The 140,991-nt window shown below is 39.8% G+C and overlaps 8 protein-coding genes, 1 long non-coding RNA gene and 1 other non-coding gene across 27 annotated transcripts in view; 2 read left to right on the top strand and 8 right to left on the bottom strand.

The window, feature by feature from the left end:
* uggt1 (UDP-glucose glycoprotein glucosyltransferase 1) overlaps positions 1-26,321 on the top strand; it is a 35,625-nt gene extending 9,304 nt beyond the window's left edge. The window contains exons 10-41 of one of the 4 annotated variants that reach the window (XM_031309936.2): positions 1,016-1,115; positions 1,229-1,289; positions 3,036-3,127; positions 3,595-3,745; positions 4,217-4,336; positions 4,437-4,522; positions 4,947-5,082; positions 5,245-5,376; positions 6,117-6,281; positions 7,322-7,442; positions 9,621-9,719; positions 9,922-9,945; positions 10,696-10,790; positions 12,393-12,599; positions 12,735-12,866; positions 13,020-13,150; positions 13,242-13,337; positions 13,643-13,745; positions 13,878-13,957; positions 14,868-15,057; positions 15,781-15,939; positions 16,082-16,167; positions 16,277-16,361; positions 19,239-19,327; positions 19,814-19,918; positions 20,083-20,167; positions 20,987-21,169; positions 21,722-21,882; positions 22,016-22,130; positions 22,835-22,951; positions 24,957-25,101; positions 25,237-26,321. In XM_031309936.2, the coding sequence (XP_031165796.1) occupies positions 1,016-1,115; positions 1,229-1,289; positions 3,036-3,127; positions 3,595-3,745; positions 4,217-4,336; positions 4,437-4,522; positions 4,947-5,082; positions 5,245-5,376; positions 6,117-6,281; positions 7,322-7,442; positions 9,621-9,719; positions 9,922-9,945; positions 10,696-10,790; positions 12,393-12,599; positions 12,735-12,866; positions 13,020-13,150; positions 13,242-13,337; positions 13,643-13,745; positions 13,878-13,957; positions 14,868-15,057; positions 15,781-15,939; positions 16,082-16,167; positions 16,277-16,361; positions 19,239-19,327; positions 19,814-19,918; positions 20,083-20,167; positions 20,987-21,169; positions 21,722-21,882; positions 22,016-22,130; positions 22,835-22,951; positions 24,957-25,101; positions 25,237-25,256 (3,671 nt within the window). In that variant the 3' untranslated portion in view covers positions 25,257-26,321. Of the gene's footprint in view, positions 1-1,015; positions 1,116-1,228; positions 1,290-3,035; positions 3,128-3,594; positions 3,746-4,216; positions 4,337-4,436; positions 4,523-4,946; positions 5,083-5,244; positions 5,377-6,116; positions 6,282-7,321; positions 7,443-9,620; positions 9,720-9,921; positions 9,946-10,695; positions 10,791-12,392; positions 12,600-12,734; positions 12,867-13,019; positions 13,151-13,229; positions 13,338-13,642; positions 13,746-13,877; positions 13,958-14,867; positions 15,058-15,780; positions 15,940-16,081; positions 16,168-16,276; positions 16,362-19,238; positions 19,328-19,813; positions 19,919-20,082; positions 20,168-20,986; positions 21,170-21,721; positions 21,883-22,015; positions 22,131-22,834; positions 22,952-24,956; positions 25,102-25,236 lie in introns of all 4 variants that reach the window. The other 3 variants (XM_031309935.2, XM_031309939.2, XM_031309937.2) reach the window with 3 other exon arrangements.
* Positions 13,455-14,197, bottom strand: LOC116057463. Its single transcript, XR_004106824.2, has 2 exons — positions 13,872-14,197; positions 13,455-13,739 (listed from the first exon to the last, which is right to left on the bottom strand). It is a non-coding gene; the product is annotated as an uncharacterized LOC116057463 (long non-coding RNA).
* Positions 26,322-37,024: 10,703 nt separating the features above from the next.
* Positions 37,025-46,763, bottom strand: LOC116057368 (transcription factor Sp3-like). 3 transcript variants are annotated; one of them, XM_031309779.2, is made up of 9 exons: positions 46,555-46,763; positions 46,167-46,269; positions 45,318-45,548; positions 44,651-45,235; positions 43,163-43,351; positions 42,830-43,034; positions 42,051-42,240; positions 41,274-41,470; positions 37,025-38,000 (listed from the first exon to the last, which is right to left on the bottom strand). In XM_031309779.2, exons 2-9 carry the CDS (start codon positions 46,233-46,235, stop codon positions 37,753-37,755), a joined length of 1,914 nt encoding a protein of 637 aa, XP_031165639.1. In that variant the 5' UTR covers positions 46,236-46,269; positions 46,555-46,763; the 3' UTR covers positions 37,025-37,752. The 3 variants fall into 3 exon arrangements, with proteins under 3 accessions (XP_031165639.1, XP_031165640.1, XP_031165641.1); XM_031309780.2 differs by having other exon boundaries at positions 43,163-43,348; XM_031309781.2 differs by lacking the exon at positions 46,167-46,269 and having other exon boundaries at positions 46,555-46,740.
* Positions 46,764-47,750: 987 nt separating this feature from the next.
* Positions 47,751-54,059, bottom strand: LOC116057370 (obg-like ATPase 1). The gene is made up of 11 exons (XM_031309782.2): positions 53,924-54,059; positions 53,477-53,574; positions 53,214-53,357; positions 52,983-53,110; positions 51,497-51,672; positions 51,276-51,356; positions 50,791-50,888; positions 50,536-50,676; positions 50,165-50,261; positions 49,427-49,549; positions 47,751-49,302 (listed from the first exon to the last, which is right to left on the bottom strand). The coding sequence occupies exons 2-11, from the start codon at positions 53,572-53,574 to the stop codon at positions 49,198-49,200; spliced, it is 1,191 nt and encodes a 396-aa protein (XP_031165642.1). The 5' UTR covers positions 53,924-54,059; the 3' UTR covers positions 47,751-49,197.
* A 9,409-nt stretch (positions 54,060-63,468) lies between these two features.
* Positions 63,469-69,228, bottom strand: LOC116057566 (transformer-2 protein homolog alpha-like). Of its 5 annotated transcripts, none has more exons than XM_035994805.1 (9): positions 68,954-69,194; positions 67,091-67,395; positions 66,627-66,760; positions 66,316-66,475; positions 65,765-65,953; positions 65,168-65,283; positions 64,876-65,034; positions 64,588-64,658; positions 63,469-64,425 (listed from the first exon to the last, which is right to left on the bottom strand). In XM_035994805.1, exons 2-9 carry the CDS (start codon positions 67,091-67,093, stop codon positions 64,415-64,417), a joined length of 843 nt encoding a protein of 280 aa, XP_035850698.1. In that variant the 5' UTR covers positions 67,094-67,395; positions 68,954-69,194; the 3' UTR covers positions 63,469-64,414. The 5 variants fall into 5 exon arrangements, with proteins under 5 accessions (XP_035850698.1, XP_031165949.1, XP_031165950.1 ...); XM_031310089.2 differs by having other exon boundaries at positions 67,121-67,395; XM_031310090.2 differs by having other exon boundaries at positions 67,354-67,395; positions 68,954-69,156.
* Positions 69,229-69,827: 599 nt separating this feature from the next.
* Positions 69,828-79,140, bottom strand: senp2 (SUMO specific peptidase 2). 2 transcript variants are annotated; one of them, XM_031310086.2, is made up of 17 exons: positions 78,783-79,140; positions 76,956-77,017; positions 76,758-76,864; positions 76,052-76,118; positions 75,847-75,928; positions 75,550-75,712; positions 74,933-75,039; positions 74,626-74,708; positions 74,312-74,360; positions 73,096-73,177; positions 72,843-72,986; positions 72,618-72,749; positions 71,775-71,999; positions 71,462-71,541; positions 71,264-71,348; positions 71,075-71,170; positions 69,828-70,971 (listed from the first exon to the last, which is right to left on the bottom strand). In XM_031310086.2, exons 1-17 carry the CDS (start codon positions 78,959-78,961, stop codon positions 70,909-70,911), a joined length of 1,806 nt encoding a protein of 601 aa, XP_031165946.2. In that variant the 5' UTR covers positions 78,962-79,140; the 3' UTR covers positions 69,828-70,908. The 2 variants fall into 2 exon arrangements, with proteins under 2 accessions (XP_031165946.2, XP_031165945.2); XM_031310085.2 differs by having other exon boundaries at positions 72,843-72,989; positions 78,783-79,138.
* A 1,956-nt stretch (positions 79,141-81,096) lies between these two features.
* On the bottom strand, positions 81,097-119,147 carry pcnt (pericentrin). Of its 6 annotated transcripts, none has more exons than XM_035994911.1 (62): positions 118,945-119,147; positions 117,754-117,783; positions 115,052-115,228; positions 114,474-114,617; positions 113,681-113,830; positions 112,651-113,561; positions 112,206-112,565; positions 111,561-111,759; positions 110,938-111,354; positions 110,628-110,846; positions 110,207-110,302; positions 109,902-110,045; positions 109,523-109,742; positions 109,236-109,315; positions 108,811-109,087; positions 108,597-108,697; positions 108,201-108,312; positions 107,836-107,962; positions 107,480-107,599; positions 107,308-107,386; positions 106,997-107,101; positions 106,239-106,350; positions 106,099-106,139; positions 105,865-105,999; positions 105,487-105,733; positions 105,224-105,374; positions 104,103-104,556; positions 103,759-103,956; positions 103,565-103,636; positions 102,556-102,660; positions 102,156-102,308; positions 101,287-101,433; positions 98,526-98,686; positions 97,955-98,121; positions 97,558-97,739; positions 97,285-97,447; positions 96,806-97,048; positions 96,067-96,299; positions 95,724-95,831; positions 95,389-95,409; positions 94,771-95,007; positions 94,504-94,677; positions 94,103-94,255; positions 93,744-93,914; positions 92,607-93,635; positions 91,379-91,549; positions 90,989-91,178; positions 90,296-90,630; positions 90,099-90,201; positions 89,699-89,871; positions 89,322-89,597; positions 88,191-88,348; positions 87,692-87,821; positions 86,318-87,109; positions 86,002-86,202; positions 85,626-85,844; positions 84,709-84,932; positions 84,545-84,624; positions 84,310-84,451; positions 84,097-84,224; positions 83,008-83,163; positions 81,097-81,571 (listed from the first exon to the last, which is right to left on the bottom strand). In XM_035994911.1, exons 1-62 carry the CDS (start codon positions 118,990-118,992, stop codon positions 81,528-81,530), a joined length of 12,495 nt encoding a protein of 4,164 aa, XP_035850804.1. In that variant the 5' UTR covers positions 118,993-119,147; the 3' UTR covers positions 81,097-81,527. The 6 variants fall into 6 exon arrangements, with proteins under 6 accessions (XP_035850804.1, XP_031165612.2, XP_031165615.2 ...); XM_031309752.2 differs by having other exon boundaries at positions 88,200-88,348; XM_031309755.2 differs by lacking the exon at positions 83,008-83,163.
* A 615-nt stretch (positions 119,148-119,762) lies between these two features.
* Positions 119,763-122,173, top strand: zgc:112416 (uncharacterized protein LOC550509 homolog). Its single transcript, XM_031310221.2, has 7 exons — positions 119,763-120,078; positions 120,264-120,321; positions 120,664-120,737; positions 120,962-121,153; positions 121,452-121,542; positions 121,620-121,759; positions 121,877-122,173. The coding sequence occupies exons 1-7, from the start codon at positions 120,034-120,036 to the stop codon at positions 122,093-122,095; spliced, it is 819 nt and encodes a 272-aa protein (XP_031166081.2). The 5' UTR covers positions 119,763-120,033; the 3' UTR covers positions 122,096-122,173.
* Positions 122,174-122,871: 698 nt separating this feature from the next.
* Positions 122,872-122,944, bottom strand: trnak-uuu. Its single transcript has one exon. It is a non-coding gene; the product is annotated as a tRNA-Lys (tRNA).
* Positions 122,945-123,288: 344 nt separating this feature from the next.
* On the bottom strand, positions 123,289-134,427 carry atg9a (ATG9 autophagy related 9 homolog A (S. cerevisiae)). 3 transcript variants are annotated; one of them, XR_004106838.2, is made up of 21 exons: positions 134,238-134,427; positions 133,885-133,940; positions 132,642-132,793; positions 132,467-132,510; positions 132,268-132,332; positions 132,009-132,158; positions 131,339-131,480; positions 131,051-131,191; positions 130,791-130,911; positions 130,425-130,600; positions 130,209-130,331; positions 129,759-129,946; positions 128,384-128,537; positions 128,022-128,201; positions 127,351-127,563; positions 127,008-127,234; positions 126,629-126,746; positions 126,230-126,500; positions 125,011-125,159; positions 124,275-124,914; positions 123,289-124,244 (listed from the first exon to the last, which is right to left on the bottom strand). XR_004106838.2 is itself a non-coding variant. In XM_031310008.2 (21 exons), exons 3-20 carry the CDS (start codon positions 132,742-132,744, stop codon positions 124,906-124,908), a joined length of 2,574 nt encoding a protein of 857 aa, XP_031165868.1. In that variant the 5' UTR covers positions 132,745-132,793; positions 133,885-133,940; positions 134,238-134,427; the 3' UTR covers positions 123,291-124,844; positions 124,885-124,905. The 3 variants fall into 3 exon arrangements, 2 of the variants coding, with proteins under 2 accessions (XP_031165868.1, XP_031165867.1); XM_031310008.2 differs by having other exon boundaries at positions 123,291-124,844; positions 124,885-124,914; XM_031310007.2 differs by having other exon boundaries at positions 123,291-124,914.
* Positions 134,428-140,991: the final 6,564 nt, after the last annotated feature.

The raw sequence follows: 140,991 nt of genomic DNA, 5'->3' as shown, positions 1-140,991 counted from the left end.
AGTTCATCCTATACATATTTATACATACTGTTCCTGGTTTATGTGTTTGTTTGTTTTTTCATGCAAATGTCTATCGTAGGCATGAGGCTGCTTTGATTGTGTTTAATAAAGGATGTGAGGGGATGAGAGAGACATGTCATGTGGGCGCCTGTCTTTATCTTCTACCCCGCTGGGGCTCATTAGCTCAGCCTGTTTACAAAGAGAGGGAGACCTCCTGGGGCTAATAATCACACAGGCTACAACATCATTACAGATGCTCACTGCATTGAAGTAGTCCTCGCCACACTCTTCGACGCCTCCATTCTTCGAAGCTCTATATACTCTCATACAGTGTCTCCTCTACACATACACATATGTTGATATAGTCTAGTCTATATTCTTAATCCTGCCTTAAATCCTTTGGGATAGTTTTAATTAATGTCTGTGTGTGAAGACAAGCATGTTAACATGGAATTATTTGCTAATTAATACGTTAAATAGCTTAACAGATTACTTTTTTAACCATGCTAGCAACATGGCTCTAGGGATGGCAACGTCCGTCGGTCGGCGGATCCACCACTTTGGTCCAGAATGAAATTTCTCAACAACATGTAGATGGATTGCCATGAAATGTTGTTCAGACATTCATGGTGCCCAGACGATGTGCTCTAATGACTTTGGTAATTCTCTGACTTTTCTTCTAGCGCCATCGGTAGGTTGACATTTGGGTAGTCACAAACAGCTATTGGGTGGATTGTAGTACAATTTGGTACAGACATTCATGTCCCACTCAGGATGAATTGTAAAAAAACTGTATGCTTTAGAAAGTTGAGTTTCCACCCTTTGTGGGCTTATATCAGAGTACAGACAATTGCTCATACTGCTTTTATTTTGTTAAAACTATTTCTCTTTCTGTGTTTCTTTCTCTTGTGTGTTTCCTCATCTCCTCTCTGCTTTTGTCCACTCATCTCATTCCCATTTTTATTTTGCCTTCCTTGCCTACCTTTCTGTCCACCCACCTTTTCACCTTTTATAGATCTAAGTTTTCAGACAGCAGCTCGCATTCTTGCTGCTCCCGCTGTTGAAGCCCTCACTGTTATGAAAGACCTAAGTCAGAACTTCCCCACCAAAGCCAGGTACACACACACACACACACACACACACATAGTATCTACAGTAAAAAGTTTTAGTTAACACAGTTACTGAAGTCTGCAGTTTTACAGTTCAGTCTGCCCTTTTCCCCTAACAGGTCCCTCACTAAAACAGTGGTCAACTCTGAGATCCGCAAAGAAATCGGCGAGAACCAAAAGGTACACTTTTTGTTGAATGTTCGTAGTTTTTCATCTATCAATCTTCTTAAACCATCCTTCTATTATTATTTAATACAACGAAAACTCCCAACAGATTATGATAATGGGATGAGCCTGGCTTTATTCCATATTTTTCTTATTTCCAATTAATCATATGAAGAGACAAACAAATTACAGTATTTCCTAAACAGTTGGGCACTGTAGTTTTTATCACCAGAAAATAGTGCACTTATCGGAAACTATTTTTAATTGTGGATTTATACACATTTGGTGCTCTAGTGAGTATTCACAGCAGGACAGTGTATGTGGGGTTGACGTGTAATAAACGAGTGTGTGTGTGCGTGCGTGCACTTGCATGGTAATGAAGGAACATGTCATGCGGTGCAACAGTGTGGCTCATTGATGTGTTTTTAATAGGAAAACAATGGAGCTCTATGACGCAGAGGAATAAAATATATTAGGCTTTGGCTACACAGACACCACTTTAACATTAATATGATCAATAAAATGTTGGTTTGACTTTTCGTGGAATGTGTTGACAATGACACAAATCTAGATAAAGTGAATGGAAATGGAAATTAGCATTTTCTTTTTCCTGATTTTCTGTAAATTTGTTTAAAATTTGACGCTACATTTCAATGGAAACCTGGCTGGTGACTCGATGTCTTCATCCTCTTTCATTCCTCTCTTTATTCCATCTTTATCCAGCATTTTTTCCCTTCCTGCTGACCATGTTGTCCAGTGGTCAGGGATAATTTAGGTTTAGTTGTTTACCAATCTAATCCAATAAAAGAGAAAAACCTTAGATAGCATTATTGCATACAGCCACAACCACAACCCCTCCACCTCTTAGCCGTCTTTAGGGAAATATCTCAAAATGAGAACGGCCCTTCCTGTTTTCTTTTTGCTCCTCACACCTTTTTTATAATGTGATAAATTGTAAACAACATCTGACTTGAAAAGCATTCAATATATGACAATCTGTTTGCCTTTGCCCTGCTAATGGAACAGGTAATCACACCTTTTTCTTGTCAAAAATCGCCCCCCCCCCCCCTCCTCAAGCTGTGCTCACATTATCTTGGTGTGCAGACAGGAGTTTGGATGGGTGGGGGCTGAACAGCAAACGTCTTAATTACTGAATCTGTGATTCATTCGGCAGGCGCACTGAGTCCTGCAGCGAGAAATGATTATTGATTGAAGTAGTTTGGACACATGCACGCATACATTTCTCTCTCTCTCTCTCTCTCTCTCTCTCTCTCTCTCTCTCTCTCTCCTTCTCTCTAGGATGAAAAATATTTGTGTTAATCATGTCTTGTTGTAATTGCAGTGTCTGGAGTATGATTAATCTTACGTCTTTGTCTTTCTGTAATGAGATTTGACTGCGCCAGAACGTCTTTGAGTGTTCCTTTTGCATATGCAGCCGCACAAACACTCACACAACTTCTCACGACCGTGTACACACCCATTCTCCAATAATTAGATTTGTTGAGTGTGGGGTTTGATTGCTCTAAACAGACTGACTTTAAACAGAGCTGTCAGTGCTTGTTTGGAGCTGTAGGCGTTCCTTGTTACGGCTTTGTGTTGACTGTTGCATCTAGTTTTACGATATAATTGACTACGCGACGGCCTGCTTTGACGTTTGCCTGCTACGCAGCGTGGGGATCTGCTCAGCTGGAGTTGAATGGGGAGTTTCAGGGTTTGATGTGAACAGGATGTTTAGTTATGTTGACGTCTCTGTCTCTGTAGTTTTTCAAAGGAACTCTGGGCCTGCAGCCTGGGGATTCAGCCCTGTTCATCAATGGGCTGCATATAGATCTGGACACACAAGACATCTTCAGGTACACACACACACACACACACACACACACACAATCATTGTCATATAGTAATGTACAGTATATTATCATTTAGCTGTGTAACATCTCTTTTGAGATTTCCAATTTCCAAACTCATTTCAGAGTACAGACAAATGCTCCTAATGCTTTTATTTTGTTAAAACTATTTATCTTTCTGTAATTTTCTGTCTCTTGTGTGTTTCCTCCTCTCCTCTCTGCTTTTGTCCACTCATCTCATTCTCATTTCTTTTGCCCTCCTTGCCTAGTTTTCCAGACATTATTTCATCAACTTTTTGCAACTTATGAAATCAAACATTTATATGCAGTCACATTTAAAATGTGTAACATTCTCATGCTGATGTACTCACTACTGTATATCCTGTTAGAATTAAATTCTTATATTAAACACACATGCATGCAGCGCACACACCAACTATAGATTGCCATACTCTGACTCCTGTCCCCTACAGTGTGTTTGAGGTGCTGCGCAGTGAGGCCAGGGTGATGGAGGGTCTGCGCTCCCTGCACATCGACACGCCCTACATCCACGACATCCTGAAGCTCAACGTGCAGCCCTCTGACTCTGACTATGCTGTCGACATCCGCAACTCCGCCATCAGCGTAAGAAAATCACGTAACCAAAATCCTCTCATACAAAAATTATCACCCTTCATTAAGTCCTGGTGCTGGGAACAAACAATGCAAACACAGTTGTGTTTTACTGTGGCAGTTCTTGGTCCCACATGTCCTGGAAAACCTGGAGGAGCTAGCATTCCAATACAGCCTTTTAGGACAGTTACATTTTTACTGAAGTAAAAGTACAAAAGTATTAGCATCAAAATATACCTAAAGTACAAAACGTAAAAGTACTCATGCAGAATTACCCATTTCAGAATAATATACACTGTGTTATATAATTGAATTATAATTATGTGCTTAAGTACTGTACTTCAATAAACATACATAGCAAACATACATAGCACTGGATAATCAGCTCATTGTTAGTCATTTATGAGGCCAAAATACCAAATATTCTCTGTAGTCTGTATGCTCCTATCAAACTATTTCCTCCTCGATTGTTTTTTGTTTTAGTGGATTAACAACTTGGAGACAGACCACCGGTACAGCTCGTGGCCTTACAACGTGCAGGAGCTGCTCAGACCGACCTTCCCCGGAGTCATCAGGCAGATCCGCAAGAACTTCCACAATCTGGTTCGTTCCTACCTGATTAATCAACCCTTTGTGAATCCAGATGGATCTGAATCCTTGTGAAAAAAAAAAAAACATTTGTGTGTGCGTGTGCATTTTGCAGGTGATCATTCTGGAGCCTACTCAGGAGAACGCTGCTGAGCTGCTGAGTGTTGCAGAGATGTTTTACGCTAACAACATCCCACTCAGGTTTGTTGGTGTCATCAGGGATGTGGTGGACTGTAAACTCGCCAGAACCATCAGGAGAATAAACAAGGATATTTAGGTTTAGATTCCTTACACATTGACATTATATGTATTTTCTTCAGGATAAGGATATTATCACTCCACATTACTGCAACAACAACAACAACAACAAAAAAAAAACAGAAAAATTAAAAAATACGCTGCAGAGCAGTGGCAGTCATTTGGGACATGTAGTTAAAATCCATTTTAGTTTAGGAGTTTTGTCAGGCAGGTTTGGAGAGACCTTTGATGCCTCCCTGCATGGGGCATCTTGGGATGGTCAGTTTGTTTGAATACTGATGAAGCAGACCGCATACGCTCTGCATTTCAACTATCCAATATACACATGAGAGTCTGTTTAAAGAAGTTTATTTGGTGTGTGTTTTAGGATAGGGCTGGTGTTTGTGGTGTCAGATGAAGATGACATAGACGGTATGCAGGATGCAGGTGTGGCGCTGGTCCGAGCCTACAACTACATCAGCGACGAGGTGGACAGTCAGAGTGCATTTGAAGCCGTCATCTCTGTGAGTCGACCTTTCAAAAACACTGATGGTTCTAATTAAAACGCCTAGGTTTGACACCAGAGACTCTAAAAAAATGGTAAAGTTGTGATAATTTTGTCTAGCTAATAACTGTTCTCCCTGTCACCTTTTCCTTCCCTTCCCATTTTTTTTATTACCTACTAGATGTTCAACCGGGTGCCTATTGGTGGGAAGTTGAGTGTTGGGGACGTGGTGAAAGTGCTGGAGAAGAGGTTCCCATATGTGGAGGTCAGCAGCGTCCTGGGAGCCGACTCCAGCTACGATAGCAACAGAAAGGTGCGTGGGGCTGAATGTCATGTCACAGATGTGCTGAATGCTACTATCATTTTGCTGGTTTTACAGTATCAGCCCAAACCAATGTGGTTACCTTTTTATTAGTAATACTTTCATAGTGGGGTTGAAGTAAGGTATTTATATAGGAAAAGCCATACACACGGGCAATTTTGGGAAATGCATTTATTTGCTTTCTTGCCAAGAGTTAGATGATTAGTCTGACACCACTCTCTTGACTGTATGCAGAAGGTGACAGGGGGGTAAAACTAAAATCCAAAAATTACAAATGTGGTTCCGTTTTTGTTTGCGTACAGATTATTGAAGCAAAATATAATGTATTAATTAGTGAGCTTTAGAGGTATCAATCTTGTCACCTAATTCTACGCAATGGAGGGAAAAACATGTCCAAAATGTCAAACTGTTCCTTTAAAATGAGAGAAATAGATAGTTAAACAAGGAATGGCATTTTTTATTACAGGCAACAGCGAACAAGTACGTTTTAAGTTAAGTCGGACAGCGCCTTACAGGTGTAATGTTTTTGAACTCTAGGAACATTTAAAATAAGTTGTAGCTGCCTAAAACTGTTGCAATAGTCCATAGAAATAGAATGAACATTTTATAACTATGCAATAGCCAAACCTGCCTTAGATAAAAGCATGGCTCAGATTTCCCTACTCCCACTATACACTGTTTGTTTTATTAAGGGTGCAAATGAAAACACTACTTTGTGTCTCGTCTTTCAGGAAGGACGGGCGTACTATCAGCAGACGGGGGTTGGCCCGCTGCCTGTGGTCATGTACAACGGCATACCTTACCAGCGTGAACAGCTGGACCCGGACGAACTGGAGACAGTCACCATGCAGAAGATTCTGGAGACAACCTCCTTCTACCAGAGAGCCGTCTACCTGGTCAGTTCGAGAGCACACACACTTTGATATACAGTGATGCCAGTGAGGTTTCATTATGATGTCATGATTTAACACTATTGTTTTATTAAGGTTTAGTTAAAAATGAAAGATGTGTATTTGATAGCTAACGTTATATTCATCTTCAGCACAAAATCAATTTCCACTGCAGTTGAGTCAAAATCACAAAATAACTACTGACTTCATCAATGTCTGCACAGACACAAGTATACCTTATTGATGAGTATTTGATATGCTTTGCATAAATGCTGTAATGCATTGAGTTATTTCCACAAACTCCAGATGAGCTCTTATGTACATACAGTCTGTAAAGATTAGATATTCCAATTGTGCACAATATAGTTTAATCTCATTAAAAAAGACTTAAAGGAACAAGTTGAATATTCACTGATAGTAAGCTGACACAGTGATAATACCAGTGGGTGTGTTTGTTTGTGCTGTTGTGCATTTTTCTTTTTTTTTTATTGATGCAAAATAGTTTAATTGAAAGAAAAAGAAATTACAGAGCTCCAGATGATTTTTTTTGGGAAGAGTTCATTTTTACAGTACAGTACACTGTCTTTATAGTGGGTAATCATTTTTCTGTTAAGCTAGATCCTTGTGAGCACGCCATCTGCCATGCTTTCCTCTTTTAATGTCGTTCCAGCAGTCTGAAGAGAGAAATGTTTGAATTATTATTATTTCATTTTTTCAAAAGGCCTCTGTTTTGTAAGGTTTTAAGCACAATTACATCACTGTTCACTTACCACTGCAGTTCTAGTGGAGAACATGGTGTAAGTCATCACTCTTGTTTTCTCCTTTTTAATGTTTAATCCCAACTTGTTGGAGGAAAACAGTCAATACACAAGCATCAGTAACTGCAGTGGAAAAGCTAAGTCTTAACATGGCTGTCTTAACTGTGACTATGAAAATCACGCAGACAGGTACATCCTGATCACTTTTGGGTCTGCAGTGAACAGTGATGAATGTCCTCTCTGAATGATTCCTTTAACGTTCTGAGTCTGTGCTCATGTGGCTCGCAGGGGGAGCTGGCCACAGATCATGACGTTGTGGACTTCATCATGAATCAGCCCAATGTTGTTCCTCGCATAAACCCCAGAGTGCTGTCCACCAGCAGAACATACCTGGATCTGTCTGATACCAGTGAGTACACATTAGGAATATAAACAGTTATGCTATCAAATTAATTTTTTTATTCAACATACAGCGAGGTTCATCCTCAGTCACTTCTCATGCTTTTACCTGATTAGTTATGTGGAGGAGGATAACGCTTGACTAATGTTGAACAGCTGTTATTTTTACCTAATGGTCCAATATTGAAGCCTGGCACCTTCGAGACTTAACAGTAGACCAGAAACCGACAAGCTGAAGTTTTTGGTTTGGTTTTGGTTTGGTTTATTTATGGTTATAGAAAGACAAAAGGATCCAAGGGATAACATGTAAAAGTGATGAACACTTTTTTCCAACATGGTCCCTGATAGAAGAGAACAGGACATACACATGAAAACACATGCAGCCCTTCTAAGGGTAAAAAGAAAAAAGAAAAAAAGTACACATCAAAAGTACCAGATAAAACACCATGAGCTACAAAGCAATAAATTACCCGGTCCCCAATCTAGAGTCTATTTTCCCCTAATTATCTATTTTATTCCACAAGTAAACCCTAACTTTATGTTTAAAATCCCTTTTCGTTTCTGCCATTTTAATATTAAGTGGAAGACTATTCCATAAAATACATAAAAAGTTAGAGAACATCTTATATCTGAGAGCTTTTTTAAAATACGTTTTAGACCAATTTTATTTTCATCTGGACCTTCACCAACAACTTCTTTTTTTTAACTATGCAAAATTCCAATGGGCTTTTGTGACTTGTATTTTGTCGAGAGATTTCTCATTTGTTTTTAATCATAGACATTTCAGACCAACTTTATATTAATCTGGGCCTCCTCCCATTACATATGCAACATTCCATTTTGAAAGAACAATCATGTAATGTGGCCTACTGCATTTCTGACTTACATTTTAAGCCATTAAAGCAGCCATATTATGCTCATTTTCAGGTTCATAATTGTATTTTAAGGTTGTACCAGAATAGGTTTACATGGTTTAATTTTCAAAAAACACCATATTTTTGTTGTACTGCAGTGCTCTCTCTCACTGCTGCAGCTCCTCTTTTCAGCTGGTCTCTGTTTTAGCTACAGAGTGAGACCTCTTTTCTTCTTCTTCTTCTTCTGTACTATCTTTGATTGCACTGCACATGCCCAGTAGCTCAGATGTAGATCATGTCAGCTAGCTAGCTCCATAGACAGTAAAAGAAAGGCTGTTTCTACAACTTCGGTCAGTTACAAGGCAGGATTAGCTGGGAGACTTCTAAATGAGGGTGCACATGTAAGTAGTTCTTTTGTAGATTATGGTGAACTTGTGTGTTGTAGCAGTGCTTTGCTATTGAGAACGAGGTAGCATGCTAGCGTTAGCATGCTAGTGTTAGCCATAGCGTTAGCATGCTAACGCTACAAGCTAATGGTTGCGGTTAGCCTGCTCGTTTGGCACGGCTTGTGACGTCACAAGCCGTGCCAATTTTGAACAGCTCACCCAGAGACTGAAGGCAGGACACATTCAGAAACCGTATCTCACTCTAAACAGCATGGATGGATTTTTTTCAAAGTTTGTATGTGTGTGGAAGCACCAGAGACACAACATAACACCCCAAATCCCAGAAAAAGTGATTTTTTCATAATATGGGCACTTTAAACAGTTACGCAGCTTTTATTTAGACTCGGTTTGGAGTTAGCTTTTTCCTTTTTTTTAGGGTGGAGTTCAATTGCAAGTCATGTATTATTATTTGAATAATTTTGGTATAGGCTTAAAATATTTATACAGTTTTGTTTCTTTATATTTTCTGTTGGCAGCTAAACTTATACATATATGTATGAAGAGTAGAAGATAACACATTTATTCATCCTGAGGGAAACTGTTGTGCAGCACTTGCAGTACAGAGTAAATAATAGTGCAAATATAAAATATCAATAGGTGTAAGTATACAAAAATCAATATGCAGCTATTCAAAATAAAAAAATATACACAATATAAATGGCAGCAGAACAACATTTAATGAAACATTTTTAAGTTTTTTCACAACTCCTGCTGTAGGCTCGGCCAACGTACGGTAATACAGATGTTTTTGTGACATAAAAAGATAGTAGCTTTGTGTTTCACTCCTAGTACACATTCACACATTTGCATCTTGAGAGTCTAAAAAATATAATCTTTGGCATTTGCTACATGAGCTACAGTTCACTCCATTTTCTTCTCTTCTTACAGACAACTTCTTTGTAGATGATTACGCTCGCTTCTCGACTCTCGACACCAAAGAGAAGAGCACCGCTGTGGCCAACAGCATGAACTACATGACTAAGAAAGGTAAGGGTGTGCAAGACGGTCTCATATAATGGCTGGTCCAATAACAAAATGAACTGAATGGAAGAGAATACTTGTGGAGTTGGTTTTGTTGTTTCTAGTGAAGATAATTTAGTCAACTTCAAGCCTAAAATCTCTCTATATGTATTCTCCTTCTGTCCTCTCCTCCTCCTATTCATGTGTTTTTAAAATTCCCCTGCATCAGGGATGACCACCACCAACAGGCATGGTAATCACCCTTTTTCCTCCGCATTATTCCCTCCCCTTCTCACTTGTTCATTTGTTTCTGTTTTCCTGTGATCTACATTGCTGGCGGTGTTTAAATGTGTTTGTGAATCCACCACCTCTCTTCCATCTGTTTCATTTCTCAGAGGAAACAAATCACCAGTTACGCATGTGATTATTGTGTATCAAAGTCTGAAGTACTAATGTGTTGACATAACTGCTCACTAAGTTCTAACATGTTTTTTTTCCATCTTTAGGCCCCGATCAGACAGAGTAGAAAAAACTTTAATTCAAAGCGGCAATAAACGCCCAACCTCATTTAACTTCACAGCAAAATAACGGTTGGCTGAGGACAGCTGATTCGATGCTTGCCTAGCAAGAAAACCAAAAGATGCGACTGGTCTGATCAGGGTCTCCAACAAGAAAGGCAGTGCAGTGCACCTCGCGTTTTGCAACCTGCAAACGCGTTTTGTCTGATCACGGCCTTAGGAGAGCATGTGTCATTTGTTACAGCTGCATGGAGAATGAGATGAGATGATTTTTCGAGTAGATGCCACCCAGAATATATATACTTTTTCATGTTTTTTTCTTGCAGCCCAGTATGCTACCCACATAGATTTTTGCCCAGTTTACCAAACTTTCATCTTCACCGAAAACAAAATGGCTCGCCTCCTTTGCCCCATATGTTGACCTGTGTCGCGTCACCTCATTTACTTATTTTGACAGTCCCTGTTTCTTCCTTTGTGGTTGTCAGATGATGGCTACATCCGTCCTGTGACCTTCTGGGTGGTTGGAGACTTTGACAAGCCCTCGGGACGTCAGCTTCTTTATGACGCCATCAGACACATGGTACAAAATCTTTTTATTCCATCTCTTTGGGCTGGATCTTGATTCAATAGTGTTGTTTTATAGCATTTTATATCATGATGATATGAACACATTTTCTATAAAACATACTGTGCTTGTCCAAATTAATTATTTCAAGCAAATTGTATTTACAAACTAAAAAAAGAGTCCTTTAAAAGAATAGTTCAACATTATGGGAAATACGCATACAGTATTTAATTCTTGATAATGACAAAAACTAGAAACAGGGGAGACACCTAGTCTGGCTCTGTCCAAAGGCAACAAAATCCGCCTACCGGCACCTCTGAAGCTCACTAATTAACATGTAGGACCCTATTTTAATGATCTAAGCGCACGGCTTGAAGCACCTGGCGCAGGTGTGTTTAGGGCGTGTCCAAATCCACTTTTGCTAGTTTGACGGCGGAAAAAAGGGTCCGTGCGCCGGGTGCATGGTTCAAAAGGGTTGTACTTAGTGTCTTCATTAATTCATAGGTGTGTTTTGGGCGTAACATGCAATAAACCAATCAGAGTGTCATCTCCCATTCCCTTTAAAAGCCAGGCGTGTTTGTACTTTGGCGCATTGCTATTATGATGGCGGATTTGCACCGTAATATTTTTATTTGTAATGTACGCATTTTACTAATTTGCTGTTAAAATAACAATGAAATGCTGCACTATTGACTTTAGACCAGGTTTTTGTTGGTCAATGGCGCGATCACTTCCTGCTGCCTCAAGATAGCAACACGCCAAGAATGCACCTGAACACACCTCCCTGTAAGACCAGCATGCCCAAGCACAGATGGGCGCAGGTGCATTTGCTATTTAAACGGCGTGGCCGCTGGACAGGAAATTGACAACTGCGTCGGTCTTAAACCAGCAAAGACACTTGTGTCAGGCTTTGCGTTGCACCGGGTGCAAGATAGGGCCCGTAATGTCTCTTTTGTTTAACTGGAAAGTAAAAATGTCAAGTTGTGCTTCCTGGAGTCTCCAACCTCGCTGTGACGACTAGACTCCAGTAAGTTACTGCGACGTGCCAAGACGACAAGCTCATAAGCTGTTTCCAGTCTTTGTGCTAAGCTAAGCCAAACTAGATTCTGGATGTATCTTCATATTTATCTTAGAGATCTGATAGTGGTATCAACTTCTCATCTAACTCTTAGCAAGAAAACAAATGGAGTATTTCCTGAAATGTTGAGCGATTCCTATATTTTTAAGTTCTTGTTTATACGTGAAGAGTTTTGTCTAATGTAACCCAAAGCAATGAAACACAGTTCATTAATCATTTATTTGACTATTTTCTATGGGACTTACATACATTTTCCTTAAAATTGATGAAGGAAAATGTTCTTATTAGTATTGTGGTATTGATTTTACAGATTTGATCTAGTATCTTGTAGACTGTAGAGTAAAAGTTTCTATGTCTATGACTTTATTAAGAAAGGACCAGAATATCTCAAAGTGAGATTCTAATGTGGCATCATGTGTTCATTTTATTTATATTTTAATTAATTCATTTAATTAATATGTGTTTGGAAATATCAGCTGTTTTGTTATTCTGCTCTTAAAGCCGTGACAAATCCTTCAACATCACTTGCTCCACAACAGAAAACCAGCAACAATGTCCGACTGGGGATGATCAACAACCCGTCCGCCGCTCCGTCCGCTGAGATGAGCCGCCTGGCCAGAGCCATCTGGGCTGCCATGCAGACGCAATCTGCCAACAACGCCAAGAACTTCATCACCAAGTTGGCTAAAGAAGAGACCGCCGCGGCCCTGGAGATGGGAGTCGACATCGGGGAGTTCGCTGTCGGGGTGAGGGGGGACGGACGGGTTCACTCATCATTGTTCAGAATGATTGTTTCCGTCTGTTGTTGAAACATTTAACCCTATTTTACTCCTAATGTTCCCTTTTATCAGCTGCCTACAAGTTATCTATTTTTCCTTCAGGGAATGGATGTGTCATTGTTCAAGGATGCGTACGAGGGTCCCAAATTTGACTTCCTGCTCTCCCACGCTGCCTACTGCCGAGACGTGCTAAAACTAAAGAAAGGACAGAATGCCGTTATCAGCAACGGAAGAGTGAGTCACAATCTCGTTTCTTATTGTTTTAAGAACCTGCACTGAAAATACGGATACATCACGAACAAATATAGTTTGTATTTATGGATAAAATCTACCATTTTACCACAGCTACTGTAGCTATTCAATCAATACTGCCTTTCTTGTTTACAGATCATAGGTCCTCTGGAGGAGAAGGAGGTGTTTAACCAGGATGACTTCCTGCTTTTGGAGAGCATCATCCTGAAAACGTCCGGAGAACGAATCAAAAGCAAAGTCCAACAGTTTGGGATTGAGGAGGACAGGTATTTTATTTCCCTTCATCGCATCTGTACACTTTCACAAGGTTAAAATCTTTCGTAGATTCTGTAAAATAAAATGCAGGATTTCTCTCAGGGCCAGCGATCTTGTGATGAAGGTGGACGCTCTGCTCTCCTCTCAGCCCAAAGGAGAGGCCCGGGTAGAATATGACTTTGCAGATGACCGCTACAGGTAAAGTTGTAATACAAGCACATCATTTATACAAGCAAGCCTCCTTTACTCCGGGAGGGGAGACCCTCTCTAGCTTTCCTCCAGGGTAACACAATTTTTGCAATGTATGTCGTCATATTTTTTGAATTTTTGGTTCAATAAAATATTGGACCATCTTCACCAAATACTGTATAAAACGTTACCTTCAAACTTAATGAAAATACAGAATACATTTTTAAAATCAGTGTGTTCAACCCAGCAACAGCCTTGAAAATCTTGTTTGTGTTTAATTCGCTTCATCATTGATTTGCTGATTTTTTTGGCAGTGCTGTGAAGATCCGCCCAAAGGAGGGAGACGTGTACTTCGATGTTGTTGCCGTGGTGGATCCTGTAACCAGGGACGCACAAAAACTAGCTCCTCTCCTCTTGGTGGGTTGAAGGCCGTCCCTCGTTGGATTTGGTCTTTCTTACTGATTCGTCCAGTTGATTTATGTGGCCTCACTTTGAGCCTGTCCACGTTTTATTTCTTACCTGTCTTTCTCTCCCCTTCTCCACCTGCAGGTTTTGAAGCAGCTGGTAAACGTTAACTTACGGGTCTTCATGAACTGCCAATCCAAACTGTCAGAAATACCTCTCAAGAGGTGAGGACTGTCTCTGAAGCTTACATCCTAGCTATATCAATGTCAGTATATGTCCAATACCCTGGTGTTTCTGCTTTCTCTCGCTAGAAGTTTACCTTTTACCCTCAGAATGTGCTTATTGATATTTTACTTTAAATGAGGCACTGGATCCTTAAATATAATACTGTATAGTTCTGTACCAGCATTAGGATTTCAATTACAATTTGGTCCAACCATACTACAGATCTTTAAGCATCACTGTATGCGTAGAGCCTCAGTTATTTTTGGAAAAGCCAGAAATGTAAAATTTAGATTTAAAAAATATAATTGACAGGGCACACTCTCTAATTTAAACATGTTTTTTTCTGACTTATAGGGACATAATTAGAAGGTTTTTCTTGCTTAATTTTCATTTTTCTATTCACTCCCTATTACCACTAGAATTCAGTGTCGCATTAAGACCTTGTTTGCATTAAACTGTGGGGATTATTGTCCTCTTTCAGCAGGAAACAGGATCAGTTTAAAACCATTTAAAACCAGTTCGCAAAAATTTTCCAGAGCTTTCAAGCACTTCATACAATTTGCTCAGTTGTTGGATTTAAAATACTTAAATGTTTATGTGCAAATGTTTTATGAGGAAGAAAAATACACAGGACACTTTTGTTAGACCTCAAGGATACACACAATGTGTTTTATACTGAGTGTGAACATAACTTTTCTTTGTTTACAAGAAAACTCCACAGGGCACCTTTTAACTTTGATGCCTTAACATTTAAGCCAGTCTGTTGTTTTTTTTTTTGTTTTTTTTTTTAAATCTGATATTTTTCAGTTTCTTTATCTTTGCTGTTTTGGCTAAAGGCATGCAGCAAATGGCAGATTATGGCATGATGACTCCTCCACATGTTACAAGAGTCCCTGTGTTTTCTTCCAGTTTTTACCGTCATGTGTTGGAGCCGGAGGTGGCGTTCCAAGCTGATGGTAGTTTCTCTCCCGGCCCCATGGCCAGGTTCCTGGACATGCCTCAGTCTCCCCTCTTCACCCTGAACCTCAACACTCCCGAGAGCTGGATGGTGGAGTCTGTGCACACCCGCTACGATCTGGACAACATCTACCTGGAGGAGGTAAAGCAATATGTCTGTCTGGGTTCGATCAGGATCTATGGTTGTGAAATAAGTGTTTAAATTTAAATGAAGTGTTTCTCCGAAGTCTCTAAAGTCCGAAGTTATCACCCCACTTTGTCCTGCTCTCTGAATAAATGTTTTAATATTGGTCCAATGGTTTGGGTTGTAATGTGTGTCATCAGTCAGTGTTTAAATGCTGCCTGTCCCCCTTAGACTCAAACCAAACTGATATTGCACTATTTAAATGTCAGATGATTCAATTCACTGGATCTGTTTTTCATTTATTAGTCTAAGGGACTACTCTCACTAGTACTTTTTTATGTTTCAGATATTAAGGTTTAAATTGTGGTACACGATTAAACAAGTTGTACCAATTAAACACTGTTATACTACTTTGTATGTTGACATGTTGAGGGCCTTGCCTTTTTATAAGGTGAGATGCATAAATATCAGCACCCCAATAATTGTTGTATTTTCCCTCTAATTATAATCCTATTTAATTGTTTTTATTACTCGTTAAACTTTCTTTTATAATGTTGGCCCCTGTTGCACCCTCACAGATTTCTTCCATTTTTGCTTATGTGCTGAGGATTTTTATTTCTCTTCTTGAAAACCTTGGGTTTATTGGGAACCATTACTAGTGTGTGTGTTTGTAAATCCCCTTGCCTCTGTTATTGGGCTGCACAAAATGAACTTTATTTCTTTGGACTCCTGTGTCTGCAGGTGGAGAACATTGTAGCGGCAGAGTACGAGTTGGAGCACCTTTTGTTGGAAGGCCATTGTTTTGACGTCAGTTCAGGCCAGCCACCCCGTGGCCTCCAGTTCACCCTGGGAACTGCCTCCGAGCCCGTCATTATGGATACAATCGTCATGGCAAACCTGGTCAGTTACCGATGAGCCTCAGAACACCTTAGAGCAGAAAGTTGCCAGTTGGTATAGTTTGTTAATACTTTTTAATAGCTTATTATGTCCCTTTAATATTATACTCCCAAACACTGTAAATCTCGTGTGTTCTGCTCTGTAGGGTTACTTTCAGCTGAAAGCAAACCCAGGCGCCTGGATCCTGAAGATGAGGAAAGGACGCTCAGATGACATCTACAAGATTTACAGGTAAGAACATGGAGAATTGGCCATATTAGTTTTAAAGTTAAGTCTCTTGGATCTACAAACTGGCTGTAAACTTTGAGTTTCTTTAATCTTTTTTTTTCTTCTGTTGCAGCCATGAAGGCACAGACTCTCCAGCAGAGTCTGATGACATTATAGTGGTGCTGAACAACTTCAAGAGCAGGATCATTAAAGTCAAGGTGAGTTTACCTGGGATGAAGTGATGACTGCCTGGCACAATAGGAAACGGTGTTGAGAATGTGCCCTTTCACTCCGTTAGATTTTATTTTTGTCCCCAAATAAATAAAAACCAAATGCAGGAAGGTTAGTGGCAACATTTTCAGTTTTCTCAGTCTGACTGGGTTCTCATGAATTTAAATGAGTAGAAGAAACTGTTTTTTAAACTGTGTTTTTTTTTGAGTAATGCAGAACATATACACTGTATATATTTCAGTATGTACAGTGGGGCTCGAAAGTTTGGGCACCCCAGGTAAAAATTTGTATTAATGTGCATAAAGAAGCCAAGAAAAGATGGAAAAATCTCCAAAAGGCATCAAATGACAGATTAGACTTCTTATAATATGTCAAAAAAAGTCAGATTTTATTTCCATTATTTACACTTTCAAAATAACAGAAAACAAAAAAATGGCGTCTGCAAAAGTTTGGGCACCCTGCAGAGTTAATACCTTGTACTGCCCCCTTTGGCAAGTATCACAGCTTGTAAACGCTTTTTGTAGCCAGCCAAGAGTCTTTCAATTCTTGTTTGAGGTATCTTCGCCCATTCTTCCTTACAAAAGTCTTCCAGTTCTTTGAGATTTCTGGGCTGTCTGTCACGCACTGCTCTATTAAGGTCTATCCATAGATTTTCAATTATGTTGAGGTCAGGAGATTGTGAAGGCCATGGCAAAACCTTCAGTTTACGCCTCTTGATGTAATCCAACGTGGATTTTGAGGTGTGTTTAGGATCATTATCCATTTGTAGAAGCCAGTCTCTCTTTAACTTCAGCTTTTTCACAGATGGCTTCAAGTTAGCGTCCAAAATTTGCTGAAATTTTATTGAATCCATTTTTCCTTCTACTCGTGAAATGTTCCCTGTGCCACTGGCTGCAATACAACCCCAAAGCATGCTTGATCCACCCCCATGCTTAACAGTTGGACAGAGGTTCTTTTCATTAAATTCTGTGCCCTTTCTTCTCCAAACGTACATTGCTCATTCCGGCCAAAAAGTTCTATTTTAACCTCATCGGTCCACAGAATCAGGCTTGTCTATATGTTCATTTGCAAACTTCAAACGCTGATTTTTGTGGTGAGGACGTAGAAGAGGTTTTCTTCTGATGACCATATATATATGGTAGATATATAGATAAGACCATATTTGTACAAGTATCTCTTTATAGTGGAATGGTGTACCACAACTCCAGTGTCTGCCAGATCTTTCTGGATGGATCGTGCAGTCAAACGTGGGTTTTGACTTGCTTTTCTCACAATCCTGTGAGCTGTTCTGTCTGATATTTTTCTTGGTCTTCCAGATCTTGCTTTAACTTCCACTGTTCCTGATGACTGCCATTTCTTAATTACATTCCGAACAGAGGATATTGGCATCTGAAAACGTTTTGCTATCTTCTTATAGCCTTCTCCTGCTTTGTGAGCATCAACTATTTTCAGTTTCAGTTTTCTAGACAACTGCTTAGAAGAACCCATGGTGCTGATTGTTGGGGCAATGTCAGATGAGTCTGGGCATTTAAAACCTTTGAGATTGACATCACCTGGTCTTTCCAGACAATGATTGAGAACAATCCATGACACTGTCAGGTCTCAGCTTTCCAAAGGGGGCGGTGCATGCTATAAACTCTGCAGGGTGCCCAAACTTTTGCAGACGCCATTTTTTTGTTTTCTGTTATTTTGAAAGTGTAAATGATGGAAATAAAATCTAACTTTTTTTGACATATTATAAGAATGTCTAATCTGTCATTTGATGCCTTTTTGGAGATTTTTCCATCTTTTCTTGGCTTCTTTATGCACATTAATACAAATTTTTACCTGGGGTGCCCAAACTTTCGAGCCCCACTGTACATAAATTACATGGGTAAAATTATACATTTCATTGGGAAATTTACATATCATAGACGTGGCAACATGTAGACACAATACATTCTTAGAACGGCTCTAGGATATAGAGGACTGAATCCGAATTAATTAAAATGAATAAGGAAATAAATATACAAGTAAAATACACAAAATAAATTTAGAAAAAAATAAATTAATAGACAAAGGCACAAAGATACACAATAAACTTAAATCCAAATGTTTTTATCTTCAAACTCACTTCAACATTAACGGTTCCCCGTGGAGCTTTCTTGTGTTTACATTCGGTTATACTCAGCAAAACGCATTGTGTCGTATTGTGCATTGACGCATTGTGCGCCTTGACGTCTAAAAGTTTGAAACCTGCATTGTTTAAATTTGTGTTTTTCTAGCTTGCAGTCCTCTTTTTCCCTACTTTTGTTGCCACATTGGTGTGTTTCTTGGAACATTACCGCCACCCGTAAATCAGTGGAATAGTGTAATAACAATTATAACTTAAAACACATCTTGTTTAATTTCAGCCTAGCATTTAGCAACATATTCTACTATATATATATATATATATATATATATATATATATATATATATATTTTTTTTTTTTTTATATATATATATTTATATTTTTATATATATTTTTATATATTTTTATATATATATATATATATATATTTATTTATTTATTTATTTATTGTACTATTTCAGTAGCAAAGGTGGGAATTATTGAGAAGTATGGCATTAGCAGTCAGAACAGTTGCCATATGTTGACATATATCAGCCAAATGCAAAATCAGGGACACACAGAAGGTCTTAACTGATTTCTAGATTCATTTCTAGATATTTTTTTGTGCATTTTATTTATTTATTTACAAATTAGATGGGTTGGGTCCTCCATATAATCCAAGCTAGATAAGATATTGATTTGCTATGTAAAATGGTTTGATAATATGATTTAATACAGGTTGTTCAACTAACAAAATTGCATGTTGATCAGGTCCAGAAGAAACCAGACAAGTTCAATGAGGAGCTGCTGAGTGACGCGACCGAGGAAAACGACGCTGGCTTCTGGAAATCTCTGGCCAGGTACAGCTTTGATTCAAAATTAGCAGTGACAACAAACCTATTACAAAAATGAGTCAATTAGTCAATCGACAACATGAATCAATAACAATTTTAGTAAGGGTTTAAGTCGTTTAGTGCGTAACTTTCTGATATTAATGAATTTCCGTTACATTTAAGCCATTGCCAAATGAGTTGCTACAAAGCTAATTAAGACCGATTAAGATCTGTTTTACATCATTGAAAAGTGAACATCTTTGGATTTTGAACTGTTTTTCTGACAGTGAGAGAATTTACTGAAACAGTAATTAATCAATAATGAACATAATTGAGGTGAGGTACCTTAACAATAGTTTTGCACCGTCAGTACATTATGTGCAAAGATTTGTTAATTTTAACCTGCAAGTACCTGGATGACAAACAAATGTGATAAATCTATTTTGTGTGTATTTTTCTTAATTTTAATTTGTAAACTTGTCAAAAAAAAACTTTTTGTGCTTTGTGTTTCAGAGGGTTCACAGGTGGAGGAAAGCCAGAGGAGCTAAAGCAGGAGAAGGACGACGTGATCAACATCTTCTCTGTGGCCTCGGGGCACCTGTATGAGCGCTTCCTCAGGTGAGCCTCAGAGATGTGACCAGGCAAAGAAAAGGGGATTGTTGTATCATCCAAAAGCCTTAAAAACTAACATCCCTTTTTCTTATGTGTACAGAGACTTTGATTTAAGTACCTTTGTTCTCTCAGCCCTGTTGCCAATCTTTTCATTCTTCCTCCCCTCTCAGGATTATGATGCTGTCAGTTCTCAAAAACACCAAAACCCCCGTCAAGTTCTGGTTTCTCAAGAACTATCTGTCCCCAACGTTCAAGGTAGGATTTTTACTTTTGAAAAATCAGCTGGCATCTCATCATTGATGTTGAGATTTTCTCCGAGGGCTGCAGCTTTTCTTCTCTGTCCGTCAATAATGTGAGCTTCAAACACAAGTTCTGAAAACCAAGATGAATCATACAGCAGGGATGAGATTTTTACTCCTTACCCATAGAAGGAAATCTCCTGATGAATGAGAAGACTTCAGTGCTTCTCTTGGGCTGTTCATCATTATCAGTCCTGTTTTTATGACTGTTTTCACTCTGGTTTTAGTGAGTTAGTTAGTTAAGCCTCATTATCCTGTAATACACTGTATTTTCTGACTTTTTTTATTTTCAGTCAAAGATAAGATTGTTGTTGTAACTCAGAATCACACGCAGCCCATCTCCATATTTAACTCCATAGTAGCTCCAGATTGGCATTGCTCATAATTTTTTATATATATGTATACTATAGTAAGACTAAAGCCAGACTGAATTAAGGCTTGATTTAAGCTTTTAAGGTTGTTGTTGTTTTTCTGTGATCAGTCTTTTTAACTTCCCAGGGCACCTTAGAGTTCCCTGGATTTACTTCTGTATTTGTGGAACTGATTGAGCACCCAGCCTGTGCAGTCTTTTTACATAACAAAATAATCTGAAGACATTTCAAACAAAAAGCCAGCAAAAATCAACACAATAGTGTCATTCTCAAAATGTTTTAAGGTTTTTATCAAATTGCCCATTTATCAATCAATGTCTTTTAGCCTGTTATGTATGACTCCATTGCCTCTCGTATTTCTAGCACACGGTGACAGGCATGTTTTGTGTGTGACCCTGTTGCAGGAGTTCATCCCCCACATGGCGAAGCAGTATGGTTTCCAGTATGAGCTGGTCCAGTACAAGTGGCCTCGCTGGTTACACCAACAGACCGAGAAGCAGAGGATCATCTGGGGCTACAAGATCCTGTTCCTGGACGTGCTGTTTCCTCTCGCTGTCGACAAGATCCTGTTCGTAGACGCTGACCAGGTTAGCTCACACATAGCTGTACAAACACTGTTATTCATCCTGCAACTATTTGTTCCTTTCTACTGTTCAGATTGTAAGCTGATGATATAAAAGCAACTAGATGAATAAACTGATAGCTGACTCAGATACCTCTATGAAAACAATGTCCATGGGGTATGATTTCCTTCGTTGGGACTTAAATCATTAAAAAGTTGATTTTTAAACAAATATAAACAATGTTATACTGTCTCATGTAATCTAATACTAATATAGTTTTACCAACAGTGCTCTAGAGCTTAAGCTATTAGTCAGTTGGTGGATCAACAAAATTGCAACAATTCTGATTCATTTTATGAGCAAAAAATGCCAAATATTCACTGGTACCAACTTCTCAAATGTAAATGTTTGGTGGTTTTGTTAGTGTTCTATAGTAGTAAATTGAATATATATTTCGACTTTGGATTTTAGACGTTGTCTTGCCCTATTTTCTAAAATATGTATGGACAATCAATCAAGAAACAGATTAACTGTTGATGACGAGAAGAGTCACCTGTATTGTTTACTCTCCTTCAGATTGTGCGAACAGACCTGAAGGAGCTGCGGGACTTCGACCTGGAGGGAGCTCCATACGGTTATACTCCGTTCTGCGAGAGCCGGAAGGAGATGGATGGCTACCGCTTCTGGAAGTCCGGCTACTGGGCGAGCCACCTCGCCGGACGCAGATACCACATCAGGTATACACACTCGGCTTGTAGCAGTTGCCCTCAAACACACTCACATACACAGACATGCTCTCACGCTCTTTTTCAATACATTTTTCATACTTTCCTGCATATTTCATGCGTTACCCTTGTTTATCCCCTGTAGTGCCCTGTATGTGGTCGACCTGAAGAAGTTCAGGAAAATAGCTGCAGGAGACCGACTCAGAGGACAGTACCAAGGGCTCAGCCAGGACCCCAACAGCCTTTCCAACCTCGACCAGGTCTGTCTTTTCATTGTCTGTCCACATTTGCCTTTTTAACGTGCGTTTGGAATCTGATTCTAAAGACTGAGACAGTTTTTTTAAAAGACCTATTTTGCTGCCAACCATTTTCCAAAGCATGTTTTTAGATGTCAGTTTCCATTAATTTTAGTGCTTTATGAAATTGGAAAACAGGGAAAGTGTTCCCTGTTGTGTTCAAGGAAGCTCTGTAATCTGAGAGTTGGTTGTTAATCAACAGACTTCTTATAATGTGAGAAAAGACTAATTTCACAATGTCAGTTTGCTAATTGTTTTCTTCTCTGCTCATGTTTTTATGACAACATACCGTGAATGCAACGCTGTTCAGCAGCCGACTTTCACATCTTAGATTTTCTAATTTCCTTAAACTCATTAACAAGGAGAGCTTTCACCACAGTTACAAAACATAAGGGCAGCAGACTGAGAGTGGGGCATGTTAATTAAGCAGATGCTTTCTTCCGATGCTTGGCTGCACATTATAGATCAACCTTTTATATCATCATTTTTAACGGTTTGAAAAAGCTGACTTTAAAGAATCTAAAGCTTTAACGTTCTGTGTCCTGGTTTAATTTAACCAAAGAGGTAACCTTAACAACTGTTTCAATTAAGTTCTTTTTGTGAAATCCCTGTGAGAGTTTCTGTCCCGGCATCCATCATTGGTCTCATTGTCTGTCATTTTTTTTTAGGATCTGCCCAACAACATGATCCACCAGGTGCCCATCAAGTCTCTGCCTCAGGAGTGGCTGTGGTGCGAGACGTGGTGTGACGACAGCACCAAGAGGAGCGCCAAGACGATAGACCTGGTAACAGCAGTTTGTCTGTGTGTAGACGTCAGGGATAGGGTCAGGACAAAATGCTTAAAAATAACAAAGTGTCATAGACCTATAGCCCCCTGCACAGTTCAGCAGTGGTAGAGGAATGAAGGGAATGCCATGCCTCCTAACAGCCACTAGAGGGCAGACAGGCTCACTGAGAGGAAGTAATTGACTGAGTGCTGAGTCTGTGAATGAGTTTATTTTTGGATAAATGAAGTGACTTGCAAAAAAAAAACCTAAGATAAAAAATAATTCCAAAGGCTTATGAAGGGTTTGGATCTGGGTAAATTATGTTTGATACTCTGAAAAGTGTTACATTCTTAGTAGAAAATCTAATAATTGGAGCAGAAGAGTAAGAGTTATTTTCTTCTTTTTTTTTTTAAACACAAAGCGGTGTAACAGTGGGCGATTTTTTTCAGCCCCTTAACCCTTAAATCTGCCGTGTTCACACAAGAAAAAACTGAAGAAAGCTGATCTCTCTTATTAATTTGGTGTTTTTTTGTGTTCACTCACAGAATTTGAGAGTTAGAATTTTCCACACCATCACCACAGATACAAAACTGTCAACTTTAACTTAATTCTTTAAAGATATGTAAAACAAATAAACTAAAATCCACCACACACGGTCACATGGAACAATTTAAATCAAGTGACAACAGAATATAAAACCTAGAGTACACCCTGCTACCATCATCTAACCCATGTCTCCTCATTAGCCTTGAGCAGTTTGATGGTGTTGTGGTTAGACATGAGGCCTGTACTACGAATCAAGATCAACATGCCCTGGATTTCTTTCAGTTACCCGGTTTCACCAAACCTAACAACCGCGGTCCCGCATAAGCTGTGTCACGACGGTGGTTAACTAGTTCAATCAACCCAGGGCTTCCCAATCCAGCGGCGCGCACGTTCACATAAAAGAGGCGGTGTTTGCACAGTACGACCAATCGCAAACATCTACCAGAGTCGCATATTTTACATAAGAAGAGCAAACTATAATTCTACGTAAACATGATGAACACATAGACACGGTTTTGCAGGCAATACAGTCGCTGCTTCCTAAAACAGGAGGAAAGCCGGCAAAAAAAATAGCCGACGCTGTAGATGCATAAATCACAACGTGTATCAATATCACTTCCCCATCAGTCAGGCACTAGATCTAACCATAATTACACTTGTCCTTTCCATAAACTGCCGTTGCTTTAGCCTATTATTTCAGTTGCAACCCTGGCAGTGGTAAGCGATCGTGAGATCAAATAAAAAAATATAATACGTAATTCCCTCCACTGAAAATCTATATCTTTCATAAAGAAATACCCATCAGGGAACTCTCTCTCTCTCTCTCTCTCTCTCTCTCTCTCTCTCTCTCTCTCTCTCTCTCTCTCTCTCTCTCTCTCTCTCCTCTCTCTCTCTCTTCTCTCTCTCTCTCTCTCTCTCTCTCTCCGTCACTCTCTCTCTCTCTCTCTCTATCTCTCTCTCTCTCTCTCTCTCTCTCTCTCTCTCTCTCTCTCTCTCTCTCTCTCTCTCTCTCTCTCTCTCTCTCTCTCTCTCTCTCTCTCTCTCTCTCTCTCTCTCTCAGCAGTGACGCTGTTATCAATTGCGTATTGATTGGTCAGTAGGCGGTGCTGTTACACCGGTTGATCTCTAATCTCCAACATAACCTGCTCCCAAGCAGGTTAGGTGTTCAGCATGAGTTACCGCGGCGATTGAACCCGGTAACAATTGCTCCACCGTCGTGATACAGAAACCCCTGGGTTGAACCTGAAGTTACCTCGTTAACGCCAAATCTTGCTTCGTAGTACAGGCCTCTGGACCTGTCCTGAGGGGAACAGCTCAAACTTTAGCTTTGGAAATTGTTCCCACTTAGTAAATGTGAGACAGGCCAGGCAGTAAGAACACCAATGATCTCTTTAAATGACCACTTTAACAAGTTCTTGTCACCTGTTGAGAGATCGCCAGAGCAAGTAATAATGTGGCTCCTTTTTCCTGATCTCAGTGTAACAACCCTATGACCAAGGAACCCAAGCTGCAGGCTGCGGTGAGGATCGTGGCCGAGTGGACCGATTATGACCAGGAGATCAAACGGCTGCAGACCAGAGTCCAGGAGAGAGTAAACCACACAAAAAAAACGCAAGGCACAGGTACTTAAACTCACAACCGACTAGATTGCAAGTCCAGTATATGCTTAAAAATCTGCCTCTCTAACCTGAACATATTCATCAACTTAACTCGTTTTTGTCATCTTTTTTTTTTTTTTTCTTCTTCTTCTTTGTCAGATGTTCACACAGAGTTGTGAGGATGCTGCAGTGGCTGTGATGAGGCAGTGAACTGGACTCTGTTTAAAGAGTTTAAAGAGACTTCTCATCTGCCTTGGGGACTGCTGACACACTGACCAGTGCTAAATGGTTGAAACTATTTTTTTTTTTTTTTTTTTTTATAATGTGTAAAGGGGAGTTAAAGTGGTCAGGTGTAAGAGGTTTTTCTGTCCATGTGTGCAAGTGGTGAGAATGTATTTTGTGAAGTGAATCATTAATATTACTTATTTTCTTTTTTATTTCCCCTGTAATAGATGTCATTCTGTAAGTTTGCACTGATTGGGATTTTGGTTTGGGCTGTGGTTCAAGCACAAAGGGAGGACTGCTGGTTAACTTGGGTTTGGGTTTTGATCTCTGACAAATCAAACATTTAGTGTTTGGAGGGGTTTCTGTTCACTCAGGAACACAACTCAAGCTGTTAGGCTAGGCTCTAAATTGGTAAAGGGTACAGTTAGATATGTTTACACTTCTATTTTACAGAGTCCATATGAAGTAAACAATCATTGAATTTGCCAATGTTTACACCTTAATACTAGGGCTGGGCAATATGTTGGAAGTCAATATCATGACATTAATAAGGTTTTTTAAATTGATATGGCATATTATTGCAAAACCACAGAGCAGATAAACAAACTGGTGTCCAATGCAGTGAACTATGATCCCCATTATTCATTACATCAGCTTAAACTCATACTGTTCACCCTGAATAATGAATTTGGGTGGAATATTTTTTTAAGATATTACATTTATACCCAGCCCCACTTGAGACTTGCTAAAATAAAATACTAGATAAGTCTGGAAATTCGGTTCATATCTACATATACAGTATGTATTATTTTGTACAGTGGTGGATCCACTGGCTTGTGCAGGTTGCAGCATAAAGTACAAACGACGAGAGTTTGTGGGAAGAGCAGCCATGACAGTTCAGCTTAAAAATATTGGATTTTCTGTTTCTTGGTAATATCCATGGATTTGTCATTATCATTCTGTTTCGGCTGTCAGTTTTTGTTAAATAAAATTCCCCAATTAAGAAGTGGTCCAGTGTATTGTCACTGTTTCGTGCATGTTTTCAGGTATTTGCTTAGATAGTATTTGGCTTAAGATATTTAGTTACAAAAGTAAGAAAAATGTAAAGAAAGTATGTCATAACAAATTCACAAAAATGTCATACTGTAGTATAGTATGTCATAAAAGTCAGAAAAATATTTTTTTTAAAAACTCAGTATAGAAAGTCATAAAAGGTATAGTGTGTCATAAAAAAGTCACAGTATAATATGTCATAAAAAGTCTTAAATATGTCAAAATATAATATACTGTCATAAAAAGCCATAGTATAGTTTGGCATAAAAAAAGTTAGAAAAATAAGTATGAAAAGGTCATAGTATAGTATGTCAGAAAAATAAAAAAGTCATAGGATAGTATGTCACACAATGTCATAGTAAGTCATAAAAAAGGTAGAAAAATATTAAAAAGTCATAGCACAGGTATGTCATAAAAAGGTAGGAAAATATTAAAAGTGTCATAGTATACTAGGTCATAAAGTCATACAAAGTCACAAAAATGTCAAAGTATAGTATGCCAAGAAAACTTATAGTATGTCATAAAAAGTAAAAAATGTCAGTATAGTATAACATGAAATTCATATTATAGTATAAAATGTCAAACATGTCATAGTATGGTTTAAAAAGTCATAGTATATATATAGTATGTCAGAAAAAAGTCAAATGTCATGAAAAAGTCATAGTAAAGTATATCATACAATTTTTATTTCATTATAGTATGTCATAAAAAGGTAGAACAATATAAAACTAGAAAATTCCGGAAGAAATTTTGACAGTGTGCCTCCTACTTGGTGCACATCCGATTAACACAGTATTAATAGCAGTAGCTGTATTGACATACATAGGTCACACTGTCACTGAGAGACAGAGAGAGAGAGAATACAATTGATTAACAATAGCAATAGGGAATGGATGGATGGGCTTACAAGACACCACAAATGCATACAGGTCAAGACCAGAGTACAGCGTAGTACCACTTTTTTTTCGTTTCTTTTGACTTTTTATTTCTCACAATGTATACTTTGAGTCTGGTGGGTTCAGGCTGCTTAAAGTACTGATTATTTACATGAAGTCTGGTGGATTTAGGATGCTTAAAGTACTGATTATTTACATAGACTCTGGTGGATTTAGGGTGCTCAAAGTACTGATTATTTACATGGAGTCTGGTGGTGGGTTCAGCCAACATATATTTCACATGTAAATCGGTATCCTATGTGTTTATTTCAACCAACACTAGAGTTATGATGGTTGGAAAAGTGTAGAGAAGACCAAAAACGGCTTTTCATAGCTTTATTTGGTTTCTGTCGACTTTTAATGTAGTGTGTTTTATGATGCTTAAATAACTGTTTATTTACATGGAGTCTGGTGGAAAACAGCTTTTGGTGATTAGGTCTGAAGTCAGTTAGGAGTCAGTCAGTTGGTCAGTTAGTCCATCATTACATCATGTTAGCTGAGAAATAACACTTCTCCTTCCTTCCTCTCCTCCTCCTCTCATCATCACAATAGAGATAAAAGTCTGGCAAACGCATTGATGTGGTTTTAAGTTTTCTTGTCCTCTCCTTTTCTTCTCCTCCTGTGGCAGTACGTGTTGCTAAAGTGATTCAGCAATGCTTGAGTAAAGGCCATTGACACCACAGGTATATAGTTAATATCATTAGTAACAGCTTATCTGAGCTACCTTTACTCTGCTTTCCTGTAAAGAGAGGACAACATGGCCTACAGTAAAGAGGAGGTGTGTGAGGGTGTGAAGTTGTTGCTATGGTGATTTCCAGAGTGAGGGAGTGGGGAGAGGGGGAGACAGTATCTTCCATGGGTCAAACATGTCCATTTAATGATAATTTTACCTTAATTTTGTTCTGTAATTCAAAAACCGTGGGTCTAAATGCCAAAATATTATCATCACCAGAGAGATAAATATCTGGCGAATGCATTGATGTGGTTTGTATTGTGAAATATATGGGACACAGAGCAGTAACAAACAGGGAACCGTCTGCGTCCTTCCAGATATTTTTTTTCCAATTTCTATCGGCAGTTGGTATGTAGACAGCCAAAAGTTTACGTCCGATGGATTCCATAGGTATATGTCTGCGACCGTCAGAAAATTTCCTATATTTTGACCAACTATGATGTATGAAGAGTGAAAACTGTAGGGGAGAGAGCAATTTGTTTGGAAAACTTTCAGAGAATCATAATGCAGCTTCACCCCTCTAGCTCTGAACATTCTGTCCCCATACACACACATTGGAAAATCTCAACCGGTCTGAAAACACACTGCAGCTCCATTTTTTTTTTTACAGTTTCTATCGGCAGTTGGTTTCAAAATAACAAAATGTTTAGGTCCGGTGTATTCCATAGTCACATGCCTGCGACCGGGACAAGATTTCCTACATTTTGACCAAGTATGATGTACGTAGAGTGAAAATTGTACGGGAGAGAGCAATTTGTTTGGAAAAAATTTCAGCGAATCGTACTGCAACTCCATTGTTTCTATCGGCAGTTGGAGTGTCTACAGCAAAAAGTTTACGTCCAGTGGATTCCATAGTCACATGTCTGCGACCGGCACAAGATTTCCTACATTTTGACCAACTATGATGTATGAAGAGTGAAAACTGTAGGAGGGAGAGCAATTTGTTTGGAAGATTTTCCGAGAATCGTACTTCAGCTCCCCACTCTGACTCCCACTCTAACTCTGACTCCCACTCTAACTGTCAACATTCCGGCCACATACACACACATTGGAAAATCTGAAACGGTTTGAAAAGACGACGATACGTAAACTGTGATTTCGTAGAAACTGTGCTTGATATGCGAATGCCCATTCAGCCCAATAGAGGCCAACGTCTTGTCTTCGGTTTAAACTTTTAATCTTTTTTCTACATTAAAGTATGGCGATACAGCATTGTCCCAAAGGGGGCTTGTTTTGAGCGATGTTAAGCGATTTCCCGACGATTCCATTCAAGTCTATGGGACAATTTTGCGCCGTTTTTTGCCGATTTCGTGAAAACCGTGCGGCAAATCTCTTAGAAAACACATAGCACACCATTCCCGAGCGTTACACACGTGATGATGTCATTTGTGTGCGCGTGTTGGCAACGCTTCGTGAGCCTTAGCGGGACAAAAAACGGACGGAATAATAATATTAATAATAATTTTAATAATAATAATAATAATAATAATAATAATAATAATAATAATAAGTATGAGAAACAATAGGCATTGTGCCGATTGCTGCTATTGCAGCACATCGGCACACTGAAAAAGTCATAGTATATAGTATGTCATAAAAAAGTGCTAAAAAAATCATAGTATATTATGTAGAAAACAGTCATTGAAAAGGCAACGTATATCATGTCAAAGAAAGTCTGGAAGACCATGCAAACACAAAAGAGCCCATACCGAACTGGGGATTGACCAGGGGTCAGAATCTACAGTGCCTATTTGCTGGTAGCAGTGTTAACCACAGAGCTAACGTCCCACCAAATAAAACATGGCATAGTATGTCGAAAAAAGTCATAGTAAAGTATGTCGATAAAAGTGATACAAAAGTTACTGTTATTATTAATAGACAGCACCCATTGGTTTGTGGAGATCTGCTATGATTCGTCAAGTTTGCCGTTACAGGCGCAGCCATCATGGTTGCGGATGTGACGATTTTAGACGAGAGGGAGGAGTGAGGGAGTGTTGGGCGGCATCTGACTGTGACGTTAGTTGAGAGTTGGCAATGCTGCTTACACTCTACATTACGTTACACACTTTCACTGGCAATCACATTATAGCCACGCCCTAAAATACCCCCTGCTTTATCGCCGATTTTAAAATCAGAAGACTTAAATCTAGCGATTGAGACCATAAACTCACTACGAAAATGTTTACTGAGGTAATAAGTCAAGTGAGAAGTGGGTCACTTTCTCTTTTCTACACTACTTTGTCGAAAAAAGTGATCAAAAAGTTATAGTATAGCATGTCGAAAAAAGTGATGATGTCACAGTATAGTATGTCAAAAACAAAAATCATAGTATAGCACTTCGAAAAGTAATAAAAAAGTCATAGTATAGTATGTCGAAAAAAGTGATCAAAAAGAAGAAAGAAACCTTTATGACTTTTTTCATGACTTTTTTCAACATACTATAGTATAACTTTTTTCATGACTTTTTCGACATTCTATACTATAACTTTTTTCAACACACTATACTATGACTTTTTTTGCATGCTGACTGACTTTTTTCATGACTTTTTCGACACGCTAAACTATGACTTTTTTCAACATTCTATACTATGACTGTTTCAACATACTATACTATGACTTTTTTCATGACTTTTTTCGACATACTATACTATGACTGTTTCGATATGCTATACTATGACTTTTTCAACATTCTATACTGTGACTTTGTCGACATGCTATACTATGACTTTTTTCAACTTCTCTACTCTATGAACAGTCCTAAGAGTAGAGAAGCTGGGGTGGAGGGTAGTTAGTTGCACATAAGGTGAAAAGTGGTTTGAATAACACAATAGTCGTGTGTTCAAACCTCACAAGGCGTGATACATTTTAAGGTCAAACAGTGAACATGAATATGTCAAATATGCCAGGAGAACAGTCCCAAGAGTAGAGAAGTTGGGGTAGAGTGTAGGTAGTGGCACATAAGGTGAAAGCTGGTTTTAAGAATACAACGGTCATGCGTTCAAACCTCACAAGGTGAGATGAATTTTAAGGTCCAACAGTCAACATGAATATGTCAAATATTCCAGGAGAATGTCTCCAAGAGTAGAGTCTTTGGGGTAGCGGTTAGTTAGTGGCACATAAGGTGAAAGCTGTTTTTAAGAACACAAGGTTGCGGTTTCAAAACTCCCAAGGGGTGATGAATTTTAAGGTCTAACAGTGAACATAAAGATGTCAAATATGCCAGGAGATCCCTCCCACAGGTTGACAAGTTGGGGTGGAGGGTAGTTGGAAGCACATAAGGTGAGAGCTGGTTTTAAGAACACAATGGTTGTGGGTTCAAACCTCCCAAGAGGTGATGAATTTTAAGGTCTAACAGTGAACATGTCAAATACACCAGGAGAACTGATTTAAGAATAGAGCAGTTGGGGTAGAGGGTAGTTCATGGCACATAAGGTGAAAGCTGGTTTTAAGAACACAACGATTGTGGGTTCAAAACATGATGAATTTTAAGGTCCAACAGTGAACATGAAGATGTCATATTGTGACAGTTTGGCTCAAGTTTAAATGATTTTATCTTTTGTTTGGGGTGCCAGCCAGGTCTCTCTCCTGGCAGTAAGATACAAGTTAGTTGTGGTTTCTTTTTAAATCAAATGTCACAAAGGATGTGCATCTTAAACGAATGTACACCCTCCCCAATGAATGACCATAAAAGCAATAAACACCATAACTCAAAAACTAGTACAAAACAAAATATAGTGTATTTGGATTTCACACAAAAACACAAGCACAGATGAAGCACAATCCAAATTTCAGAATTCCACTTCAGGTTTTCTGCACATTTAAACCACCATCTCAAAAACACAAATAAGTTGCAGTCCCATACAAACAAAATCACAATGAAGTCCAGACCAGTGCTGATAACGAGAAAAAAAATAAAGCTGGTCAGTTTCTCAGGCTCAAAAACAAAACAAAAAGTCATAGGAAAAGTTAATAACTCACGGAGTCTAGTCAGTCAGCCCAATCATTCCAGTCAGTCCAATAATCCAGTCCGGGTTTTTCTGCTGATTTTTGAATGATTACTGGCGTCCGTGAACAGATTTGCACGGCGAATGTGGCATGATGATCCGAAGGTGGAGTGTACAGGATTGGTGTGCGGCTGAAAGTATGAAGGAAACCGTACGCAAGGGATTTAACTACTTTGCTTTGTTTTGTGTTTCTTTTCAAGAGCATTTTACTCCGGCCGGTTTTGACACTGCTCCTCTCTCTCACTCTCCTTCAGTCACACTGACTCTTACAAGGAGGAGATTTTATACACGCCCCCTCCGGCAACAATCAGTGTGTAAACTCAAATGGGTGTTTCCCGGTTTTACACACGTGGTGAAACCTGGTGATGATTTCAGGTCATCACAATATATGCCAGGAGAACACTCCCAAGGGTAGAGAAGTTGGGGTGGATGGAAGTTAGTGGCACATAATGCAAAAGCTTATTCAGGGTTCAGGATAGAGGGTAGATAGGGGGGAGAGGCTAAATAGCCTTTATTCGACATGCTTTACTGTGACTTTTTTATCACTTTTTTGACATACTATACTATGACTTTTTTATTACATTTTGTCGACATACTATACTATGACTTTTTTGACATTCTATGCTATACTTTATTCAACATATTATACTATGACTTTTTCAACATGCTATACTATGACTTTTTTCGACATGCTATACTATGGCTTTTTTATTATGTTTTGTCGACATACTATACTATGGCTTTTTTATCAATTTTTTCGACATGCTATGCTATGACTTTTTTGACATTTTTTCGACATGCTTTACTATGACTTTTTAGACATGACTTTTTGGACATACTATACTATGACTTTTTTATTATGTTTTGTCGACATGCTATACTATGGCTTTTTTATCACTTTTTTCAACTTGCTATACTATGACTTTTTTCAACATACTATACTATGACTTTTTTCATGACTTTTGACACGCTATAGTATGAGTTTTTTCGACATGCTGTACTATGACTTTTTTGGCATATTATACTATGACTTTTTTCGACATACTATACCGTGACTTTTTTCAAGACTTTCTTCGACTTACTATAACTTTTTTCGACATACTATACTATGCCTTTTTCATGACTTTTTTCGACATGCTATACTATGATGTTTTTCGTCATGCTATACTATGACTTTTTCGACATACTATACTATGACTTTTTTCCACATACTATACTATGACTTTTTTATTAATTTTTTTCCACATCTATACTATGACTTTTTTTAATCACTTTTTTCGACATGCTATACTATCACTTTTTTTGACATACTATACTATGACTTTTTTCATGACTTTTTCGACATGCTATACTATGACTTATTTTCAAATTCAGTTCAGTTCAGGTACGTGGGTGACACATGGTTGAAAATCAAGACCAAAGAAATCAGTCCCTTCACAGACCATATAAATTCAGTGGACAACCACATCAAGTTCACAAAGGAGGAGCTGAGGGAAAACCAACTCCCCTTCCTGGATTGTGGGATAGGTTTGCAGGAAGGAGGAGAGCTCCAGGTGGAAGCCAACCCACACTGACCAGTACCTAATGTTTGACTCTCACCACCCTCTAGAGCACAAACTGGGAGTCATTCGCACTACAAATTGCGAGGCCAGGGATAACGAACAAAAACATGTAAAACACGCATTAAAACAGTGTCACTATCCTGAGTGGGCGTTTGTCAAAACACACAAGAACCCCCGAAAAGTTTCTAAACCATCAACAGAACCAAATCATAAGGTCAGAAGAAGCCATGTTGTTATCCCATATGTGGCTGGGCTGTCTGAGAAGTTCCGGAGAGTGTTCTCGAATTACAACATCCCTGTATATTTTAAACCTAAGAACACACTGAGACAGCGTCTAGTCCACCCCAAGGACAAGATTCCTGTAATGTCTGTAATGTAATGTCTGTTATGTCTGTAATGTAATGTCTGTTATGTCTGTAATGTAATGTCTGTAATGTAATGTCTGTTATGTCTGTAATGTAATGTCTGTAATGCAATGTCTGTTATGTCTGTAATGTAATGTCTGTAATGTAATGTCTTTAATGTAATGTCTGTAACGTAATGTCTTTAATGCCTGTAATGTAATGTCTGTTATGTCTGTAATGTAATGTCTGTATGTAATGTCTGTAATGTAATGTCTGTAATGTAATGTCTTTAATGTAATGTCTGTAACGTAATGTCTTTAATGCCTGTAATGTAATGTCTGTTATGTCTGTAATGTTATGTCTGTAATGTAATGTCTGTAATGTAATGTCTGTAATGTCTGTATTGTAATGTCTGTAATGTAATGTCTGTAATGTAATGTCTGTAATGTTATGTCTGTAATGTAATGTCTGTAATGTCTGTATTGTAATGTCTGTAATGTAATGTCTGTAATGTAATGTCTGCAATGTCTGTAATGTATATTTATTTATATTTATAGTCATTCAAATGTATTTAAATATTTATTTATTTTTAATTATATGTATTTATATTATATTCATTTAGATTTATTTAAATTTATATATATTTGTATTTATATTTATATTCATTTAAATGTATTTAAATATATATTTATATTCTTTTAAATTTATATTTATGTTTATTCATTTTTAATTATATTTATTTATATTTATATTCATTTAAATATATTTAAACGTATTTAAATTTATATTTATTTATTTTATTTACTTATATTTATTTTTATTTTTACTTTTATTTATATTCATTTAAATTTAATTGTATATTTATTTAAATTTATATTTATTTATATTTATATGTATATTCATTTACAATTAAAATATATATTTATTTAATTTTAATTACATTTATTTATATTTATATTCATTTAAATTTATATTTATATTCATTTAAATTTATATTTATTTATATTTATATTCATTTAAATGTATTTAAATATTCATTTATATTTATTAAATTTTCATTACATTTATTTATATTTATATTTAAATTTATAGTTATAGTTATTTAAATTTATATTTAGTCATTTAAATTTATTTAAATTATTATTTATTTAGATTATTTAAATGTATTTAAATATTTATTTATATTCATAGTCATCTTATTTAAATATATATTTATATTTATTTATTTTTAATTATATTTATTTATATTTATATTCATTTAAATGCATTTACATATTTATTTATATTCATATTTATATTCATTTAAATTTATATTTATTTATATTCATTTAAATTTGTTTAAATGTATATTATATTTATTTATTTCTAATTATATATATTTATATATATATATATATTTAAATTTATATTTATATTCATTTAAATGTATTTAAATATTTATGTATATTTATATTATATTAATTTAAATGTATATTTATTTAATTTTACTTAATTTATTTATATTTATATATTTTCATTTATTTCTATTTCTATTTATTTAAATTTATATTTATATACATTTAAATATATATTTATTTAAATGTATATATATTCATATTTATAGTCATTTAAATATATTTAAATATTTATTTATATTTATATTCAAACTTCAAAATTTTAAATGAAATCTACCCAACAAACGAATTTTTAAGACTGAGATTCAATTTTGACACTAATAACTGTGTTTTTTGTGAAGAAGAAATAGAAAATTTAGAACATGTTTGTTTTCTGTGTGAGTCGGTGCAATCCTTCTGGAGAGATCTGCAGAGCTGGTTACAGACCAGGGAAATTGAGATACCACCCCTGACAATGACGAATATAAAGTTTGGTGTTTTTGTTGAAGAAGGTAGATTTTGTTCTCAACAACTTGGTGCTTTTAGGAAATAAATGTAGATATTTTAAGACCAAACACTCCCTGATCCATTGGAAGAATGAGTTCAATCTTTTATGCAAGTCATTGAAACGGGTTAAAGATAATTTACTTGAAACTCTTAATTTAATTTGAGATATGTGTCCTGTTGGTCTAGTAGCCAGCATTTTGGTTCCAAATGCAAAATGCCAACCCTCTATAACCCTCTCTGTGTAGAAGATCATTCTTCTATGTGAAAGGTACCTCGATGTGGCCTTTGGACACAAATCCTGTTACTGGAAGGTTTTAGATTTTTATTGTGATCCATTTGAAAAAAGGTTTTACAAAAGGTAACATTCAATTTTTACACCAATTCTTTTTAAAAAAAAAAATCACTTAAAATAAGGTTTTGATACAAGAAATTTTGTTGACTAAGTAATGGCTTCTATAAACAATGTGAACTTAAGATAATATACATGTAAATGAATGCTACAAACATGAGGACAAACCGAGAAAGGGATTACATTAATTAAAATAAAACCAAAACAACAAACAATGGCATGATTGTTTTCCTTTTGACTTGAGTGACATCTGGCCAGAATTACTAACAGACCCAGTTATTGCAAAACTAATCCCACATCATACGGTGTCCAATTGGAATGTTCGATGACAAACACCCTTGGGGGGGGGGGCGTTCTGATTTGCATCTGTTTCTCTGTTTTCTTCACATGGCAAGATTCATGCATTTTCTGCTGCAGCCATGTGCAGCTGATAATGACAATGAAGAGCCATGCAGCAATTCAGAGGCAACCACTCAACACTTCAATGATCACCATCATGTGGCTTTGATTTAGAAGACACTCAGATCAGCGAAGAGACACAGAAAACTGAAATATAATGTGAATTTACAACAAAAATATGCAAAAGGAAAGAAAAATAAAGACGTGGACAAGCACCGCGGACGGTGTGCTCATGAGGACAGATGAGACATTCTGTTCAGACTGACCAGCTGCTGGAAGAGGTTGCCCTTTTTCAGAGCGGCTTGCATCTATTTCCCACCTGTCGAGGTGGTAAACACCAACTTCTGATCAGTTAACAGTGGCACTGTCGTCCTACTCTGACGACCAGCTGAACCTCCCGCTCTGCTTGAAGCAACACAGCATAACATCAGTGTCGCCGCCCTGTTGCCTGTCAGTGATCGACATTTTGGGAAACGTGCTTATTTGCTTTCCTGCCAAGAGTTAGATATGAAGATTGATACCACTCACCAAGTAGAGAGTGGTAACAATCTTCTTAACTGACTCTCTGCAAGAGAGCAAAAGAGCATGTTTCCCAAAATGTTGAACTATTCCTTTAAAAACAAGTGTTCCTTCATGACTGCAGCAGTGCAACAATTCAGCGTGAATGCAGCGCTGCTTCAGACAGTGTCAGAATTCTCCAGAGACAAAAATGCAATCATCCCAGAGAGGTTCACTACTTCCTTATTCTTTTTCAGAAACTCCTCCTCATCATCATCATTTCACAAACACATTTATCTCTGTTGCAGTTACATCATCTGCAAAGCTTAAAAAAACACATGCACCTCCAGCAATTTATACAAGAGTATGATACAAAATAAGGCATTTCATCGTGTTGAGTATTCATGTTCTGTCTTGAGTATTAATGCATGTGTGTGTGTGTGTGTGTGTGTGTGTGTTTATGCGTGTACATAGCAACCACATTTTAATGTTTTGTTTTTGCCAGCCTATAAAAAGACTGCAAAAAAACAAAGTCATGATAACTCTTACTTAAAATATATATATTTGTCATATATATTTACGTATATATTCATATGTAAAAAAAAAACAAGTTAAGAGGGGAAAGAGAAAAGCCCAAGAGGTCCCTGGGAAAGGCTAGTTCTCAAAAACAAACACCTCGCCCCATTCACCCCCTCATTCCATAGCCTCACCGGACGCCACAGTGACCAGCTGCAAAGGGATCTCCTGATTGGCTAAGAGGTCGTGGTTGGCGGTCTGGAGGATGAGCGTGGTTCCGTCGGCGGTGATGACTGCGTCGGTGGTGGGCGGAGACGTGGAGGGTACCCCGCCTTTTTTATTCTGGTGAGTCTTTATGTGCTTGGCCAGGTGGTCACTCCGCATGAACCTCTTGGAGCACTCTATGCACACAAACTTCTTCTCTCCTGTAAGATCAAGGAAACAGAAACATCAGACAGAGTGCCAAAGGCAAATATAATAGTAACTGTTTAAGTAGTCTTGCATTGCAAGACCCATCTCCACAGCCCTGCGGAGGAGGGTCTGGCTAGTCCACACAGCATTCCGGGATGGGAGAAAAACGTGCTCTGGTTTATTGGCATTTCTTTAAACCAATCACAATCGTCTTGGGCGGCGCTAAGCAGTAAACTCAGATTCAACAGATAGTCTAGCTAGCTGTCTCGATTTACCCTGCAGAGATCTGAGGGGCAGTTAACCATAGTCCTCATAAATCAATCAAAATTTTGAATGCCAACACAAAGAAAGTGGAAGGTGAGGGACATCTGGCCAAAAATGAGGGACATCCGGCGGATCTTCCGGCGGCACCGGAGCAATCCCCTAAATAAATCGTTGTCGATATAGACCACTGTTTAACACACATCTCTTAACACTGACTGATATATGGGCTAGCCAAATTAATTATTTTATATGTTGGCCAAAATACAAAGTTCTTGCACACAAGTTGGCCGCGGAATCATATTGGGATCATTTGTGTTTATTTGTGTTATTCCTGCCAGGGTATAGCTGTAGGCACGAACAAAGTTTCTTTCCGTCATCAACCATACCCAGAATAAACACTATTGTTGCTCGGAAATAACCACTATTGTTGATTTGTACCTGTTGTGGAAGTCTGTTCACCCAAATTACAAAAACATTCTCAAATACATCTAGTGGTATCTAACAATGCAGAAATTCTCAACAACTGTCTCTGAGATTTCTGCTTCTAAGCCAATACAGTAGAGGGGGATGGAGTTCCAGTTGTGGGACTCAAACTTTTGAAAAATGACATTAAAAAAAATTCAACAGCACTGTGTCTTTGTCCTGTGTCCTGGTTACTCTGAATAATCCAGACAATTTACAGAACATTCTTTGGAACTACTTTACCAAAGAAATAGTCTCTATGGAAACTGTTCACAGTAGTAAGGAAACACTAAATGCAATGTTTTTTCTTTTTCTTTTTGGGGGTGAACCAGTCCCCATTAACCTCTGAAGATGCCAGAATGTGTCACTACACTCACAAAGTCCTAACAGAGAATTATGAAAGACAAACTGAAAAATAGATTATATTAACATTAGCACTTTAGCAGTGGCACTCTTATTTTTGGGGATGCTGATCAATAGGCCTGTTAATCCATGACAGAGAACACAACCATTCACATTTTCACCATTCATCCACAAGCAAACACTGTGTAGAGTGATAACACGTCACTAGGATTGTAGGATTTAGGAAATAAGCAAAGTAGATAAAAATGAAGACGTCTTAGAATTGCTTAAAGGACAATTCCGGCGCAAAACAAACCTAGGGGTTAATAACAGATGTGTACCCACTCTGTCGTTCTCTGGGACATGTTTTCATGCTAATCGAATGTGTTTGTAGCTTGAAACAAGCTACCGCGGACTGCTGATTAGCTTACAACGCTAGTATTTGGGGCACAGGGAAAGTAAAAAAAAAAATCGCTATTTATACCCATAGACTGTATACAAGAATGGACCAACAGATCCCGCTGCTCTGGACGGAGAACAGTGAAGGATATTAGAAGCACTTATCCGGTGAGCGCTGAGCGTTACTGAGCAGCCTCCAACTGAGAGAGACGACGTAAATGTGACGTGAGCAACCTGTCTGAAAGTTGGAAGTCTTCTGGTAGCTGTGCCAAGAGAAATCTCAATCATTCCCAATCTTGCAGAGACGGAGAGCGTAGGTATATGTAAGGAGATAACATAGGCACAGGCTAATTATTGCTAACTAAAATGCTAGTTAACATTAGTAATTAAACTTAAACAGCTAATGTAAGTCCAAACTGCCTGCGAGCTTCTCCTGTACTATACGGTAATTCCTCTACTATGCGACAGTAAGTCGCGTGGTTATGACATAATCGTTAGCCTATTTTTACAAAAACGTATACTACGGAGCCATAACGTACAAGGTAATGGGGCCTTTTATACATTGTCGTGTTTCTTTAGAAATAAACAATGGACAAATAGAGTCTTTAAACGCTTCAGATGTGAAGTTATTCGCTGTCAAAGTGACGTCAAAATGAATGGCAGTCAATGGAATGCTAATGTCGGGTGATCGCTTTGTAGCATCAAAATGGCGCCATAGGAGGTTCAAGCTCTGAAGCGAAGCTTACCCCCTTGTTTATGCCACTAAAAAGGCTCAAAATATCACCACACTTCAACGGTAGCATAATGAGGCTCCCTAAATGTTAAACAAAGCATTGAGAACATTGTAAGTGTATTAAAAAGATAGTTTAGAAAGACCGTAGCTCCCAAGACGGCGGCTGCCTGTATACGAGAACGTCTTTATAATCTATCTTTTTAATAAACTGTCTGTACACTTACAAAGTTCTCAAAAATAGCGATTTCTTTTTACTTTCCCTGTGCCCCGAATACTAGCGTTGTAAGCTAATCAGCGGCCCGCGCTAGCTTGTTTCAAGCTACAAAGCGATCGAGTGGGTACACATCTGTTATTAACCCCTAGGTTTGTTTTGGCCCGGAATTGTCCTTTAATAGATCTGAAAACTAAAACCCCAAAAAAAAATATTTGTATTGCAGCCAGATGAAACACAAAACTTCTAAAGACTTTATGATACATAGAAAATAATGACGTAAATAAAACACTTAATACATTTACTTAATAAATGATTAACAAAATTCTGGTAACTTTTTGTCATTTAATCTCTATTAGCACTCTGTTAACATTTAATGAATACTGCTTGTGCGGCTTGGATAATTTCAGGAACGATTACAGGCTAGTGACCATGTAGTTATCTCCTGTGAAGTCACACAACACCCAACATGTTTAAGTCTTATAAAAAAAGACATCCCTGCTAATTATTGCCTTCATAAAACAACCAGGCTCAGCTGTACATCATTCAAAATGTCTTAGCATTTAGCTTTGGAGCTGCTGCAAGTTTTCATTTTCTCACTTCCCAGATGACGCTCGACACCTCTAATCACTGAACATTGTGTACTCAAAAACAATGGGGGGGACAGCTGCAGACAAATATGAACATATTTTGGTATCTGTTATTTGTTAACTGTAAAGTCTAACAAAAGCTATGTTCCTTTCAAGTTTGTATCATGGACAGAAAGCGGTACATGTACAAGTTTGCATTTGTTGTCACTCTTCCAACATGAATGCAGTATACCTGTGTTTGGAGGTGATTTCAAAAGTGACAAGACTTATTTGAGCATCGCCTCACCTGTATGTGTCCTCCTATGTCTCTGCAGCTCGTCGCTCCTGGTGAACCTCTTCCCGCAGAACATCCAGTTGCAAACGAAGGGTCTCTCTCCACTGTGCCAGCGCAAATGAGCTCGAAGATGAGACGTCTTCCCATAAACCTTCCCGCAGCCGGCAATGTGGCAGATATGTTGCTTCTTCTTCCCCATGCCTGAACCTCTGTGAAATGCCAGAACAATGACAAATGAGTAAAAAACACATATACTGTGGGTAAAAATGAATGCCAAGGCTGAAAATATGCAATTTAATGACACAGAAAGCTTAAAAGACAAAAAAGTGCAAGAATTGTGATAGAATTGTGATAAAACAATAATAGTCTTACACCACTGTGCTCACAAAGGATTAACCAAAACATTTGCATTTTGTGTTAATCTTTTTGTATGCAAATATGTCCCTGGAAATCTGAATTGTTAATGGCACGTAAACAAACGAGAATAAGAGAGATAAAAGAAGAAATGTCAAGTGTTTTGTAGCCAGCCACTGCAATTAACAACATGTGGGGGTCACTGAAAGGTGTCTCTGAAATGGATTTATGGTTGTATTCAAATTGGCCGATGCTGAACAAACCTGCATTATATAGTTGTAATCTAGTTCTTATTGCTGTTATTATGACGTTCAAGAAAGTTTTTGAGCATTATTTTGTTTTTCTGAGTTATTTGTAATGAACAAACGTGAGCTGAACACCTACACTTCCTAGTATATGTGTATTTGTAATGTGTACATTTTTCGACAGGCCCACCTTCCTCCAGACTCTTTGCAGTTGGGGCAGGTGCAGGCTACTCTGCGGAGCCTCTTGCCCTCCCCGCCCGCCATCTCCATTTCCTCATCTCCCATCGGAACACGCAGGTTGTTCAGATCGCTGGGGTTGAGCGTGGAGTTTCCGCTAAGCTGCCACTCCTCAGAGTCCGGCTCCTCCTTTATCTGGATACCTGAACCAGGGAGGAAGATGCAAGATTTAGGGTCTCTTTAAGTGATTCAACACGAGAAATTTAAGATTTGCTCATTAAAATGAAGAATTATGTGTGAGGGTGTACAGTAGGGCTGTCAACGAATATTCTAAATTTGAATGTATATTCAAATATTATAAAGAGTAAAAAAACGGCACTACCTGGGCTATGTGCCTCGCTACCGGAAGTAAACAAACAACGAGGGCGGGGGAAAAAGACGCTAACGTAAATCTTTAACAGCAGAGACAACGAGAAAATGTCGTTGAAAAAATTCATAAACAGCAAGAGACTCGGTTGTTTATGACCAAATTACGAATGGCTCCATGACGGCCTGTCCTGTCTCCTGCACGCTCCAGAGAGAGAGAGAGAGAGAGAGAGAGAGAGAGAGAGGACTAACGTTACACATGTAGTTATGTCTCCCATTGTATTGGTTTGCCCTCTTATGGACATATTGAGCAAATGATTTTCGAATTATATCCGAACCTCTGTGCCTTTTTAGAACAAATATTCAACCGTCATTTTTGGCCAGTTTTGACAGCCCTAGTGTACAGCCTGTGCAGGTGTCCCATACCAATTGGACTGTTTTGGTCCTCTCCCTGTGTGTACTGAACTCCACCTTGTGCTACAGAGTTCACTGTGACTGTCTGGAGGTTGGGCAGGCTGACCTGGCCCGTCTGGCCCAGAGGGAGAGTATGGACCGGGGCTAAGGTCAGCTGCTGGGCCTGCCCCTGCCCCTGGGGCAACTGGAGCCCCTGGAGTGACTGGACACCCTGGACCTACAGAGAGGTGGGATACATGTTAGTAATCTGACATCCTTCACAGCACGAAAACACAACATGCTACATAAATAATGCCCATGGGAAACTTTAATGCTTTAAAACGTTAAGTAACTCCTTGTAGGTACCTGGAAGGTCTGCCACTGGATCTGCCCAGTAGCGGTGACAGTTTGGGCCTGGATGAGGAAGGTCCCTGGGTTGACCAGTTGCACGCTCTGTAGAGTCTGACCTGCTGCATTTAGGTCCTGACCCTGGCTGTCCCCAGACAGCTGCAGGATGGGCTGCGAGATAGTGGTGGCATTAGAGGATGAGACCTGCTGATTAAATAATAATAAATTACACTTAGAAGGTTGAGAAAGCAGCATTCACGTCATGTTTCTATAAAGGAGGTCCTGGTTCAACAGTACAGTGGATAGTTAGCATTTCCCACACGCTAAGAATTTTTTTGTGGTTGTTGACCCTTACCTCGATTTTCCACTGGGCACGTCTGTGCTGTGTTCCGGTTTTGTTCCGTGCACCGCCAGGCGCCATACCACACCGGGAACGTATCAGAAGTGGAGCGTCTTGCCAGCCCGACTCGCAGATTATATTGCCTCTACTTTGTTCTTTACAGAACAGTCACATGTTAATTAAGCTAGTATCTGCCTTCCACTCCAGGCACACCTACAGTTAAACTCCATGCCTTCTCTTTTCTGGCGTTGTCTTTATAAAAAAAAAGATCTGTGACGTCTATTATGTTTTTCCACCTCCAAGATGAATCTCTCGTCATCTGTGGTGTTGTAGAGGAGACATACTATAGTGGGGGGTGTCTTTTGGTAAATTGACTGGATACGCTTACTGATTCACTTCCTGGCCGGCTGTCTGAACGACTGCGTGAAAATAGCCCTGGCGTGGTGGGGCTGGAATATCAAGCATTGACTTGAATGGCTGTAACTGCTTGCGGGGCCCGCAGCGCATCCGGAACGCAGCACAGACGCGCCCAGTGGAAAATAGGGGTTAGGAGCTCCAAACACTTGAGAATTGATTGCACAACAGCATCTGATCATAGAAGTACATTCTGCACAATTGTTGTGAAAAAAGAAAAAAGAACAAAAAAAACATCTCTAATTTGAGGCAAATCTAAGTGGATCGGCCAAATAAATTCTGGGAAATTTGGGATACATATAGACACGCTGAACGCTTCAACAAGCAGTAGGTGTTAATTCCCATGGGTTAAATACACAGTGAGCTCCATTGTGGCCTTAAAGCAGTGGCACCAACCTTTTTGGCTTGTGAACCCTTAAATCAAATCAGTGTCTACGTGATACCCCTGGCTGGAGTCGTTTGAAATTTCTAGATACTAGTGCCGATGCAATCCCTGACTTTTGATACCGATACCAGAACAGAACAGATACCTTACTTTGAGGAATACAATCGTGTTTTTTCAACTAAAAAACTTTTTTCATTGAACCAAAGAAGCCAACGTTATTAAATGTTAAGTGTGATTTAAACTAGTAAAACTAAATAAGTATTTTCCTTCTTATCACTTAAATTCTTGTGATCCATCAGATCTAGTGATCATATCCCAACCACTGCCTTAATACACACAACATGGTGTTAAAGACACACACTCTGACCTGGATTTGCTGCAGGTGGTTTTGGGAGTTGAAGTTCTCTGAGGAGGGGTCGGACACGCCTGCAGACACGGCGGTTGCTTGGGTCAGAACCCCGGTGCCATCGATGGTCTCCGGAAGATGGGAGGGGTTGGAGGAGGAAGTGGTGGTTGGCACGTAGAGTTCTTGGTTGGCGCTGCTCACTGTCACCAGCGGCTGCTTGACGCCAGTGTCCTGACCCTGATTGTCCAGCGTCTGGCCGCCCATGATCAGCTGACCTTCGGGTGTTACCCCTGTTGCAATGGGGACCGTCTGTGCTCCAGTCAGCCCTAGAGACTCCAGATCCACACTGTTTATAGGGACGAATGTTATGTTGCCGGGCAGCCCTACTGTATTAGTGTATGCTGACCCCCCAGCCAGCGGGAGGCCTTGGATTGACTGTACATGCCCCGCCTGCGTCAGGAGGTCTGTGGTCGCTGTTGTGGCACAGCTGATTCCAATGCTGCCCTGGCCGCCATCTTGGAGGAGATGGATCTGCCCCGTGCCATCATCCAATCCCTGGGTGAAACCTGCAAGTGTCCCATCTGCATTTTGGATTTGGGGGATGACCTGGAAGAAGTAACAACAGATTTGAGCAAGTTCTTGCCTGAACAGATCCCCTGCTGTACCTTAAATGTCTGTTTCTGTTTACCTGATACTGAATGCCTGACACTCCATTGGCTGCAGCCTCATTCCCAGATGCTGTAACATAAATGGGCTGGCTGGGGAGACTCCCAATAGGAAGCATGTACTGCCCGTTGGACGTAACAATCCCCGAGTTTGGAATGTGAACGATTCCCTGGTCTTCCTTCCCAGTTGAGACAGGAGTTAACACCTCCCATCGGTCGGAACCAGTCAGCTGAATGGCTGACATGTCTGTTGTCTGGGAGTAAAATTAACACTCACATTAACAAGGACACATCACACTTCAACAAGATTTGTCTCAGCGTTAGATTAGATCAAAGGAAACGGGAACCAGCCTGGCTATTGTGTGGAAATCAGATATTGATTCAGAGATCGTGCTGCTAGATCAGAGAGTAAATCATAGGGAGTGGGGGATCATGTAGGATTTGTGCTAATGCAAACGATGCAACAGCCACAACCTAGAAGCAACCACCAACACACAGAGTGACGATAACAGGCTCAGAAATGGTCGAGAGCAGGGTGTGGGGGATGGGTGGCTATTACAGCACAATTGAACGCTACTGTTTTGATTATGGACGCTATTCCTGCAATATTATCACACTCCAGCATCCTCCCAGCCCAAGGTACACCGGCTATCTTCCAGCGAGCCGACCCAAGTGACTGACTTCAGTGTCCTACCCACTATGGGCGGGTTTTACAGGGGTAAAGTGGGTGGCCGTTATTGAGGGGAACACAGGAAGTGTACGGCTTTCACCCCATGCCATCAAAATTTAAAAACGTGTGAACTTCATGCTCTCAAAAACACAACCAGCAATCGAAAGCGAGCGAGAAAAACGAGCTAGAAAATGTCGGATACCTGTGTTTCCGTTGCGCCGCCGGGTTGCAGAAACTCGCTTTGACTGCTGTCCACGTCCGCGGACGCCATTTCTCCTTGTTTCAGAGGCTGCTCTGCTGTGGCGCTAGCAGGGAGAGAGGGGGAAACTCAGCAAAACTCTGTAATCTTCAACTCCTGCCTGCCAGAAAAGCCCGCAAAGCATCCCCACTCTCCAGTCCAAAAGGAGCTGGCTGCGAAATTCAACTTTGCAGCTTAGATTCTGTGTCGATGCCGACCCAGATTTAATGTTTACTTTGTCAACTCCGTGGCTAGCCAGCTAGCTCAGTTAGCTAACCATATCTAGCTAGTTAGCAGTAGAGCAAAAGATAAAAAGACGCAGCTTGCTTCGCTGTAGGTTGCACAAACTCACCGATTAGTTGCACGCTTCGATGCGCTAAATGTTTAGGTACCAGTCATAGCGTAAATGGTAGTAACCGGGAGGATTATCTGGTAAACTAAACTCCAAACATGATTATTTTATCAAAGGCGGGCTAGTGTTGATCGGTGAATTCGGGTCGATTTTTTTCTATTTTGATTGACGGTGCGGGAAACACAAAAAGGTGGGACTAACAAGCTTGAAAGTCGAATTTGCATCACATTACAGGACGTCCCGCCCTTCTTCTCTAAGGGGATTGGCTAAGCGAGAGTTTTGGCGGATGCCATTGGCTAAACGGAATGTCATTCATTTTTTATAGGACGTGTGTTTCCTGTTTGCTGTTGAAGGAGACAAGAGATGGAATGTAGTTGATTCCCAACAAAGATACTTGTTAAAAAGCGGCAGTTGTGTCGAAACTACACACTTTATTTCACAATTTTGATGTAAAATCAAGTTATATATGTTAAATATTGTCCATTGTTTTAATGCAGTGCATTTTCTTTTCTTCATAACACTGCAATGCAATAAACGTGCGACGAGTCAGTTTTTAAAGTTATGTTCACTGTAAATCATCGGATGGCCTCCATTACTACAACAAAGCAGTTTTCAAAAGTTATTACAGCCTTATACTGACTTGTAACTGATTACAATAGTTAATTTCGTGAATACATTGTCACATAATTAACAAAGAACATATGTTAACCTTTACACATTAACATTTACGGTCTTTAACGTCCACTCTGTTGTTGTGGATCTTGTGACTATTATCACACATTTTTAATAACCGAGTAAGTTAGCTCGGATAAAAATGTAACATTTCAAAACGTTCTATAGATAAAGCAGGGGAAAACGTTACTGGTTTGGTCCACAATAAAAGCTCTTTTGCCATCTGAAAAGTTTTTTTTAAGTATGTTTTTAGGTAATAAATAACATCCACATGCCCTACCTGTATGGAGCAGGAGTGTGTCACTGCATTAATGACTTTTACAGTGTTTAATCATAATCATTCAATCATTAAAACTAGCTATACATTGAATTAAATACAATAGCTTGTTTTAAGATATCAATGTATTAACTGATTGTAATTTAACATTGCAAAAACCTATGATTATTTCAGTGGCATAGTCCATTCATTCCCTTTTGTGAATTTAGTCACTAACATCAGGAAAAATTAGAAATACACAAAGCAATGACAGGTTTGTCTCCTTTTATTGACACATGCATATTGATGAGGATGACATTTATTATATCTTGGCTCCCTAAGGTTCATGGGATTTTCTATCCTCCACAGAATCTTTAATGATGGGATCGTTGGGTGCTCTTGAAAATAAAGATTCACACTATGGATTCAGTGAGGTGAAACAAGAGGCATCATGAGGCTGCACAATCCAGGTGATCCACAGCGCTCTTGTAGCTGATTTACAATAAAGCATTGTCTCGCAACACAGGGTGGAGTTCATAAAGTAAATGTCGTCCTTTTTTTAACCAGCCCAAACCAAAGTCAATAAAAGCAGTGTTTATAACAACATTCTCTATTCGGGTGTCTTATTCCTGCACTTTCAGGGATGCCTGCTTTGCTCTTTCTAAAATAACAATATTCTTCCCACTCAGAATACAGCACAGTACTGGCCTAAAGTACAACACTGCGTGATGGCTTTCATTTTCTCTTAATACTAAACACAGCACCAGTAAAACATTTATAGACAGTATATTTCAGCATAATTGGCAAAGGTATTAAGACTTTATTGTCAATAGCATAAAACAAAGTTTAATTCAGGTAAAAGGTATAAAGGAACTGAGAAAATAGTTTGTCTTCTTAATTCTAGGAGAAAATACCTAAAACTCATTAAAGATGGCCTTTACCTAATTAATGCTGATTAGGCACCTGTGGCAAACAACAAATGTTGTATATTACTATCACTCATGGTGGAACTGTTTAAATTTATTTTATGACATAAGAGCTGATTTACAGATTGAGCACACAGGTGCCTGTAATAAAGCACTAATTAAAAGTGTCGTTATGATGTGAAAGCTCGCCAATTAATCAGCAGTCCACAGTCGGGTAATTGTCAACTAATGACAGAAAGGCGAGCTGTTATTACTCAGAGGAATGGAATAAATAAAGATAAATTTCAACAAAAAGTCTCTTTGAGCATTGTGGCTTAAATGATCGAAAAATATCTAGAAAAGAGGACAAGCTCTGATCATCTGATGCATATTAAAAACACATGGACAGGGCCAGCATCAATTAGAAAACAATGTGCAGTTTGTGTTCTGTTACCGTTTATACATCTATTTCTAGTAAAATCAAAAATTATATATTTCTCAGTTCAATTATACCCGTTCTTCGACCATGAAAGCTGGAATTTAGTGTTTTCAAAAATGTATGACTGGTACAGTTAGTGCCATTTGAAAATTTGCTCCAAATATTACAGATAGGAATGTGTGTTATTCTCGTACAGAAACGTTAATCATTTCAATAGACCTGGGAGGTCGGTTGAGTAAAAACCTCTGGCCAACCAAGCCATGTGCTGGTCCTCTGAATTCAAAGAGAAGTATGAAAACCAGCAAACAGTGTAGCTCTTTGAGGCCCAACTAAACAATATTCTGAGTTCTCCCTCTGCTGATCGTATGGTCTTATGGTTTCTTTTTAGGTGCATTGGGTGTGTTGAATTTGAAAAAGATAATGTCGCCGTCCTCCACCACGTAGTTCCTGCCCTGTTGCCTGTATTTTCCAGCAGCCTGTGAAAGAAGACACATTTAAATTGTATTCCAAGGACATATCTAAGACAGTGAATGCCGTTATTGGCAGAAATTCAACAGTGCGCTAGTTCAAGCTTATTATTAGGCTCTATAAAACACACACCTTGGCTGCATTTTCACTGCCCTCCTCTTTGAAGTCATTGTACTTCATGACCTCGGCCATGATGAAGCCTTTCTCAAAGTCAGTGTGGATCTTTCCTGCAGCTTGAGGAGCCTTGGTACCGTTCTGTTGGAGCAAAATACAACAGAACCGTACAAAGACATAAGTGAAAATATATTAACACACTGCAACCTTGAAGAATTTGATCACAGTTTAGGATACGGATTCTAGCATAACTCCCTATAAATACACATATATTTATTGTATGTGTATATTATATATATATATATATATATATATATATATACACACACACACACACACACACACAATATGCCGCCCACGAACATAATGGTCTCAAAAAACAGTAAATTCTATTTGCAACTCTAAAGAAAAACATGCTGCTAAAATGGCCAAATACATATTTTTAAAGCAACAATGTTCAATGGAGCCTTGTATGGTGGTCCCTAAAGACCAAATGTATACAACAGTGAAAATATAAACATGAAAAAATGTGCTGCAAATACACTTCAAATTCAGGAATTCTGTAAAAAAAAAAAAAACATGCAGCCGTAAGTAAATACTAACAAACCTTTGAATTGCTGCCCACATTTCAGATTTTTTAGCAATGCTAATAATGAACAGTGAAAGATGAAATCCTAAATGGCAATTCAGTCTGACTTCAGACTTATCATAAAATAACAAACTTTAAACAAAGGTTATTCATATCACATCACTTACCCTGATGGTCCACGCCCGCACCTCATCTGGTCCGGCTGTGAAGAAGTATTCCAGCTGTAGTGCTGCGTAGCCGGTCTTGATTATTTTGGTCATAACACTAGAAACACACAGAGAAGCCATGATGGAGCAGTTCAAGCAAACGTGCATCTTTAAAAAAGGTTATTGTAGCTTTAAACTGAATTACACAATGGTGCGAGACTTATTTAATTTATTCAATGTCAGTTGACTCAAGGCCTTTTGCACTGCAGATACTTTGACTTGTCAAAGATTAATCAACAAACATCATCGTTAGTTGCAGCCCTTAGTGGTAGGTAAACCATTACTCAACCTGATTGACAATATTCTTGCTACACTGTGAGTTCATGTCTCACCTCTGAGTCTTCATTTCCTCGCAGTACTTTTTCTTCTCCTCCTCCTCCATGTCCTGCAGTTTAGACTCAAGAGCTCCGCTCACGGGAATGACCAGAGCACCGGGGTCATGAGCGTCTACCCATTCCTTGATTTTCGCCAACCTGAGAAAATCAGGAAGCAGGGTGAGTTATGTTGAATCGTCAACAATACCCGCATACTTAAACAATGTATGGGACATGCACTCATGCACACTGGGTATGTGAAAGCAAACTTACCACTTGTTCTTTTTTCTGATGTAATCCTTCTCTGAGAGATTGACCAGGTAGATCATGGGCTTGGATGTCAGAAACAGGTATTTGTTTAACACCTCAATCTGTGGAGAGAATTTAAAAACATCATAAAACAGTTTGGTTCTCAAAAACTCAGTTCATCAAGTCGACTATAGTAAAAGCAAAATTACACTTTTTTTTTTTATTTGCGCACTAGAAAAAAAGGGGACAATGGCAGAAATTTGTCAAAAAGAAAAAAAAGAAATAAAAAGTGATAAAAATCCCAAAGTTTAAGTTGGAAAAGTTGGTATATCAAACAAGCGAGGATGCAATGAAGCTGTCAGACAAAGACTTTTTGATATGAAAAAAACACTATTTACCCACTACACTTTAGGAATATTACACCAAACACTTAGACACACAAGCCTAACACACAAACGTATTAATGCGCACACACACACACACACACACACACACACACACACACTTACCTCTTTGTCGTTCCAGTCATGGTAAAATCTGACGTGTTTCTTCTCCTCCTCTATCCAATGTTTCACCTTTAACATGATATCCTGAAGCAAGAAGCAGCAGGTTACATGATGTCTGCAGACTGATTACAGATTATCATCTCCTATGTCCCCCAATAGTGATACATAACAATACAAATGTGAAACAGGACAACAGATGAATAGCACAAACACACTTTACTTACATATTCAGGTTTGAGTTTTTTGTCACCTCCTCTGACTGCAGTTTTCTCCAGTTTGTCAAGGATTGGAGCAATCATTTCCTCGTCCTTTAGTCGCAGCTCCTCGTGGATGATCTCAATGTCCCTCACTGGGTCAACGTTACCCTCCACGTGGATAATATCCTCATCATCAAACGCACCTAAAAGAAAAGTGTTTACAGATCAAGTCAGTCAGTTAAAAATATTCCTACACTTTGAAATCCAGGGGCCTTTAAATCAAAACAAATTCAACCATGTCAATCCTAAACCCTGAGCAGTTCAGTCATTACTTATGACCATGTGTGTCTTTCCTAAAGCTATAGACTTGAGAACTGATATTACCAGGATGTAAAATCATGCACACTTCAAAAGGCGATGAATGAGACACAAAAAATGTGTTGATCCGTAAGAGTTTCAGATTAGGCTGTGCATCCAAGTAAAACCTAAATTCTAAACCTAATGTCTAAATAAAAGCTGCCAGATAAGACCATTGCTTAAATAAAATTGTCTAAATTGTATTTAAAATCAGGAACTATCAGATCTGACAATGAGTAAGCCAAATTACGAGTGTGACCAGACATTCAATGCCAGCTTTCGATATTTAATAGTTTGATACCATAAAGTATTAAGGTTGGAATGCAGTTACAAACTGTACAGCAAAGACTCCTTGCTGCTGCACAAACTTCGGAATTTTGAGGTCAACCAATGCACTTAAAACAGAGTGTACCAATCCCTAATTGAAAGTATACTCACTTTTAACATTGTGTCCTGGTTCGATCACCTAAGTGTCAAAAGCAAGACAAAGGCTTTCCAGAGTAGTTCAACTGGGCAGTACAAGTACAGGCTGCAAACAAACCCTACTGTCTATCACCATGGATTTTTTAGATGACCACAGCCATCCTTTAAATCACCCCTTTCAGCTACTGCCCTCAGGGCAAAGGTACAGAGTCCCCTGTGCAAAGAAAAATATCTATAGAAAATCGTTTGTCCCTGTTGCCATAAAATATCTTAACATATAAGGACAGCCACTTTCTGAAGCCAGTTTGCTACCTCAGCTTACAGCACTTTATAACTATTTATTAAACCTTCATTCAGTCCTCATCTGGTGCTCCTTTAATGTAGCTTCTATTGCGTTTTTATGTCAATGTCTTTTAATGTGTCATGTCTGGATGTGATATGAAGTGATTTAATATACCCTTTTTATATTAGTAGTAGTTTTTGCACATGCAAAAAAGGAACCAAACTGTATTTTCTATTCTAGATACCCCACTATAAAAGAGAATATATATTCACAGGTACTGGCCATATCATCTTACCTGGACCACAGGCATAACATGAGTGAACTCTGTAAATGAGCCTTGTTCCTCTTTAAGAAGTGTCGTAATGAATCTTAACTGGCCCTCCTAACACCTGTCCACTCTACTCAGTTGTTACTACACAGCAGCTGCACGCAGTAGCAATGACAACTTACGAGTCATGTGGAAGATGCCGTCACAGGCACTGATGTGGGAGAGAAAGGCGTTTCCAAGTCCCTGTCCTGAGTGAGCTCCCTTCACCAGACCAGCAATGTCCACAATGTTTAGAAAAGCTGGAACCTTACTAAAGAGACAAAACAGCCAGACATGAAGGGATTGTTGATGAGACAAAAATCCATGGATGTTTAAGAAATTACAACCAGGTGTCATGAGGACATAACACACACCTGGCTGGTTTGTGGTATTGGCAGAGAAAATCAAATCGCTCATCAGGAACAGGTACCCTGCTCTCATTTGGGTCAATTGTGCAGAAAGGGAAGTTCTCTGCAGAAGCTTGGCTTTTGGTCAGCACATTAAAAAAGGTGGATTTCCTGTGGATGACAGAGTCATGAAAGTGTCAATAGATAACCCTCAATGATGAATTCAACATTTGTTCATTCACTCACATTAACATGCCTTAACATCTACATTACTTATGACATGTACATACCCAACATTAGGTAATCCCACAATTCCAATTTTCAGAGAGGTTCCAAATCGTCCAATTAATGTAGGCTGTTTGGGAGCTTCTGTCTTTTTGGGAGGCATCTGCGAGAGTTACAACAAGTTGATTACACCATGACCCCAATGTCAAAATATTTCACCAAAGCCAGACTTATTTGTACCAACACCTCAGTCCTGCTACACGTTAGGTCTGGGCATTTATAACCAAGTAGCTCCATGCTGTTGAACTAGCTCCACTGAAAACGTGTTCATGCAGCTCCAGTCATATGCTCATTCAAACACAGCATGCTAACGTTAGCTAGTGGCTAACTGAAACCACTCCTAGCTACCGGTTAGCCAAAATATCTGACTCAACGGATACTACTGTCTGCATTTTGTAGTCATTACACATATCTCGAAAGCTAATTAGCGGATAAAACTCATCTTTTGGTACCTTTATGTTTTTTTTTTTTAGCTTATGGTCTACGTGGTGTTCACTCCTCTGATATCTGCTCCGATGGAAAGGCAAGTTGGAGAGCAAACCGGAAGTGTTTTGACGTGAGGGGTCTATTATTGGTCGGAGAAAGAGTTGGAACGCTACGTCAGAAGTGTACTAACCATAACTGACAGACTGCACAAAGTTACGTTTTATCTCATCTATTATTATATTATATGTAATGTCAATTATACTCTTCTTAGGCTATACAATTTTTGAATATAGGGCTTTTGGGTATAACCCGATGGCTGTATTATCAGGTTAACACTCGCTAGAGGTCGCCATTTTACAGGATGAGTTCAAGAACATGAATAATAATAATTACAGTAGGCTATATCCATATGTCAATGGCTATATCATGACTGACAAGCCAGACCCACATCAAGATGACTAATGGCAAATTACATTTGCTGCCGCTATGGTGCGCCGAGATTTCTAGGCTAGTAGGCTGTATATCTAACTAATACATTGGGAAGCCGCTGTATGTTTTTGTGCGTGCGTGCGTGTGTGGTCTGTCTTTGAAATATCTCATGAACCGTATATCCAATCTACTTCACCCTTTGTTATCTGGGTACCCAGTGAACTTGGGGTTTGGATTTTGGAGCATTTGGAGCAGTTTTGACAGCACTGGATATTAAAAACGTTTAATAAAACTAAACGGCCGAACAATAAAGGTTGAGGGAAAAATTGACGTCAAAAAAAACTGCGGTCACAGACGTTCTCACGTGGTCACAGCAAGCATGCGGCTCTGTACCTCTTATATACTGTCTATGCTCTGTACATCAGCGAGGGGCTTTGACTGTGGTAGACTAGCCTACACTTTTTGCTGCTTCCAATGTAGCTATGATAGCTGGATATACCAAGCAAACTTTTCTTCGCTTTCCTGGAGCACGAGCGTATAGTTGACAGGAAAATCGCAACTGTTGTGTTGAAAAAGGTTGAGAAAAAAATAATTTAACCATACCGCTGGTATGGTTAAACCTTAAACCTTTCATGTCCTTCACAATAAAACCCCAACTTAAATTCACTTAGCGAATTTCGCTAAGAGGGAACTCAATAAAAAGCCATTTTGCCGACAGTAAATATCAAACGAAAGCCAGACACTAAGATGCTGTTGAGGTGTTATTCACCACTTCTAAACAGAAGAGGCAGAACTTTCTCGGAGCTTCCTGCGCAGCGCTGTGCAGAAAGGTCGGGCAATGCGAGACTATCTCGGACCTGCCGGGGCGAAGACAGCAGTTTTCATCAGACTCACCCTGTGTCCTGTTAATTAGGCCTAGTGTGCTGCTAATTACCGTCGGCAAAATACCCCCGCAATTAAATCCATACTCCAACATTAACAGTAAAGCCACTAGCCTGTTTGTAAATGAGAACACCTCTGCTGAAGTGTTAAATTCGTTAACGATAATGACGAGACGAGATACCGGCGTCATTAAACGCTGACTTTTATTTATTTATATAGCCTATTTCACCTTTATTTTTACAGGCAAGTCATTAAAAACAGGTTCCTATTTACAATGGCGGCCTGACAAGTGGCATAGCCACTTATTAGGGAAAAGGAAGGAGGGCTAGAAAATAAATACATTAGAAATACATACAGTTTAGAAATTACATAAAATACAATTTGAAATGCTACACAGACAACATTAAACACTTATAACGAGATAAGTGCACAGGTACATGGGCAAGTAAGAGAGGGAGAAACCTTTCAAATATTTAGCTGGAAAAAGTTATTATGTACACAGCAAAATCACCAGTGTTAAATTAACTCAGGGTGTTAAATATAACACTAGGAAAGTGTCTATATGCTCTATACTCTTTTCCGTGTTAAATTAACACTTTTATTGCAAAATCACGGCATTACAACAATATCAGCACAAATACAACAAAAAACTTATGCCATTGCCAGGAGAAATACAGCTCAGCAATTAAACATCAAACGACATTATGAGACCAGTACAATGATACAGTTTTCATGCTTTTAACATTGGAAGAGGGTTTGATATTATCTAAAAAATGGTCAAGCTAATTTTTAAATGCAGCAAAGGAAGGTTTAGAGTTTTTTTAAACCTGCATTTATGAATATGGACTTTGGCAAGAAGAAAAATAAGATTTATAATAAAATGATTAACCTCCTCCTTTCTGAAATCATAGAAACCAAGAAAATCAACAATGATATTTTATTTAATGAAACAAAGGACATGAGACCACATCTTCACAGTATGAGCACAATTCCAAAATAGATGCAGAGCAGTTTCAGGCATGTTAGAGCAAAAGGAGCAATCAGTATCAATGTAATTTTTAAGCCTCTCAAGATATACTTTAGCAGGGTGAAATCTATGACAAAGGAAATAACTATTAAAATAACTTTTAATCTGTACCCTTCCTTTTTCTGTTCTACCTTTTCTGAAGTCTTAAACAGAAAATGATATTCAGCAATGAGAGCATTAAATCTAAACTTGAAAACAAAAAGATCTACAGATGACCCATATTCATGTCATCCAATCAGTGGAGAGTTGCTATACAGTACTCAAATAAACAAATAAACTGAGATATGAGATGTTTTTATAATGCCATAAATAAATTATGTCACATTTGTTTAAATTACTGTATTTTCCTGCTTCCAACTGGTTACAGCTGCTGTCCTGCTTCTTGTAAAAAAAAAATTTCCGTCTCTGTGTCTCCCATTGACTCATACTTTTATCACGAGTCCACTTTCATTGATAAATTCTGAACACATTAGCATTGTTGTAACAAAAACAATGTAACATTTCCTGAACATTGGCCAAATAGTAATTGAGAGATGTGAATGCAAAAATGTAGTGTAACAGTGGCAATAATACACAACATCTAGCTAAAGTTTGCTTACATACTGGCCATACCAGTCAAAGTAGGCTAAGCTACAGTGCGTTGATTACCTTTGAATTCAAATTTTCATTTTTAAAAGGAAGAACGAGGTTTTTCAAAAACTACATAGTCCACCTACTGGCATTTTCATCCCATTACAAAACAAATTAGTGATACAAAAAATTACATTACATGACTAAAAACTGAAATTAACTTTTTGTGGTAAAAAAAAAAAAAGGCCCAAAAAGATGCTAGAATGAATAGCTGTGGATGCGGGGATCGAGGGGCCCATAGAAAATGCCTTTCTACAGGGCCCAGAATTTTGTGCTACGCCCCTGACCCTTACGGTAAAACTACATGACTTTAGTTTTGGATGTATTGAGAGTGAGTTTGAGTTGGGAAAATGACTGCTGTAGTTGGAAGAATCTATCTTGCAGCTTGAACAGTATCAGGGGAAGGACCAGTGGCATAAAGAATTGTATCATCAGCATATAAGTGAATGAGTGAATTGCCAGCTGCTTGAATTGAGAAAAGTGTAGGGCAAAGTATGGAGCCTTGGGGGACACCCCTGGTGACCGGGAGACAATGGGAGAAAAGGTTTGCAAATCTTACACGTTGCACCCAGTGAGAGAGATAATTGGAAAACCAAACCAGTGAGTGATCAGTGACACCAATGCTGCTAAGTCTGTGAATGAGTGTATTGTGGTTCACGTATAATTTAAATCAATTTCCAATTTTTTTTTCCAACGGATTCTAAAGCTTTGGCAAGTGCAAATGAATATAGCAGCGCAGTGTTGTTTGGTATCTAATGCGGTTGTAATGTCATTGAGTACCTTTGTGGTAGCTGTAACACAACCATACCCAGATCGAAAGCCAGACTGTGCCCCGGAGATGATACCGTTCACATTAAGGTGTTTGGTTAGTTGTTTGTTGACAAGTTTTTCCAGACTCTTAGACACACAAGGCAATATGGAAACAGGCCTGTAATTGTTTAGGTCAGCCTGATCACCGCCCTTAAACAGAGGAAGCAAAACCGCTTCTTTCCAAGCAGGTGGAATTTCGGCTGTATGGAGGGAGAGATTAATGAGTGCTGTTAGGGGAACCACAATGACAGCGGCTGCAATTTTAATGAAAGTGGCAAGATCATCTGACCCAGCTGTTTTATTGGGGTCCAGAGCGATCAATTCCTTCAGGACCTCCCCCACTAAAACAGACCGGATGGAAAAACTGTGAGGAGGTGTTGAAGGGCTACAGGGGCTGTAACAATAGAGTTTAAAGACTCGGAAACAAAGCCAGAATTTATGAAGTGGCGATTGAATGCTTCAGCCATAGAGTTGTTATTGGTAACTATATCATCCACTCTTAGAGACAGTGGTACGGACCAGGATTTGTTTTCAAGTTTTTTTTACTTCGTTCCAAAATCCTTTAGGATTGGCAAGTGTGAACGGCTCTTTAAAGTAGCCGGCTTTGGCCTGCCTCACTACTTGTGTGGCCTTGTTCATGATCTGGCGAAATACAAGGTTGTCATTGGCAGAATGGGACTTTGCTTGCTTAGCGCCAGGCTGTAGCTGAAGCAGAACAGCTAGATCACAATTAATCCATGACTTTTTTTTTTTTTTAAACACTTTATTTGTACTTTTCCAATTATCACAGGGTCCCAGGTTTTGTAAAATCTGATGATGGAACCGTTGAGGGTACATCTGATTTTTTCCAGCTTAACATTCTGCATAATGTCCCTAATCCAGTGGTGGTGTGATGGAGGAGTAGCAGCCTTCCATTTAAATAAAATCAAGCATCTAGCTAATAAGGAGGAAAAGGCAATGACCCTCTGTAAATGAACAGGGGGAACAGATCCCGTTGTATCATAAAACCAACCAAAAACAGCAACCAAGGGAGAAGGTGAGATGTTATAAGCATAAGCATTAGAGATGACTTCAAAAAAGGATGACCAGAAAGGAACAAGCTTCAGACAAGACCAGAACATATGATAGGAAGTAGCTGGCTTCTGTTTACATCTATCACATAATGGGTCTACGTTCAGAAATATTCTTGCTAATTTGACTTTTGAGAAGTGCAACCTGTGTAACACTTAAACTGTATTAAAGAATGTCTGGAACATATGGAAGAGGAGTGGACTCTAGTAAGAGCCATAGCCCATTCCTAATCAGACAGCTGCGCCCCCAAGTCATTTTCCCACTGTTCTCGAATATGTGAGATAGAGAGGTTGCAGCTATCCATGATATGGGAATAAATAAATTATATTCTGCTCTTATTCAGCATATTGACCCTTAATAGGGAATCCAAACCGGAAGGAGAGTGGAGTGTAGGGAAATTAGCAAACTTTTTACGAGTAAAATCTCTAATTTGCAAGTATCGCAAAAAATGATTATTGGTCAGACCGAATTTTCTGGATAGTTGTTCAAAGCTAGCAAAAGTATCATTAACATAAGTCCTCAATACTATGAATGTCCTTGTCATACCAAATTTTGAAGCCATAGCCTGTCCATTAGGGATGGTTGAAAAAGATGATTATGTATTGGTGAGTGAATAGAAATACTCTGAATACCCAGACATCTTTTGAACTGATTTACGATGCGTAGTGATTGAGTTACAATTACATTATCCTTAATATTATTAACTAGTGATGGTAGGGCCATACGCGGAGTTTGAGTTTGTTTCACTGCCCCCCCTGGCGGCTGAAGCGGGTAATTGCATTGTTTCATGGCATGACCAGATATTTTATAAATATTTTAAATAACACAAAACAACTGAATTGTGGTAGGTAATACATCTGATTTCATATAGGCTAGGCCTACTGCTTTAGTAAAAAAAATATTTTTTCAGGGCTCTGGCTCTCACCTGAGACTGTTGTTGACGCATATGCAGGATGCAAAAAATGAAAATGAATGTTGCACTAGTCTGGACATCTTACCGTGCCAACGTTGCAATAAAGTTTGCCTAAATGCCATGTAGCCTATATAAATTTGCTGTCAGCTTACTAATTGATTGCGCGTTTTGTGTAGATTTGGACTTTTATACGTTTTATTCCACATTGTTTAAACGGCGTGGATCTACTGATCGCTGTGGATTACTTTTCTTCGTGTCATTGGATTACGGCAAAATACGGATCTTTTTTCTCAACGTGTCTTAACGTTTTATGGTGTGACTGCGCTTGGTTTCTGCGTTTGGAGAGACATCTCAACAGACTGGAGGTCCAACACTGATTGTTCACGGTTACATTTTAGTTGAATTTAAGTGTCGGGGCATTCCGCCACATCTGTCTATTGCATTCCAAGACAGCCGTGCCGCGATTGGATTTCATAAGGGCGAATTGTTAAATTGTTAGAATGTAATTTAAAATCTTCTTTAAAAATAAACATATACCCTATATTTATTTAGCATGTTTGTTTTGTCCATATGTGCTCGTGCTGTGTTCCCCAAGGGGTAGGCCAGGTCTCAGCTTCTACAATGAGTTTTTTTTTTTTTTTTTTTGCCCCCCCCTGGCTCGAATGTCAAACTCCGCCTATGAGTAGGGGTGCGCAGAGTAAAGCAGGGAGTGAGTGTGGGCTGCTTGTAACCTTTTCAATTTGGAGCCATGCAGGGATCCTATCCTTCCAGTCTTTTAACCACAAATCCACGACTTTATTATGCGTATCTTTTTGTTTGGGGCATGTTTGTCGATCACAGCAGTAAGCAGATCTCTAACAAGCATCATTCACTGTGGCGATATCAACATGCAATATTGTAACGAAAAACACTAAAAGACAACACTAAAAATTAATTCGCATTGCCTTTCACCTTTTCTTTCCGCCCTCTGTCTCTCTTTCTGCGCGCACACACACTCACAGGCCGTTTCTCAATCTGTGTTCTTCTATTGACTTGTGTTCTTGTGTCCCTGTGAAACGTCATCTCGTGTTGCCCAAGTACTGTCCCAATACACAAGTTCGCATTTCACCAAGAACAGTTAAGATTCCCGGAAATGTTCTTGACACGCCCATTTTACCGAGGATGCATTGGTTGGTAACTTGTATGAACTTCGCTGCAACCGTATCCCAACATTCATTTCGGCATTCAATGATGGTCGGGTTTCCGGTACATAGACAGCCCAAAAACGGGACAATTTTAACAGTTTTCGCCATGTTATTCATCACCAAATTAACTTCCGACCACATTTTAGGCGAGAAATATACGGTTTAGATTTCGAATATAGGCAGTCTTGCGAAAATCTATGCCGAATTGACAATTTGCTCCAAGGTTTTCGGAGTTTTCGGAGCTCCGTGAAGTGAGGCGGCCGCCAGCTTGCGCCTGACGGGGCCGCTAGCTCGTCGCTCGGATAGTCGCGCTCAGAGACCCCGCTGGAAGCCGGAGGTCTTTTAGACCGGTCCCGTAAATAAGAGGCTTTTATTTCGCCGTTGACGGATCGTTTGTTTAAATATCACAACACATGTCCATCATAAGATTAATGGGAACCTGTGGTTAACTGTCTTTTCAGAGTTAAACTCCACAAGCACACACACACGCACGCACACACGCACGCACACACACGCACACACACACACACACACACACACACACACACACACACACACACACACACACACACACACGGGGGAGAGAGATATACGCGTTTATTTTCGGGAGACTTGTTTAAATTATGCCATAGGCTATACATTTACGTATATATAGATTTAGTTTTTTTTTGGTGTATTTGTTTTCTGATTTATTAGAAGATTGAGTTTCAGTCGGTATAATAAATTAACAGTTGTACATAAAGTGGTAACATGCTGACATGTTATGTAGACTAAAGGGGAGACACCAACCTTTATAATTTGAATAGCTAATTTCCATCTCCCTGGGCATATACAGTGCACTACAATAATATAGAAATGATCACGATCATGAACATGAACACATAGGACACACCAGTGCATATGCCTACTTATTTTTTAATTTAAACTGACTTAAACTTATACACTAATAATAGTAGGCATCACGTTCCACTCTTTTGAATAAGTAAGGAGTGTTTGAGCTAAACCATAAACAATAAAATTAAAGCTCAATAAGATTTATTGTTCAATATTATTGCAATAGTTGTAACATTGTGAGGTTTTCTTGTCCGGAGATTGTTTTAATATAAAGTGGTTATATTGTTGTGGTTTTTATTTCTAGCTGTTATTTTGGAGCCCTGCTGGTAGCCTCTGTGCTGGGGGGGTGGAGCAATAACAGGAAGTACGCATCGTCTCAAACTCTTAACAGTGTTTTCTGTGCTTGTGAACTTGCAAGTTCATTCTTCCAGGTACAACTAGCAAGAACGTTCTCCCCAAGAACACAAGTCTGTTCTTTGCATTCTTGGTATTGGGAAACAGCCACAGTCCAGTGTCGGTGTTACACCGAAATCTGTGACCCATCGAGATCGGTGTCCCCCTACCTCAACCTGAACCAAACCCGACCAAACCCCTGTCCCTAACCGTAACCACGGAAGGGGGCGCTACGCTTTTAACAGGAGGGACACAGATCACGACGGGTCACAGATTTCGGTGCAACACCGGCCGAGTCCGTCTCTGTAATCGATCCGGTTCTGGTGGTTGATTAACGCAGCTTTTTGCTGATTAGCTCTCATAAAGGGCCGGATGGGTAGAGCACTGCCATGAGGCCATGAGGCCACTGCCTGATAGTGATTACTCCACATTTTTATTGTGATATTTTGTGAGTCTGCAATGTTCTTCGTTAGGGAAATGTAGTAGTACAATGTCTCTCTGATGTAGAAGTACACTAGTCAGTGGTATAGGCTATACAGCCGAGTTGCATATTAAGTGGTTTGGGTCCTTCTATAAGTAATTTTGGGGTACAATTTGGTTGCGGAGAATGCTACAAGCAACAATAACCCGTTCCAAACAGGCACATTTTGAACAGGCACTGTAGCTACTACTGCATACAACCAAAGAATTAGTAAGGACTTTATGTGCACTGTGATGTTTACATGCCTGGCTTGCTGTCCAAGAGAGAACAACTGTCTGTGCCAGAGGTCAGAGAGACAGACTACTGTATAGTCTAAGACGCAAATCACCCCAGCCACAAACCGTCCGGCAGACCGCAGGATCTGGTCCGGCACCACCAGGCTCAGGGACAGCTCCATCCCACAGACCATAAGATTTTTGAACTGTTAAGCTCCGAGCTCAACACGTCACTTTATTTTAATATGACTTATCATTATGCAAATACATTATTTTTTATATTCAGTTTTATTCATTTGCAACGTTGTCTACACAAATTAGTTTTTTTTTTTTTGTCTTAGATTCAGAGTTTGCTTTTACTTGTGATTTTCTCTAATTATTTAATGTGCACTATTGGAGGTGCCTGAGGCTTACTGTCAACAACTACTTGTTATCGTTGAGCACATAACAAATAAAGAACCATGAACCTATTCAAGACTGAGGGCCCTTGTTGAGCGACTCAATTCGAAGGACGAAGGAGCACAATCTTTTCAGTACAGTAATCCCTATTTCAGTAACAGGTTGGTTAACCAAAATAGGCCCTTAGTCAAAGCCTGGGCAAGCAAGTGCTAATCCTATACCTACAGGGCCCGGCAATATTAACAAAGGTTAATATCAATATCAATGGTTGGCAGTGACAAACTTTCATATAACTACTCCACATTATATTTTATATTTCCATTTAATTACACAGCATTTACTCTTATGTTGTAACAAAAGTCTGGTGGTTACTAAAACAAAACTCCTATCTTAGCACAAAAACTGTCAAACTGCAGTCAAAACATAACACTCCCACTTCGCTGTTAGGTAAAAGCAAGCTGTCCTATGGGACGTTAACACAGCATTACAGACAGCCCATGGGTAGCCTGATTTATGCAGGGATTTCTATTCCCAAAATATTTTATTTACTAGTACGTAACAGAATTGTTACAGAATACATTTCATTGAATTTAAAAATGCTTAATACGGTTAACAACTTCAACCAAAAACTCATTCAAACTGACACAACCGGGCTTCATTATGGAAGATCACTGCTGTCGAATGAGGGTGCATGCATGAAGCCCAAGCAGGAATATTTTTTTATTTGTGTCAAGTAAAAAACACCAATTCATTCAAAATGTTTGATGGGACTTAATGGTACCAATACCGCTAATATTCCTGCCTCTAAAACCACTGGGCAGTGTGGTATTACAGTACACTACACACGGTTACTGAACAACAAAGCAAATGACCCAAGTAATATATGTTATTGTTTATGTACAACACCCCCAAAAAGTACTTAACGCCAGAAAAACACAACACTAATAAGAAACATGGTATTTAAAACAAAATATGTTTAAACTGGGATCTTGAGTTTAATATTAATAAACCACCTACAGAGAGCAAAAGGAGAAATTATAATATAACAGCCACAGAAAATTCTGCCTACATAAAAACAGGTCACCACTGACATTGTGGTGCTCAAGACAGACCGCATCTTTAGGACCACTTCTTAAACCTTCAATACATTAACAAATCCAGAATACATATTCCATAGATAATCTGATCCAAAAAACAAAAAAAATCTGAACAATAAAACTGAAACGGTTGGCGACTCTTCACTCACTGCTCAGTAGTGACCTGTGGAAAAAAGGACAGGGTATTCATGTTAGAGTTGTGTGGATAATCTAAAGGTTACAGTGACAAAGTATGTGTGAAGATTACCTAACTTTCAGAATTTCATAAAAACGGTCAATATTCTAATTCCTGCGGTCTAATGATAGAAATGTGGTTTATACATACGTGGCGAGTAGGAGCGAGATCGGGATCTTGAGCGGTACCCTCTGCTATAGTAAGGAGATGGAGATCTGCGCCTGTAGGGGAAAATACAAAAAAAAAAAAAAAAAAAAAATTCAAGCCTTTCATTTTACACATCATTAGGATTACTTAATAAACTAGATTCATTTGAGTCATAAAATCCTAAAAAGCTGGATTTTACTCCACATTTTATTTTATGATTCTCAAGCAACCATTATACTAATCAATAGATTATTGTGCCAAACAGGCTACTGGGGAAAAACCCAAACTCACCTGCATGATTTGTAATCTCGGTCGTCATAGCGATCATAGTCACGATCATAACCTCTGTCATAACCTCTGTCGTAGCCCCTGTCACAGTCCCTCGAGGCACGCCGCGATGAACCACCACTGCTGCTACTACTACCACCCCCACCACCACCACCACCACCACTGTAAAAATCACACAGAATAAAAGGTTTGTGACAACTTGGAAAATACCACACACGCATACACAAACACTAGCTTCCGGTAAATGTCCCAACTCCCAACTGTAATAACAGCTGCCTGGTTAAGAAATACTCACTAAGTGGGACGTCCCATGTAGATTCCAGGAGTGGGTGTATGGGCTCGTTTTGTGATGGAGAAATCCACTCGGATCCTGCGCCCATCAAGCTCCATCCCGTTAGCACGCTCCTTGGCCTAAAACCCACAACATAGTTAGAAGTCAACTTTTTTTTTAATCTAGTAAGAAAAGAAAAGAGTCTGTTGCATGTTTAACATTTGCCCTGAACCCAATGCATTGCAGAGAATTCAGACAAACGCCCCATATTGAGACGTATGTAAGACGTGGTCTATTGAACGCATACTCAACACGCACATAAACCATTTATATGATGGCTGTCACTACTAGCTGAGACTTCAGTCTGGACTGTAGTTACATACACTTTTACTTCTCTGTCCGTTAGTATTCACGCTTTCTGTCTCTCATTTACACAATCCACTGTCCATAAAAAAAAAGTACGACAAACCTCCATCACACATTACCAGAGCCAAAAACTGCTTACTTAATGGTGAAAATCCCAAACTATCTAAGTACTTGTAATAAAAATGATGTGCTGTGTAATTGGTGGTAAGGAGTCCACATTATAAAAGCGTCATATGCCTGTCTTATCCTCCATACCTCCTTGGAGTCCTCAGAGGTTTCAAAGTAGACAAAGGCAAAGCCTCTTGAGCGACGAGACTGCTGGTCATACACAATGTTGACAGCACTCAAAGGGCCGTATTTTGAGAAAACCTCCCTCAGGTCCCTCTCAGTGGTGTACAGACTCAGTCCAAACACACCCAGACAGTTGTTGGGGTCTGGATTGGCCTGTAAGAGTAAAGAGAGGAGTGTAAAACATATTGTGAGCTACTGACCTGCCACATCACTGCAATAAATCTTGCTTTACTGATACCCAGGTCTATCTGACAAGACATGTTTACAAGACATGAAATTCCTAATGATTTGAGACCATAAAAAAGGTTTTTACGCATGATCTCAGCTGTAAAATCATGAAGTCAACATAACATTGTTAAATCTAGACTCTGAAACCCACTAATGAGTCCATTAAGTTTATTTAGAACAAGTATTTTGAAAAGGTAACCCACTCATTATAATTTCAAATTCACAAACTTTAAAAAGCACATGGAAACCTGACAGCAAAGCATGTAGAGGAAGCCCTTAATATATACCCTGTTGCCAATGTGTCTGCGACGATTTGACATGGGGGAACGGCTATGGCTCCTATGCCGGCGGTACTCCCAGCTACGAGATCGGCTCCTAGAGCGGCGTCGGTGGGAGCGGGAACGAGAGCGGGAGTAGTGCCTCCGTGAGCTGCGATGGGAACGGGACCTGGGAATAGACGTTAACTCTTGAGCATGTAATTTACTTGTGTCACATGCACCCAAGCTTCAGAAATGTAGTTTTAAAGTCCACATGTCACAACCTAACATCGAAAACACCATCTCCATATGCACAAAATAAATAAATAAACCCATTTTACCTGGATTTGGATTTGGATCGAGACCGGGATCTGGACCTGGAGCGGCGGGAGCCATCTTTTGAGTGTGCAGGTGAGCGGCTGGTGGATTTTGCCGAGCCCTGAGGGGATGCACTCCTCGAGCCAGGCCGCGAGTCCTGGACAGACCAGACACAGACATTAGAAACACCCTAAAGCCAAGTGTGTGCTTGAAGGGCAAGAAGGTGACAGCGTTGCCCTCTACATGCCCCCTTCAGAAAGAATTCACCACATTTTGGCATTTACCACGTTTAAACTACACATTTAGGAATTTGATAAAGTCATACATTGCAACAACTGTTTAAATTAGAGATTAAGTAAATTAGCTTAAAGACAGATTGTACAAAAAGTAAACCTAAAAAAAGGTATGGAGGGATTGACCAGTGATGTTTCTGATAGAGAGGAAAACAATCGTGCATGCTTAAAAGAAACAGGATGAAATATAGTACCATAGCAGGCTGTTAGGAAATTACTCATACCCTGGTAACCTTCTGATCTTAACTTCATTACTTCTTTAACTTCATTACTTCAAAACAACCCTTCATTTCTTCTTTCTTCAGTTTGACATTATGACTTCTTTTTCCTCCTCTTCCCCCATTTACCATCTGCCATTACAACACTAGTAGTGGGGACAGATCTTGATCGCTTCTTTTCAGCATCCAATATATTAGCATGCATCAACACCAGCAGCGCCAAACAATAACAACTTCACATCTGAAACGTCTTCCGCCTTTTTCTTTCTTCCAACCTCAACCTTAACAAAGAACAAACAAGGGTGATAAGGCATGTTGGTTTCTGTAATAAACCAAAAGGTACAAAAACAAAACAAAAAAAAACAGCAAAACTATGAAAACAACATACATTAGCTGAATACACGTTTGTATGTAACTTAGCTTGAAATAGTCTTGACTGGTCCTAAATTACTAGATACGGATACAAAGCTGAACATTACAACTATTAAATATTGACTAGTAGACAACGCTGGAGTTAGCTTCCGATTCGCCGCGATCGGGGAAACCGTCTCGCTTTGCCAGACCCTCCTCCAAAGCGCCCTGGAGGAGGGTCTGGCTACTCCACACAGCATTTGGGGATGGGAGGAAAACGTGCTCTGGTTTATTGGCATTTCTTTAAACCAATCACGATCGTCTTGGGCGGTGCTAAGCACCAGAGAAAAGCCGCGGTGCCGCTGCAAAACAGGCTCAGGAAGGAACTTGTTTTGGTGGAACATGTGTACGTTTAAAAGTTTTTTTAGTCATGCAACAGAAAACTCAGATTGGACAGATAGTCTAGCTAGCTGTCTGGATTTACCCTGCACAGATCTGAGAAAATGCTAATACAAAGATAGCCCAAGGCAACGGATATCCGGCCTAAATGAGTGAAATCCGGCGGATTTTCCAGCGACAACGGAGCAATCCCGGAAGTGGAACGTCAAGGATATACTGTAGACTAGGGGAAACATAACCTTACATTGCTGAGCGACTACTTCTCAGTTTTTTGCACCTTATACCACATTTTAAGTGAAGCATTAAAGCTGTGTGAAACCTACTTTGAGATTTGTTAGTTTTATTTTATTTGTGAAAATGCAAAAACGGGAGATTTTTTTTCACATAAAAAACACTACACCTAGACTCGTCAAAATCAGAAACTAATCTTTAGCCTTTCTGAATATATCTAGGTAGTAGTAGGTATAATTGGTCTAACGTTAGCTACATGTGAAAAAAAAATCATTTAAATCTCCCTTTTTTGTATTTTCATAAATAGAATAAAGCTTTCACAAATCGCAAAGTGGGTATCAGACCGCTTTAATGCTTTGCCTAAGATGTCTAACACACTTCAACAACAGTATAAAGGTGCAAAAAATGGTTCATCGGCAATGTAACGGTAACGTTAGCTAGCTACGTTTCCCTTAACTGCCGAATCAGAAGCTGCGAATCGGAAGCTAACTCAGTGTCATGACAAACTTAGTAGTCATTATATAATGTTTACTGGTAACGTTAGTCAATATTTCAATAGCGATAGTTAAATTAGCATGACAAGGGGGCAGCCGCATGTCTCGACTGCTAACGTTATGCTTTGCAGGCCGTATGCTGTGTAACGTTATCGTTTTAAACATTTGCGAGACTCAGTACTTTTCTAGTTAACGTTACTCACATTAACGCTATATAGAACTTATTTTCCTCAGGTTTGATGCCATTTTTCAAAATGTGTTAGCTACCATTACGTTACCCGACCTGTAGACGCTGTTAAAACCTAGCTAGCTAGCTAACGTTAGGTGTTCTCAACAGTTATCTTAACTTATAATCACAACTCACCTGCTCCCTAAAATCTTTCTCGTTGTCGCTCATGTTACTGTTGCTAAATTAACTAGTCAGCAGATGTGTAAAAAGAACGTGGTTAAACTGACTGTAACGACTGATTTAACTTAATCGCCTGCAGAATTTAGCACAAAGCAGAACAGTTTGACCAGATCGTTTCCTGTTCTTCTTTTAGTTTTATCCTATCGTTTTATCGCGGGTTGTCAGACCTAACGTTATATCGTCATAGCGCCACCTACTGTACCGGAGGCATGTCCCGTCCTACTGACTTACTCTGCCTCTGATTGGCCTACCCTGACATACACCCTTAAACGACTCTGCTCTGAACCAACCCAACCAACGAAGGCAACGACTACTAGCCAATCAGAAGGAAGAGTAGTATGGGTCATGCCCATGCCTTCCAGATCGTTCCATCGTCCTTGATGCTTTCATCCTAGGAGAGCATGAGAGTATGCAGCATGAGATATGTCCCTGGATTACTTTATATCAGTATGTAAATAAAATAATAATCAAATTATGGTATTAATAATAAGATAAATACAAACCAATCTTAACACCCCTAGACGTTTATTTATCAAAAACTAAAATTAACATAGAAGCTATTTAACAAAAAATATAACAGTTGTACTGGCCCTCTAAGTTAGAAATACAGTCATACAATATACAAATACACACTGGGGCATTGTATGCAATAAAAAGCACCTTTTGTAACAGGTTTATTGACAATGTTTTAATTCTCAATAACTGATTCAATGACCAAATCCAGAAGTGGTACTAGTTGTGTGCCTGCTCTCCAGTTTGCATTACAATCCCCTGATGTAGCAGACTACCAAGACGGAATACATTTGTAATGTAATATTGTGATGTATTGTTGAGATAAATGTGACAATTTATTGTAATATAGATTTCAAATCATGCCATCCAGCTCCAGTTGACACCTCTAGTAGCACTACATGAGTCATTAAATATAACAAACTCCAATTTAAAAAAAATGAAATACTTTATTACAGGGAGAGAAAAATAATCACATTTGAAAACATTAAACTCAGACATGCATGTGTGTACAGTAATTTGCTATGCAGTATACTATACTTAAGTCAATGTAATAGCCCTAAGTAGCCTCTTGCAATATGCTCATGGGAAACGATTCACAAACCCAACAGCGCCTTATGTTACCAACGGAAAAACAACTATTAATGCTCCATTCATAGAGCTAAAACAAACTATACACACTCCAAAAACAGTTTCTCATCCAGTCATGTCATAAATAATAGCAGAACAAACATACTACAAGCAATCAACCATGCATCTTTTATCTGAAAAATGGACTGGAAAGGAGGTATTTTGATTTTCATTGTCTATATGTCACAGAGAGATTAAGGTTCATGACTAAATAGCATTGTAGTAAGCTGCTATCAACTCTGTTGATCATAATTGGAAGGGGAACTGCCAAATTGCACCAAAATATCACTGACCTGCAAAAATCTTAATTCTGAGTCAGACTTTTAAGTTTTATGTGCCCAAGTAATTTAAAAAAAAATATACAAAAGCACTAATGCTCCAAGTTGAGCTCAGTGTCAGAGGGCTGAAGGCACTTCAGGCAGAACTTCAAACAGTAGAACCAACAAAGTCAATAAAAAAGCAATTCAGTCAGTAGTGCCAAAGCTTGTGTAATACATACACTTCTTATTTACCAATAATGTCTCCAATTACAACTCAGAGATTACAAAGTGTAATACGTCCCAGACAGGAAAAGATACACAATCACCTTTTAAGACTATCGTGTTATAATTTCTCCAGAACAGAACAGCTACATTGGGTTAGATTTCAGTCAGTGGAGTCCGCTTCTTTGGCCCACTCTGTTTCTTCCCAATGTAGTTACTGTACACAGATGTTGCTCCCATTGAGAAAGTCACTGTTGTTAGGCGGTTCATTGTGAGTGTTGCAATCCTCTATAGCAGCTTTTGATTGAGGATTTCCCAAATCATTAATTTCCTGAAGAGAGGCATGTGGCACTGTAGACAAAGAGACAAATGTTACTTTCAGAAAAAAATTAAGCTGTAGAAAATAAAACGAAACAAAAAGTGTTACTATGTTAGGTGAACATAAAGTGTATACTTGTTTAAAGGTGAGAGGCCTTCCTTTTGCAATATAGTCAGCATATTTACAGGCAAAAACACCACAGTCGCTGCCATTTTTCTGCTGCGGAATCTCCTAGAGACATGAACAGTGTACAAAACATTAATCTTACAGTAAAAAAAAAAAAATTCTATTTAGTGATATGTCATTTATCTCAGTTTGTCTTACAGTGGGCCTTAAGCTTCCAAAAGTCCATTTGGTGCTGTCAAGCTCTCTGCCTTTCTTTGCTTTGTGCTCCTCTTTAAGGTAGAGTCTGGACAATGAGCACATTGATGCCATTAATTGTGCAAGAATACAGGGTGATACATGGAAGAAGCATTTTAAATGGCCAGAAAACCAAAGTTTAAGAGCACAATGAGAACTCACAGTAAAAGACTACAGAGGTCATCGTGTCTCTGGCCCATCGAGTCATATGACTTCACTGTCTTGGACTTTAAATCAATCACCTGTAATGAGAGAGGGAGGGAAGAAAACATTAAAATATACAGTATTATCACCCCCTTTGGATTTTTTCACAGTAGTGGAGTAGTTAATGGATTATCAAAATACATGTTTACCCCGTTCTTACACCAGAATTGCTCAAGCATTCAAGGCACACCGTCTGTCAAGAATTACCAACTAAAAAGGAGGAATGTGACATGGGGACAAACATCTTATAGTCATGGTGCTTCTGACTCACAGCCATTGCCCAGTGGACGCCGAGGTGCAGAGGGACCAGGATGAGGTCGAAGAGGAAAAGGTCGACAGCCTTGGTCCAGCGCTTCACAGCAGTGTGTCCTCCAGCCTGCCCGCCTCCTCCACCCCGCAGCTTCGGGAAGAAGAAGGTGCTGAACGAGTAGATTTTTAATCCTGCTGCATCACCAGAGCAACGCTCCATGACAAGGGACAGGTAGAAGTTTATCACCTTGGTAGAGGAAACAGAGGAAACAGTTCTTAAATATATAATAACTGTTATCTCCTAGTTTTCACTGGAAAAATAGGGGACTGATTCTTTAATAATTTGACATGAGAATACAATTTGCTTTAAAATAATAAGATGAGGTATTGGCTTTTAATGCATACATAACTGTCATATACAGTAACCGACTAGTTAAGTTATTGTCAGCAACACAGTAGTGTATAAGCAGTATAGTACGAGGAATGCTCACATAATACTGAGCATCACAGTTGTATTAACCTAATTTCGCAACAAGCTCTGTTTCCATGGTGACTGGGTGCAGTAGCTACTACTACCACCAAGCAAAACTTGTCTGGTATGCCAAACAGTGACACTCCACACACAGAGATTTTAACACACTGTTCATAAAGAGACAGGTAGCTTTTAATGCGTTCTGCATTTTCATTGGAAACAATAAAAGCTTCAACACCACAAACACTTGCAGAGGCATTGTGAAGGAATATGATGAAGTTGTACAAGCAACAAGACATGACCAACATTCTTCACTGTTGAAGGAGAAGTTGTGTGGGGGAATTCCACCAGATAGCAAAAGTGAAAAAATAAAATTGAAATAATAGTACATACCTCATCATTGAGCCAGCCACCTTCCTGCAGTGTGGCCAGGTCTCTCTGTGTGATGCGTAGTTTGAAAGCCGCACTGAGAACCAGGTTGGGATCACTCTGAGCCAGAGCACAACTCACCTCCACTGTCATTTCCTACACACAAATACAACACATACATGAAATATAATAAATTGTAACCATGCTTTCTTCAACACAGTGACTATACCTCACTCCTGACCATCTCACCTTGGTGAGCCTGGGTATGTCGTCATCGCTGTGCCATGTATGTGCAGAATGTGTGTCAGGGAGACTGACAGCAGGAGTCCCTTTGTCCACGAGATTGAGGCGAGTAGCTACTTCTGTAGAAAGGTCCAAATCTGCTGCCTGTTCCTGCTGCAACACAGGTAGACATTACAGAAATAATACATTGTGTTTTCACCCATAGTTACGAGTTAATGGGTGCTGTGACATGTCATGAAAGAGCAAGAGAAATTACTACCTTTGCACATCTAGCTGGCTGTGTGTTCTCAAGGGCTCCACTGAATGTTTTATTGTGTGTGAATGTGGTCAAACTACCACGCCTGGAGATGAATCATGAAGAGTTAGTAAAATAATCAGAAAACACCCCCACCCCCACACACTAGGGCTGCACAATTAATCAAATTTTAATCACGATCACGGCTTCCCACGATCAAATTCACGTGATCGAGCGATATTTAAAATGCTTCATTCCGTTCACAGAACGAACGCTCTGTATCAAAGTTTTTTTTTTTTTTTTTTTTCTCCAAAGGTCCGTAAACACTCTCTGATCACGTGCCTCCACGAGCCAATCAGAGTTGTTCCCTGCACCGCGCAGCTTAGTTTAGACAAATTCTTTGGTTAGATTCTTATATACAGTCTATGGTTAGATGTAGACAGTCACATAGGACAGAGTAACCTGTGGAAAATTCTTATATACGGTCTATGGGAAAATTCCACAACAGATAGCAGTCGGTCATAAGTTGTCACAAGGTTTACCAGTAAACGCAACTTATTTTGTCCCATCTGTGTTGTTTTTGACAACAGCAGCGACCAGTGCTAGTTTGAGTCTTTTAGCTCATAGCTTGTTGTACGTCGCGCTGTTGGAATCCTCTACAGTGAAATACAGTCACACTACACCGTTTAGCTGTCAGCATTTTAGCCGTGTTTAATCCAGTTACTACTGTAGCTAATGGTAGGCTAACGTTACCTGCTGTGCAACGTGTTATTAGTGTTTACTAGCGTGACATGCAGCGATGTTTCTGTTGCCTGTAACGTCTGTTTTGGAGCATCAGAGCGCAACGCAGACATTTAAGTGGCACCGTAATCCGCGTTGCTATTTCGTCCAGTAGATACCGGGCGATTTTAACATGCGCCGTTAACGTGAACAGAAAATTGCGCTGCCTGTATCTTTTCACGGCAAGCACAACCTTTTATATACAGTCTATGCGCACAACAGCTGAAATGGCATACTCCTTCATAGTATCCTTCAACAAAGGAGGAATGTAGCACAATATGGATGTGAAAGCAGTTATAATTAGCCTATGTGACAATAAAAAATTTTGGGTTAAAATCAACAAATAATCGTGATAATTAATCGTGATCAAAATAATCGTGATTATCATTTTGGCCATAATCGTGCAGCCCTACCCCACCCACACCCGCACCCACACCCGCACCCACACCCACACACTAACCTGTCCTTGGTTGTAGATGCATTTCTCCATGTAAACACACTTGGGGCAGCTGTGCAGAAAAGACACGTCAGTCAAGCCGGTTAGATTCATTACAACATGTTTAATTATAATAATTAATTAATTAATAATAATATAATAATATTTTTAACCTAGTTTAAATCAGCGGCCTTTGTCTAAATTGGTCTGTTAATTTAATAAATTGTTAAAATATATTAAAATAAAACAAATAGGGAGGTAATTACAACCTAAAAAGGGACCTGGAACTCCACCCACAGATTCAGATCAGTTCCCTTGGAGGTGAATAGGCGTCTCACCTGTGTATCCCGTCTTCCTGGGCACAGATTCAAAGGCTTTTCCTGAAGCAGCAGTTTTGTGATCACCCTGTGAAAGAGACTCACTGGAAGCAGAAGGAGAAAAGGATATGAGAGTAGCTCAGGTACTACCGTATGTTGTAGTATGAATCTTGATGAAATTCCCAAATACTACTTTATTTGTTTATTTAAAAAGGGACAATGCACAACAATTGACATTTTTTGTTTACACTCAAAATGTAAACGTGCCAGAGTTAGCAGAAAAGCTAATTTTCATCTGTAGTCCCATGAATAATGTGGTTATACTCACTCTTTCGGTTTTGTTTGGGTAAAAGGTAGTGGTTGGCTTTTGCTGTATTTCTCTGTCACCATCTCCAGTAAGCGCCTGTAGTGCTCCTTATTGTTCTGCTTTATGGCCTGAAGGAGGAACCCAAATAAATGATAACTGACACAGCCAAAATGGTTACTAGAGCTAGAAGGACATATCAGCTTATTAGCTTGTTGCAGTTATATCATATTGGTGAATAAATCGGCCGATTAAGATACAAGAAATTGCAGTAAAAAAAAAAAAAGAAAAAAAAAAAGCCAACCAAGGTTTGAGGTAATTTAGAAACAGTGTTTGACCACCAGTTTATTTTTACACTGTAAAATGTCCCACTCAGTTTGTATTTTGGTCACATCTTTTTTCTCTCAGATACCTTATACAAATATAAGGTATCTGTATCAAGACTGTTTGTTTATGTGTTTATGTTGAAACCATTTTACTATCAGCGTGTATATCATTACCGAATTTATTAAACTCCCAAATATTGATAGCAGTGGAATTATAAAAGATTCTAAATTCATATCAAAATTGTACAATTAATGGCATCTAAAAAGTATCCTTATTTAAACCCAACCAATAAAGCCCAAAAATGACTATTTTACCTCTTCCACAGTAAGACTGGGCTTGTAGCAGCGGTTGTGTCCAAAGCCATGGCAAGTTGGATCAGGGTTAGTGGTTCCCACCCTCAGAGCAGGTCTGGAGGGTAGCAGCTGGAGGGAGCCTCTCCTCTCCCTGTCTTTCCCCCTGTCAGGGAGCCCTGCCCCACTGATTAAAAAAGATTATGCATATTAGCAAGGGCGCATTTTCCAAAGATGATACTGATAGTTAGGCAGCCATAGATAGATTTACAGCAAACTGGGCGAGTGAAGGGAAAAGGGCCGTAACAGTGGACCACTTGCCTGTATTTCCTCATTAAAGGAGGTGAGGAGCTCTGAAAGGGATTCTTCCCACTCCTCTCATTCACTCCACTTACTGGTTTACCTGTGGAGAAACATGGGGATAAGGATGAGAGGACCACTGAGTAAAGAATGTGGACGAAACAAAGGGACATAAATACAGTCAACAGATCATTCTTCTCCTGCAGTAACAGCTGGCCACACTTACTCATTCTCCACTCAGTACTGTTCAGCCATGAGGTGTGGAGCTCATCTATCCCCATCAGCGTAATAGGCTGGATCAAAACAGGAAATGCAGGGTAATTAAAGATGGAGAATACAAATCACAAATGTAATGCCAGAGCATCAAACTTAAGTTGTGCTTACTGATCTACTTGTTAAAACTCTACAGGATGAAAATCACGTTTGAGTATCTGTTAACTGTCACACATGTGACTCAAATGCAACTTAATTAACCAATAGTTATCAGATTTTTTCTTCCACATTTTTAGGAATGATTAGGAATCTGGTCACTGCAGAACAGAAAGAAATACAGGGAATAAGGAGTCTAATGACTAATTATCTCCTTCAAAACCCTGTCTGAGTTGTGTACAGTCGAAAAATGTATTGTAGCCACATGTTGAGGTAGGTGCATCTTCACATAAAAGTTAAGACAGTTATGTTCATACACTACATCCTAAACATAGCACTTTGGGCTTTTTCACTTTGTAAACCTATTACATGCACAAAAACGATATATAACACAATAAAGGAAAGGGAAAAAGGCAAAAAGCATAATATGAGCACTTTAACTATTGAGTCTGAACAGGACGAGCGATATTTCCAAGACGCTGAGTGAACATTTTAGCAGATGTGCATCCGTGTGGATCAGACTTTGAATGCCCACATGTGATGGAGAGAGTTGGAGCACAAACCTGCGTCTCTTCATAATGTCTGCTCTTCTCGCATCTGGTCGTTTTCCGCAGCCTGAGCAGACCTGCTACCCCAGTCAGCGTCTTCTTCACAAAGCTAATGACTACATCTAACACACAGGACACCACAAATCAACAACTGTCTTCATTTGTGGGAGAGTTTTGGAATGAACATCAAGATTTTCTGTTTCTTAAACAAACCTAGCCTCCGTCTTTTCACCTCTACCTGGTCACTCTGGCAAACACTGTCTGCAACATCAACACTGTAACAGGAAGAAAAAAATGTTTGAGATGGGTGATACTAACAATATGAAATATCACAATATTTCTGACTCAACAAAATATCAACCACGTGATGGGTTAGCTTCAATTTGTGCCGCTCATATATTTTGAATATCAAGTGGTCAGTTCTTTAGGTACACCTGCTTACAATGTATTCAGTCTAATACAACAGTTCTGCAATAAATCCTACCTTCATGAAGAATATAATGTTCAGTTTTTGTTGAAACGGCTTTATAGAGGTGCTGATTCAACTTCATGTTCATTTAGGAGGCTGCCGTTTTTGGTGGTTTCTACTACTTGGTCTACAGAGAGCAGATATAAATGAGGTAGACAAAGTATTCTGACTGAAACTAAATATTTTCTTTAATTTTGTCTGGTACAACAGTCTGGGAAACTATGATGGAGTCCAAGGTGACAGTCCAAACCCAAACGATATGTAGCTTCTGTGATATAAAACAGAGAAAAGCAAAAAATTGATAATATTTTGCTTAAGAAATAATCTTTATAAGGCGTTTATCAAAACAGTTGCCAATACGAATGTATCAAAATGTATTGTTATACCTCACTTACAGAAATGGGAGCAACATACTATTAAAAACACTTCTCTCAACACAATACAATTCAACTGTACCGTTAACTACAGCCTCCAAAATGACCATGAAGTTAGACCTATCTCCACTGCGCTGAGAGTTGACTCAACACCTCTCTAAAACAGTCTGAACAAAAACATTACAACCTTCATGAAGATAGGATTTATTACAGATCTGTTTGGCTATATTAGACTGCATTAGCTAGGTAGGAGTGCAGGGTAATACATTTCCTTTGGATTAGCTCAAACATTAGCTACATTTGGGTGGCTGTTGGTTGTTTTTGATGTTTTATATGGACGTTTAATATTATGCTCAGGAGTTGCTCAGGAGTTTATCAAATTAACTGAAATGCTGTATGACAGAAAGGAAATGTTTAAGCTATCAGTGTGCCAATATTACAATAATTTAAAATAAGATAATCCTTTATAGTCCCACAACGGGGAAATTTGCGGCGTTACAGCAGAAAAGGGGATAGTGTAAAAACAAGAAGCATCAGTAAGAATTGCAATACGGTATATAATAATAAATAAGTAAAAAAAGCCGTAGAACAGTAAACAGCAAAAAAAAAAAATTAAAGTAAAACATCAGTAAACAGTAATGCAAAATATAATAAGTAAACAGACTGAATACAGTGTGTTACTGGCAGAAGTCTAGCTAGCTATATGATTAGATTAGAAAGAGGTTCCTAAACTAGGATTGTGAGGAAGTGCCACGGTTTCTATCTCTGAAATGAGTTGTATTTTGCAGCTTAAGTTATTTGGAGGCTGAATACACAGTATTGCTCAGATAAAATACTGATGATGACAGTGCACAGATAAATAAACATTGACAATACCAGACCATACCAGATATTTAAACTAATGTCACATCACTATTTTATGTTGCTGATTGTTTGCACAGGCCATCTAAATAGCGTTAATTAACGTTAGTGTTAGGTAGCTAACGTTAGCTGGTTAACGTTAACGTAGCTAGATGACTTAAAGTTACCATAGCCACTAACCTCCTTCGTTATGTTATCGATTATTAGCTTTAGATAACTTAAAACAAATCATTAAATAACCAAGGGAGTGTAACGCTAATAGTGTACCAACAATTCAACAATATTAGTGGACACCTAGACAGAGTTGAAAAATAGTCTTTATCCTCAACAACCGACCTCTGGTAGTTCCGTTTAGCCGGTCTGCCGTGGTTATCCTGCCGCTGTGCTCCCGCTTTCACGCCAAGTCGCGTGGGTACTTTCTCGCTAACGTTACCTTTCCCGGGCCACTCGGTGGGAGTTTGCCCACTAACGGGCTCAAACAGCGACGATATTCCGTCAACTATCCATCCATACATCCCAGACAAATACGAGAAAATTGTAGCGTGGTCCAGGACTATTTCACCACAGATAATATGTCAAACAACGATCTACGACACTACTTGCCGTCGGCTTAGCTTAGCGTTAGCAGCACTGCGATAGCGTGCGATAGACGCCAAAGATGTGCGTCATTCAATGTTGCTGTTTCACGTAGTGCGAACGTTTTGTACGCCTACGAAAAAAAGGTGGGCGGAGTTCTACAGTAAAATTGGCATGGAAACAAGAAATGGAGGAACGACCATAAGCGGCTTCTGCGGACTTCATAAACAAGCGAACCCCTGACCGAGAGGGCGGATTAAAAAGCGTCAGTAGCCGATCAGAAGATCACTTGCTGCTCAGATCTCAAATATTTGTTATGTAATAATGATTAATATTCCAGTTAATTCTCAGTGAATCTCAAGAAGACAAACAAATATAATGGAAAGATATATTTATTGTCTGTTAGTTCATTAAATTTGAAATACATTTTTTTTGTATTTGCTGCTTAAAACAAACAAGTGTTTTAAACAGTCTATGGTGTAATCAATTAAAAATCTCAAGGAAAGCCCATTTCAGGAAGAAATATTATTAAAAGAATGCTAATGGTAAGTCAAAATTAGGAGGTAGAAATTGTGACTTGTTGACTAAAACCTATTACGACTAAATATATATTAAAGTAAACTATATATATATATATAATAGTAAACTATTACTAAGTTAAGCTTAGTAATAGTGTTTAAATCATAATCCAAACCTGATTTCTTTTTAGTTTAGAGGTTTGGAGTATGATTTAAATTGCGTGTCATGTATTCTTATTATCTACCCAAGATCGATCTCTTTAAGTGTTTGGTGAATTTTGTAAAAACAAGAGTTGATGAATTAAAAATCTTAAAGGTCCCATGACATGGTGCTCTTTGGATGCTTTTATATAGACCTTAGTGGTCCCCTAATACTGTATCTGAAGTCTTTCCCGAAATTCAGCCTTGGTGCAGAATTACAGCCACTAGAGCCAGTCCCACAATGAGCTTTCCTTAGTATGTGCCATTTCTGTGTCTGTAGCTATTGAGGAGAGGGGGGGAGGCAAATTGACCAATTGCCACTTTGCTTGTTTGCAAGCCATGATGTCTCTCTCTCATGGGTGGGCCAAATTCTCTGGGCGGGCAAAGCAAAGAAAGGGGAGGTAACCTTTCTCCTTATGAGCTCATAAGGAGCAAGATTCCAGATCGGCCCATCTGAGCTTTCATTTTCTCAAAGACAGAGCAGGATACCCAGGGATCGGTTTACACCTATCACCATTTCTAGCCACTGGGGGACCATAGGCAGGCTGGGGGAACTCATATTCATGTTAAAAAAACCTCAAAGTGAAATTTTCATGCCATGGGACCTTTAAGCGGCTAAAAAAAAAAAAGACACCAAAGTATGGGTCACATCATTGACATTTGCAAGTTCCTCAATCATTTCAAGTGTTAATTGTTAAAATAAAGTAAATTCTTTACAGTTATCTCAAAATCTTAACAATGGAAATTGTAAGTGAAAATTCAGATTTAGTATCTCATAGATCTGACTTACCAGGAGTATTTCTTTTACTTTTATCATGCATTTTATTTTGCCTTTTCCTGGTGGAAACAGGCATACAAAGTAATCATAAATCTCACTAAAAAGTAAAATAAGCAAAAGGTCTGACTAATCAGTAGTCACTTTACACTATCAGAATAACAAAGTAATTAAAATAATCTGTATAGAGAGGCCAAGATTAAAATGGCTCCATCAAGGTGAAAAATTGAGGGGTTTAAACTTTGACTGTAAAAGTGAAATTTCATCAATAAGCATCCTCTACCTGCCTGTGACCAGTTTAAAATTAGTCTGTACATTGTTTATTATCTGTTACTGCTGAACAAAATTCAGTTCTGTTATTCTATTGTAACTATTTTTTTTATTGTAACTTAACCGGGTATTCTATTCTTGTATTAAATATTCAAACAGTATATCCTGCATTAAGGTTAAATAAATAAATAGCACACGACAATCAAACATCTAATATGGATTGTTTCAAGAAGAATTTTCAGAATGAACAAAACGGACACATACCACAGAATATACTTCAATTATGAGCTGCCATAAAATAAACTCAGTGTTTGGTGTAAAAACATTTAAAATATCAACTTTATGGTAGGAACATAGATAATACAAAAAAACACATGGTTCACCTTTATGCAATAATGTGCTCACTAGCTATATTGATCATAGATTTCTAGTAAAAATCAGTGCAAATTTGGACACATTTACAATGAACATCAGTCCTATTTACAAGCACAAAAGTGCATAAAAAACAGTAGAAAAATAACAAACAGTAAGATTTAAAACAAAAAAAAATTTGTTCTTGCAACATCTCAAGAGTGACCTTCAAAATACTATTGTACAGGGAATAGAAAAATTATAACAGAAAACACTGAAAAATAATTTATGTACTTATAAAATCACGTCTTATAAAAGATTTGTGATATTCCTTTCTACATGGGTGTAAGGCATGGACAGGTTTGGAACAATATGCAGACATTCTTTCATTCAGTGATCGGATAACGTTGGGTCAGACTGGAAAAGCGATGGACCTGATAGGACACACAAAAAATTATATATCAGACAAGGCCAACAGCATCTCCTTTTTGGGAGTTTAGTAACATAAAATCCATACCTGAGGTATTGTAAAGTTGTCAGGAAAACAAAACCACCAGTGATGGTCTGACTTGTATTCCTAACAAACAGATATCTTGACCAAAGCCAGCCATTATGTATATGCTTAAAAAAATAAAATATATGTCCTGAATTAAAACTCTGAATCAATGTATAAGTAAATAATAGAGTTTTGTAATTGCAGATATTTTTACCATGAGACAACAGAAATCGTGTAAAAACACCTATATAAAAAATTTGTTTTATTAAAAAACTGGAATATTTGAATTAGCATATACATGTTTTGTGGGTGAATATCTGACTCTATGGCTCAGCCTGAACACTAAGTAATTCAACACATCAGTAACGATTGCAAAGGAATGTTAGCAGAACCTCCTATATCATCACCAGATGAAATATTGAGTTCTGAAAAACAATACATGAGAAAATGCTACTGCAATGAAAAAAGAATCAAACGTGACAAACAGTCCACCGTCATGCTCTGGTCTTTGAGGGTAAATGTCTTGCAGGTTTTTGTTACTGTAACAAAGTTACAGTTGACGAGCCACATTTTCTATGTCCTACACCAGGAGTTGCTTGTTATATGATTAGCCTATACTGGTGTGTTTGTATGCGTAAGTCCATTTACTATGAATTGTATTGTAATTACAGTACTGCCAACCACTTTTTTTTTTTAAGAATGCCTTTTCTCTACCATGAAGACAGCCAGCGTTTCCGCTCATGCCTGCGTTTATGTATTGTAAACCAAGCTATTTAAGTGATCCATCACAGCGATCAGCTATGGTAGAGCTATCACAGAGCAAGCATTGCATGTTACTACTGTGCAAAGGGTCATTTAGTACTCAGGGTTTTTGCAGGGTTCACAAAGTTAAATTTTAATACCACACAGAATGCAATTTAATACCCAAATTGTTGGAATTTCCCAACAATCACATAAAAGCACCACACCAACAAGATATTTGCAATTGGGTTTCTAACAAGGATTTGTTTGAATATCTAAATTTAAATCCAAGTTAGTTTATGTTCATATCAGTCATCAGAGAGCAAAGGGGAAAGAGAGGGAAAGCTGTATATCATTCGGACATGTACGGAAACAAATGGCTGGCTGTATAGTCTGCAACATACATTCAAAAAGTGGTTACAGATGTGCAATCTGCAGAGAATGGGCTTTAATATGAATTAACAAATATAGGAGGATCATACAGTAAACCTGCAGGGTATGTACATTCCAGACCAGAGTGTTACCACCTCTATTAGTGCACTCAGTGAATGATAAAAAGTCAGCAGCTTTCCTGAGAGGTGCATTGTGCGGCTTTATTATTTGGTGGAGTGAGTATGTTACACTCACACTCACCTGGACCATTCAGGTAAAGGGGTGACAAGCAGCTCAGGTACAGCCATGTCCTATTGTCCTGCAGCCAGCGCTGCCGATAACCAATCATATCAGGGGAACAGGCTGACTGTATCCTCCTTTCCTCTTTAGGGGGCAGGGCTAAATGAGTCTTGCTTGCTATGTTGGGAGATGGTAGAGCACACAGGTTTTGTTGGATTTAATAACATGCTGTTTTGCAGGAAGTGTTAGGCCACCTGTCACAAAATCAGATTTTTTTTCCTAGAATTACTTGTCTTGTAAAGAACTCTGTAGCCAGCAGTGCATTTTCTGTGTATATATTTCATAGAGAAATGGGAAAAACACTTCCTGGAAAACGAGCAACCAAATTAGGAGACATGCATCTAATGCTGGGATCAGACTACACAGTTGTTTTTGTTTTATGATACAGTTATTGTATCAGATAGAGTTAGAGTTTTAACTTCTGGCCATGACTCAGTCTTTTTGACTTGCATGACATTTAGAGGTGATTGGCAAGGTGCCAGGAAACAACATTACTGTTCCACCTGACAGCACCTACATGAATGATATTAACCTGGAAACATAAAAGTAGACCGTTGCGCCTGCCACTCTTTTGTTTGGGCCATCAGCACCGGGCTGATATTGTACAGTCTGATCTCGGCATAAAAGCTATAAAACATAAACCCATTGCCCTGTAACATCTCCCAATGTGATATCACTCGCTAATATCCTAATTAGGCGCTTATAACACAAGTTAAGTTGTGCTTAATAATGGCGGTTTTTGAGTGGGATGCCTTGACATTTGTGGGTACCATCACCAAGGTAATTTCTAACTTAACTGCACGCTGCCCAGAGCCTTGTATAGCCAATCATTGATAAATTATGAACAAAAACATGTTTGCCATTGAGCAAAGTGCAATGATTGACAGCCAAGAAGTGACAGTGCCCCAATCCTTTAACCGATGAATGGACCCAGTGTTGACCTTACCCCCAGTGTTTCCAGTCTGCATCAAAATGTCATCCACCTTGGTGCATTCAACTCCATCTTCTGTGCTACAATTCAACTGTTTCACCATACTTAACACTGCTCACCTTGTCTTGCTCCCACCAACCGTTGCTGGACTTTCTCTAGATGGTGGATATATTCTGTCAGAGATCGTTCTGGATCCTGAGACGTTCCTCCTGAATGCTCCGAGGCCAGAGTGGTGCTAGAGTACGACCTGAGGAAAAAAGAACGATGAAATTCCATTAAAATATTTGTGAAGTCTTTCCCTTCACAATCTGAAGTGGAAGAAGAGCCCAAACCTGTTGTGCAACCTGAAGGGTGATTTTGTAGGTGGAACGAGAGCTGACGCAGTCTCTCTGTGGACGGCACCGCTGTCTCGGTTTGGTGGAGAGTCAAAATTTAATCTTGGCTGTTGTTGCCTTAAAACTTCAGCTTTAGGCCCTGTAGGAGAGATTGAGATTAAAAATCCTCCCACTCATACACGCACACCGTCAAGTGATGCATATTATCATAAAATGCATTCACTGAGCTGACCTGGAGCATGCCCATTGACAGTCCCAGATACAGATAATCTTCTGATCGCTTTCTGCCATTTCCTGGTCAGGAACCTCATTCTGAAATAAAGTGTGTGATCAGTTTTATCCATTAGACAAGGCTGAGGTAACTCATACATCTTAACGTCCTGGTACGCTCCCTACCTGGAGACAGCAATGACAACTCGTACAGCAGCCCTAAATCGCCCGAGGGGTCTGTTCTGGGAGACGGAGGGTGACGGCCGTGCCCCCATGCGAGCGATGAGACATAGTGTCGCCTGCTCGCACTCCTGGAAACCTCCCAACAGCAGCAGCAGGTAACGTTTCTGGTACACCAGAGCTTTCCTGAAGCTCTCAGCACGCAGGTAGCGCTCATACAAACGCTGCACCTGCAAACCAATAAACAGGTTTTAATTGTTCCATCACTGTGTAATAACAGTAAGATGTTCAAGTTGACATATGCCGACATTGCATTTCAAAGCCATTTTTCAAACGTCCATTACATTCAAGCCACTGTGGTGATGGCGCAGATGTCAGATCCGGGTTCGATTCCCACTGCGATACATCAACCAATGTGTCCCTGAGCAAGACACTTAACCCCTGGTTGCTACAGAGGTGTGCAACCTCTGACATATATAGCAATTGTAAGTCGCTTTGGATAAAAGCGTCAGCTAAATGACATGTAATGTAATAATGTAATGTAAAAGCCATTGCCAAATGAGTTGCTACAAAGCTAATTAGGACTATCAGCTCCACACAACTCTCTGTATTTCTCAGTATGGCTATGTTCAGAAGATTGTATCGTCCGGTTTACTTTTCCGTTCTGAAACTCGTGTGAAGATAATGACCTCTTCTGAAGAGTCCATCATGTTATTTTAATCATCCTGTCCTCCTTAGCTGCTAGCAACTGCATCAAGGAGGGGTGGGGGCGCTTGCGCGATCACGTAAGGACGCGTCGACAGTGTTGTCATTACTTAGAATCCCTCATTGGGGCGACAGAAACTACGCACTATAGCTTTAAGCCAACATGTAGTAATTAAACATTTTGGATTCACCAAAGTGTGCATGTGTTTCCTACTGACCTTGCTGTTCCTGGTCACATCATTGATGGGTCTGTTTTCAGTTTCCGTGGTGACCTTGGCGAGCTCGATCTCGGTGCGCCGCAGCTGTCGCTCCAGGCAGGTGAGTCTATGTCTGAGAGTGGCTCTCTCCTGACTCAGTGATGTCACACGCTCCATCAGCTCGGAGTTCTCCTTCAACAACCTGTCCAGCAGATTGGGTGATGACGGCATGGATGGCATCTACGGCGAGAAAAAAGTACATTCATTTTACAACAGTCCATTAAGTTTACATTCCTATAATACCAGCATTATAAGCATCTAACAGTAACAAATAAGTCGGTGGCATAGCAACACGTTCTGGTTTTACTGAAGTGTTTGTGTATTAACTTCTGTGTACCTGCTGGTTTGGTTGTGTGCTGCCTGCCTGGAAGTCACTTTGGAGATGCTGTGAAGATCCAGCCATGTGTTGCTGCCCTTTGGTTTGCCCTGACAGCCTCTGAGCAGCCATCTCTCTCTCCTCTCTTTCTAGCTCTGTCAGTGTGCGCTGCAGCTCCTGCATGCGCTGCTGATCCTGTTGCCTCAACAACTCCAACTCACACTAAAGTCAGAAATATTTAAGGCAGCAGGTTTGTGTGTATCCAAAATGATCTCAAATAAGAGCATTACATTTGTGAAAATAGTGAGTATACTAAAGAAGTACTTTAAGATTTTACCAGTTTGCTGTTGGTCCTCTCCTGTCGTCTCTCCCGCTCCATCTGCTCTTGCCTCCCCTTCCTCCTCTCTCTCTCCCACTGCTCCTCCCTCTCCCTCTCTTTGTCCTTCAGCAGTCGCAGTCTCTCCTTCAGCTCGGCCAGTTCCACCCCTTGGTGTCTGAACCGCTCTCGCTCCATCTCTAAAGCACAGCTGGTTTCCTGTTTCTGCTGCTGCAAAGTTTCCATAGCTACGCGATGTCGGGTGGAGGCCTCCTGCTCCCTCTGCAGCTCCACCCTCCTCGTTCTGTCCTCCTCTTCCCATTTCCTCCTGCTCTGTAGGACCTCGGCCCTCAGTTTGTCCATCACAGCTACCAGCTCCTCCCCCTGCCTTCGCTCCTGCTCTAGCTGGGCGCGCATGTCGGAGATGAACTTCCTGTCTCTGGCGGCATCCGCCTCGTGTCTGCGGCTGAGTTCATCTACATGCTTGGAACAACGGTCTCTCTCTTTATCCAGCTTGCTGTGAGCATCTGCGAGCTTGGAGTGAATTTCAGCTAGGCGCGATTCCGCTTCAGTCAGAAGGCGCTCAAGACGAGTCTTGTCTTGCAAGTTGAGCTCTTGTTGGTGAGCAGAATGTTGTCGTTCATCTTCAAGCTCCTTCTGGGTGTCGTTAAGGCGTTTCTCCAGCAGCACACTGCGAGACTGTTCAATCTGAAGCTCCTGTCTGAGGTTGCTGCAGGCCACCCTCTCCTGTTCCACCTGACCCTTCAGAGCCATGAACTCTGACCTCTGTTGCTCAGAAGATATGTGCAAAGCCTGGGGAGAGAAGAGGAGGGTCATCTGTCAGAGTTTAAAAAGGAAAAGCTCAAGTAACATCTGGATTCTTTACATCGTTTGAGTTTTTAAAACGCAGTGAAAACACTGGAAGCATTAAGAACATTTGTTATTTGTATTTATACTTTGCCCTTTTCCCAAAACAACGTTAAGCTACCATGAATGAAAGCCATTAAAACATAAAAAATGTGTTGATGGTAACTTAACACAATCAGAAGTACGGCAAAGAAGAAACAACTGGTAATAATTAACAAAGTAGTAGGAGTACAAAAATATTTGTTCACGGCTGTTATTTCATCATTTGAATACCAGCTTTTATATTAAAATTTACAGAATATTCGTGGCCGGTTAGCTCAGTTGGTAGAGCGGGCACACATATGCAGAGGTTTATTCCTCGACGCAGAAGGTCCAGGGTTCAAATCCAACCTGTGACGGTCCTTCCTGCATGTCTCCCCCCCCCCCTCCCCTTTCATATCTCAGCTTTCCTATCTAATACAAGGCAGAAATGCCCCCCAAAAAATTTTACAGAATATTCAATATGCATGTTTTTAGTCCTCGTCTTACCTCTCTCCTTTCCTCCTCCTCTCTGTCCTTACGGAGACTCAGAGCTCTCTCCTGCTCCAGTTGTTGTTGAAGCTCCTGGACTCTGGTCTGCTCTCTTCTCAAAGCTTCCTCACCCTCTTCTAGAGCCAGCCTGAAGAAAAAAAAAAAAAAAAGCACAATTGTAATTGCTTGTAATCTTACTTTTCACCAATTTTGTGAGTGTGACAGAAACAGTGAAGAGAACGAAAGGATTTATGTAATGGATTTAATTTGATTGACTAATGTTCAGTCATTTAATCTCAATTTTAAAGATTCAAATAAACACTGGGTTGCATCCTGCTAGTAACAAACTGCTGACTTTACCCAATATGATTGACAATATACAGTGTAGTCTGTTTTTGTTTGATATGTCAACTTGTGGAGAAGGTGTGATTTTAAGCTGTTATTCAGTGTACACGTGTGTGTGTGTGTGTGTGTGTGTGTGTGTGTGTGTGTGTGTGTGTGTGTGTGTGAGATATACCTGACTGACTGAATTTTGTTTTTTTGCTCTTGCTGAGTGTCATGGGCACATTTCAGTTGTTTCTGACTCTCCTCCAGCTCGGCCCTTAGTTGGGATTCAACCTGTCTGTCAGTCCAGGGATGATCTGTGTGCAAGTCATCTTCATCTCTGTAGTCAGTCTGCGGAAGAAAGAAGAACGTAATCAGCAAGAGAAAAATTCAGACACCGTAATAGCTTTCCTTAAGCCCAGTTCAGACCTAAGATTTGTGATGAGACAAAACCGCTTTAGAACGTTGCAGGGAAAGTTGCAGCGTTCGGAACTGGCCCGTCTCCACTCGACTCAAGCCAGCTGATGGTGGCGCCTGCATTAGCTTGTCAAGTCGCCAGTGGCTGGTTTTAGAATGTAAGGGAGGTCGCCTGTTTCAACAGCCATTAGCGAGGGCAGCTAGTCAAATCAGTTACAACTAACTAACTGTTTTATATCCATTAGTTACAAACATTAAACTGGTCAAAATGTGTGTTGGACGGAGGCTCAACGAGGGAGCTAGAGAGTGACTGAAGAGAGGGAGCGGCGTTGGAACAAAGTAGTGAATCAGAGAAATAAAATACTTTTTTCAGAACATTGCCGATTGGCGCATTGCAAGTTTCAACTCGTCTCGTCGCAAATCTTTGGTCTGAACTGAAACAAAACAGAATTAATCTCGTTCTATTTCTGTGGTCTGGAGTCTTAATGATACATGAGCTTCAGGTTTTCAGAATTGTGTGCATAGTCCCTTTTTTGTGTGTATATATAATGTAGAAAAACTGTAATACAGCATTTCTTCTGGGAGATGTCACGACAGACACCCGGTTCACAATACTGCAAATATTAAATATTGCAATATTTTTATCAGTGGGCTATAGGATCAATCACCATTGTGTTACCTCCTTCAGTGATAGTGACTTAAGACATTTATTTAAATGAAAATCTTTGAGATTACAGCTTTAAGTTTAATCACTCTCGCCTTATACCTAAATAAAAATGAAAGTGAAGGAGGAACTTGCAGTTATATACAAATAATTTAATAGTGTCATGCCACTAAGTTAAGATTTAAAACAAAATTCCCTGTCACTAGATGATTGTCAAGTATCTTTAAAACCAAAGAAACTCACTTGCGTGTGTCTCTGGGCCATTCGACAGAGCAGCTCTCGGAGAGCAATTACAGTCTCCTGCAGTGCCCTCTTCTCCTGTTGCCAGCTCATGGGGGGGTTGGAGGATGAATTGTCCCGGTGGTCCCGTATGATTGAGCCATCTTTAGAATGATGCTCTGTCTGACTCAATGAGAAGGCTCTTAAGTCGGAGACATGAGGTTGGCTTGAGGAAGTGGCACGACGTTGGGACAAAGTGAGAATTCTGCAGCTTTCTTGATACACTTTCTTTAACAAACCCTGCAGAAAGACGGAGAAAGAAACTGAGTAAACTCTAGGCCTACTGGCAAATGAATATGTCAAATGAATAGAATTTTCTGCCAAGTATCAATTAAGCCTACCTGAAGCTCAGGTGACAACAGGTCATCGCTGTAGCTCATACTGCCTGCAGCACTATCTGTGTTAACTGTGGGGTTCATTCCTCGGCAGCGGAGATACTCAAGAAACTGAGCATCCAGCCTTTCAGTCTGTTCCAGCTCCACTCTCAGCCTTGCACCCAATTCTGAACTCACATCTGAAGCACAACAGAAGAGTTAAAGTTAATAAGTCTGGTGATATTCAGTTTTTTTCTAATGTCAACAAACTCCATGAAAATACTAAAACCAACAATTATTATAATATAATATATGTATAATATATATAATAATTTATGCTACTAACAAGTATTGTCTGCGTAGCCAAAAGCCTCTCACAAAATGGATTTTGTCCAAAAACTATTTATTTATTTATAATAACACTCACTGCTGCCATATCCATCACTGGCCCATTCTGGTGCAGACAAGGAGGAGGTGGAGCCAAGAGGAGATGGAGGCGTTGTTAGGTCAAGTTCTTCCATCTCGCGCACCTTAAAAAAAAACAACCTATTAACCATATCTGAACCAAAGAAAAGGCCATTATGCTCAAAAGGGTAGCATGTATGGAAGTTTAAGACCACATACCTTGTCAGTGTCCAGTGAGTCTAGCATGGAGAAGTTGTCAGACACCGACACAGGGCCTGGGGAGTGGCTACTCTGTGTGGCTGGATCTGGTGTGATGGTCCTTGAGTGTGGAGGCTCCATCACAACCCTGGGAGAGGTCTTAAGCTGGGGGAGATCCAGGCCTGTGCTGTTCAGAGCACTGAACTCAGACAGACGAGAGCAGAGAACAGAGGCGTGGAACCGTTCTGGGATTCTGTCTTCGGAGCATTCGAGTCTCCTTAAAACCTCCGGAGAGCTCAGAGAGGCTTCGTCACGAGAGACGCTCACAATGTCCTCAAAAGCTCTGTGAGAAATACCTGGCAGATGAAGAAAATGGAAGTTGTCATTATGTGAACACATTTACAATGCCATAGTCTTTAAAAAGGTTCCCTGTGGAGTTTTAGACCTCTAATGACGCACGCTATGGAGTTCTTCTATGAGTGGGTCCCCGTTTTGTTCATCTTGTGTATGCAGACAAGGACGCACATGCACACACATACAGGTGAGATGCTACACAGCCCTACCAATGGTGTCACACTATTCCACTGTTCAATAGGTGGTAGTAACACTTAAACGTAATTACGTCCATGTCGTTGACGTGAATGTGCCATAGGACTGTACAGAATCTGAAAATATATAGTATAGTATATGTTTGAAGTATCATGAAGTACACACCCTTCTGTGGGTATCCTTGTTGGTGAGGAAGTGTGTCCTGCTGGTGACAGTGTTGTCTCAATTGCTGTAGTTCTCTTTGCTGATAGGCTAGTTCCTCTTCCTGTACAGCCAGGTCTTCTTGTAGACCTAGAAGCTCCGCCTTCAGCCGCTGGTTATCATTCTCCAGGTTGACTAGGGAACGGTCTTTGGTCTGACCGAAATAAGTGACATTAAGTAATAAGTGACATTAAAATACAGCTGTCAATACAGCTTATTACACTCAATCCAGTACTGCCATGATTTCAAATAGCAAACAAAGCGTGGATCCGTACAGACAGACGGATTAACTCCCACTGCTGTACAATATACAATATATCCGATATTCTGTACTCAGTTGTCATATATTCCCACCTGTCCTTCCTCGTGTAGTTTCTCAGCCCTCTCTGTACTGGTACTCAGACCCTGTTTGACCGCAGTCAGCTCCGCCCTCAGAGCCTGATGCTCTGCTCTCAGTCTGGCGAGCTCACCCTCACTCTGTCTCAAGGCAGCGTCTGCTTTAGCCAGGGTCACCTCAGCATGGGTCTGAGAAAGAGAAACATTCCTATTAGCAGCCACATAGTTCGTATTCATGAAACCCTACATCCCCATACCATATCTTAACTTTATTTTTTTCATAGTTTTCAGTTTTTCCTGGAAAAACTACTGTTTACATAAGACAACCGATAACCTGCATTGCAATGTAACGAGTACCACATGTACATGCTGCATTTTATATCTGATATCTACTGCTAGTTACCTCTTTAGTACACTCCAACAGTGGCTACAAACTATGTACTTATCAAAAACAGATCAGTCTGCAGACATGCAGCAGCCCAACAAATGATTGCCGCCTCCATGCATTCTTTTTTAACAACCACAGCCTCTTCTTACCACATCCTGCCAAGTTAGAACGTAAAGAAATGAAAAATAAAATGCATCAGAGCTTTAAAAAAAACAACAGCTAACAAAGATTTTCCTCCTTCCTCATTTTAAGGTCACTTCCTCTGTGTTAGTAAGAGTCTGTTCTCTCAGGAGCGACGCTGTGATGTGACGTGTTACGGCAGTTAACTATAACCAGATGTGGTCTCGCTTGCAGTCGCTAGCACAGCTGTACGCTAGCAACAAAACTGCAAAAAAGATCCGCAAGATATTTCCTGTCTGGACATGGGGCCTGTTGAAGCAGGTTTACCAAGTTATCTGAATGAATTTGCTGGGTAAGAACCCAGACCCCCTTCAAACCTGGAGCATGGACTGAAGAAAAAGACTTTAAAGGCCCAGTCAGTGCTTTTTTTGACCACATATACACACATTCTAAGTGTATGTATGTAAAAAAAATTTTATAAAAAAAAGGAAAGGAATTAATGTATTTAGTAACATAATTGTCTCTTTAAAAAAAAAAAAAAAAAAAAAAAAAATACTAAATACATTAATTCCTTTCCTTTTTTAAGATATGTATTCCTTTTATGAAAAAGGCCCATGATTAAATTGGGAAATGACAGGAGGTTGCATTCCTGTCTTTGAAATTTTGGTTTACATTTGCATTTTGGATTGTGCTTTTAAGGCTGAAAACAACACAGTTGACCTTGTAGCTGACACTCACCAGCACTTCCTTTTGAGCCTCTTCTTGACTGGTTTCCTTCTCACCGAGCTGAGCGGTCAGGTCCTGTATACAGGCTCTCATTGATGTCACTTCCTGTCTAAGCCTTTCAATTTCCTCCTGGAGTTGGCCCTCCCTCTTCCTCAGTGCCTCACGTTCGGCATAAAGTTCTCCCTTAACAGTACTGAGGTTTGTAATCTTTGTCCTTTCCTCAGCAACCAGTTCCTCCATGTCTACCACCTCGGCTCTCACCTCCTGGACTTGTCTCTCAAGCGTGAGATTGGTTTCTCGGAGGACTTCCATTTCCATTTTCATCTCCTGGTCTTTTATTTTTAGAGTCTCAATCTCATTCACGCTCTCCTGTTCTTTCTTTTGGAGCTCCGTAATCAGAGAGCTAAGGTGGACGTTCCGCTCATGCACAGCGCTCATCTCTTGGGCTTGAATTTGGGAACTGTCTTTCTCCTCTTCAGATAGTTTCCTCTTCTCCATTTCCATTTCTTCCACCTGGGCTTTGACTTTCTCCAGCTCAGCTTCTTTGACAGTGAGGACACTTTGGAGTTCATCTGCCCTCTCCCTCTGAGCCGTCAGCCTCTTTCCAAACTCCTTGCCGTGTTCTCTGTACTCTTCCTCCTGGGTGAGCAGTAATCGCTCCAGTCCCTCTTTCTCTGCCACTGCCGTCTCCAGCTGACTCTGCAGGGCCTTGAGACGAGATCGAAGGGAACGAGATGAGTTAGAATGACTCAGACGGAGCTCTTGCTTCAGGCTGTTTGGTCCTCCCATCCTCTCTTGTTCCTGGACGGTAAAGTGGGGAGGTTCGGGGCTGGGAGCCGGCGAAGGATTGATGCTGTCACCATCCTGAGAGTCACTGACTTCATGCAGGTTGGGGCCTAATGTGGCGAGTTCTGCCTGCAGCGTGCTGATGACCTCATGAAGGCGCTCCTCTTCTTCCTGTTTGTCCTGACGCACTCTCATGATTTCAGACTGAAGGTGTTCCACCTGTGAGCGTAGATCCTCAAGCTCAGCCTCCAAAGCCTTTTTGTCAGAAAGATCAGAACAATGAATCAGAAAGTTACATTTTGCTATTCCAACTATGGTCACTTTCACACTGTCTGCATGTATTCAGTGTTGACTTCTTCTGACCTTGTTGTCCCTGGTGTTCTCCATCTCCTGTTCCAGTCTTTGGATCTCAGTGTTGAGGTGGTCGATCTCCTGATTTTTCTCCTGGAGTAATGCTGAGGGGAGATTCTCTTCCTCCGTCTCGCTTTGTTCCCCTTTCTCCTCCTCGAGTATGGTGAGAGCAGACACATTCTCCTGCAAATAGAGTTTTACATACCAGTTCAATTACAGGTTATACGTTTAAAGTTTTTACTTCCCTCTCTCTATTTTTTTTTTTTTTATTGACTTAATGAGAGAATGAATATAAACAAAATCAACACCATGTGGATATGAAAACCTTTTAAATTGAGCTCATTTAATGAAATTAACCAAATAGCATCTACCTTTAGGGCAGCAATCTGTTCTTGGAGCTCGTTAACATGAGCTGCATTCTGACTGGTCAGTAGCTCCAGCTGTAGTGTGAGGTGTTTTAGTTCAACCTCTTTGATGCTCAAGTCCCTCTGCGCAGTCTCCAGTTGGCCAAGTATGACCTCCACCTAAAAGATATAACATGCTTATTAAATAAAGACAAGATGCAGCAGTTTTTGGTAGCGAGTTAAAAATATTGAGCCTTCAGAGTTTTCTATTCCAAGTCAGCTTTTAAAAGATGGATAAAGTCTGCATACCCATACAGATTTGTACCAAAAGGTGGCACTGCAGCCAAATACATCAATCAACAACCACCACTCATCAGCCCAAACCATCTTAGCTACCAAACGTCGGCTTGGCGTAAAATCTTACAGACCTCTTGCTCTTTGCTCTGTAGGTTCTGCTGAGCAGTGTCCAGGGCATCGCTAAGCTCCTGGGTGGGTTCTCGTGTGTTGTCATGGAAACAGTGTCTAGTCTCATCCACTTTGGACTGCAGGGCAGAGATCTGAAGCCTGTTAGACAGCTGCTGCTGCTCCAGTGCCTCCTTATCCTGACAAAAGGGAGTACATTTGTGAGAAAAAGAACAGTTGGGTGCATAATAGTATCAGGAGTGATTTCAAGTTCACATGTTCAATTTTCTTACTTGTGTGAGCTCCTGTTCTCTCAACTTTGCTCTGTGGAGCTCTTGTTCCAGTTGACTGATAGATCCATTACTTTCAGCGCTGTTGAGCAGTGCTTGCTCGAGCTCTCTGATTCGCCCAGCTAACTTGTCTATCTCCTCATTGCGCTCTGCAATATCACGCTGTGCTCGCTGATTGGCTGCGAGCAAAGAGGCATGGTCATCTGCCTTGTCTTTGATGACAGCTTGTAGACTCTCCACCTGCGGAGACACAGAGGGGGCAACATTTTTGGATGACAAGTTTGTAATGGTTCAAGCAGCAGAAACAAATTTGTGAGTGGAAAACGACATGGTTTTTTTTTTTCAGATAAATAAGCCATTCCTGATCTGCTGCCGCTGGTACGAACATTTAAGTTAAGCCATTCCAAAGAACAGTGACATGGAGGTGAAAGACGAATGGAAGTGCAAAACAGAAGTAAATGAATATAAGCAAACAACAAATTTTTGTAGAATGAATGACAGGCACATATAAGCAGTAAAAATTAATCTATGGATGATTAAACAGAAATAATGATGAACAATACACACCATGCACAAGAGTCAGAGGAGCTAAGAGAAGTTTGCTACAGTTAGATTTCATACCTGCAGAACCAAGTCCTCAAACTACAGCAATCCGTTCAGCACAGGGATAAACACATGGCAAAGGTCAGGCTCATTGACAAACAAACAATGCATTCATCACTTCAACCTCTGTAAGTAAGTACAACTACTACATCTACTTCAGTTAACTGGTTCATAATCCCATCAGCAATGCATTAGACACTCATCACAAAAAAAACCACTGCAAATACAATGCACTCTTTATCTAGAAACAAGCATTTCGTGTGAAGCATTTTGTGAGATATTGTCCAGTTGAGAAATATTACAGATTATTAGATGTTACTGTATATATTTGCTATCAAATGAAAAGGCCTCACCCTGTGTCCTTTGTTATCCACGCTGGCTGTCTGTCTGAGTTGGGCCTCCAGGCTTTGGATTTCCTGCTGGAACTCGTCTCTCTCGTGTTCACGCTCCACAGCCTGCTCCTATATGCACAGGAACAAGTGATGTGAAAGACTGTGTCCGCTACATAAAGCAGCAACATGGAAAATTGCCTGGGACACTCTCAAATAACACTAGAACAAAAATGAAGCGAGAAGGTCATAATTGTAACCGTTTAGACGACTGCAAATGAAAGGGTCAAACAAAAGAGCAGATTCATGAAGAATTACACTTAACAATATTGAAGATTTCTGATTATTTTAATTTGTAAAATCTCACCTCTATAAACTGCCTGTCGTGTTTCAGCTGTTTCTCAAGTGCTTGGACACGCTGGTTGAGGTCTTCGGTGTGGGTCTTGTGGTGCTGCTCTGTCTCCAGGCCCTTTGTTTCCTGCTCTTCCAGCTCTCTCTCCAGGGCCCTGAGGCGCAGGGACAGAGAGCTGTGGTCCTTCTCTGCCTGACGCTGCAAGTCCAGCCTATCCCGGGTTAAACGCTCCGTCTCTGCCAGTAGAGCTTGAAAAATAAAAAGGGGAAGGTCAGGGCAATTGTTTCGATATAAATACGTGCACACAGAGGAATTTTAAAAGTGGGCAAGACATTAGAGGAGTTAATACATACAGCTATCACACATACTGTGCCTTTCCTCCAGAAAAGGCACTGAATGCATTTGCTTTGACAGCTCTGAACTAGAACATTGTTTAAGAGGTAAAAAAAAAATGACACAGCACTCAGAGCCTTTGCTACAATCTACTGGCAATGGCAGTGTTACAAACAGCAAACTTACACAGCACTGCAAATATACTCCATATTCATCCCCACCCCCTCAACACACACTCATACTCCACTCTGACCCACAAACCTGCGTCAGGATCTAAATTGAGCCAATGGCCTATGGAGAGAAGACACATCTGAGCACAGACATTATCATAAGTGTGTGGTCAACCTCACTAAAGAGGTCATGTAACATTTTATGCAAACAGAGAGGCATGATTTCATGATTTTGTGCTTGAACCACTCACCTTTCTCCCTCTCCCCCAGTCCAGCGGAGAGGTGCTCGTTCTGGCGCAGGAGAAGTGAATGCTCCTCACTGAGCTCCTGATGCTTCAGTCTAAGGATATCCAGCTCTCCAGTAAGGCCCTGCATTTTGTGCAGCTTTGCTTTCAGGTCCTCCAGCTCCTCCACTAGCCTCTCCTCTTGAGCCTCCTTCCGCTGCAGAGTCTCCTCTAACACTGCTTTCTCAGCCACATAGCCCTCTAGAAGCCCTGAACACATCATGCAAAGTCATTAGGTTTATGTGAAAGGCAAAAAAACAAACACTTTTGAGATCATTATGCTCAGCATCAGAAATAGCCGTTATGTTTAAACTTTAGCGCAAGTGGTGAAATTTGAGCATAGGCACAGGAGCAAGGCGTATTAACAGTCAGTGGCTTAACTACTGTAACTTGGCAACATAATAGGAGTCAAGTGAAGCACACCCAACGAGGATTACAGTGCTCACCCTCTGCTTTGTGGAGTTTTAGCTGGAGTTTACTCTTCAGCTTCGCCTCCTGATCAAGCTGCTCCAATTGGAGCTTGTGCTGCACAAAGAGTTGGGCGGAGTCCTCTCTGCCCTGAGAGAACTTTTCCTCCAGAGAATGGTGGAAATCATGAGTCTGCTCCAGCTAAAGAATAAGTGAGAAACCCACGATTATAAGACAGCTTCCAATACTATGAAGAAAGAAGGTTTTTGCGTGGACTGTTATAGATATCAGTAGGTATATGTATCCATTACCTGAGTGTTGGCCTGGTTGAGCAGCTCCAGTAGTGTGTCAACCGTGTGATGCAGTCTGCTGCAGGCATTCAGAGCCGCTTCTTCTCCCCCAGGATTGATCTGACTATCTGAAACCAACAGGCTCTCACAGAGCAGATGGGTCAGCTCCATGTCTTCTGAAGACATGTCTGCAACTGAAATACCTATGAACAGAATAAGTCAAAATGTATTGTTGCATTGATGAAAATATTTAAATTGCACATACAAAAATAATACCCTTGGTCTGTGAAGAACTGAATGTTTATGTTTATCTGTATCTCTACCTTAAAACTAGACTGAGCCAAAGTAACAACAGTTCACTGCATCATCAAAGCATAACATGCCCTGCAACTTCAGAACGAATGAGAGGCCAACAGACCTGATTCTTGTACATCTTTATTTCCTGTTGAACTCTTCCGATGGCTCGACGATGTTTTGGCTCTGGCAGTGATCTTCTGTCCAATCAGGTCTTCTGTTGCAATGGTGCTACGAATCATCTCAATCAGCACCTTCTTCAGCTTTTCATTGGCCTGGTGCAGTTTACGTCTGGGGAAACACACAACATCAGACACACATACGCTAAAGCAAAGTACACAACTATGTTGGCAAACTAATTATTTGCTACATTTAACACACTAGTGTCTGAATGTTTCCAATAAAGTTAAAATAGATAAAATAGTAAAATAAAATGGAAAAAGTCTACAGTAGTACCAACAAGACTTATCAAGGCAGAAAGTAACATTTCTTCTGAATCTGAAGTAATCTATATAGTCCAAAGTTGCCATTAGCTTGTCATGTCATACATTTAACTGAAAAACCCACAAGTCACCAGGTAATATTAACTAAGGGCTGATGTTCTCAACATAAAGACACATTTCAAAGTATAAAATTCACCCAGCTACATATATTAAACAACGCACACAACATAAAAAACACAGAGCATCACTTACCTTTCCTCTTTAGCAGTCTGCAAGTCATCAGTGAGCATCTTGAGAAGGTTGCCTCCCTCCTGACTCTCTCGCTCCCTTCGTTGGAGGATATTGTCCAAAGTCTCCATCTCTGCACGTTTTCCTTCTAACTCTCCCTGCAGACAGCCAACCTCAGCTCGCAGCTGGAAAAACGGACACACAGAGAGAGCTTGTTAATTCTACCAACACTTAAGACAATAACTGAACATAACTGCCCCTCTCCCACTAGGGGTGGGAATCACCAGAGGCCCCACGATACGATATTATCATTTAACTTATGTCACGATACGATATTATTTAGAGATTATTATATAGAGATTTAAAATGTTATTGCGATATTCTGCAATATATTGCAATGTATTACCTTTTTCCAACTTCAAAATTTTTCCAACTTTAAATTATGACCCCAAAAGAAAAACTTTGTGAAAATCTGTTTTATCCAAAAAGATACATTTCTCCGTTTGTTCGTCCTACTTCAATTTTATTGCTACAAAATGGGATAAATAAATGGGACAAATTGACCATCACACATAATAAAAGATCGATACTTGGCATCCGTGTAGTGTTATAGTATTGCCACAGAAAATATTGTGATACTATGATGTATCGATTTTTCCCCCCAGCCGTATGACTTCTTTAAAAAATATTCATGTGTGTAACTGTGTGCCAGAGAGGGGAGAAACATACGATTGACCCGCAATTAGGGCAAGAAGTTCAAACCAAAATTAGTTAAATGAACACCTCAAAGACTGGCTCACTGCCAGCTCGTTCCGTTTGTTCAAAAAGCATCACAGTCTCCGTCACAAGAGAAACAACAAAATCACATGGCCACCAACAACCTATCGGTGCCAAGAGCATGACAAAAGCTACATTCAAAAAGGAAATCAAAACCAGTTGTCAATTGTCAGAGAAATCGACCCTATCCAGAGACCACAACCAGCATCCAAAAACACATTAAATACATCCGCTATATAAGCTACAAAAAACACATTCCTGCTCCTTTAAAACCAGCCTAAAACACACACACACACACACACACACACTATACTGACTGTAATCATCAGGCATCGTTGGCAGATGTACTCCAGTTAAGTGCCAAGTCAGTGCGGGATTTGAGGCAAGCACAACTTCTGGATTCTTAGAAGAGCCTTTATCCGAGTCAATTTCTTTTAACCTTTCGTTCCTCGACCACTTCATTCTCTCCCCTCTCCTTTGATCACGTCTTCCCTCCCTTTTTCCCTCTCCCACCCATCAAACACGTCTCATGCAGCCACCTGCCTCAACAAAACAATGCTGTTGCCCTGACAACAGCACCCTCCCAACCGCTCTTTAAGCTTCTCTTTGCTAACCTCGTGTGTGTGTGTGTGTGTGTGTGTGTGTTAATATCTCACTATCAAGAACCAAGCCGGGAAGGTGCCATGGAAACATGGCATATATACATACATACAATGTATACATACATTAGCCACATGTATTGATTGTGCCAACAAGATTTATTATGGATTTACAAAATTAAAAGTAGTAGAAGAAAGGTATGGGACAGCAGAAATCACATGTATTTATGAAGCCCCTATGCAGCCAAAAGATTTAGGGGGTAAAGCGACTATCTTGTTAGTTACCAAGGGGATAGTAAACGATTAACATAAAAGTTTGAGTATGCCTCACATCTCCACAACAACCAACCAACAAAATGAATCGTTGCTCCAATGACAGGCAGAATATACTGTAATGAAATTAAAGTGAATAGAGACAAAAACTAAATGAATGCATGTTGCTATAAATGTGAGTTTACAGATTCTGTATTACAGTATTTATTATGATACAAAGCAGATCTGTCTAGTCTGACCCCCAGCAAAGTGAGGCGGCAGGTGTCCCTTATTTAAAGCAGCCATATAATGCTCATTTTCAGGTTCATAATTGTATTTTAATGTTGCACCAGAATAGGTTTACATGGTTTAATTTTCAAAAAACACCATGTTTTTGTTGTACTGCACCGCTCTCTCTCACTGCTGCAGCTCCTCTTTTCAGCTGGTCTCTGTTTTAGCTACAGAGTGAGACCTCTTTTCTTCTTCTTCTTCTGTACCATCTTTGATTGCACTGCACATGCCCAGTAGCTCAGATGTAGATCATGTCAGCTAGCTAGCTCCATAGACAGTAAAAGAAAGGCTGTTTCTACAACTTCGGTCAGTTACAAGGCAGGAGTAGCTAGGAGACTTCTAAATGAGGGCGCACATGTAAGTAGTTCTTTTGTAGATTATTGTGAACTTGTGTGTGTTTTAGCAGTGCTTTGCTATTGAGAACGAGGTAGCATGCTAGCGTTAGCATGCTAACGCTAACGCTACGAGCTAATGGTTGCGGTTAGCCTGCTCGTTTCGGCTTGTGACGTCACAAGCCGTGCCGATTTTGAACAGCTCACCCAGAGACTGAAGGCAGGACACATTCAGAAACTGTATCTCACTCTAAACAGCATGGATGGATTTTTTTCAAAGTTTGTATATGTGTGGAAGCACCAGAGACACAAAATAACACCCCAAATCCCAGAAAGTGTTTTTTTCATAATATGGGCACTTTAAGCTTTTCATTTGCACTAAAAACATCATTTAAAACCTGTAAAAACACTAGACTAAAAAGGGATTGCACGTGTGTGTGTGTGTGTGTGTGTGTGTGTGTGTGTGTGTGTGTGTGTGTGTGTGTGTGTGTGTGTGTGTGTGTGTGTGTGTGTGTGTGTGTGTGTATCTAGTACCTGGGCCACCACAGCATCTAGCTGCTGCAGTTGGACAGTGAGCTGGCTCATTTTGTCCGTGTAGCTCTGCTCCTTCTCCTCCTGTTCAGATGTAAAGCTCCGCTTCAGGTCCTCAAGCTCTGCCTCCTTCTGCTCTTCAAACTCCGTCTTCAAACAAAGCAGTGATGTGGGTACATCAATTAAAAGATGCAGATCATCATCTTTAAAAGCTGCAGTATAGCATGGGTTTATCTGTTCCTCAACTAAAGAGATCTCCGGCCATGTCTCACTGCCTTATGGCGGACTACTGGCTTGCACATTTCAGATGGTTAAATGCCAAATGTCTGAGAAAAAAAAATACCTTCAGCCTTAAAACCTTCTGCATCAGAGGATAAAAAGCTTAGATCCATCCCATTTAGCCACTGTTCAGATGGCAGTAACACAAACACACCCAGAGCACACAGATTCAGAGAACAAAGAGACAGACGGACAAGAACACTTCTACATATACAGTATGATGGTGGGATTATGTGGAAACTGGGTTTGAATAAAGCTCCAGTGGGACAGAGTCCAACAGGAAGAGCTATCCCTAGGAATGAACGGGTGCACCAGCAGCTTAGAGAGGGCAATGCTACAACACACTGACACGCGTACACACTACAGCTCTCAATAATCCAGAGATATTACATAATAATGTTTCCAACAGGCACTCAGAGTCAAATAAATACACAATATAATGGGAAAGATCAAATTTTTCACATAACAAATGATTATATACAGGCAACATGGCTGCCTAAAAGGTGTTCAAATATTACAGATCTTTAGCAAAAGGATGCTTTGAAGCCTTCTCCCCATCTTTCCTCATCACTCCGAGGCATCTCCTATTTTACCTTCAGTTGATTAATCCGGTCCTGCAGTCTCTCCTCTGATTGGACTTTGAGGAGCTCCACCTCTTCGAGGAAGTGCTGACGCTGCCTTGATGACTCCTCTTCAAGCTCCCTGCGACATGCCTCCAATTCCCGCGCAGAGACACCCCTCAACTCCTACAGCAGACACACGTCATGGGTTTGTTTAAGAACACAATATGCAGTTGGGTCAATTACTCAGATTCATAGTGCTTCTCAGAACAAATCCAAATAAATACTAAACCACTATGAAGGATGAACAATAATTCTGTGTAATCCCTTCTCTAATGGGCTGTAAGAGCCACAGAGACAAGAACTCTACTGACAACTATTACAAAAAACTCAACAGTCAGAGCACTGCATGTTAAAACACACACACACACACCTGTAGCTGGAGCTGGTACTGTGCAATGAGTTGTTCTTTCTCAGCAGTGCAGGTATGTGAGAGCTCCTGAAGAGCAGCGCTGTGTTGTCGCTCGAGTTCTAAAACCTGAGAAAAAGAGCACACGGTGCAAAGACAGATTAAATCTTGCTGAACATTGAAACATCAAATTGGAGAGTGCAAGATTGAAAAGTCAACATTTTCTGTCCAAAAACAATATCATAAAAAAGGAAAAAGCATTTAAAAGAAATTGACATTAAATCTACCAGTATAGGAGTTGCAATATGGATAAAATCCTCATATGAGCTGTAATTTTGGGATGTCATTTCATGTTGCATTAACAATGTATATAGTAATATATTTTTAACAATTTATAGATACAATAACCGGACAGGTGACCCATTACCTACAAAAGGTCAAATACAACCAGAGGGGGGAAAAGAAAAAAAAGAAAAATTTTGTTTGTTTGTTTATTTGTTTGTTTGTGTATATATATATATATATATATATATATATATATATATATATATATATATATATATATATATATATATATATATATATATATATATATATATATATATATATATATATATATAAATAAATAAATAAATCAATCAATCAATCAATCTAGCCAGTGTAATCTAGCTCCCTTAAAAGCTTCTGTCTTGTTTCGGCATCCCACCCAAATATGCTCCCAAAAAAAGTTTTATTTTGTAATTTTACATCTCAAATTCTTCCTTTGTAAAGACTGAGGCAATGCCGTTTCAAGTTAGGAATGACAGAATGGTGCAGTAGTATGTGATGGCCAACCACTGCAAATATATTCTCAACCACTGTTTTGCTTTGACTAGATATTGCATTTATAGACAGACTTTTTGCCTCTGATCTGTTAAAATAAAAAATAAAAATCACAGAATATTCAATATTTCTTATTTATGTCAAGACTTATCATTTGGGCTTTTTAAGAGATTAGAAAACCATAGTAATGTAAGGATGATTGGGTAAGTACCTGCTTCTTAAGGGTCTCCAGGGCTTTGCAGTGTTCAGTATCTAAGGCCTCTTTTTGAGCAGCCAGCTCAGTCTGTAAGAACAAATTGTGGTAAAAGTTGTCAGTAGAAGTTGTCAATTGCCTGTATGTTTGCTTATTGATTGATTGATAATTTGATGTTAGCCAGAGGTCGACCACCCATCTTTAAGTCTCACCTTATGAACATGGCTGAGCTCTGCTGCCATGGCACTAAACTTCTCTATGTGCACCTGAGCCAGCTCTTTCCTCAGTTCCTCCCTGATGGACTGCTGCTCTGCGGCATGGCGCTCCATTATCTGCTTATGTTGTAACTTCTGGAGATTCAGGTTTTGAAGATACCGCTCTTCATGTTGCAGTATTTCATCACGCAGTGTCTGAGATTTTCAAAAAAAACGATGGCATTCAAAAGTACTTAGAAACTATAAACAAGGGCAGTATTGTGCTCTAAAGAAGTTCAAACATTGCTAACATAAGGTTTGACATTATATTGTTTAAGTTGTTACAAATTCGGTGTCCTTACTTGCACTTCCTTCAGGTATGTCGCCTCCAAAGTGTCCATATTACCCAGCATCCTTTTTTCCAGTTCATCCCTCTCTTCTTGGTGTTTGCGAGTCAACTCGGCTTCTAAAGCCTCCAGCTGAGCCTGATTGGTCTCCTGAAGAACAGCCTCCAGACTTTCAAGGTCTGCCTTTCGTTTGGAATCAAAGGCTGCTTCCAAGGCGACAAGCTCAGCGTTGTGTTTGGATTCGAGCTCAACGGCAGTAGCTGCAAGCTGATCTCTGTGACTGGCACTGAGTGAATCTTGTTGTGCTTTGTGTTTGGCATTGAGTGTGTCCTTCTCTTGCGAGTGTTTTTTCAGTAGTGTTGCTCTCTCATGTTCCAGCTCAGTTTGATGTTTGTTCTTTAGCTCTGCCAGAGAGATTTCAGATTTCTGGGCCAAACTCTGCTCCGACGCTGCCTTTTCCTCTTGGAACCTGAACACAGACACAAAATACCTCAAATTGTTCAAAACAAAGTATTTTCAGTGGTCCTCAAAATCAAACTGGAAGTGATTTTATTTTGATTTAAGGGAAAAAAAAAACACAGCAGTTCCCAGTGGCTTGGTGCATACCATTCAGTTTTCAGACCATAATAGCAGCACTGTAGCTGAAATGTTGTCATGTACAACAAATGTCACAACAACTTTTAAAAAGGGGACTGCCCATTTTTCTACAGTTTCTCCTTACCTACACTTTTAAAACGATTAGTCAATCAACAGAAAACTACAATAAATTTGATCAGTTAATGCTTTCTCAAACTTGAGATTAGCTGATTTTGTCTGTTATTGGAAATTGAATACCTTTGAGTTTTAGACTGCTGATCACAAATACAACCATGTTAAAGATGCCACTTTGGAAAAACATTTTTAAAATTTTCTTATTTTAAATGTTAAACGAAAAGAAAGGAAATTGATTTTTGATACATTAAAATCAATAATGCTATGTCATACATCTCCAAAAAAAAAAAAAAAAAAAAAACAAAAAAAACACACTTTAATACAGCACATATACAAACATGACTCATGTGTCTAACCACTGACAAGCCATTGACCCCCAGCTGCAATCAAGACTTAAGGATCTTTTGCCTCGACAGAGAGCTCACCTCTCTTTGGCTTGGCGTAGCCGCTCTTCACCCTGCTCCTGGAGGAGAGCAGTGAGCTCTTTCATTTCTGTTGCCATGCAGCTCTTTGCCCTTTGCAGCTCATCGTCATACTGGGCCTCCAGTCTTTGCCGCACTATTAGGACCTGTGGGCCTAAAAGACAAAACGCAACATGTATGAAGCTGATGGAAAACCCCCACTTCTGATCTGACTAGAAGCTATTATAAACTGACAGTCTACTGTGAGTATTTCAAAATGATCTTACTCTCATCGTTGTCCAGTGCAGCCTGTAGAGATTTTAACTTCTCCTTCTCCTCGTGAAGTGATTTTTCTAGGCGTGTCCTCTCCTTCTCCGTCTCTTTGTGAAGGTCTGACCTCAGGTCAGAGAGCTCGGCTTCATGCTTCTCTTGGAGCTCTTCTCTCAGCTTCTTCATCTCCTCCTGCACAGTCTCCCTCTCCTGTTTAAGTGCTTCTTCAAGATGAACAAGCTCGCCAGCAAACTCCTGTTTCATCTGAAGGAGGTGGCAGGAACATATACATAAATAACATGGTTAGAATTTCCCATATTGTATTAATAAATCTGTATAACGATCATTATATTTGTAAACCTTTCTAGTATGCAGGCTTTTATACTAGTGTGTACCTTTTGTGTGTTCCTTTGCAGTTCTGCATCATGTTGTTTACTCAAGGCAGCCAGTCTGTTCTCCAGAGTGTGAATGATGCTCATCCTTGTCTGCAGCTCCTCAGTGTGACACCACATCCTCTGTTCAACCTCCACCTAATTAATATCACCACAACATTTTATTATATGGCCAATAAAGTCAGTGTTATTTTTTATTTTTTTTTGGGGATAGATTATCCGATTATCTCTTCTCACCTCAACCTGCCTTGCTGCCTCCAAACGAACTCTGGTAAGCTCTGCAACAAAGATATTTGAGGAGTCGTTATTTAACTTTAGCAACTTCTCAACGCCATATTTGTATTTTATAATATGTGTGTGTGTGTGAAGTGAAGTACCATGTAAGTGACGGTCAGAAAGTTTGGCTCTGAGTTGCTCCAGCTCCAGGGCATGACGGGTCTTCTTATCCTCCAGCTCTTCATAGTACTGGTCAGTGAGGTCTGAGCGCACCTAATGCACAAGTTATGATATAAAAAAAAAAAAAAGTAAAAGGGCCAGTATACTCCAAAAGAACTGCTTGTCGGACATTCAAATAGATTCCCCCTCTGCCCACATCATCCCAACATTGGATTGGAGGCGCTGTGTCCAACCATTTCCAGAACAATCCAACATTCTCGCCCACTTCACGCCCTAATTAGTCAGCTGTGCTGAGGTGAGAAAGGAGCCAGGGTTCGATTATCTCTCTCTCTAGCTCTTTTTTTTTTTTCCTTTTTCTCCCCATTCTTGACAAGCAATTCTGTCACTTTTTATCTGAACAACCAAGTGCAACACTATAAATGGCTTCCAGGAGTGACTGTCTGAATATGAGCACCATTATCCCATATTTAACAATATCACATCTCCCCCCTCTCTATGATGGCTGGCTTTTCACCCCGCCTTCAAGCATTGTCATTCGGCACAACCACGAACACTTCTGATTTCTGACGTGGTTGGACAACACATCTTACGAACTAGTTCTGAATGAGCAAGAATGATTCTAAAAAAGCATAACCCAACCTTAAGGGTACTGTGTGCCAAAAACCTCTCTCATATTAGCTTCTTATTCTGTTGTGTAAATGGAGGCATTCAAGATTGAAGGACTGAGTTGGTTTCTGACCTGTCGCAGCTCTTCCTCAAAGGAAAGATCCATAGAAGATTGTAGAGTGGCAAGCTTCATTGTGTGTTTCTCCTCCAGTTGAAGGCGCAAACTGTCAAGCGCTTCCTGGTTGAGAAATAACATGACGCTTAAGATACCTTGTGATCAAGATCCCAAAACAAATGCAGTTCGAAATGTGCAGAAAATCTGGTGAACCCTGCCTGAAATTCTATTAAGACATTTGAAAGTGCTCAATTGCACACATTTATCTAGCAACAGAAGGTGTTCAAAATGTCTTATACAATTCATTTTCTCATATAGTATGTACGCACTTTGTGTTTCTCCAGTTTGAGGCCAGTATCAGAAAGCACATGATCTTTCTCCTCTTCAGTTTCGCCTTGAGATATGGAACTGGAAGAGAGACCAAAGACACTGATATGAAAAGAATGAAATCCAAGTTTGTAGTACATTTATCTGGTCTTCCATACTAATCTACTGGCATACCTGTTATCTGCAGTCTTAAGCACCGATTCCTCCAAGGCATTTTCCACCAGCCTTAGCTGGAGTAGAGCAATTTCCTCTCGGTAGCTCTCCTCTGTTGCCCGCAATCGCTGCTCAAAGTACCTAAAGGAGGATAAAGGTAAAGCATGTATACATTTGCATGGGGTTAGTGAAAGGGTAGAGGACAATAGACAGATATGAGTGACAATCTTGTAGACTGTGACCAACACAAGATATGCTGTGCAAACCGCATCATCAATACAACAATTTTTAACTCAAACCTGGACATACAACAGAGAGAAAAATACTTTTGTGAGAATAAATGCATCAACCTACGGTCCAGTTTTGTGCCCTCATACCTCCTCAGGCTTTCCAGCTCAGCCTCATTCTGCTCTTTGATTTCCCGTTTTTGTTCATTAAACACCGTCTTCAGGCGCTCGATATCATCAACACGAGTTGAGCGAGCGAGCAGCTGCTCCTTCAGCTCTGTGAGAAATTAAGGTAGACAACAAATACAGAAAAAAGGTAAGAGCACAGTAAATGGAATTAAGTCAAGTTCTATTTTTCTGTCTCTTTGTGCCATATCACATCACAGACAGCAGCCATTGTTGATAAAGCAACATGTTTTCTATACCTTGTACTTGAGGCTGTGAGTATTTACATAATGCAATAGATGAAAGTACAGCATTGACAAGCAGATGTCAGGCTGGTTTATCAATCTCACCTCCCAACTCTTGGCGACTGGTCCTCATGCTCTCCAGCTGGGTCCACAGCTGACCTACTTCTTGCTCTGAGCTCTGTTTTAGCAAGGTCTTTTCCTCTTGAAGGCGCAAAACCTGGCTCACAGAGAGAAAACATCAATCAATATCTTTTTTCTCTCTTTTTTTTTTTTTTTTTTTTTTTATATAAACAAAAACTTACTTTTATTTATTGTGGATTTAGATTTTTATAAATGTCCTATTGTTTTAGTGACTGGTGCTACCCAATACGTGAAATGTCTTTAAAATGAAAATTCAAAAAAAATATGAAGCTTTATTGTTATTAAATGATATAGCCTATGGACTGAAATGAGAAATAAATGGCAATTAAACTATGTGTCCATGTGTTTGAGTGAACTCACCTCTTGCTGCAGTTGTTGCTCCTTCTCCTGTAGGTGGAGTGTTTGCTGCTCTTTCTCCTGCAGCACTGCCTTTTGACTAGAAACCAACTCCTCCAGAGCACCTAAGCAGCATTCACAACAGAGTGAGAAAAGCAATAACAATTTAAATGAACAAGAACGCAAAATACATGGAATAACGTGCATAGTGTAAACTCAGTAGAAGGATCCAACTCACGGGCAGCAGCATCTCTGTCAGCCAAGGCTTCTTTCAGCTCCTCCTCCCGTTTCTGGTTCTGCTCCTTACTGGAGGTCTGGAGTTCCCGGAGCTGGGCCGATGACTCCTGCAGCTCTGACTGGGTCTGTGACAGAGCAGCCTGGGCTTCAGTTAGAGCTTCGTTGGTCTGGGTGAGGGAGGCCTGGGTGCTGGCGAGTTCTGTCTGGGTCTCTGAGAGAGATGTCTGGAGGTTCCAATGGGTGCTCTCAGCGTCCTTATCCCACTGTGATCTAAGAGCCTGAGAAAAAGAGAAGACCAAGATGAATTGAAATATATAATCTAAATAAATTAAATGTAACAATAAAATGACAGAATCAAATGAATGACTGAATTCAATTCACAGAATTGCAGTAATCAAACGCAACACAATTTGTATGAAGCTTGACCTGTATCTCTTTGGACTGCTCTTCCTCCATGGCAGCTCTCTCCTGAGCAACACGAGTCTCCCACTGCTGCTTCAACTCATCTAAACATAAATACACAAAACAAATGAAAAGATTCACCCACATCCAAGTCCAATGTGAAGGTTACATCAGTCATTGTGCTCTATTTTGTCCTGAACATGCTTTTAAAGAATGAGGGTGACTCATTTGCATCCATAATGGCACATATTTTGAGTGCACCTACGGGCAAACATGAACAAGGACTGAAAAAGCACTCTTAGTTTGCTCACTCATGTTTTGTTGGTGCAGCTCATGCAGTCTCTCCTGCTGCTCCTGGTTCTGCCGTCTGATCTGGTCCAGTTCTAACTGATGCTGGGCCTGCAAGAGTGCACTTTCCTGGGCAAATGTCTCCCTCGAGGACACCTGGACCTTGGTGAGAGCAGACTCCTGGGACACGTGGACGTTGGTCAGGCTCAGACGCAAGGCTTCAAGCTCGCTGGTCTTTTCAACCTAGCGATAATAAAAGCGTAAGGTACGGTTTTGTGGGAGAGCTTTTTCTGGTCTAGTAGTGATTGCATGTTGGGACAGTAATGTGTTACAGTCACATTTAGCTGACACGGTTATCCTACATACCAATTTATAAAAACTGGTATGTAGGAGGCACTATACCTGAGCCTGCTGCAGTTCAGCCTGGTGAGCAGCCTCCATGCTTTCCCTCAGCTCAGAGGACAGCTCTGTTCTCAGTTGACTAAGCTCCTCGTTGTGTTTGGCGGTCAGCTCTGAAACCATCCTCTCGTGCTCACGTTCAGTCACCTGGGGAGGACAAAGAATGGGAGACATCAGAAGCTGAAAAATAATACACAAAATTGCAATAGAAAAGGTGTGATAACTAAGAGGCAGGAGATTCCACTCTAGTGAGTCTTGCTGAAAGTGCAGTGTTCACTTGGAGTATTCAGACTTATTTATTCTGATACCTGTTTGATTAGGCTGATCTGCCTTTTCTGTTCTTCCTCCATAATGGCCTGCCGCTTCAGCAGTTCCGACTCCAGGTGAGAGTTCGACTCAGAAATCTAAGAATTTATGGAGATAAACATATCAAGGAAATTACAGGACTACAGGGTACTTACACAAAGTTTAGCGCCACTAATGCAGCACAATCCACTTTTCATTATTTTAATGATGGGGAACATTGACAAATATTTAATGTGAATCTGTATCAAATACACCCAGTGAGAGACAACATTCAATACAGTGGAAAAAAAATGTCCTCTAGGTTCATATGCTAGCTTATGAAAAAATAGTTATGGTAATGGTAAAAAAAAAAAAAAGAAGTCCTTTCTTCATTAATCTATAAAATGAATGGCCTCTGAAGTTTGTGCAGTCTGTAAATCCCACCTCTTGTTGATGTTTCTCCATCAGGTCTTCCATCTCTTGTTGGTGAGAAGTCTTGAGCCTTTCTGTAGCCTCCTCAACAGCCACAAGTTGCTTCTCCAGAAGAGCCTTCACCTCCTCCTCTCTCTCCCTCCTCTGCTCCTCCAGGTGTTGCCTCACATCAATAAGCTCTTTATCCTTCTCCTGTCTCTCTTCCTCCCATTTCTCCTTCTCTTCAGCCAACTGTAAAAAAAAATAAAATTATTTTGTACATCATGTTTAATCTCTTGACAGTAGACATTCCAACAAGCAAAATAAATGACATATATCTCACCTCACAATCCTTGGCTTTCAGCAGGTTCTCAAACTGTTCCAGTTCCTCCTCTAAGACTTGTTCCATTTTCTTAATCCGGTCTTCCATCTCCTCTTCTTTTCTCCTGTGCTCCTCTCTCTCCTGCGCTGCCTGGACCTGGGCCTCCTCCAGATTGCTAAGGTTTTGGCTCAAACAGAAGATCTGAGACTCCAGTTCATTCTTCTCTTTTCCAGCACTGTCCAGACTGCCCTGGCTCTTCTCCAGCTCTTCTCGCAACCTTTCCACTTCTGTTCGAACATTTACAACCTGTGCACGAGTAGTTTCAAGCTCCTTTAATGTTTCGTCCAGCTCCATAGTCCTTTGACCTAGTAGGGCTCCTGTGGTTTTGTGCGCTGTTTTGGCCTCTTCTAGCTCTGACATGAGAAGTTTACATTGAGCCTTGAGAAAAGGAAGAAATGCAAATTAGCTTTCTGTACATTATATTTATTTTTTTATCAATTCATTGCCTCCTACTTTTGCTTACTTACTGCTGCATTATTTCTATCCATCTAAATTTAGTTGGGCAAAAAAACTGCATGCAGACACTAGCATGTTTACATTCTTACTAAGCAGTTAAGACAAACCCACTTATCATACCCACATACCTGTAGTGTTTGCAGCTGGTTGTCATCAATGAGATGGTTGTCTTTTTCCCTTTCTTCCATTAAGGCACTTAGTTTGTTCTTCAGGTTGTCTTGTTCATGGGCTCTCAAGTTCATCTCCTCCTCAACATGTCTCCTCTTCTCCTTCTCCTCTTCAAGCTCCCAGAGAGCCTGCTGGAGCTCTTCTGTTACTTGGGCCCACCTGAACATACAAAGACAGTTTCAAAAAGTTAGAGTTGATTAAAATGGTAAAATAGCTTTGGGCAACCAATAAAAACATAATCACTTTGCATGAGATAATAATAGGGCCAAGAAACTTATGAGCACATCTCTGGTAAACACAAGATTTAAAGAGGGGCTTTTGCATAATTCTTTGTGGGTAAACTCAGGGAGTTTCAGTAAATTCACTTATATCCAAAAGCTTTAACATAGACTTTAAAAGGAACCAACAATGATTTTTACTAAAGAAAAATATTAGGATGAAACATTTAACCCCAAAATTATAATTGGTACACGCATATAGTAAGCAAGTGAGCACCAAGAAATAATACATGTATAGTATAACAAAAAACATAAGCTGAAATAATACAAAGACAGTTATCTGGGGGAAAAAATGAATTAACTACATGCCCTAATTAACTTAATTACCTGCTCCTGGCCTCCTCCAGCTCTTTAGCACTGTTGATGACTTCCTCCCTTAACACATTCAAGTCTCTGTCCTTGAGAACCAGCTCCTCACGGAGCTCCCCACACTGCTGATTCAGCAGCTCTTTTTCCAGGTCAGTTTCCTCAAACTGCTGCTCGGACAGTTTACTCAGCTCCAGCTCGCCGGAGGTGGAGTTGTGAAGCCACTGGGATGGAGACTGAGGGTGGGAATGATCAGCCACGGAGGTGCCAGGGGAGCCCTGAGGAGTAGAGGTGTTGTGTAGGTTGTCGTGGTCTTCGGCGAAACGGTTTGAAATTGACAACAGAGGCTCATCTCCCAATACTTCACTGTTCAGCTCAAAACTGCGAAGAGGCACAGAAACAAATTAGGGGATTAAACCAGGCTATGCCTCAGAAACACACACATAACAATTATTATTTCTCTAACCTGTAGTCTGCAGAGATGTCCAGCTGACTGCAGTGTTCTAAGCTTTCATTGACCACTGAAGATTGGGAGTGTGCATGAGGAACTGAAGACAGGTAGCGCTCCATTAGAATATCCCCAGGAATTGATACATTCATGCTGTACTCATCAGGTCCGCTTTCCAGATCGGCCTCACCTATACTAATCTTTTCATCACAACTAAAACCAGCTTTTGCTTGGTTCTGCCGATTCTTAGAAGCTTTGAGTCCTATGACCTCTTCCTCTCTAAACTTCAGTTCTCTCTCCCTCTCCTCCAACAGCTGCCCGACTCTCTCTACCTCCTCTCTGTGCTCCTCTCTGAGCCTCTGCATCTCCTCCTCCCGTCTCTGGAGACGAAGAGCAGAGCTGGCCACCTCCTCACTAAATCTCCTCTTTACGTCGTCTTCCTCCTGAAGCCTTTTCCTCAGCTCCAGCACTTCTCCGTTCAGTGTCTCCTTCTCCTCTTTGTACTGCTGCATCTCAAGGCACTGAGTTTGGACTAAGCTAAACTGGGTCTGGAGGTCTTGCAGCTGTGCCTCCCTTTCTTTTTGCTCCTCTTCCCTGCCTTTCTTCTCCTCCTCCAGTAAAGAAAGCACATGTTGGTGTTTCTCCATCTCCTTCACTAGTTCAGCACATATGCGTTGGCTGTTCTCCCTTTCTTCTTCCAGCTCAGCCCTCAGTTTGCGAAGAACAGTGTCTGTATCACTGTCGGTGCCAATGCTGAAGCGTTCAACATATGACTGGGAGTCAGGACCTGCACTCCCCGATTCCCCTGAAGGAGCCTCCTTATGACCGAGGTCTGCATCTTGGGAGCAATGGCCGTGCTGATGCTGTTGTCGAGTGTTGAGGACTTCAGCGCCTGACTGACTTTTGATGCGCAGAAACTCTACACTGGTCTGTGTGAAAGACAATTCATGCAAGTTCAGTTGCTGTGCACATGAATAATGAAATGCTTATATTTAGGGAACAATAATCCTGAAGTGCTGTGCCAGATTTAGCTTTGAGTGGCACTTACCTGCTGGAGCTGTCTCTGTAGCGCCTGAATCTGTCCAGCAAGTGACTGTGCCTCCAGTTGCACCTGGTCTCTGCTGGCCAGGGCCTCCTGCAGGTTGGAGCTGAGCCTAGCAATTATCTCATTACGCTTCTCCACAGCCTGCTGTAGCTGCTGCAAGTGTAATAAATGTATGGGTTGATTTTTTTTTTTTTTAATAAGCACAGACATACACACAATCATACATATTTAGAATAGAAAATTAGACTAATTTCCATGTTAAAAAAAAAGACGAAATACCCATTTACATAAAACGCTATGTGACACTATAGTCAAGATGACTTGAGGCCTTGAAATCACGTAAAATAACCAAGACATTTGACAGCATTTGCACAACTCGAAACAAATAAATAAACTATGATGTATTTTCTGATCAGTGCAGTCAAGCAGACAATGCAGAAGAGCAGACAGTTACGTTCCCCATGGGTTGCTGATGACACATGAACACAAATACACACACCCTCTCAATCATACACACAGCACTATCACAACAAGGCTCCAGTTGTCTTATGGCTAAATAGAGCATAAAGAGAAATGACTCCATATGACCAAATAAATCTAAATACACTGCAGCAGGAACACTGCTTTATAGCAGAGCCCAGTTCCCATGTGTGAATCCAAAGCCTAAGATTAAAATAATAAGTATGCATTCATGACATTAAACCTATCTTCTCTGGTGCTACTCATACTGAGTCACATAGCTAGGCCCAGTTGAGTCTTTAACAGCAACAAGCAGATAAAGCCCGACTGTGTATACCTTGAGCTGTTCTTTGCCAGTGAGTGCCACTAGCTCCTCTTCTCTAAAATCTTCCACAGGGGACGGGCTTTGCTCCAGGGTGGGGGGCTGATCCTTCTTCCGTTGGTTCTGCTCAGCCTCTGATTTCTCTGGCTTCTGGGGTTCCTAAAAGATTAAAGAGTTTTAGAATTGATTGAGTCCATCTTTCGTCTTTGCAATCCATGTGTGATCTAATGTTGTGAACTTTTCCTTTAAAAAGGCAGTAAATAGTTAATCCTGACCAGGTTGCTATGACAACATGCCCTACAGGCAACGTAATGGTTAGTGACCCATTTCTCGAATGTATGTTTACTGAGCAGGGGGCATGGACTACTTGTTAAAGCATACAGTGAGCAAACAACATTAGACAAATACAGTAGGTCAGGTAGTGTGACCCGGGAACAGTCCTGACTGATGGCATGCAATAAAGCAGTGAAAATGAGCAGCTGTTCTAATTAAACCAATACTTATATGGTCCACACAAATCAGATTTCGCCGGTCTCCTCTGTAACTGTATTAATGATGCATGACTAATAATCTCCATGCGTTCGGTGGTGTACCTCATGGTTGGTCTTCTTGTCCAGCTCTGTGTCGTTGGCTGAAGAAAGTGCTGGTTCTACGGGGCGGCTTTGCGACGCTCCGTCATTCTGCGTGACAGTCTTGCCCTTCCTCTTCTGCGTCTTTTTCGGCGCCCCCGCACCGTCGCCTTTCGCCCGCTTCTGTCGGAAGCTAGCAAGCTGCGCAGGAAGGACAGCGAGAGGTAGATGGACACGTAGGTCAGGACCACTGAGCACCACCACACTATCAGCATAGTGAGGCTCAGGGGTCAAGGGTGATAGAGAACTGGAGTACAGATTTATCTTCTCGACTAAAAAAGGAAGAAGTTATCGCAGCATCATTCTGAAATCATTACAAGTACCAGTTGTTGATAGTCCCCACTGTAGAAAAGAAAATTGATTGGCAGCACCTAATGAAGCAAGAAGAAATCCCAAACTCACACCCAAAATAGTCTACACCCGATAGCCTGACAAAGTATCCAAGTTTAAAATGAGGTGACGATGCTAAATATTGTCAAATCTCCAGAGAGCTATATCTAACCCAAGAGAAGTGCAGATTTTTGTGACACACATTGGACAACCTCTCAGCAGTTCAGAAACAGTCCAAGGTTAAAAGATTATTATTTTTTTTTTTTAAGTACACATCCATCTCAGTCTTTGCATTTTGGCAAGTGGCAAAATCAAATTCAGAGACTGGAAAACTGGTTGACAGGAGCTTTGTGAAGCATCACAACATCCTCTGAAAATCACGAGAGAAAAAAAAAAGAAAAGAATTTGAACCCAAGAAGTTCATTCACAGTGAAAAACACCAGCCCCAGTCAGAATGTTAGTAGCTTGAATTCCAGAGGGACTGATTTGGTACAAATCCACCTCAGGCAGTTTCTCTTTGCAACACAGTTCTCTCTCTCTCTCTCTCTCTCTCTCTCTCTCTCTCTCTGTCTCTCTCTCTCTCCTCTCTCTCTCTCTCTCTCTCTCTCTCTCTCTCTCTCTCTCTCTCTCTCTCTCTCTCTCTCTCTCTCTCTCTTCTCTCTCTCTCTCTCTCTATCTCTCTCTCTCTCTCTCTCTCTCTCTCTCTCTCCCTCTCTCTCTCTCTCTCTCTCTCTCTCTCTCTCTCTCTCTCTCTCTCTCTCTCTCTCTCTCTCTCTCTCTCTCTCTCTCTCTCTATCTCTCTCTCTCTCTCTCTCTCTCTCTCTCTCTCTCTCTCTCTCTCTCTCTCTCTCTCTCTCTCTCTCTCTCTCTCTCTCTCTCTCTCTCTCAGCTGGTCTCTCTTCTTTAAGCAGCTTAAATCAGATTACAGCAGTCCACATTGTGACAGAGACCCTCACGAATCCCTCCATCAATAACTGACAGTCAAGCATCAACTTCCTTTTTTGACCTATCAATTCTTCCTCATCAGGGCAATTGCTCTACTGTCCAGATGTAGATCTTGCGGTCTTCATCCTAAAACTCCCTGCCACAGCCAACGTACAGTGCAGAGGGATCCACAACTCTGGATAGGGGATGGCATGTGCCTAGGCTAAGGAGAGAGGGTGGAGACTGGGAGATGCATTCACATGGAGAGGAGGAGACAGAGCTCTGTGTGTGGCGAGCAGCATCAGAGTGTGCATGCTCAATTCAATATGAGATTGCACAGCACCGGGAGAGCTACTTGTTGCTTTGTGTGATGAGTCACATGAATGTGCATGACAACATTGTGTGTGTGCTTGTGCACCAATGCTAATTCTGATGACATCTTTCATGCCCGTTTATAAAATCACATTGTAGATTTGCTTTGTACTCCAGTTTAGCGCCATGCAATGCATCCACCACCATACCATCTCCCTTTTTTGACTCCTAAAACCAAAAGCTTTGCTTAAAACAATCATTCCTTAACGCCACCACCACACTTAAATCTCTTCCTACGTCACATTGTTCATCTGCTTTCATACTCTTTATCACTTAAAACCCCACCCTCAATGTCCTTTCAACACCCTGTTCACCGCCTCCGCCTGCCACAACACACATCACATCTCAGCTAGACATATTAGCCAGATGAGCATTGTTTAGCCCAAGGCCGCTTATGCACTACTGAGAGTCTGACTAACCAGCTGGATGGAGCTTATTGTAGCCACATCGTTGTTATGTTACTGGACGGCTGAATGCTGCTGTTGTGTTCTCTACAATGTTAACACCAAGACACCTCACAGGATGTTTTCTGTATGTTTGGCTTGTCCGTGTGCAATTTGTACACATACGTCCCATGCTTTTAGTGTGGCAAATAAATCAGAGATTTTTGATGCGCCAAATCAAATCAATTTTGATGTGCCAGTAAAGGCAACTGACAGCACTGCATTACCATAGCAACACCATTCAAGTGAGATGCAAGTGCAACAAGTTAAACCTTGCCAAATCTCATGGGCCACTGCACCACCTAATGGTTGTATGACTACATTAGACACTGACATTACTAATGCAAAACAATTTTCCTTTCTGGGTTACAGTCTTGATAATCTGTTTTGCGTGTCATTCTTTTAAGAGCAGTGCACAAATCTCCAAAGCTGACAGCAATCGTATCATGGTGCAGAAAAGCAGAAGATAGCCCTGATTGCCCCGCCAAGAGAAACAAAACAAAAAGCCAGAAGACCGAAATCACTAAGAAATAACGTCCACAATCCCCTACAAAGTAAAATGTCTGTACCAGTCACCAGTTGCTATAGCGTACTTACCGACTGGCTTCGGGGCATGTTGGAGGATTTCTGTCATAAGGAATGTCAGTGGTTCAGTTTAGTTATTTGCATCATTTATTAATGTACCACCGGTATCATTTCAATGAGTTCCAACATGAGCTGGAAGTGACTACAACATCTAAGAAATGCAATTCAATGAGCTATTCTTAACAGGTGACCTAATTTAAAATCTAGTTTTTAGACCAGTGATTCTCAAAGTGGGGTTTGTGGCACTTTGCTTGGGGGTTCATGAAAAGTTTTCATTTAAATTATCTTGATGTGTTAAATGTGTATTTATTTATTTATTTTTTTTTTTACAAAAGGCTTCATAGTTCAACAAATAACATATTGAAACTCTTTTAGACAACGTAGCCTCGTTGTCAATATTGGGTTGGCCATTCTTGATTATTGGCCCATTACTAATAGGGCCTCCCATTGAAGAAAAAACAGCTGCTTGCTTTTTCTATCTTGGAAACACCACAGTAGCAAATTTTCACAGACTTGTGAAAAAATGCTTGTACGTGTCACTAAGATACATCTGTTTAGAGCTGTGAGAAGCTAGTAAGAACATAATAACAATGACCAAGATCTAAAAACTAACATTGGGATTATGAATAAGTAATTTTATTGTTTTCAAGGCTGAATAATGGCTGGTGACATAATCCCTTTATTACACTTATAGATCGGGACTGTAAAATGTTTATTGGGTTGCAAAACGCACACAAAGCAACACTAAGCAATAACTTAATGGAAGTTAATTTAACCACGTACCAAAACTTTAAATAAAATCAAAACAAACATCTTTAAATAAGTAAGACACTTCACATTTAAGAAACAAATTGTCCTCGTCTTTGTAAATAGGTGCATCTTTCTCTATCTACTGGACTCCAATAACTGATGTGATTCAAATAAATAGCCGATTACCATAACGTTACTCCATAAATGTTATTGTATGCAACCTCAGCTAACGTTAATGATCAACCCGCTGCATAAGCGCGGCAAAAGAGTAAAGTTACGAGAAATTGTAATTTAACGGGCAAATGGAATCTAAGCAACGACAAACAAAACGTGCAATAATGTTGAAGGGGTGTAGGTAGCAGTAGACAAACGCAAAGCTAATGACAAAAGAGTTGGCTAGCTAGCTAACTGCTAGCATTCAGTATTAACGTGCGTTAAATGTTAGCAACAAACCTTAGCTCTTCCAGCTTCTAGTTTCCTCTGCCGTTCATCGTCATCCATCTCTTGGGTTGAATCAAACCATTAAAAGTTTAGGACACACGCCCTTATTCAACTTGAAAGCAAAACAGACCTTCACTTCTAGCACAAGTTAGCTAAAATAAAATCTTTGAGCTTTCTTTGAGACACAACTGTCAACAGATAATATTCAATATGGCCGCCAAGTCATTTCAACTCCGCCCTTATCGAGTTTCCCTGAATGAACGGACCAATCAAATCATAACGTTCCACATCTTCAGCCAATGGGTGTTGCGTCGCTTAAATACCACCTTCTGTCTTGTACATCATTCAAAATATGGACGCAGTTGTCAAATGAAATGGCTGTGTCAAGTCACCAATCTTATATTAACGGCTCTTGTAGCCAATCAGGATAGGCTAATATTAAACATACCCCGCTAACTTGTATGTTTTGAAAGTGAATGTGGGGTAGGGAGTCTGCCACTGGTGGATGAGTTTATGTGGCAAAGGTACTCATTTATCAAATTGAGGTGTAGTTACAATGTCCTACAAAACAGGGTAAAAAATCACCACCATTCAGATTACATTTATTATTTTTGTTTATTATTTAAACCATGACATGTAATCTTGTGTGGTATTACACCTAGCCCATATATTCAAGCAGGACATTATTTACAGTGTGACTGCAAATATGGCCTGCGGTCAGGTTCTTAAACTTTAGTGTATTAATAAAAACTACAATCAATAGCAAATGGTTTGAACTATTTTGGTGAAGAATTATTTGATGTTGAAAGTCTGACTCCCTCTTGTCTTTCTCATCATAGAAACCTAATAGTTAGAAGTGCCAGTGGTAAACAGGTGTGTCCCATGGCAACTACTGTCTGGCTTTATTCTCGACTCAAACACATAGGTGTACACAAAGTCTACGTGATTCCAAATGCCAGGATTTCAGGTAAATGAGATATTAAAAAGCATATATTAGCATGTGGGTATGTATGTTTGTGTCTATTTCAACCACTTATGTTAATTCCAGCACCCAAAAATGCTAAAATAACGCTTTGTGTAATCGTTTAGCATGACAGTTCGATGGTTGATCAGATGACAAGACTCAAACTCAAACTGCTGGAGAAGGTAAGTGAGAGGCTAGTCTACAATTTGTTAAAGTGGAAAGATATTGCTTGAATTTCATTTACTTTGGTCATTTGGTCATTTAGTATTCTCAAGTGAAATAGTTGAAAAAAAAAAAAAACATTTCTGCTTTTCTTGAGAATTTTAAATTAAAATCTTTAAGACATATTCTTTACTTATATTTCTAGAGACTGGAAAACCAAAAGCACAATATGGACGACAGAGCGGAGTCTGCCCAGTCTGAAAGTAAGATAACAAAGATTTCTTTGTGATGAATACTGTGGAAGGTATCAGCTTATAGCCTGCCTTGACAGAAACATTTCCATTCTCCATTATTGACATTTAGCTAATATTTAGAATGACTTCCCAAAATGGCAAGTGGAAAGTATACAAGATAGCGTACTTTAAATACACTTGATAATATAAATAAATAAACCTGATAATAAAAGGATACTTATAAGCTGATAAAAAAGGTAGAAGCAATTGTTTTTATTTTCTTTAAAACAAGATATTGGACAAGTAAGCAGACATGGGGAATGATAAAAAGTTAATGGAGTAGTTTCTGAGAACTTGATTTTATCCGTTTAGGGAGTTATGATGGAGAGTTGGATCAACTGCACCGTGCACTGAGGCGAAAGCAGGACCTACTGCAAAGACTCAGGGTTTGTGTTTATCTTTGTATTCCAAGAATACATATTTTTATTAACATAATAATTATAATTTCTTACATACCTACATTCAGACATTAAGATGAAGACTACAAAACTAGAGAAAGACAGAATCCCAATAACTTCAAGCACTTAACCAATGTCTTAGTCTTTCACCTGTCAGTGTGAGATATGTAAAAGTGTTTGTGTTTTGTTGACAATTGGTATCTTTTGTGTAGGAGCAGCACATGTTAGAGGACCTCAACAGACCTCACACCTGGGGAGGGTCACAAAGACAGTACAAGTCACATTTCTTCACTGCCCCTCAACCACCTCCACCACTCCCACTCCACCAACCAGCCCCTGCTCTGTCCTTTCTGCCCCATCCACCACCTGTTCCGCCTCAGCCTCCACGCATCATCCAGCAGACTGTGAGACACTCAGAATTAATCTCGAAAACACCCCAATCCCCCAGATCTGTAACTCTGTCCGGTCTGTTAAGTGTATTTAATCCTCTTTTTTCTCATCCTGACCCCCTACTTCACTTCTATTTTCTTCCACGTTAGGTATTTATACTGACACCGATATCCAGACTGACTTGCAATGAGTTGAGTTCAAGTATAGTGTAAAAATAGTGCACATTACAAAAAAAAAAAAAAAAAGAATAGCGCACATTAAATATGCAAAAGACACAATTATTTCCCCCTGTCTTTCTCTCTCTCTCTGCAGCTACCCCAGCAGCCTGCCACCATCATACATCAGCCTCTGATTCCTCCACCTCAGCCCTACCCTGCACCACGCTCAGGCAGCATCAAAGAGGGTATGCAACAGCAGATAGATAACATCTTATTTGAGTAACTCCCTGTATTCATATGTTATGTGTATTTTGTGTGTTAGACATGGTGGAATTGATGCTGATGCAAAATGCCCAGATGCACCAGATTATAATGCACAATATGATGCTGAAAGCCATGCCTCCTATGTTGCCAGCTGGAGGGCCCAGTCACTGTGCCCCTCAAGCTACATATCTTGGGCAGGTACACACAAACACACACATTCTCTGACAGATAGAGACAAAACAAAACTTCTCAATTCTGACCTTTATAAAATTGTCATATCTGTCTCTTAACAAAGTCCTAAATCTGTATATCCAGGAAAGTTACCAAGGAAACCCCATTTTTCTAAGGCCAGATGTCAAACCAAGAGGAAGTGCTGTCCATCATCATCATCACTATGGTCCTACCCTTGCAGCACCACAGCTGCCTCCCATCAGCCACCCTACATGGCTACCAGGGGTGTCATCGGACCCAGCAGGGGGACATCTACCCTCCATACACCATGCCCCTTTCACACTCCCACCACTCAATGTCTAAGGTTTACTAACAGCATGTGTAGTCTACTTTGTGTCTAGCATTTCAACCAATTTGACTGACAAACACATTTGTTTGTGTGTGTATAGCCTATAGGACTCACAGGTTTCACTCTGAGAGTCCCCTGTTGTCTCAGAAACGAAACTGTGGCACACAGAGAAAACTTGGTTGGAAATGTTGCTTATCCTTGAAATTTTTCCAAAATGTATCATGTGTGAATGCAAAATGTATAAGGCCTATGTGTGAATACAGAAACAAAAACAGACAGTAGGCTACACTACTTGCTAACTGCTAGCTAGTCGTCAACTCTGAGCACATGTATCGGTTTAACATTACTCGCTTTATCTGTTAGCCTATATTCTGGGGACATGATTTCAACGTTCCATGATAGACGTGAGTCCTTGTTCTTAAGAACCTGACCAAAACATTTTAAACTAAGTTAACCCTATTCTACCATATCAATTAACGGTAGGTCAAAGTCAAATCAATTGTATTGTCAATTCTGCAATATGTGCCAGACATACAGAGGAATCGAAAATACGTTTCTCTCCGACGGCACAGAAAGTGAACACACATGTATAACGTAAAAGTTGTTAAATGGAAGTTGACAGTTCCTTCATAAGAGCAGTTGGAGAATGACGAAGGAAAAAGGAAAATAATCGATTCGATTCCCGAACAGTGAGCTGAATCCGCGACCCTCACATAGGCAAAAATGACGGTTCCATCATCCCAACAATTCTAGCTCTGTCTGGTACTGGGAAAAAAAAAAAAAAAATCGTCGCCCGAACAGGGACTTGAACCCTGGACCCTCAGATTAAAAGTCTGATGCTCTACCGACTGAGCTATCCGGGCTCTATCACAATGCAATATTGGGCCTAATAAGAACACAATACAATGTAAAACTTTCTTTAGCACAAGTTATTATAGACTAACGTTACCGGTAAACATTTATTTCCATATCCATAATGTTAGAGCGTTGTTAGCAGCTAACGAAAGCTAGCTGCCCAAAGTAGCAAACTAGTTAGCCGTATGCTAACTTAACGACTACGTAGCGCTATGACTGCACGCAAAAGTAAAATGTAACCTTAATGTTAACAACTAATGCAACTTTTAATGACAATATGCATATTCAGTCAGTCAGTCACTATCCGTGTCATTGTATCGTGGTAGTTGTTTTTTCATTCTACACATAACACCATTGAGCCATTGCTTTGTTTTTAATTGATGAATTTACAACTGTACAAAATGGTATTTTACAGGATCTATAAAACAAAAATAACCAACACAATAACTCATTTTAATTAACGTTACGGCCATATAGTACGACAGTGCTTCTGTATCCCCATCCAAGTGCACAATAGAAAACCAAACCTTTATTCCCAACGGTCAATGATCATGGCACATCCCTTTGATAAATAAAATAATTCAAAAATATATACGAAAACATATACATACAAACATCCAAGTTAAGTGACACCCTCTGCATTAACAGATAATTAAAGTGCATACTTCTGAATAGAATTGCGGCTTAATGACAGGGAGAACATGGGAAAGTCATGCTGTGATTAAGCAGGATGTGGAGGGACAACATTAATGTGGAATGAGTTACTCTTTAGAAGAATGTATGGATGATGGGCATGCACTTGAGGGTTTTTTGTATGGCACAGATGTCAATATTACATGCTTAAAACAGCTTTGTTTATTTGCTGCACCTTTTTGCAAGTCTATTGAAAAATAATGTATGGTAAACAATTAAAACCTGGGTTAGATCAGATAAAAATTTGCTTGCTTACAGCATGTCTGGTCACACATCACAAAACGTTGGCCTTATAATATTCTGAATGATTGCTGTGAAATAACATTTTGTTACAGAGTGCATGTGTGCGTGCAGAATACCGGGCTATGCTGTACAATTATCTTTTAAACAAGCATCTATCTCTGCAAACTGAGCCAGCCAAATTTCAGAACATTTTAGAAAATCCACATGAACTTTGTAATGCAATAAATGCTGAAAGAGTTTTAAAAAAAATCCCTAAGGAGTAAATGTTATTTAAAAATGTCTGGTGACTTTGATACTATTTGAAGCCTTCACATGTCTTGAGAAGAGGCAGAATGCAAGCTGAAACACAGAGCACAGGGTAGGATACATAACCTCCTGCTACTGGTTCAATAACAGATACACACAACGAAAGTCATTTTGTTAACAGCATCTTTCTGAACACATTTTGGTGAATGCTGTTATTGTTAGAGACACCATACATTCTTCAAATTTCACCTGTCATGCCATATGATTTGTAAAAGAGGGAAACAATACAGATAGCACAATTAGGATTATCGTGATCCGATTTTGGGCAAACTGTTGAGTATTTTTCTACAGCAACAGCGGCATAGTGCGAAGGATGCATCCAGTAGAATTGAAGTGAAGAACTTTTGTTTACATCCCAGCAACACATGACCTTTCGTGGCGTTATAAAAGAGTAGTGTAATCTGATGTCATCACTGGCTATTAGAAAAAACTTGATCTTGTAGGTCCTCTTCTGATACACAAATTCGGATATTTACCCTGTTTGCCTGTTTAGGCATGTAAGTCATGAAGTATCTTTGAATGGTTGACGGTGGCATCAGTCGTAACTTGTCCAGATGATTTCGCTAGTTAAGTGTTTCTAGTTTGTATCATGGTATACCGCTCTGGTTCATTTTCATCTGTGTCAGATCAGATGGTCAATCCTGGAGAAAAGGTTTGGTCAAGGACGAGGATGTGTGTTTGGATTTCTATGGAGAGTGGGACGATGATACTTATTGACATGGCTTGATTATGCAATCTAAAATGACAGAAAGAGAAGAAACATGTTAATTTACTTGCAATGCACACAGGCAAATTAACATCGCCACTCCCATCACACACAACCAGCATCCACCTTGTGTATTTGAGGAGGCATATCGTCCTCTGAGCTCTCCTCTGGTAGTGTCTCATGGTGTCGTGGTGCTGCCTGACCCTCCTCTGCCCACCCTCCCATGGGCACACCACGGGCTGACCGCACTACTTTCCCGCCTGCACCAAAAGAGTCTGGAAAATAGAAAGACAGACAGTAGAGTTGAAAAGTGCCAGCAAGATAAGAAGATAAGATAAGAAGCCTTTATTGCCATTATTTTACAATGAATACATTCAAATTGTGAAAATATAACTATATTGCACACATTCGAATATAACATTAAACATCAGCATTTATTCAACAACCAACATTCATCATAAAACAAGGGCAGGTAGGTTGTGACAAATAATACATATATTGCACGGATCAGTAAAATGAATGTAAGAATAATAATTAAATGCAATAAAATGTGAAATATGGGGTGCAGAGTTATTATGCATGTAGATTTATGGTGTAGATGGCCTTAAGAAAGAAACTGTTCATTAGTCAATTAACACTGATCTGTATAGGCCTGGACCCCCACTGACATTGACTCCTTTTTCTTATGCTAAACAGCTATTTTGTACATATTTGTTTATATTTCTGTATTGTTTACTCCTTATTAATGTTAAATGTTTAGTTGTTTATGTATGCACCAAGGCAAATTCCACATAGGTGTAGCTTACTGTGGCAATAAACCCTTTTCTGATTCTGATTTATAGCACCTGTACAGCAACTGTCCTCAGTTGATTTAAACAAAAAATGAAATACTAAAGTCCTATAGTTTGAATACTAAGTCAGTGTGAGATAAATGGAGGTTAGGTTAGCAAGTAATCAGAGTGAGAAAATGTACTTACTTTTACACCAGGGTTTAGATGTTTCCATGTTACTGCCTCACCTTGCAATACAGTATTTCCTGTCCTAAATTGATCTCATGTCTCTGTCTTAAATGTGTAAAAGGTGTATTTGTTCTATCAACTTGTTTTCATTCGTTAAAACAATGACGCTGCAAGAGTGCAGCATCGTTGTTACAATATCAGAAAAGTAAGGTCATGGTACAGTATTCTTACAACTCTTTAGAAGAATATGTGGATGATGGTCATGCACTTGTGCTTGAGGGCTTTTTGTACGGCACAGAAGTTATGAGTACAATAATATTAAAAAATAGTATTCAGATGCATGTGATGTGAAACATGGAGAGAGATAATAAAAAAAAGGTAGGTACCTGTGGTAGGTCCACTATAGCGCCGCTGGCTGCTGCTGTGCGATGAAGCCCTCTCCTGGCCCAGGGTGGTACTGCTGATGGCTGAAGATGAAGTGGGAATGGCACTGGGACTGGGAACTGTGGTGGGGAAAGTGTGTGAGCGAGGGAAATGTCTGGAGTGGGGGTTCGGTTCGCTTCTCACTTCATCGGGGACACTGTCACTGCTTTCGTCACTCTCCTGCCTGTGCCATGTGTGACGGGATAGCTCGCCACGTGACTGCTGCTTGTGTAACTGCAAGGAGAAAAAAAATCCAAATGAAGAATGGATAGGACCCAAGATGGAGAGGATCTGTGAGATATTCAGGATAAGACCTACAGATGCCCTCTACGCTCATCCCACACATGCTCACACACAGTTACCTCATGCATGTAAAGTGCATGGATGCTCATCTCAGTGGAGGCATACTCTGAGAGGACCAAACTGGTGAGTTGACCCTCCCATGCACTGCTGCCTGAGCTCACAGTCCGGGCATCCGTCCTACAGAAAGAGAACGCAAAAATGTAGCGAAAATGAGGACATGAAGAGGAGGTAATAGGGATGAGAAGATGAGTAAAAGAAAGGAGAATACTGAATATAAATTAAGGTTCAAACTAGGTTATCCATGACAAAGCTCTTTTAGATTTTGCACTCTGTACTGTGAGATTTCATCCAGCCGCTGAGTAAATATTTAGTGTTGCACAGAAAGATGTAGCCTGAAAAGGAACTGAGTTGAGGCATAATTTAGAAGTATTTTCCTACCCAGAGCCTGCCATTGCTTTGCTCATAGTTGAAGTGTGACCAGAAGCCCTGTTAGCTGCACTCAAGCTGCCTCTCAGGTGAAAACTGCTGCTGATTGGGGAAAGGGAGCGTAAGGCAGACGCCCCATCGCTTGAGCCAGCTGCTGCATGATTGGTCAAAGAGCTGCTGAAATGAACGGAGGCCAGCGTAGAGGGACCTACCAAGAGGTTTGCAATGAGGCTCCTTGGCTGCAAGAGAGAGAAGAAAACAAGAAAGAAAATCTGTTTTTACCTCTGGCGATGTAATGACATTTAACGTATGACGTCTGTGATACTTGAGCATGCACGTTGGTTTATCACTGTACCTCAGACTCAGACAGTGAGAGTGGATGTGTGTCCGAAGCAGCCCCTGTGGCCTCTCTGTGAACTCGCTCCTTTAGCTGGCTGATGAATTGTGTGGTCTCCTGAGGAGGCTGCCACTGGGGATTGGTGATGGCAAAGTGCATCAGAGACAACTCTGTCTTCCCATCCTCTGCCTGTTGGTAGATAGATGCCTCTGTCTTCCCCGCTGACATCCACTACAGAAGGGAGGAGAGATGATCAACCCACAGATATACACACAGACTCTTATTCACTCATATTTTTAATCTAATGCATGTCACACATTATATATATATATCTTATTTAGGTATTCAAGTGAGAGAGTGACGGCGATTAGCTTCGGAGCGAGTACCGACTCTAGAGCCATAGTGAGAGAAACAAAGTGTCTCCCCTGTGCTTTCTGACCAAGGTGGGAAATCTGTAGCAGGAAAAGTTAACCCTCTCCTTGATTTCATGTTTATGAAGAAGGAGAACCAGGAAATGAGTCAGGGGAAATGCAACGCTACCAAGCCACGGCCGAGCAACGTGCGTCGCTGCGACGTGTAATTACATTTTTCGAGAGGTGCACGTCAGGCTACGGCGTAGGGTCCGGCCTAGACGCAAAGGGATCTGCGGGCGTATGCATACAACAGCTTTTAGTGTGGCAGTCACTCACCGCAGGGTGTCCATGCTGTCTGATGTCCATCTGGGCAAAGGAGCAAGTGTCTCCAACCCCAACCACCTCCACAGTGAAGTTCCTGAAGAAGTCAATGATCTCCAGGGACTTTCTCCTCAGGCAGAAGATCAGGATGATGGGAGTCACCACTGGACTTATCAGCTCCTCTAGAATAAACACCTGGAAAAAAAAAATAAGAGGGGAAAGGTTGACACTGTACACTCGGGTAGGGATTCACAAGTTAAAATGTGTTATTTAAAAATGTATTTTGATTGAAATCTGGAGGAACACTTCTGACTTCATGATTAAATATACTTATTCTGAGTATGGATATTTATTCCTAGTTCAGTATTCATACTCACTGCTTTGTACTGGAAGAGCTGGGAGAACTGGTCACGAGTCTCATATCTATGTGCATTGCCCTGCCAGTGGTCAGGCATGTAGTGGATATGAGCCAGGATAACCCTCAACAGCTGCTCAGGACAAAACACCATGTGCTTATCTGGAATAAATGATCTGAAGAGACAGAGGTGGTAGAAAAGAACTTAGTCTACTAACTAAAGAGGTTCATAATCAAAAGGTAATGATTGAACTACTTTGTGGAAAATGTGCTTGATAAGTCGGAAAACACTTTTGTTAGTGAGGATTTCTCAAAACAAATCACAAATTGAATCCTATAGTTCAGATTCTACCTTTCTGATGGATTCGGGGGTGTTTTGGATAATTCAATGTGTTAGATAAAATTATATTAGGTAGAACTGTTTTTTTTCAACACAGTTACTATTCATCCTGCACATACACTTATTCTTACTACTCTTATAATGTTACTGTTTCTGCACTACAATGGTACTGTTAACACACTGCACATAGCTGTACATATCTGTCTATATGGTTCATACTGAATAGCCATATTTATTCAGTTTTTCTTATAATATATTCTGTTAATACACTGCATATATCTATATTATTCTTACTACTATTATAACGTTACTGCTAAATTGCACATATCTGTACACACGTTGTTCACACATTGTGCATATTACATAGCCATATTTATCCTGCTCTTATAAGGTAACTGCTAATACACCACACATATTTATGTTCAATTTATATAACTCTCAACCATCTGTAAACCAACTGTATACTACTGTCTACACTGCACTATATTTCTTGTCCTGTCTATACTTGTATATCACATTGCACTTTTCTGCTCTTTTTGTACTTCTGGTTGGACGCAAACTGCATTTCGTTGTCTTTGCACTTGTACTACTCTGCACAATGACAATAAAGTTTAATCTAATCTAAATTCATGGGAATGTTCCCACATATCTACTTATTTCAATATCCAACTATTAACAGACTTCGAATAGACGAGAGCTACTTAAGGAAGGAAACCCTCTTATATATCCTCAGTTTTACAGCAGAATAAGCTGCCAAAGAGCATTAAAGGGATTACAACTCTGGGTAGCTTTAAAGAATAAAGAAATGGTTCATGAATAGCTGACCCTAAAATTCAACATAGGGGAAGATTTGTGTCTTATATTTGTATCTGATGTTTGCCATTTCATATCAGTTTTATAGTGACAAAGGGAATAATTTATGGGCTACCTCAACAACATTAAATTATTGATATGTGTGTTTATAAGAGAGTCTTCAGTTAAATAAAATCATTAAATTAATTCTGCAGGTATATAAATGAGAATAGTATAACTGGGTGACACTAATTCCCTACAGTACCTGCAGACTGTGATACACACTCCAAGCAGAGTGATTGATGTGAGTACATGTTCCACTGCGAGAACATCCTCGTCATAGATAGTCAGGGCGATGAGGACAGCCAGGAGAGACCCGGCAAAAAACGCTACATTTTTGGCAACCACTGTCAGAAGTGGTGAGAGGAAACAGTTCATATACTTGGATGCAGCCTGAATGAAACAGGAACAAAGGAAGAGGAAGAGAAAAAACAGACTTAATTATTGACTCAGACAGGCAGTGGATGAGACATACCCACCCGTATAAGAATTAAGAGCATGATGATATCAATACAAAACCATGTTAATTAACTTAAGTGATGCGCTGCCACATAGAGACATGTTTTTTTTTTTGCATTTATTTTAAGAAAAGTAAGTTATAAAACTAGGTTTATGTAAGAGCATCAACTGTTAGCAGATCAGCTAGTTCACAGACCTTGTAGCCTTTGCTGAGGCGCGACATGAGCTCATGGTCCAACTCATTGAAGTGCCGCAGGTAACATCGACCATACAGAGACCAGCACCTCGCTCCCAAAGAACCAGGCTCTCGCTTGATCACCTAGGCCCACACACACAACAAACTATTGTCTAGAGCACTAAAAAACGAAGGACATTGTATAACAAAGTTTGTATGTGCACGTGAACTACTTACCTCTGTATAACTAAAGAAGGCATAGAGAATCTGCCATACCAGAATGACTGGACACAGCAGCAGATTGGCAATCCCGATCCACAGGATACGGGATGCTAGCCTGTCTGCCAGCTCAAGCCTGTTACCTCCTCTCTTGTACTCTGGTTTCAGGCTCCACTCATTCTCAAACAGAGAGCCTACAGAGCAACAACAAAAAAGCCAAGGGAGCTGAAAAGAAGACTCCTTTGTAATTCTAAACCTTGACAAATAGGCAAATATATAAGTGCATGCATGCAAATGGTTCATTTTACCTGAATATGACACCATAGAAAGGCAGACACATGCAGAGTGTACATATATAAAGAATCACATCAAACATGGACGCACCTGGCCCCCAAAAGAAGATGAGCTCAAAGTTGTATTTGAGACCCCGAGTGTAAAACACAGACTCCCCAAGTGTAGGAAGTCGAAATCGCACAGGAAGGAGTGATTTATTCACCATGGCAACCTTGTGAAGTACAGGAAGAAAGTTTTGGTTTGAGGTTACACTGTTTGGTTATGTTTGCAAGTAGCAAAGTGTGTGAGACATAAAAAAACAGTTCAGCAACTAAGCAGTGCTTTTGACATTTCATCACAAATGGACACACCATGTAGTTTTTAAAGCGGAGGATGCGGTGGTAAATGTCAAGCTCCGTCAGTTCTTTTTTGTGGATGCAGATCTGATGCTCTTTCTGGATCTCCACTATCCTGGCCTGAACCTCCTGCCATGTTGCATAGGGGAGTTCTGACTGAAAAAAATGCACGGTGAAGGTTAGTTGGTACTATGACTTATTATGTGCGATTATAATAAATCTTAATACATTTATTCAAAGCCAACAAAACAAATCTTCAATACCCCTCTAAAAAATTACTTCTTGACACAATGTCTGTCTCACCATGGTCATCTTCAGTGCGTTGATGTAGAAGGATCGGATCTCCCAGTAGCAGCAGACGTTGTAGAGGAATTTGACCAGGCGATGTAGCCAAAACACCCCAGAGATTATCAGCACGAAGATCACAAATGCATTATCTCGGATACTGCGGGAGAAAATATTCACTTCTATAATTCAAAGATGTGTGTATTCAACAGCAGTGAGGTCTTAAAATGTCTAATTGCTTTGGGACATTTAATATTACCATATAGCAAAAATAAACACAGATGAGCTAACCTAAATAACTCAACTCATGCCACATTTCACTGCTATAAATGTGGAAGAAAATAAAGCATGAAAAAGGCAATTGACAATGAAGAAGATGTTTGGGGTTGCATTGCCTTATTCTAAGATTCTTATACTAAACATCACATTGATATGTGACTATCGAGTTATGTTCCTGGCAGATGAAGTAAGGAATAAACAGTCAAATAACAACTCCAGGTGATCATTTTCATCACACACTAAGAAAGTCTGCTGGAATTTAATAGTGTTGATCCTTCTGTATCTCCCAAACACCCGTCTGAAGACAATCATTACTCCTATCCTCAGCTACACACTCGCAATGAAACTAAAATTGCAGCTTCTTTGCAAAAAAGTAAGTATCATTAACTAAGTAATGTGTCACACTCACCGGGCACTGCAGACATCCACTGGGAGGAAGGCATCAGGCAAGGTGACTTTAGATGAATCAGTGTGATTTACAAACTTGTTGGCAAAGAGTATGTCATAGTCCACACAGTTAGCTAGGAATACTGTGAAGCCAACCACAAACAGTAACTGACTGGATGGAGAAAGAGAGAAGGAGGAGAAAAATCATCAAGCTCCGCCATAAATGAACCTCTTACAAGAATCCCTCAAAAAACACAATTTCTGATGGATAGAATACATACACCAGCTCAAAGATCTCTCCCAGTAGCATACAGGTGAATCCATTCTTCTGGTGCAGATTATAGACGTATTGGACGTTAGGGAATAATGTAAATGTATCTGAGGTTAGCAATACTATTTATGTTAAAATTTACATGGTGTAAAATAAAAGAACCGCAATTCAGTTGTCAGGGACACAACACAAACCATGTAAAAGGATATTCTCTGGAAAAACAGGTCCAGGTTTTCTATGTGGTGCCAGTGGGCTGCAAAAGAGTTATTACAAATTAGTAATGGTGTTGTTGTTAGGCATCACCATCACTGTAAAATGCGAGGGTGTGTTTCTGTGTTATGATAACTTCATGATGTGTGTGTGATTTGTGTTTTCGTGTCATACATTTGGCTCCTTCAGGTACATGCATCAGCAGGTTCTCCTCTCCAGGGGGAGAGTCGCTGTAGGACGCCTCCAGGCGCTGGTACTCTGTGTCAAAGTGCGCCATAGTGACAGAAGCTTCAGTCTCACCAAGTAGCTGAGCCCACTGCTACAGGCTGGAGCACAGAGAACGGCAGGGAGAGATGAGGGGAAGGCAAGAGGGGTTGAAGATATACAGACAAGTGGTAAACATGACGAGGAGGAGGAGAAGGGAAAAAAAGAGTGATATAAAAGGACACATCATATGTTGGTCAACTCATTTTTACACTCAAACTCTATATTATTGAAAACATGTAGTACAGACCACAGCCTCCATAGATGCCTTACCAACAACATTAGCTTTGACTTTGGATTTATTGATTCATTATTGAATATTAATCCTTGTAGGAAATATTTTGCCTGATGCTTTTAAGGGGAAGTCAGAGGTCAGGATCAGTGACCGAGCAGCAATCCTGGAGCTAAATTCTTGCTGACAAAGGGTTTCAAAACCCGGTTAAAGGGCAGTCTGCATCTTAGAAATGCAACCCTGGACTATTAAACTATCTTCACACATGTGACATTACTACATTTTGAGAGAGAGTAGACATAGTAGAAATCAACCAAAAGGTACCCCAAAAGCATAATTTGTGTTTGTGACTGAGGGTCACATTCTCTGTTGTACAAATAAAGAGTATCTACTTGTGGTATAGCGCCTTTATGTTGCATCTGCCTTCATCAGTTAGACTGAAACTAACTAGAGTCTCTGCCTCAATATCTGTTAGTTATAGTTGTAACAGCAACATCTAAAATCCTCCAGGTAAATAATAATAGCACCAGGTCAGGAGTTCCCAAAGAGAGTACACAGATTAAGATATTGTATTGATTCAAGACCATGATTACACGGTTTGGAGTACAAACAACACATACAGTAAAATGACAAAACAATGGCACTCGGCAGGAATGAAGTACAACAAGAAGGCATCTTATTTAGGCCTACCCAACTGTAATAACAAAACCGTATGGTATAACTTAAACCCCAGTGATTACACCACAAATCAGTGACCCTTCTTAATTTATACTGTAGGTGGAAAGAGGTACTTGAAATCCTTGAAAAGTTAATGGTGAAATTATTAACCATAATGATCTATTTACACTTCTAACCCACCACACATACTGTCTCAAAGCAAAGCAATGGCGTGGCTTATGTCAGCTACAGAGATACGCTTACCTCCATTGCAGTACAGTGAGTCCTATCCAGCTCTGGTGTTTACTCAACATCTCCAGCTTTTAAAAAAAAGGAAGAGACATTTTCTTCAGTCTTTATCTAGGGCAATAACAGACTGTACGACGGGGCTTATGGCATATTTCTATTCGGAGGCAACATACAGCACAGGGCTAAGTTAAACCCACACACGACAGACATAGCTAGCTGACTGCTGAGTGGCTGTTTGAAACTGATTATTAGCAGCGACACATGAAAATACGAAGCCAACACAGGATTCAGGTGTTGTTGTTGTCGTGGTTTGACAGCACAGGCCTGCCCCTCTCACAAAAAAATATGTCGTCGCATGGAGTCCTTACCGTTGGGTTCTTCTGCCTCCACTGTGCCAGGTTGAAGCAGTAATTCCCCGCGGGATTCTTTTTATTCTAATACCCGTCTTGATTTCGTTTTCTTTTGGCTGCCTCTCGAACTCAAACACGAGCCAGTTTCATTTTCGAAACAGCTAGCTGTGTGGCGTCTGTCACAGCTGAGGGACAAGGACCTTATCCATTCAGAAAGAGTGTTCCCTAACTGTAGGAAGAGCAGCCAATAAAGTGCGAGCAGAGGCGGGCTCTTAGAAGGGGTTGTGTAGATATGGGACACACGCCCTGCATGAGCATCCATGACGGGCTCCTCATTTACTGTGGTTTGTACCACCGCCTGGCCATTTTTAGTAGCACTACAATACGGTCAGACTCGGAGGTACTGTAATACTGCAAGTGTACTCTTGGTGATGCTGCTACATAAACTAATAATAAAATGTGCGATAATTCCTGTTAATACAATACTTTTAAAATGAGTCATTACAATACTAGCCTACTGTTGATCAACTACATGATCATAATAGAGTATATAGTGAAATAAATAACAATAAGGGTAACGCTTTATTTTATTAGAAATATTTAATCATAGTTTCCAAAACATTTCATGTTATGGTGCTAATTAGGAAAATAGAGACAGTGGTCAATTGATAAACGTCCAAATAAATTAATTTCAATTTATTGCCACCTTAACTTAGACAGTGTTTTAGTTTAATGCTAAATTTCTCTACAGGCAAGCATACTCAATATGGGCAATAACATTTCCAATAATACATGAATAATAAATCAATAATTATTTGAGTTAAAATAGAGCAGAACATTTACATTTTCCCTAATTAGTGCTGAATTCCAAGGACATTTGAAAATTATAGATACACTATGGACCCATAAAAAAAGCATTACCAAAATGGGTAAGAAAAATTAAAAAGTGAAATTCTGTAAAGTTAACAAGTACTGGTAAAGTAAATAAACTGAAGTCTGTGATTAGCATGCATTTTTTGCTGTAGAGACCTCAAAAGATACTATGTCTGGAAAAAAAACAAAATAGATAATGCGTCAGCTAGTTTCCATCTACCTGCTTAATCATGCATTTTTATATAAAAATACTATTATTTTTTTCTATTTCAAATGTAGCTGAGAACAAACAAGGCAACAACCTAATAGCTTTCTTGGCCAAATATTATGATTCTGGCTCAGATTGATAATGACATAATTGATATGACAGATTTTAACACTGAAAGGGCCAGTATGTCCTCTACATGTTTTGTTAATAATAATGCTGAATGTAGTCTCCCAAAGCTGTTATTTGCCATGTGCATCGTGTATCGATGCACATACAGTAGATGGGGTGCAGGAGCTGAGTCCACAGCCTTTGCAAAGCCAAGCTCACCTTCTGTTGCTCTCTGCTGTGATGAATATTCATTATTCATATATAATTGTTGAGCCCCTGGAGTGACAGCTGGGCTTTTGTTCACTGTGTTACTGTGTTAGCTACACTGTTAACACCAATCACTGTGTGTGTGTGTGTGTGTGTGTGTGTGTGTGTGTGTGTGTGTGTATTGAACTTAGTTATGACGATTTCATTAACCACTATCCACAGACAGAAGTAAATCAATTAATTAAAAGTTTTGGGTTTCACACACGGACACACAACAGAAAGACAAACACACATAAATATGCACACACATAATGCCATTAATGTTTGCAATCTGAAAGGTAAGCAGTTCTCTGTGCTCTCTCTTTCTCTTACACCTCCACAATAAAGCAAAAAAAAGGGCAGGGGTGTCTTGAGTAAGGGGGGAGTCCGTGTAATCCAGTTATTATAGTGATCTGGGTAATTTAATCTGTTCTGATTAGGATTAGGCTTCGTTCAATTTAATCCAGTAGAAAAAGTCTGTTACAATGAAGCTCACGAGCTGATAAACACCAAACAGTAACTCAGATATAAAAGCAATGTAATGTGTAATTCAAAGTTTCTCACCATTAACCAGTGTCTCTGATGAATCTCCAGCTATTGTTAGCAGACCGTGTTTGAACTGCTTCATTTTAGGTTATTTCACTTAATTTATCAACATTTGTATAGGAAAACAAATGGGTAAAATTGCAGATGTTACATATGATTTAAAGGTCCTATGACATGCTGCTTTTTGGATGCTTTTATATAGGCCTTAGTGGTCCCCTATACTGTATCTGAAGTCTCTTTCCCGAAATTCCGGCTTGGTGCAGAATTACAGCCACTAGAGCCAGTCCCACAATGAGCTTTCCTTAGTATGTGCCATTTCTGTGTCTGTAGCTTTAAATGCTATTGAGGAGGAGAGAGGGGGGGCAAGGTGGAGAGTGGGGGTGTGGGCTTGACCAACTGTCATGCTTCGCTTGTTTTCAAGCCATGATGTCTCTCTCTTTCTCATGGGCGGGCTAAATTCTCTGGGCGGGAAAGCAGAGAAAGGGGAGGTAACCTTTCCCCTTATGATGTCATAAAGAGAAGATTCCAGATCGGCCCATCTGAGCTTTCATTTTCTCAAAGACAGAGCAGGATACCCAGAGCTTGGTTTACACCTATCACCATTTCTAACCACTGGGGGACCATAGGCAGGCTGGGGGAACTCATATTAATGTTACAAAACCTCATAAAGGGACATTTTCATGCCATGGGACCTTTAAAGAAGTTAAAGTTTTCAGGCCTGACTGAGTTTTGCCCTTTTTCTTGATACACAATAGATGAAATACAAACAAAAAGTACCTAGCATTGACATAGAGTATTTAAGATAAATCAAAAAGAGGATAGTTTGAGTTTTAATACCTAAAATAAAGCTAAAGATAGTAGCACCCTTTCTTTCCACTAAATTTCTTTATTAAATTGCATTTTACTGTTAAATTCTTCGTTGCCACACTTTTCAACTATCCCTTGTGTTATATGAGATGACTCTCGACTAATTGTGTCTGTATGATTATGTGTGTGTGTGCGTAAGCATGATAGTGCTTTGCTGCAGGCTATAGCTGGCTGATTAAATTACCCCACTCTCTTTCGGGAATTAGGGGGTTGCATTGGCAGCTAATTTGGTCCAAAGACGTGCTGTCATGCTGCAATAGGTGGTGCTGGGATAGCAGGGATGGGGGTGGGGTGTGGCAGGTGGGGGTGCTGGGGAAGGGGGGCAGTGAAAAGGGAATCAGGATGAAGTCATCTCTCTAGAGCAACTTAATTAGATCAAGCTCCTTCCTGTACGTGCACCCATGTGAACCCAACACAGCAGGTATGAAATCTATACACACACATGCACATAAAATATACACAGGGTCCAATGTTGAACTCCTTAAAAGACATTTTAAATTGTTGCTTGTCTTCCTCTCCCCTGCAGTTACCCCTGGGGCAATTTTCCAACAGCCCTAATTGTCCCGCTTCCTGTTGGAAAATATACAATACAATACTGTTTTTATCTATTGATGTTATCATGTCGAGGGATTCTTTTTAAATATTCTGAATCATGATTCAGTTGTTGTCTAAATTATGTCAATTTATAGCAAGTGTATAGCCAGGATTTTTGGAATACTGAGGCCAAGAGTCCAAGTCTTCCCGACCTCTAATTTTTAATAAAATGTTTTTTGTACTTTATTCAGTCAACAGTTATATTTAATCTCAATTATATTTTCTCAGCATGACTGTCTAAATACTGTTTCAAAGCATTTTCTAAACTGCCAGGAAATAAACCTTTACAAGGCTGTGTAAACCTCAATAAACCTTTTATTTAACACTGATGCATTGAGTAGTTTGGTATTTTTATTAAATAAAAAACGAGTCCAAACATATTTATAGAACATTTAAAGAAAATATTGGCACTGATATCAACCAGCCTGTAAAATACCGGCCATTTGTAAGTGATTAAATTAAGCTCATAGTTAGTTCATGCAAGACATGGAAGTCATAGGCCCGCTGACTGAATTATCATTCCTATCAGACACACACCAATCACAGCCATTCTCACATGAAGGTGGCCCTTTTACTGTAAATATGAGTCCCTCCTCACTGATCCCTGCTACACTGACACTACCTCCACCACCCCAGCCTCCACCTTCCTAGTTCAGAGTCCTAACTTGACTCAAAGTTTAAAATGATTTTCAATGTCTTTTTTTTTTGGCTCACTCTTTAATACAATGGGGTTTCTGCATAGCGATCCCTGTTTAAGCTTAGCATGCCTCTTGGCTGGTCCAGGGAGCATTCTCAAGAGGGGAGCCATCAGCGCCAAGCATAACTGTATTTCCATTTGTTTCAATAAATGGTTAAATCTATTACGAGAGTGTTCCTGACTGAACTGTGACATGTACAGTATATTCCAATGAGGTTGCCAAAACCCCAACATTTCATGGGCATGACGTCAGAGTCCTAAATGGTGGTTCTTGAATGATCTCTGAAATAGGCCAGCTGAAAATGGTATCATTCAGTCTGGTGTTATTATTAACTATGCTTAACATGCAATTTTCCAAACCTGAACTAACATCTATATGTTAGGTGTGGAAGGAAAATAGAAGGTAACCTGAACAAAGGGATGACTGATCTCTGCTTACATTTTGCCATGTAGAGGATGAGCAAGGGACTAAATCACTGTGTGTTTTATCTGGTATATGACACCAAGAAAGGTGAAACTAGTAATCACACCCAAAGTAAAAGAAAATCTTCTTATATGTTAAGTAAACCTGTGTGGAGGAAAGGACAGGAGGTCAAACTTGGCCCTTATACGTTTTTTTTTTTATTTATTTTTTTAAATAGTTCACAGCTGTCTCCGGATAGGAGCAATGATACACTCCTCAGTCTGCTGATAGTAATTAAACACCTACATTTAGTTTCATTTAAAAAGACGCCTGGTCAGTAGGGTTTCATCAAATCTGACCTTTAGTCCTCCTTTATTCTCAGAAATGTGATTTCATTTTAAATTAATTCAGAGCTACAAACTGTATGTGTGTGTGTGTGTGTGTGTGTGTGTGTGTGTGTTGCATGAGTCATGCAGATCAGATGACATCATATATGTCTCTCTAAGAGTGTGTGTGTGTGTGTGTGTGTGTGTGTGAGTGTGTGAGGGGATGTGTGCATCAGACATGAATGCATGAATCATTTTGTCGTTCAGTATACTTGTCCCCAGGGAGTGAACTCTGACACCAGACTGCATGGATTGTCCCTCAAAAGCACTGCAGTGGCTCAGCGTCTTTGTATCCATTTTCCCCTACTAAACTCTTTTTCCACCTTTGTAATATGGAAAGGCAATTTTACCTGAAATAGTGAAATTTTTTTTTTACATAATTTACTATTTTGACCAAAAAATCAGCAATTCTGACTTTGCACAGCAGTTGTCTCTCCATGTTTGCTTTGTCCCATTGTCCTTACTCTCTATATACTTATCCTTGTGGTCCATGTATCGCAAATTAATTCATGTTGTTCGTCCAGACATGCAAGTCTCCTTCAGACTTGTTCACTAGACAAGAAAGGTTAAAGGTCAAAATCAGCAGTGTAGTTAATAATCAATACAGAGGTAAAGACTTATGGAAAGATGTCAGCATGGGAGGATAGAAACTGTCTGGAGGTACAAATAATAATAACACGTAACAATTGAGTAGCTCCCTTTAAAGGAATAGTTCAACATTTTGGGAAATAGGCTTGTTCAATCAATCAATTTTATTTGTCACACATTATTTGCTTTCTTGCTGAGTCAGATGATAAATTGACTCTCTTGTTACTATGGTAAATATGAAGTTACCGTTCAGCTTAGCACAGAGACAGACACAGTAACTTCCCAGTGGAGACTGACTTCTCATCTAACTCTCGGCAAGAAAGCAAATTTCCCAAAATGTCTAGCTATTATTTTAAGGAGAAGAGTCACCCTTCAACTTAAGAACATCTTCAGTCCTGTTATTGCTCCATCAGTTTACAAGAGTAACTTAATTTGATCAAACATAACTCCGGTTCTCTGACAACCAACTGAGGCATTTAGTTTGTAGAATATTGTATCCATTATTGGACCATTGGAAATGCCTTCCTTAAAGGTGTGTTTTGTAATGTTTTGTTTTAATTTTGTATGTGTTGATGAGTATCTGAGTGACTAATGTGGAAACATTGCTTGTGTGGAGTGTTTGCCCTCTGCCAGAAGAAGTTTAATATTGAGTAATTCAAAGTAAATTAAATTTGAGAGACTAAGTAACCTCATCTGCTCGATATTACTTTTCCTCGAGAGTGTGTGTGTGAGTTATGTGTTATGTGTGTTTGTGTGTCATTGTGAACCACTAAAACCACAATGTAGATTGATGAAAACAAGGGTTTAATAAAGCGGCTGCAGTTATTGTAATAACATTTTATGTTTTGCAGTGCCAGAAGAGTGACTTTGTTGATGTATTGCAGAGTAAGAATGAAGAAGGGTATTAGGCATTACATATTAGATTATATATATATATATATATATATATATATATATATATATATAATAATATATAGCTATATAATAATATAAAGCTATATTAGCTTTTAATGTATTTTTGATGGGGTTAATGTAGCTGATATATGTTTTATATGAATTTCACTCCAGAAGCTGCATTAAATTAGACCAAATAATGCAGCGTTGGGACCATTTAAAAAGTCAAAAGAGAGCTTGTTGAGAACCAAATTTAGCCTTCAGGCCTTGTTTTGGATTGTCCTATTTTACCAGTTAACCGGTACAAAGTTAGGTTGATGATCAATCAGAGCATTTAACACTGAGTTTCTCTGCATGCCTTT

This window comes from Sander lucioperca, chromosome 18 (genome assembly GCF_008315115.2).
Source record: "Sander lucioperca isolate FBNREF2018 chromosome 18, SLUC_FBN_1.2, whole genome shotgun sequence".
Lineage (NCBI taxonomy): Eukaryota > Metazoa > Chordata > Actinopteri > Perciformes > Percidae > Sander > Sander lucioperca.
This window is presented reverse-complemented; position numbering and strand designations above follow the sequence as displayed.

What these genes read in the sequence shown, in the direction of transcription:
- LOC116057566 (XM_031310090.2), bottom strand. Translation starts at nt 68,986, where the DNA reads ATGAGCGACAACGAGAAAGATTTTAGGGAGCAG. An exon ending in AGAAAGATTTTAGGGAGCAG is followed by an intron (nt 67,396 to 68,953) that starts GTGAGTTGTGAT and finishes TTCTTTGTTAAG; the next exon opens with GTTGAGGTTGGAAGAAAGAA. An exon ending in TACATGGGACGTCCCACTTA is followed by an intron (nt 65,035 to 65,167) that starts GTGAGTATTTCT and finishes TGATTTTTACAG; the next exon opens with TGGTGGTGGTGGTGGTGGTG.
- pcnt (XM_035994911.1), bottom strand. Translation starts at nt 118,992, where the DNA reads ATGGATGACGATGAACGGCAGAGGAAACTAGAAGCTGGAAGAGCTAAG. An exon ending in ATGTGACCAGGAACAGCAAG is followed by an intron (nt 84,933 to 85,625) that starts GTCAGTAGGAAA and finishes ATTGGTTTGCAG; the next exon opens with GTGCAGCGTTTGTATGAGCG. An exon ending in GTTGTCATTGCTGTCTCCAG is followed by an intron (nt 84,625 to 84,708) that starts GTAGGGAGCGTA and finishes ACTTTATTTCAG; the next exon opens with AATGAGGTTCCTGACCAGGA.
- LOC116057370 (XM_031309782.2), bottom strand. Translation starts at nt 53,574, where the DNA reads ATGCCTCCCAAAAAGACAGAAGCTCCCAAACAGCCTACATTAATTGGA. An exon ending in ATCAGAAAAAAGAACAAGTG is followed by an intron (nt 50,677 to 50,790) that starts GTAAGTTTGCTT and finishes TGATTTTCTCAG; the next exon opens with GTTGGCGAAAATCAAGGAAT. An exon ending in GAGGAAATGAAGACTCAGAG is followed by an intron (nt 50,262 to 50,535) that starts GTGAGACATGAA and finishes GTGTGTTTCTAG; the next exon opens with TGTTATGACCAAAATAATCA.
- senp2 (XM_031310085.2), bottom strand. Translation starts at nt 78,961, where the DNA reads ATGTATGGATGGATAGTTGACGGAATATCGTCGCTGTTTGAGCCCGTT. An exon ending in CAGGAAGACGGGATACACAG is followed by an intron (nt 74,361 to 74,625) that starts GTGAGACGCCTA and finishes TTTTCTGCACAG; the next exon opens with CTGCCCCAAGTGTGTTTACA. An exon ending in ACATACCCAGGCTCACCAAG is followed by an intron (nt 72,750 to 72,842) that starts GTGAGATGGTCA and finishes ATTTGTGTGTAG; the next exon opens with GAAATGACAGTGGAGGTGAG.
- zgc:112416 (XM_031310221.2), top strand. Translation starts at nt 120,034, where the DNA reads ATGGTTGATCAGATGACAAGACTCAAACTCAAACTGCTGGAGAAG. An exon ending in ACCTACTGCAAAGACTCAGG is followed by an intron (nt 120,738 to 120,961) that starts GTTTGTGTTTAT and finishes TCTTTTGTGTAG; the next exon opens with GAGCAGCACATGTTAGAGGA. An exon ending in CACGCATCATCCAGCAGACT is followed by an intron (nt 121,154 to 121,451) that starts GTGAGACACTCA and finishes CTCTCTCTGCAG; the next exon opens with CTACCCCAGCAGCCTGCCAC.
- LOC116057368 (XM_031309779.2), bottom strand. Translation starts at nt 46,235, where the DNA reads ATGGCGTCCGCGGACGTGGACAGCAGTCAAAGCGAGTTTCTGCAACCC. An exon ending in GGACCAAAACAGTCCAATTG is followed by an intron (nt 42,241 to 42,829) that starts GTATGGGACACC and finishes TCCCTGGTTCAG; the next exon opens with GTATCCAGATAAAGGAGGAG. An exon ending in ACATAGGAGGACACATACAG is followed by an intron (nt 38,001 to 41,273) that starts GTGAGGCGATGC and finishes TTGATCTTACAG; the next exon opens with GAGAGAAGAAGTTTGTGTGC.
- atg9a (XM_031310007.2), bottom strand. Translation starts at nt 132,744, where the DNA reads ATGGCGCACTTTGACACAGAGTACCAGCGCCTGGAGGCGTCCTACAGC. An exon ending in ACGCACTGAAGATGACCATG is followed by an intron (nt 131,192 to 131,338) that starts GTGAGACAGACA and finishes CATTTTTTTCAG; the next exon opens with TCAGAACTCCCCTATGCAAC. An exon ending in TCTCACTGTCTGAGTCTGAG is followed by an intron (nt 127,235 to 127,350) that starts GTACAGTGATAA and finishes TCTCTCTTGCAG; the next exon opens with CCAAGGAGCCTCATTGCAAA.